Raw genomic sequence first — 144,179 nt, 5'->3', positions numbered from 1 at the left:
CAAAAAAGTGGTTTGATTTCTTATGCTCAAATTGAATTGATAGATATGGATGAATAAAACAGATGTTCTGTGGTGTATAGTTTTGTTATCAACATGTTATTAATTAAAGAAGTTGTTAGATTAATATATTAATATTAGATTTTTCATGTCAAATAATGATTTTAGCTGCTGACACTGAACAGTTAAGAAAGATAGATTTTCTTCTTTCTGCACTCCAATGGCATGCCCACAGACCGTTCATTCACAGTTTATTAGTACATCTTGTTTACTAAATGGCAAAGAGCTGATGAAAATAGTCAGTTCTGTTTGACTGACTGCAAACAAACTTTAGAACTTTAGAATTCAGCGCTGTAGTCTTACCAGTTCACAACAAGGAATTAATGTTTTAAAAAAAAGTCACCTGCTGTATAGAAAGCTTTTAAGAAAGAACTAGTTGTAAACATTCTTTATGTTTTGAGATTTGTGAGGCTACAAAGCAAATACATTCTGCTGGGTCCTAATTACATGAGTGTTTGTGATTTTTATAGTCCCTGCAGCCATCTTTTAAGAAAAGTGTGAGTCGACAGCAGTCAAGTGAAGGACTGTCAGACAGCAGTCCATCTACCAGAGACAGACGAACAACGTTCAAGAGGCAAACATCACTCTCTCAGAGCATTCGCAGGTAAAATCACAGGTGAATCAGTGAATAAAGAAATAGATTCATAGTTTTATTTTATTTTTAAATATCAATTAGAATTATAAGACTGTAAAGAAACTTTAGCATTTTGTATTATACAGTGATCACACAGAACTGGTAAATTGAAATAAATGTATCATTTAAAGGGGTCATATGATGCTGCTAAAAAGAATGTTATTTGGAGTTTTTGGTGTAAGGCAATGCGTTTATGCGGTTTAAGGTAAAAAAAAACACATTATTTTCCATATAATATACATTATTGTTTGTCCCCTATGCCCCACCTTCTGAAACACATTGATTTAACAATGCTCATCATTCTGAAAAGGTGAGGTGTGCTCTGATTGGCCAGCTATCCAGTGCGTTGGGATTGGCCGAATGCCTCAAATGTGTGATGCAAATGTTATGCCCCATAACATACTATGCTGTCTTCCAGGCCAGCAGCACGAGAACTCAGTCCAGCTGCTCTGCTCATGCACATTGGTTCTCTTTCGGCAGTTCAGTCAATGTACTGTTAAGACTAAATAACTTGGGATGTTGGTTTATTTCGCATCAGAGGGAGTGTAAGGCACGTTTATAAAATGAATAACTTTAGTAATTATTGGATTAGTGCATACTGGAGAAGCGAACTGTTTCAAAGATTCAGTTCGATTTGGTGAACTGGTTCGACTGGTTCACTAAGAAGAAAGTCATCATCCTCCATAAAATGCACACATCTGAATATTTGGGTTGGATTGTTCTGGAACAGTGTTGAAATTCAACTCAACTGATTTCTAGTCTTGACCTCTTCTGGAAGTCCAAACGAAGTAGTTTGGCTTTCACAAGGGAACACACAGCGACTCCACAACATGGCGCCAGCGGCAACCATGAGAATAAAAGGTACACCTTCTTTCCTTGTGTGAACATTTGGGTGGCGATATGCAAACATTCCCACATAGTGACGTAGAGATGTGGGGGCGTGTTAGATCAAGCCATTTTAGGTGGGCATGGATTAGCCTTAACTATTTCGATTTGAGACTTTAGTCTTTGCAAATTTACAGATCTTCTTTATGCACCAAGAGCTTTTAACACTCAAAAGAGAAAGGAAAATTGAAATCGCATCATATGACCCCTGTAAAGAAGTTTTAGTTTTATCGAACCGAAGAGAAGGACTACTTAATTAAAATAACAAAATGTGCATTGAAGTGAAGATACAAATGTAGATGGTCAGTAATGACACATTTAGATACAGCTAACCCAGTTAGTACCTATGTAAACAAAAACGTTTGGTTGGTAATTTTATCAACTGTCTGTCAAAAAAGTTAAACTGATTAGCCTAGATAATAAAATGCATGTCTCCTGACCTTAAAGGTGTACTTGGATAAGACCATTTTAAACCACTTCATAGCTATTTGTCTGTAGATTTTTAAGGGCCCAAACATTAAGCCTGTTTTGGTAATCATTCTTTTTAATCTGGACCTGAGAGACTTTAAGTGATATAAATTTCGAACTTGGTGGGATGGTCATATTTTTCATCCACTACTTAAGCACCCCATGCATTTGTTAGAAACTATGTAAATGATAAGTTACTAGGTAAATATGTAAACAAATAATGGTAGCACTTATTTTACAGTCCTGTTCCTCGTGTACATACTATGCACTTATTATAGTAATTACAATAACTATGTAATAACTAGGTACTAACCCTGAACCCTACCTAACCCTACCCCATGTAGTTACCTTGTGTTACCAGAACTTTCTTAGATAAATACACTGTAAGTACACTATAAGTACATGTTAGTACACGTACTGTAAAATAAAGTGCAACCCAAATAATTAATTCAGTGGCAGGCAGGAGAGGTATACTTAATACAATGTAATAAATATGTTTCACTTTATTTTTTATGGTTCTGTAATTCTGTGAGACTAATTATTTTATGATTCATTTTCATGTAACATAATATTTGTGGTCAATATTTAGGTAAGGTACATTTTAGAACTTCTGTCATTCATTATGAAACATTGGTTTAGAAACAAACAAGTTTTTGAATGAATTTTGCATGTTTTTATTTATTTATTTATTTTGATAGATATTTTGCAAGGGTGGAAACATTCTGGATGTTTCTGGAATATTCTAGTGCTAGCACTGTGGGGCTAGTCATAAAAGACAAAAATCATCCTACATACAATTCTGAAGTTTCTATTTTCTATTTTTATTTTGTTTCTTTAAAAATGATATTACCTGAAAACAATTCAACTTTTTTTTATTGTTTTACAGAGTTATTGACAGGGTCCTGAAGGGCAACTGTCCTGCTGAGTTTAGCTCCAGCTTGCCTCATTCCCCCTCTTTCACACTGCAAGTGGCGCATGAGCAGCGCATATTTTTTTCGGCGTCCATGTTAATCAATGATTGCATTCACATCGGGAGCAGGAGCAGCGCGTGAGCGTCAAGCAGGAGCGTCGCGTGAACAGCAGTGCAGCTGGGGTTTCGGCGTTCGTTCTATTTTTGCTGTGTTGCTCACGCTCAATTAAAGTGAAAGCACACTTTTGATGGACAAAATAAAGGTGATTTAACACATAACCTGCTCAAAATGCAAAGAATAAGCATGTTAAGAGTTTTAACAACAATGCCAATGTCTAGTGTTTAACAATTATGCCAGAACAGAAAATTAAGTATAACAAATATGTATTTACCCATTTTAACTTTTATTGTATTATTATAAAAATAAATGTTGAATTATATCCATTGTTTGAATACTCGCGAGAGTCTGCTGCTGCAGTGACGGTGTAGTTGCACAGACACGCTTGCTCATGCACCGATCACGCTTGCGGTGTGAAAGAGGGGTTACACCTGCCTGGAAGTGTCTAGTATGCTTAAAAAGACCTTGATTAGCTGTTCAGGTGTGTATAATTGCAGCTGGAGCTCAATTTTACAGGACCGTGGCCTTTCAGGGATTGGACAGCACTGCCCTGGTCTAAATCATCTTACAATTTAACTTTAATGTTATGTAAATTATGAACTTTAATTATACTTTGTTCTTAAAATGCAAACTGAGGGTGAATTTTTTATTTATTTTAATTTCGTCTTAATTTCATCTTTTAAATAACTTTTTATTTGTAGATGTCTATAAAATAATGTGATCTGATAATAGCCCTTTGCCAGCCCAAGCCCACATCATTAAAGGCATTTGATTAAAAGTCTGGATCTCTTGCTCTTTCGACTTAAACCAACTTGCGATCCCTAATATTAGTCAAACATCCAAATGTTTCACTTATGCAATAATATCTATTATTCCTACTTCCCTTTCTCCCACAGTACTGTAAATCAATGCACTGAAGCATCAAGTGATCCAATCTCCTCAAATTTCCGCTTTAGACTTTAGGTTTTCTAAAAAAATTACATATACCAAATATTCCATGTTTAATACAAAGGTGTATATAAACTGGAAGATTTTGAAACAGAATTAAGAATTTTGGGAGTATGCTAATTTTAAATGTACAGATTTTTTCAAACAAAGATAATTTTACAAAGGTAGTATTTCCTTCCTTTTAAAATCAGTATATCATTATTGCAATTATATACATTTTATAAATGTTTGGAATAATAATTTCTAAGTACTTTAAGTTTAATTCCATTTAATATCATATTTCTTTTTAAAGCCCTTTTGTATTTTACCCCCATTTCCTAGCTTATGTCTTAACCTGACAAATCTCCACATAGATCTAGCTCTACTAATTCTGAGGATATGTAGTTTTCTTTTAAATTAAAATTAAATTAAATTTATGCATTTAGCAGACGCTTTTATTCAAAGCGACTTACAGTGCATTCAAGGCTATCAATTTTTACATATCATGTGTTCCCGGGGAATCAAACCAACCTTGCGCTTGCTTGCTTGCTAGTGCAGTGCTCGACCAGTTGAGCTACAGGAACACTTTTAAAACCAATATTGCATAAAATACAAATTTATGTTCCTCATCCTCAATTCTAAGACCTTTTATTGAAGAATTAAATCTAATTATGCTAATGGATCTATACATGAAGCAAATACCTTAAGTGACAAAGGATTTCAAATTTCTCTGAAAGAATGGGATTTGATTTATTTATTTATTAACTAATTTAATAAACTGTTGATTAAAACCAAAATAAAAATAAAAATAAGGGGCTGTAGAACCCTGTCAAATTAAGTGTTTGACCAACATTCTCATAGAGTAAACAGTTTATGACAAATCCATTTTGATCTAAATTATTTATTGTAGGTGGTGCTATAATAAATATATAGTTTTGTTCTTTTTTAATACAGGGGTACAGCTCAGTGGTTTGGAGTGGGCAGTGATAGTGAATCCAAGCAGCAGGAATGGCACAGGAAGAGTCTTCGGCACTGCAGTCAGAGATATGGCAAACTGAAGCCTCAGTATTGTGAGCAGAATGAGGCAGCCAGCCTAGATTATGGCCCGGAGTCACCAGTGGCCGCCAGAATGCCAAAGGTATCTGCTCAGTATGTACACAAAATAATTTCTGTACTTAATGTACTACAGATACAAAAATAAAACAATCTTACTTGAACAATTTCTTAAATTTCTTCAACTGGTAATTCCTCTGTACTTCTAATAGACTTCATAAACAATCTTTTGATATTTTTCTATATATTAATAGGATTGTCCATTAATTAAAACATTTAATATGATATTCTGATTGGTTATATCAATATATTACATGTAATTAATTCAAGGATAATTTACAAAATTGTTTTTACAGATGCTAAAAAAGATTAACTCATCGGTATAAATAGTAGCTTAAGAATATCAAATGTTTGTTTTATTCCAGTATCCTTGAATATAAGCTTATAACTGACCTGAAGTCCACAGCATTTTATTTTTTCTTCTTGCAGTTTTCTTGCAAGTTTATTTGCCTGAGGCAAAGTCACCGACTGCTCATACTAAAAATGTGTGAGACTGTTTGAATCAACATTATTGAAGCATTGGAATTACTAGATGATTGCATTTTTTATGTATCCATGTTTTGCTTTACATTTGTACAAAGGCTATGTTGAATTTATAAAAAAAATCTAATTCCTTTATATCTAGTGTCTAAAGAAGAATGCAAAATTATTTAATTTTACCTCAGATTTTCATTTGTGGCAGGTTCAAACAAATTTGCACTCTGTAGACATGCACATTATTAATAAAAATCACTCTAAAGAACTTATGGAACAACTATAACTTATAGAATATTATTATATTATGTATAGCTGCTGGTACACATCAATCTTTTCTTGTGATCATGTCACCTCTCATGTGTACAGGTACTTTTTATATATGGTCAGTGTGAACATGCAAGTAATTGCCATGGTAATTAACAACATTATTTTGTAATTGATTATGTTGATTTATAATTTGTTAGCAAAATTATGTTGTTATGTAATAGCACTAGATGAAAAGAGTCGTTCAGAAAAGTATAGTAACCATATTAATCTCCCAAGGAACATCTTGTTTGCCAAATGTATGTTGAAAATAACATGAAGTGGTACATTAAATTAAGAAGCCCAGATCCCTCATATGGAAGTATACAGGAATCCATCAGAGTTTACGGATTTACATGGCTGAAATTTTGTTGAATGTAAGGTGTGAAGGCCTTTCATTTGTTTTGATTTAAAGTTGGCCCTGGTGTGCCTTTTGCACAGTTACACCAAATAACATTATTATACATAAAACCAAAACAACTCAAGAAAAATAACCCCAAAATGATTTCAAAATAGCTTATAAAGAGTTTAAAATTTTACAAATGAGATGTAACATATGTACTTTGTTGAAGTACAACAATATTGAATGCAAACTAGTTCAATTGTGCACGATTTAAAATTAGAGTATTAAAAAATAAAAATAAAAGCTAGTATGCTTTTGGAATCATGTAGGCCTGTATTTAACTACACAGTTGAAACACTAAGTAATTATGCATCCACCTGCAATGCACTCCACTGGTAAAAATGCTGGGGCGGAATCAGTCTGTAAATAGGGCACCCCAAGAAAAGGTTTTCATGTGAGGGTGCAACCACACTACCTTTCTTATAACATATTGAAAAGTATATGCCTTATATTATACAGTGACTATAAGAAATGTTTTTATAACTCCAGGCTGCAGCTCTGCATTTGGGTCTAGAACTGGCTCCTCAAAGCAGGAATTAGCAGAATCACACAGACATTTCATCCCTGTAACCATTAACAAAAAGAATCACTCCAAGATAATTCACTTTAGCACAAGTTTTGGTCAAGCAGGCCACCTGGATGAACCCACATACATACATACATACATGCATACATACAGTCATGCCCACAAATAGTGGCACCCTTGGCAAATATGATCAAATAAGGCTGTGAAAATTAATCTGCATTGTTAATCCTTTTGATGTTTTATTTGAAAAATTCACAAAAATGTATCCTTTCATTGGATAATAAGAATTTAAAACGGAGGGGAAATATCATTATGAAATTAATGTTTTTTCTCAAATACTCGTTGGACACAATTATTGGCACCCCTAGAAATTCGTATGAGTAAAATATCTCTGAAGTATATTCCCATTCATATTCACAATTTTGAGCACTCCAGCATGATTATAAACATGAAATTATCCAGCCATTGCTTCCTGTTTCACAGAAATATAAAGTGGAGGGAAAACAAAGCCCAAATGCCCTTAATCATCCATCACAATCAGAAAAACCAAAGAATATATTTCTGATTTGCAGCAAAAGATGATTGAGCTTCACAAATTGGTGAAGTGGCTTTAAGAAAAGAGCTAGAGCAGTGACAATTCCCATTCCCACCATCAGGACAATAATTAAGAATTTCCAATCAACAGAAAATGTTAGAAAACTGCCTGGAAGAGGTCGTGTGTCTATATCGTCCTAATGCATGGTGAGGAGGTGAGTTTGAGTGGCTAAAGACTCTCCAAGGATCACAGCTGGAGAATTGCCGAAAATAGTTGAGTTTCTGGTTCAGAAAACCTTTAAAAAAATTGGCAAACAGAACCTACATCAACACATGTTGTTTGGGAGGGTTTCAAGAAAAATTCTCCTAGCTCATCCAAAAACAAACTAAAGCATATTCAGTTATCAGACACGACTGGAACTTCAAATGGGACTGGCTTCTATGATCAGATGAAATTAAAAATGAGCTTTTTAGCAGTTAACACTCAAGATGGATTTGGTGAAAACAGGGATAAAAAGTACCCCATGTGTACAATGAAATATACAGCTGTATTTTTGATTTTGTGGGCCTATATTTCTGCTGGAGGTCCTGGACATCTTGTTTAAACACATGGCATCATGGATTTTCTATTAAATTCCAACAGATAAAAAATCAAAAAGTGACTGACTCTGTTAGAAATCTTATAATGGGCCATGTTTGGATCATTCAACCGTACAATAATCCAAACACAAACCTCAAAAACAACACCGAAATGGGTCACTGAGCTCAAAACCAAGCTTCTGCTATAGCCATTCCAGTCCTCTGACCTGAACCCTACAGAAAATGAGAGGAGTGAACTGAAGAGGAGAAGCTGGGAATCTGAAGTGTCCATGTCCAGAAAGGTAAGAAAAACATCATCAAAGTAGTCCATGTGACATCAGAGGGTCAGTTAGAATTTTTTGAAGCATCGAAAATACATTTTGGTCCAAAAATAGCAAAAACTGCAACATTATTCAGCATTGTCTTCTCTTCCGTGTATGTTGTGGGAGAGTTCAAACAAAGCAGTTTGTGATATCTGGTTCACGAACTAATCATTCGATTGATGAATCTGATGCTGAATAAAGTCGTCGTTTTACACCAAAATGTATTTTCGATGCTTCAAAAAATTGTAACTGACTCTCTGATGTCACATGGACTACTGTGATGATGTTTTTCTTGCCTCTCTGGACATGGACAGTAGACCTTACACACAGCTTCAATGGAGGGACTGAGAGCTCTCGGACCAAAATCTAAAATATCTTAAACTGTATTTGGAAAGACATGAGGGTGAGTTATTAATTACATAATTTTGATTATTGGGTGAACTAACCCTTTAAAATATCTTATTTTGTGTTCAGCAGAAGGTGGTTGCCCTCTGTTCTATTCTTATGCAGTCTCATGCAATCTATCTCACTGTTTTTAAAAGAAAGACAATGTCCTGTGTGAACTACTACTTGGGTATTCTGTGCTGCCTGCTTTCAGCAAGACACTTTTCCTGTAGTAGTACCTGAGGCTGGGCTGACAGCAAACTAGCAAAAACATGAAAGTGGATATTATGGCATTTTAATAAAATGGTCAAATAAAAAAATAAAATAGAATTAAATGCATTTTTTGTTAGATTAGCTGCATATTTTAGGCCTTTCTCTGCATTTTAGTATGACTTGTTTGTGTTTCTTTGTATTTTTCAAGACTAACTGTTATAGTCGTCAGCTGTGATCAGAAGCCTGTATTTATTCAGTGTATATAAGTTTCTATAATTAAATCATACATTCGTTCAACTGAATCCTTTATCCTTTTTCAGTTATTTATAACAGTTACCATAAGTTAAGTTAAGGGTGTGTATTTTTTTTTATTTTTATTAATGTCACTAATACTGATTCATATTGTGTCTTGCTCTCTGTCTCTCTTAAGATTGTGGATCCTTTGGCTCGTGGGCGACAGTTCCGTTATGAGGACTCAGAGCGACCGAGGACACCCCATACAGCATATCCTCCTTTGACCCCAGGAGTGACCTCTCTATGCTCATTCACCAGCCAACGTTCTGGTTACACACGTTTGCCACGGAGAAAAAGAGAATCGGTGGCCCGAATGAGCCTCCGTGCTGCATCCAACCTTTTTAAGGTCTGTGTTACTACGTAAATTATTGACATTGCACCTTTTTAGATATTTAATTTGTGTTTATTAGTGTTAGTTATTATTATATTTTGTATGTTAGTATTTAACTTTAGGGAGAATACTTGTATGTGCATACATTTTAAGGGATTTAAGGGGTTCAACCAAAAATATTATTTACTTACCCTTGACTTGACTTGTTCCAAGCCTGTATGAGTTTCTTTCTTTTGTTGAACAAAAAATAAGATATCTTGAAGAATGTTGAACAGTTTAACAGTTAAACATTTTGTGGTTCCTTTTTTTTTTGCATAAGCAACTGGCAGCAACTGTTTGGTTACCCACATTCTTTAAAATATCGTCTTCTGTGTTCAGCAGAATAAAGACATATTTAAAGGTTTGAAACAATATGAGGGAGAATAAATGGTGAAAATTAATTTTTGGGTGAAGTGTCCCTTAAAGTGCTTGATTATAATAATGAATTGGGTGTTTAAGTTTTTGACCATTATAGACAAAGTTTCCAGTCCTATTATGGCTTAGCTCACATTGTTTTTCATTTTGTAAAAAAAAAAAAAAGATATTTGTTCCTTATATTTGTACTGGAATATGTAAGGTCATGTAGTACCATCCTCTCTTGACATGTTCTGGCAATATAGGGTCGACAGGGTCTACAAGGCACTCAGAGTGGACGTGGATTTCAGAGGAGGAGTTTTGCTCGGCCCAGCTGGCTTGAAGACGACACTGTGGATACAGCAGACACCTCTGATTCAGTTTTTTTTAGCAAAGTGCGTATTTTTATCAGTCTTTGTCTCTGATCCTTCCACTCCCTTGTGAAAGAAAAGTGTGCTTAATTGTATTGAAGGCACCCTTATAGTGTACTTCAATTCTTAATTATATATTTAAAAATCTGAAAAAATTACTGAAATAAAAGGGTACTTAAGTGTACTTAGAGTACATTTTTATGACTATTTCTTTCTTTTTAAAAAATGCACTTTGTAATATGTTATTAGTTTTACCTGAAAGTACATTTTAAATCAGTGTTTTAACATTTAACATTTGTTGTTACTTATTTGGAGATGTTGATTAAGATGGTAATTTTAACTAAGAATATTTTTATATTTTTAAAATTGTTAGTTAATATTTGTCAATTGAAAGATAATATATTTAAAATGTAGTAAATTACAAGCATTAAAATGTGAAATTACAAATATATTGAAATACAACATACAACTTTAAATAGAAATTACATAAAAACATATTTGAGTTACCATAAATGTTTGTCAGTACACTTTAACCATATTTCAAAAACAATAGAATTATCAAATGGTTAGATTTACTCAAGGTTAGATTTACTCAAGAGTGATTTAATAACCCACTTTAGAAGGAATTGAGTTCAACATACTGGATTTAATATACATTTAAACTATAACAAAATTGTATTTAATTGAAAAAAAAAAGTTTGTATTGAAGTGAATTCTACAACGTTTTAATACATTTTTAAAAGTAGGCTATGCTAAAGTTTACTTATTTTTCACAAGTATTTACATTTAGCAGATAAATGCTTTGTAACACTTTAGATAAGGAAACTCATATTCACAAGTAACATAAATTCCAAATTTGCTGCTTATTGATAGTAAGTAAAGTAGTTGTTGTAGAAGTTATGTTTAGCTATAGGGTATAGTCAATGGATCTAGAACATGGTCATGCAGAATAAGGCATTAGTACTTGCTTTGTAAGTACAGTCAATATGCTATATACATGATAATAAGCAACTAGTTAATAGTGAGTTGAGCTTCCTAATTAGTACCGTTTCAAGGGATGTGCCAAGTGTTCGACCACACAGGGCCTCACTCCTCCAGATGGCCTCGCTCCTGGTCTGCATTTTATGTAATTTATGTCTACCGTTTTTCCACCCATTTTGTCCTTTGAAAGACTAAGATAGTAATGGATGATAGACAGTATAAGATGGGGTGCACCGATATATTTATAAGCTGTGCTAATCAATGGTGATAATGAACGTGGATTTGCTCAGCTTGTCAGTTAAAAACGGCTCCTTGTAGTAACAGCTGCTCTATGTGAAATCACGCAACTGATGGAATTTAGATAACCAGCTTTACTGATGAGATGCACATATTCATCGGTCGATATATATTGTGCACCCCTAGTATATGATTCAGTAAAACTTTTTATTGTTAGGAAAACAAAAAGTTAAACTTTTAGGCTGGTCGGCAAAAGTAATTATCATAAATACGAAATAAATAAGAAATTTGAATTATTTATATTAATAAGTTGTGTTTTCTGAGTCGGTGTCACAAGGAAGAAGTTGCCGATCCTGACTCGCCTATATATATATATGTATATATAGTAAGCTATTTGCTAAATTTCTGTACATTTTCGTGAAGCGCTCCTGTTCAAGACAAGAAGGCAGAAAGCACGTCTTTATTTTATAAAAGCACAACGTTTTGTTGATTTTGTGAGTGCACACAAATAAAAGTACACCCTTTACAATTACGAATGATGCACTACTCTTACAAAAAAAATGGCATATCCACTTAAAAAAATGAAAGTGATCGTGTTGGCATCTCCATGTCCAGCAAAGCACATTTTAGCATCCACTCTCCATACAAACTATTGGATTTAGCACACATTTATGTAAGTTTAATGTTTTAATATTCAACTGTTTTATATCTATAGAAAAGACGACTCAGGCCAGTAATTCGGATAAGCATCTCAGGCTACAGTTTAAATTTAAGCCCCTTGCAGGACTCTAGGCGGGTCTGCCACGGTGGTACAACAGTGCTCATCAATGTTAAATTGATCGAGATGGTCAGTCAAATCTGCTTACTGAGTTTGTGGAAAGATGTCTCCCCCCACACACAAAACTGTAGAGGGCCTCGCACGTCAACTTCCCACAGGGCCTTTCACCCCCACTTTGCGACAGCCCTGTTTCTAATCTAAAGTGTTACCAAATGTCAAATCAAGTCTATATATATATATATATATATATATATATATATATATATATATATATATATATGTATATAAATAATTTGTTTATCTCTTTCATAGGTAGATGTCCATGAGGAGCTTTATTCTATGGCAGATGATGTTTTTGAGTCACCCCCTATATCAGCTTCTTGTCATGTGGCAGATGTTTCTTTGGGCGAGGGAATATCATTTCCCAACTTGTAAGTTGTGAAAATCTTCCAACTTAATGCTTGTACACATACATTTTAAATAATTTAAACTGCAAAACTAGATCTAAATCTTTCCAGGGCTCAAGAATGCTTTACAATGTACATTCTACAAGAAAAAAAACATGATTTGAAAGTGAGCAAGATAATTTTGAATTTAATATGATAAGCCACAGAAAGTCAATGGAAATCATATAAAATTGGGGTGATATGAGCAGAGCACTTAGTGTGGATAACTATTCTAGCTACAGAGTTAGGTTGTATTGTAATCTGGAAATGCATCTGTAGACTGTTCTGTAGCTTTTAATTTTTTGCAGATATTTAGTACTTCCCTGTTTTAATATTGCCATTTCTTTTTTCTTTGTCTTCAGGGGAAAGAAGGATTTCACCAAAACTGTGGCCACCTATGAGATAGAATCTTCTCGTCGTGGAGGTCGAATTGCCTCCAAAGTGAAGCACTTTGCGTTTGATAAGCGGAAGCGTCAGTATGGTATGGGTGTGGTGGGGAATTGGTTGAACCGACACTATAGACACAGCCTTAGCAGCCAAGTACAGAAACAACTGGAAGATTTTCATAGTCATCGGTGAGTTACAAACACCAGATATGCTCCTCCATCAGGAGCATGTCAGAATTAGATGTTGCTTTTAGACTATTGAGAGAACATTCTGATAATTATTTGTCTTTTTGTCAGGCCATATTTTACCTACTGGATTACCTTTGTGCATATTATCATAACGTTGCTGTCCTGCATTACATATGGATTTGCTCCTGTGGGCTTTGCCCAACATTCCACCACTCAGCTGGTAAGATATCGAAAAGAGTCCTCTCAACTAAGGGTTATTATAAATTATAAAATATATTGTGAGAAAACATCAGACATGTCCAAATCACTGAAATCTAATTTCAGCAAAAGATCTCACTTAAACTATTGAGAGAAAAAAATGTCTTCATAACCAAGTTTGATATGTAGCAGTACATATGTATGATTTAATCATTGCTTTTACTGAACCAGCTTTCACAAGCAGTATTGTTACATGGTAGCTATTCATTTTTAAATTGCTGGTCAGGAGAGACCAGTCACATTATTACAGTTTTTAAGGTGACAGAAAGCAATCAACAGCCCATTTAGTCTTCGTTAATTTTACACTAAGTCAGCCATGTTGATAATATTCTATCTTCCATCCATTATGTCAGACATTATGCAGCTCTGACATGCTCTGGGACTGCTCTGGTATTGTGTTTTAGCTACTATTTTGGGAGCAATTACAAAACTGTTTATGATATATTTTGTAGTAAATTAAGCTCAAAAGGGAAATGTATATAAATAATTACAATTAATTATGATTAATTACAATTATTTATATGAGCTGCCAGTAGTAACTGTAGCATTAGAGCATGTAGCAAAATCGCAATCGTAAAGGAACATTGATTTGTAAGGCAGAATCAGCAACACAAGTAATTTGTGTACAGGATTTTTATTAACTAAACACTAACACAAACTAGTCTAACAAACAAACATACATACTATCACTCATATAAGGGAAAGGGCAAATGAGATTTGATGGATAATACCATCAGGAAAACCAGAGAAAGAAGCTATGAAAAGAGTCACATACTCTTAGCAGAAGAAAGGGGAGCAGATCGAAGAGAGGTCGAGAGAGAGAGGGCCGAACTAGTATGAGCCTTTTTAAAAAGTAAGATAGTTCATGCCTCTTAGTGGCTTGTCCACTGAGAAAGGCTGAAATTCCAAGTGGGAGTTTGGAAATACTGGGGAGTTTACAACATCTTTGTGTGAAAGCCTGGTAATTTGCATATATAACTGGATCAGAAGTTGTACTTGTTTACTAGTATACAAACTAGTAAAGATTCTTAGAACACTACTATGTTGCATAGGTATCAACATATAGTATACACGTTTAGGTCATCAGAAGACAAATTCATAGATACTAAACATGGTAAAATTACATACAGGTAAAATTACATGAATGAGTAGTTCTGTCACACGCATGCATAAAACAGCATACAAGACAAATTGACAATATACAATAACATTAACAACAATACACAATGAACCTGAAGTATATGTGTGTTCATTCAATTTTTCTAAGAATTAATTTAGAAGAGTCCATTTTTATAGCAGTATGTTTCAGAGAGAACTGAGGTGGACGATCATCTCCACATATTTTTAGGTCATAAGTGATCTTATCTTGCTGAGGTGTCATGGTTGCCATGGTAACCAGGGGTCTGGAGTCATTTGCAGACATCCTGGCACCTAGTAGGTTCATTGGCTGAGGTGTCTGTTATTATTTGTTGATCTAATGAATAATTGTTTTGTTAAATCAAATAAAAAATGATGCTACATTTGGTTGCCTATTATTTGTTCTCTTTTCTTTTCTCTCTCTTTTAGGTACTGAGAAACAAAGGAATCTATGAGAGTGTGAAGCATGTGCAGCAAGAGAACTTCTGGATTGGTCCTTGCTCTGTAAGTGACACAGAAAGTCCCTATCCAGTTGTTAAAGGTGCCATAGAATTAGGGGTTGAATGACTTCTGTTTTTTTTAAAGTCGACTTTTATGTGATGAAAGTCAAATCGAAGTCGACTAGTCGCTGATGTCGTCATTAATGAACAATTAAGTCTGGTGCTGTGACAAACCCCTTGTGCACAGCTATGGCATATGACACAGCGCTGCCACACGGCTATTGTTCCTATAAGAGCTAATTTTTATCAGTTCTTTTGCCTTCGGGTCGTTTTATTTCCCACAGATTTCTGCTTGTTCTAAATCAGATATAATTAAAGTAGCACAGGAAAGATTGCATTTACATGAATGCATTAGTAAGAGCGATTGCGTGTGTGAATTAATTCTACATTCTAATTCTGCATCTCTCTAGTAGTAGTGACCCTGTAGGATTTAGTTAAGAAAAATATATATAACTTTTTGGTTTCTAAGCAATTTTATTGAGAAATCACACAACAGTGTTGACAATACATTTCAGCTCTGAATGATTTTTTGTGCACGTGATCTGCGCATTATGTACAAGCTCTGTCTGTAGCCTGTGTGTGTGTGTTACAGTGCAGCAGCGCATTAGATAAGAACAGTGATTATTTACCTGTACATTAAGCAGTTTAGTATGTGCATTCTCCCGTTAAATTTCGAGCATCCAGTAATGTAATCACACCTCCCTGAAGTTGGCACCCCATAAAAATAAATAATCACCAAAACTATGCCATTCGTTTGTGCTGATTTGTGCCGCAAAAATGAACATTTGTGCTGGTTTGGTGTTTGAGATATTAAACATTCTTTTTTGAACGTGTGATGTCACTCTCCACCCAATGTTGCCCAAATCGCTCCAAACCAGTGCAGTTTGTTTGTGCTCGATTTGTGCCCATTTGTGCCGTTAAATCAAATACTATCTATTTTCTTTCTGTAGATATATAAAATATTTTCGGAGGCCGTGATGTCACTATCCACCCCAGTCATCTAAATCGCACAAAACTGGTGTCATTAATTTGTGCTCAATTTGTGCCGGTTTGTGCTGTTGAAATGAACATCAAATATATTTCTCGTTCTTAGAAATAACAAAAACAATTCTGGGCAGTGACGTGTCTCTCCACCCCATGGCGTCCGAATCTCTCCAAACCGTGCCGTTCGTTTGTGCTCGATTTGTTCTGTTCTGTTCTGCAGAGCATTGAAGTCGACTAGTCGAATAATCTGTGCAACCCCTACAGTAGGTGGACAGCCAAAAGGCCCTTTTTACCACCGCAAGTACCACTGCCACGGCGTCTGTAAAGTGCATTTAGTGGTGCTTTAACCACAAGTTATCAAACAGGTGCATCAAAGCACATTTTCGCAAATACAGTAGACGTCAGTTTTGCCTCACTGATGTGTTACAGTTGAGGCTTCAGTTACAGAAAATGAGAGATAAACACTATAGTTAAATTATTACAAATATTTAATATGTAATATTCACAGATGCAAGTTTGGTACTTATCCGTGATGCGCGGGTTGATCCAAAATGAGCGGGTGCCTGCGGTCGCCCGCGGTTACGAGTCATCCAAAAATATTTTTTAATGATATTCGGGTCGCGGTTGAAATACATAGGCCTACACTTTATTGGCTGAATAACTTGCATGAAGATGACGCATGAGCTCAGTCTGCACGTAGAGATGGAGGTGGCAAAGTAGACTGCATGGGGAGCAACGTCGCTGTTTTTGGTAAAACATGATTTTGACGACTTCATTAAGTTTTGTTTTATAGAAAACTCTTTTTAAAAGATTTTCTTTTTGTATAAATTGTATAATTGTAATTTTGATCAATGTTTTATCAATCAGTTGCCTGTATTTAATACATAAGAAGCAAATATATAGCCTAGCAGACAATGTAATGAGGCGCCGGCATGATCACTTGCATTGCATGTGAACTAAACTCAGCGTGTGCCTCACAGATTTGAGAAATATAGGCTATATATTACAGACAGCTTTAAATGTCTTCTTTTAAACGAAATTATTCAAACCAAAAATAAATGGGCTACTCTCTGATGTAATCCATATGAAATGTGCATTTCTCTCTGGCGTTCATGGCGAGTCTGCATCGTCAACTTTATCTTTGCAGAAACACCAGTTTATTACTAAACAATAAAATGACTCCTTGCATATTTTAAAACCAGCAGGCCATTCTGGGTTGAGCGAGACCCCATGGAATGAGTGAGCGGATCCGGATATTCAGAAATGCGCTCTCCGCTCACGAGCTCTCAGAAAAAAAACCCGAGCCTCAATGTCTGCTGACCTTGCAGAAACATACAAATAGACATAGCCAGACTAGACTATTTTAGTACAAATTATGAGCTTACAGACGATTTTTTTTATAATTCCTGACTAAATTATAATATATTACGTTTTTTTTTTTTTTGGCCTAGTTAGTTTTGCCTACGTTTCTATGGCCCAATGACACAACGATGAGCATTTACTGCTTTTTAAAAATGTGGGTCAGGAAGCGAGCGGGGTACAATATTTTATTTTTATTTTTTTGCAGTCTGAGTTGCGGACGGGTTAGTTGAAAACGTTGGTCGGGTGCGGGTTGTTTATACATTGACTCGCGCATCACTGGTACAAGCAGGATAAATGTCAAGCCTGTGCCTGAGCCTGTGCTTATATTTTCTCTAAGCTACATGGTATTAAACCATATTTTAGATTTGATACATTTAAAATGTGTGCAGTATTATCTATATTATATGAATTATGTGTTATATTATTCAGAACAAATTGTGGTTTACTTTGCATCGGAGCATTAAAAGTGGTAGCCTATTTTAGGGTGGTAGGCTACATGGATTGATATGCAATGTCAGTATTTTCATATATTATGCCTGTATTTTAATTTATATTTTAAAATTCCTTTAATAAAACAAGATGCATTTTTGTAATTCATTACATGTCCTTTATTTTGACAGATAACTTCTTGGGAAAAAGACATTTGTCTGTAAACTGATTAAGAAATTGTTGCACTGTATAATTTTATTCACATTATTTATGCCTAATTAGCCTAAAATAAGAAATGATTTAAACCTGCATGATGTAGCTAAATCTTTGAAACTCTAAAGAATGGACGGATTAATAAACCATCCTCATGATTAAACTCAAGTTCTCTCATTATAATCAACAAAATGCACACGATGTAAAAAATAGCTTTATTAATTGACAATTTAAGAGATTTTAAAGGGAGCCTTCTTTACTTGCTTTTAGTGCTGGGCGATAGCATATGACCTAAAAAAAAAAAAATCTGATTTATGATTTCAATCGATTTTAAAATCAATATTCAAATGACAGAAATTTTTAATATAGTTATGAATTTATAAATGAGACAAGATGATAAAAAACTTTAATGTTATTACCTTAATGCTGGAAATTGTTATTATTTTATTTAAAAAAAATTTTTTTTTATTATTATTTGTTTATAGCCCATGCATCTAACCATTCACTCGGCATTAAGAGCCGTTCAGATTCAAACTGGCAGCTCCGCAGTGAGTCAGTGTCAATGGACGGAGGACAGAGCAAGTGGAAAGATATTTTCTAGTCTATATTTCCATCTCGTTATGTTGCTGGTTTAGTTTTTTTTTTCTTATATAACTTATTTGTAAATAGAGCAGTCACTGTCTGTGTCTACACCGGACGCGAGAGTTGTTATCCCATGCCCCACTGCGCTGAAAGTGTGTCTAAACTTGATGACACAACACTACAGTGTCAAATCATCTGAACGCAGTGTCAGAACATTTCGTCATAAACAGAACGAGGCATCAGTTCACTGATGGGGATCGTGTCCAGTGTAGACCGCATCACTGAGTTCTGTTGTCTTTTGTCGGATCAAGCCACTTGTGTCCGGTGTTGACCTGGCATGCGTTTTTTAATGAGTTATGTTACAGCCCTGCTTGTTTTTAATATTTTTATTAAATATCTGTATTGACTTCATGGTCATATTATTGTATTATTGTAAAGCGATTGCGTGTGAATGTGCTGTATCTGTTTAAATCATGCTTTAACCCAAAAATATATGTAAAAGAAACTCTTATAGCATGTAACATCACGCTCGACTCTTGCAGTCATTATAACCTGATCAAGCCATAGCTAAATATGTTTAACGTGAATTCTTGATGAATATGCAGTTATATTATGGGCTGTTGGCATGAATTGTACTCGTGATGGAGGCTCTTGAAGCGAGTGAAAACTACGATGCTCAGACTTAATATCCGCTCCTCGCTCCAGTCAGAATCACCCCGCTCCTCTCATCCTTTGCTCGGCAGTGTGTCTCTGTCAGACTCGCGAGGGAGGGTTGAGCCACTCTGAACTGAGTGTAGCGTCGGTGGATGTTAAAAAGAGAACAGATTTTCATTCAAACAAACTGGACTAGCACAAACGAACGGCACGGTTTGGAGAGATTCGGACGCCATGGGGCGGAGAGACACGTCACAGCCCAAACTGGATTTATCACCCAGCCCTACTTCCTTTCATATAAAAAATAAATAAATGCAGCTGCATTTAAATGCAGGTGTGTAAAATATGTGCAAGATTTGCACTGCATGTGAGAGGGTAGCAGCATTTATTCTTATTTGTTTTATCTTCATTACAAATCTTGTTTGGTTTTATTTTAGATAATTGCATGTAAAAAAAAAAGTTGTAATGCATAGGCAAAATGTGAATTAATATTCATATTCAAGTGTTTAAAAATTATTAATGCACATTAATGACAGATCGCATTTATATTCAACATTCAACAATCTGTGAATGTTGCATTTCTCTTGTCGGAGAGGGCCAGCACTGTGAATTTCATCTTGCAGTCGACAAGAAGAAAATTTTGTTTATTAATAATTAAAATATTACAGTTATTAGGCTACTTCTGCATGTGCTTTGTGGCAAACGTAATACATGTGCTTGAACACGGAATATATTAAGACTTGATTATGTAAATTTTATATAAACCTCTGATTAGTTGAATATAAAAAATGAACAACTAGAACTAGAAAAATCTTACGTGGGGGCAGACCATTTTTTAGTCTATAACCAAAACAACAGTGTTATATAAACCAGTTCAACAAGTGAAAGCCTCATAAGACACTGTCCATATGAATGAGCAAGAGATTCACACCTTTATCTCGACCCCCACTGTTGCATGAAACTCCTTAAGTGAGGGTATCCCTGAGGGAGAAAAAATCCCTGAGGTAAGGGATTTCAAAACATAACGGAAAACCAAAAAACGTAAAACAAACTAGACAGAGGACGAAAATGCAATTATTGTTTTCATAAGTGGTTATAATAATAATAATACTTGTCAGCCTTTTATCAACCATTCATCGTCTCCAAGGGTTTATTACGATCATTAAAAACACGATTTGGTATTTCCTCCTGTTCAATTAACACTAAATCAGCCATCGTATTTTGAGTTTAAATTGACTTAAGGGAGCTGTTTTGGTCCCTTAAATTTATTGCGGTGAAATGGTCACGACGGACTTTGTAGCAACGCTTAAGGGAACACTTAGATAATTAAGGGGAAAAACTTAATAACAGCCTTAAGTTCCTTAAGGAAACCCTTAGGGTTTTTTCTTGCAACCCAAGTTTCACTAAGGGTGCCCTTATCTAAGGTATTAAATTAAATAATAAATAAATATTAAAAATATTGTGGAAAGTTAAGAAAAAAAAACAAACATTAAATAATCATAAAGTTTGAACACTGCGTTAATTCAAATAATCAGCCGTAAGTGCGAAAATGTGTTTTAATAATTTATTGACACATCTGCAAGAATATACCAATAGTTTGTTCAGGACTGCAATTTACAAATATTCTTTGTTCAAAACTGCAACAATATACTAGTATAAAGATTATAGCACTGCAACAATATTCCAACAACAATGTGTCCATAACTGCAATAGTATAGAAAATATTATTACAAAACGATCATAACTGCAACAATATTCCAATTAACCTGTTAAATGTCACCCCGTCCCGTATTCGGGACGCCTACGTTGACTATACTATATTACAATCAAATCTAATCTAATCTTGACAAACTATATATCGTTGCAAAGGTCTAAGACTCCCAAATATATATTTTACCATTTTTTTTTTTTGTTAAAAATTATGTAGTAATAGAAGTAAAAATAAAAGTAATAGACGAATTTATGACAAGAGTGCACCCTCAGAAATCTAAATTACAAAAGGAGTTTTGACCTTTGTTTAAAAATAATACTTCCTCATTGCCTTTTTCTATATCACATTTTAGGAATCATCAGAAGTTATATATCACTTGAAAACATAAAATCTCAAAATTCATCCCTTAAAACCCATTTTAAAATCAGACATTGCATTACCATGTAAATGGCACATCAAAATCATGTTACAAAATGTTTTCAGTCATGAATTATAAAAATTTAGGTTTGTATCATGCACATTCATCTCTATCTTCAAAAACGTGAGTGACAGTTAACAGGTTAAAAAATAAACCCAAACGTTTAAATTAGATCACAACTGCAACAACATACCAATTCAGTTTGTTCATAACTGCAACTGTATAAATATAAACCGTATTTTTCGGACTATAAGTCGCACCTGAGTATAAGTCGCATCATTCCAAAAATACATCAGGATGGGGAAAAAACATATATAAGTCGGACTGGACTATAAGTCGCATTTATTTAGAACCAAGAACCAAGAGAAAACATTACCGACTACAGCAGCGAGAGGGCACTCTGTTTTTCAGTGGTGGACTGCAGGGCAGTGAGCAGCATAGAGCGCCCTCTCGCGGCTGTAGATGGTAATGTTTTCTATTGTTTCATTTCTCTTGGTTAATATCTCTTGGTTCATGTCAAATAAATTTTGATAAATAAGTCGCATCTGACTATAAGTCGCAGGACCAGCCAAACTATGAAAAAAAGTGCGACTTATAGTCCGGAAAATACGGTATATAAAAAAAAAATCATAACTGCAACAACACACAATAAAAGAATTGTTCAAAACTGCAACAATATTGCAGTTTGGTAAACAAATAAAAATTAATAATTTGTCCTTAAAACTGAACCACCTGTGAACAGATTAATTCATCTCGACAACAGATGATGCATGAAAAAAAATTATTCAACCATGAAAGCAAATAATCAGCAAGTATTTTAAGTCTGTGACACTGTCAAGAATTTCTGCTAGGCAATGTAGGAAGATCTGACACTCAAAAGATTTACTCCATCCTTTCATAATCCGCAATCTTGTTAATCAGTGAAAGAACCTTTGGACTGACTGCCCGATTTCTTTCTCGATGTGGTCTTATCCACTTTCGATCCCTTCTCGGGGTTCATCTTAAAAAGGCATCTGTTGAATGAAAAAAAAAAGAATCCTTAGTAATGAAACATGGACTGTAACATATGCTGTGAATATATTTAAGATAAAATCAGAACAATAAGAACTTGTAAAGGGCATGCTTGTGGTGGATGTTTGCTATAAAGAAGTATGTGAGAGGTTGTTGTGTGTGAGGCATACTGAGAAGGTTGTGACAATGTAAGAGAGTGTGTTGTGTGAAGATAAGAGTGTAAGGATGCATGTAGGGCTGCACGATTAATTACATGCGGTTGTCAGATGCGTTTGCAGATGAATTGCATTAGATTATGAACAGGATATTGCGTAGCTTGTCAGTGAACTACAGCTCTAAATGTTAAATGTTGCTCGATTTGAAAACAGGTTGTGGATATTTACTACTAATCACAGGACCGGCTTTACTGATGAGCCATGCCTGAAAAACTCATGTGATTAATCGTGCAGCCTTAGATGCGTGTGTGAGGATGTGCGTGAGAGTGTGTTAGTGTGTGTGAGGATGCATGTGTGACTGTCTATGTGAGAGTGTGTGAGTGTAAGGATGCATTTGTAAGAGTATGTGAAAGTGTGTAACTGTGTGTGTGTGTGTGAGAGAGAGAGTGTGTGTGAGGATGCATGTGTAACTGTCTATGTGAGAGTGTGTGGATGTTTGTATTAGAATGTGTGTGAGAGAGAGTGTGTGTGTGTGTGTGTGTGTGTGTGAGAGAGAGGATGCGTGTGTAAGAATGTGTATGTGAGAGTGTATGTGAGTGTAAGTATGCATTTGTAAGAGTATCTGAAAGTGTGTAACTGTGTGTGTGAAGATACGTTTGAGAGTGTGTTAGTAGTCTGTGTGTATGTGAGTGTGTGAGGATGCATGTGTAACTGTCCATGTTAAAGTGTGTGGATGTTTGTATTAGAATGTGTGTGAGGCGTTTGTGTGTGTGTGTGTGTGTGTGTGTGTGTGTGTGTGTGTGTGTGTGTGTGTGTGTGTGAGGATGAGTGTGGGAATGTGTATGTGAGAGTGTGTGAGAATGTGTATGTGAGAGTGTTAGTGTAAGGATGCATTTGTAAGAGTATGTGAAAGTGTGTAACTATGTGTATAAAGATGCATGTGAGAGTGTGTTAGTTATGTGAGTGTGTGTGAGGATGCATGTGTAACTGTCTATGTTAGAGTGTGTGGATGTTTGTATTAGAATGTGTGTGAGGCGTGTGTGTGTGTGTGTGAGGATGAATATGAGAATGTGTTTGTGAGAGTGTGTGAGTGTAAGGATGCATTTGTAAGAGTATGTGAAAGTGTAACTGTGTGTATGAATATGCGTGTGATAGTGTCTCTAAGAGTGAGTGAGAGGATGCATGTGTGACTGTGTGTGTGTGTGTGTTTGTGCGAGTATGGAGTATGCAATATGCGTCAAAGTTCGGTAAAGTTGGCAACATATCTACAGATTCGAACTTAACGTTACCTGAGCTAACTTCATGAGTTCTTGATAATACAAATAATAATAATAATATTTAATAACAGTATCTTAGACAACCAGCTAATGACTTTCCTTAAAGTCAGCCTGTTTTTCCCTCAGGAACAAAATAACGTTAGAAGATAGCCACACTTAATGACTAACTGCACTGGTCAGCGCGAAGTTTGAAACACTGGTTTAACGATTCAAAAAGGTAAACATTCTAAATGCTAGAACTCAAATATAATAGAAATAACATATAGTAATGACCAAAATTAGAAAACATAAACTTTACCTGCTTATTTTCACCTCACATCAAAGATTGACCTTTAAACTGAAGGTTGAGTGATTCCTTCTGCACACGCAACAGCTCCACTGCATTCTTGGAGGAGAATGTATCCTTGCGCTAGGACGGGAATTCCTTCAGTTCAAATATTTAAAATATTATTGTTTGTAATTTAAATATCAGCATATTATTATATTATTATATAACATTATGAAACGATACTATGAGAATAAATGTGTAATAAAAAAATACAAGACCCTAAAGAATCATATCAACTTATATCAAATGGGCATCCGATGACCCCTTTAAGACCGACGTCATGCATCACAAGTCCAGATCAGATCATATCCCAAAAGCAAACAACAAATGCCAGTTGCTTATATACACTCATGATCTGCTGAAGTACTACCAAAAATCATTTGTTTACATTGTGTGGGATGAAATGTTGTAATGACATACCAACACAGACATTAGCGATGAACCCAGATGCTGAAGTTTAAAACCAAAAACTCAAAAATCACAGGTAAGTTTTTCAAGAACAGTATTTAAAAAAATTCTAAAACAAACTTCTGTCCTCAGGCCATTCAAGATTTAGGACTTTTTTTTTTTCTTCAGAGAACAGTAAAGAACATTTTTTGGTGAAACTTTCCATCATATAATGACTTATGTGCAGGCACATGCCCACATAACTGACACTGTTTGCTTACAACAGAAAGGACTCAAGTGCAGACCTTCACCAACAGTACCAACCTCTGGAGCTCACAACGTAAAATTATACAGCATAAAAAACCTCAGTCTAAAATTCCATGTTTTCCTCTTTCACACTGAAATCGTCAGTCATTGTAACTTTTAAGTTGTGAGCTTAAGGTGTTGGTACTAATGGTGAAGGTCCTAACTCTCTGTTGTAAACAAACAGCGTTAACTTTTGTGTAAGTATGTTCCCGAACATAAGTCATTATTTGACAGTCGTGAACGAGCTAAGAACACTTTGTCGTGAGTAAAGATACTTACATAAAGCCATTATGCTTGTTTAATTCCTACCTACAGCCATGAGTCATGTAAGGGACAGGGTTTGTCATTTGCCCTAATTGTCCTGTTCTTGTCTCTGCTAAACGCTTATGAAACCCCATATTGCAGTACGGATATTTTTCACTGCAATTTTGAAGAAAAAAAAAAAGAAAAAATAAGTGGGAATGGTAAGCTGTAAAGTTGAGAGGGATGTCAGTATAATTTAGCTGTCATTTAGTTCACCGCTGCACACAACCATGGTTTTGTGGTTTTACACACATCTTGTGATGAGTGCTTAAGCCTTTGTGGGGCCCTGGGCTGACTGTATAAAGATGCACACGATATACTCAGGAAATAAAAACAAACTCAATGCGCACATCATAATCCCATAGGAGGCAAGAAAAAAATGTAGGCTACATAAATTAATTATCGAGTAATAATCTTACAAATCAACAGCATTAAATATAATGCGCTAGAAGTTATAGACATTTAAAGAATTTATATTAAAATATGCTCTTAAATTTCAGGTGTTAAACTTTCCTTTCGGTATCTTACTTTTTAAGGCCCTATTGGGTTCAGTTCTACAGATATTGTGATTTAAATATGACTCCAGGAGTAAAATGTTTAATTGTACTCATTTTCAGTGGACAAAAACCAAATGTGGGTCACTTTGCATTCAGCTAATACTTTTTTCTTTTAAAGTTGTCATGATGTTGGTAAAAAAGAACATTATTTTGTGTATTTGATGTAATGAAATGTGTTTATGCCATTTAAGTTTCAAAACTATTCTTTTCCCACATACTGTAAATTAGAGTTTCCCGGTGCGATGAGATGAAACCAATGCAACCCATTACAAAATAGGCATTTGTAGCATCTTGTGGGGACATAATTGATTATAATGACTTATATCGTCTTTTTACACATTGTGTTGCTTTGTGCCGCGTAAACATAAAACCATGTCTCCATTTGTGATCAGAGAAACTACAAACAACAAGCGCTCCTTTACACTGCTCAAAACTCTTGTTTGAATCATCTGTTACAAATCCTTTAAATATTAAAACGTACTTTCAGGCTGTGAGTCAGCATTATTTTTCAGAAAAGCGGCATTATAGACTACTCTCCCAGGACACAGTCCTCATCCTACGAAAAATGTGTTGTACAGATCTAAATATTTGGTTGAAACTATTCTGGAATGGTGTTGGAAATACAAATTAACCACTGATTTCTAGTTGTGTCCTCTTTTGCACGACCAAACAAGGTAGTTCCTCTTTCACAAAGAAACACAGCATCTCCACGACATGGCAGCATCGGCAGCAACAATACTAAAGTTAGGATAAAAGTTATGCCTTCTTTCTTTGCATGAACATTTGGGCGGTGTTATGCAAATCTTCCTATACAGTGATGTAGACGTGGGGTCATATTTAAATGAGGCGTTTTAGGATGGCATTGACGGGTCTTAACTTTTATAAAGAATATCTCTTTGGGTTTGAGAATTTAGTCTTTGGTTCTCAATAAAATTTTCTTTAAAAGCCCATATATTTTTCAGTCCCAGAGATATGGGAAGCCTAATGTGACATAGTGTCCAATTTGTTGAATCCTACCCATTTTCATTGGATGAAAACCTGTTGTGAATTTTTGTTTATCAAGTCATGAATGTTGACACTTCAAGTAAAGTATGCAAATAATAGCAGTAACCCAGGGTTTAGGAATGTACCAACCCCAATTTCAGAAAAGTTGTGATGTTTTGTAAAATGCAATAACATACAGAATCTGTGATTTAATTCACAAAAGCACAAATACATTTTTTCCAGTTTTTTCCAATTTTCACTGGCAAACTAAAATGTATTTTGTAAATGTAGATTTACAAAAAAAATGTGAGTGTAAGGATCTAAAAACAAATTTAGATTTTGATGGCTAAAACACACTCCAAAAAAGTTGGGACAGAGGCTAAATAAAAGTGAAAAGTTTATATAATATCAAAATTAAACAATTTTGAAACCGTTCATAGTAAGCAGGTGAATTGGTAATGGGCGGGTATCATGTTTGGGTATAAAAGGAGCATCTCAGTTTTTTAAAAAGAAAAGCTGGATCATGGCTTACCACTTTGTGCCAAATTTCTTGAGAAAAGTGTGAAGCAAATAAAAAATCATTAAGAATTTAGGTCTTTCAACAACTAACATACATAATATTTTGAAAATATTCAGGGAATTCAGAGAAATTTCAGTCAGTGTAAGGCAATGCAGGGAACCTTAATGTGCATGACCTTTGTGTCCTCAGATGGCATTGCATAAGAAAGTGTAAGTCTGGGCGGTCATAGTTCAAAACCACTGTCACTTAACACAGTCTGTCGCTGCATCAATACATGCAACCTGAATCCCTGTTACTCTAGGAAAAGCTAAACATTAGTTCTATGCAGTGATGCCACGGAGTTCTCTGGGCCAGAGCTCATCTCAGATAGTTAAAAATAATTTAAATGTGCGCTGTGGTTTGAGGAGTCCAGATTTCCACTTGTTACTGGGAAAAATAGACATTGAGTTATCAGTCCCAAAGCCCAAAGGGACCATCCAGACTTTAATCAGTGACAGATGCAAAAGGAAATGTCTGTCATGGTATGAGGTGCAGCAGAGCAAATGGCATGGGTGATTGTCATATGTGCGAAGGTGCCATTGACATGATGGCATATACTGGAATTGTACAGAGACACATAATGCCATCAAAATGACATCTTTCATGGGAATTCAATGGCTATTAGATCAAGACAATCCCAGGTCTCATTCTGCATGTGCTATAACAGAGTGGTTTCGTAGACACAGAGTGAATATACTAGATCAGTCCAGTTCTGTCTCCTTTTGAAAATTGAATTATTTATAAATGGAAAGGTTAATCTGACAATGACGATCAAAGACTGTTGAGCATCTCAAGTCTTGTATCAAGTGAGGTAGGTCAAAAAATTTGCTTTCAAAATTTTAACAATTAGTATCACCAATTCCCAAACAATTAAACATTGTAAATAAAGGAAAGTTGATGTCATACCGTGTTAAACTTGCCTATGTGCCAACTTTTCGGAGTGTATTGCAGCCATCCAAATTAAAATGTGTTAATATTTGCAAAATAAAATTAAGTTGGCCAGTGAAAACATTTGAATTATTTGCTTAGTACTTTAAATAAATGTTAAAGAGAAAGAACAAATTATAAATGTTTTATTTTATTGCATTTCACCCAGCGTCCCAACTTTTCTGGAACTGGGGTTGTATAATGTGACACTTCATATTATGCATAACCAGGATTAATTGTTAGCTCCAGGTAAAGTGTCAGCAGTGTGAAACAAAATAAGATTAACCAGGATCTCATTTACCTGGGGTTTAGAATTACCCAGTGTTAATTATTTTAGGTGTGAGAGACCTTAAATGTGTAAAAGTTTGATTTACTGTCAAATTCTGCCAAATATGTCCCTTAGCAGTGAAAACTACTTGGTCTATAGCTATGCTTTCACATGTTGCATAAGTATTTCATGTGTGACAAATCTTGGTTTTTGAATAAAATGTATAGGAAGAGCAACCACACTTCCCTATAAGGCGAGGGAGTTGTTTCAAACATAGTTACAATACTGCATGTTTGAACTATTTGTAGCTTCAGAAGCTTTTAAAGGAACCCTTCACTATTTTTGAAAATAGGCTCATTTTCCAACTCCCCAAGAGTTAAACAGTTTTACCATTTTCAAATCCATCCATCTCCGGGTCTGGCGGTAGCACTTTTAGCTGCAGCTTAGCTTAGATCATTGAATCTGATTAGACCTTTAGCATCTCAAAATGTTTTTATTTTTATGTTTGAGTTTAAATTTTTTTCCTATTTAAAACTGGACTCTTCTGTAGTTACATCGTGTACTAAGACGAAATGAAAAGTTCAGATTTTCTAGGCCGATATGGCTAGGAACTATACTCTCATTCCGGCATAATAATCAAGGAACTTTGCTGTTGTACCATGGGTGCAGCAGGTGCAGTGATATTACGCAGTGCCTGAAAATAGTCCCCAGCTAGGTAACTTCCAACAGAAGGAATGCTTCCTGTGTAAGCAGGTGGTCACGTCGGTTATGTTAGTAAGTTAGCCCCTTTTTCAGGCACTGTGTGATGTCCTTTAAATGTACAAAATCCCTTCATACAAATATCCCTGAAAGTTTTTTTGATAGAGGGAAAAAAGCTAAATGTCTAGTTCCAACATTATTTATTCTTGTGACATTCTCCTTTAAATACAATGTTTTTTGAGGTAGCAGCTGTATACAAAGTGAGTGACATTTGGTTTTCAACCACTGAAAATGGGTAAAATTCAATAAATTGGGCATTGAGTCACATTGGGCTCCAGACTGTTTGTTATTCAGATCTTCCTCTTGAAGAGAAAAAGTTTCAGCTGAATGCAGTGACCCCACATTTGTTTTTTTGACCACTGAAAATGTGTATGATTTAACAATTTACTCCTGGAGCCATATATAAATCACTGGCACTGAACCATATAGGACCTTAAAATAAAACCTTAAAACCTTGAAATCTTAAAGGATATTAAGATATCTTTAATACTTCTTGAGTTACAGGCATGCAAACTTTGGAGAAAAACTTGACGAATCTGATATAGAATACATATATAAAACATAGAATCTGATGCTCATCTGATAGAGACATAAAACAGAGAATCTGATACTCAGATTCTGTGGAAGAATTTTTTTTGCCTCTCTTGTAATAGAAAGAATAACTTATATTAATATGGGAACAATGTCTATGGTTGTTAGGGTGAAACAATCAGCTGTTCTACTGTTGTTACACTAGTATTTCTGACAAAACTTTAATTGCACTCTTTGCGGCATCTGTGTATAAACCTCTGTTCACTGCTGCTGTGTTATTTGTTCCATAGGAGGATCTGATCCACTTGGGAGCAAAATTTTCTCCATGCCTCAGACGAGACAGTCAAATAGCGAAGCTAGCAGAGCAAGCCAAAGATCTAGAAAGAGAGTCTGGCTGCTGTGTACAGAATGATGGTTCTGGATGTGTACAGACCCAGAGTGATGACTGTTCGGTAATATAACACACACACACACACACACACACACACACACATATATATATATATATATATGTGTATGTGTGTGTGTGTGTAACAATAAAAAACAATCTTAAACCTGTGACAACTGCCCAACCCCCAACCCCACCGACTTAGCCTGGTTTCTCCTAAGGTTTTATCTCAATTTCTCTCATCTATAGAGTTTTGGTTCCTTGCCACTCTTGCTTAGTTGGGGACGTTTGACTGATTGCACAGACACTATTAGAAGAGTGCTGAACCGGATGATGACATCAGTGAATCATCAGTAAACCGACTTTAGCTGAAAGATGACTATTGTCCTCTTGCATTATTGACTAACTATTTTCCTGTTTGACACTGTAAAGCTGCTTTGACACAATCAGTACTGTATGAAGAGCTATACAAATAAAGGTGACTTGACTGTGTCACATACATGCACCTAAACACTCCACATGTACACCTGCACATAATCTTACTTTATGTATACACAAACAAAAAAGGAGTTGTGTATCTATTAGTCATACATTTCAAACAAAGCTCTTGTCTACCACCTTGAGGAATCAAACTGAACATTGCTTTTAATTACTTTAATTCATTATGACCTGAAAGTATAAAGATGTCTTGATTTATTTCTTTAAGATAATTAAATGACTGCTAAATACATTTTTGTTCTTTTCTGATCCTAGGAGACTTTAGCAACATTTATAAAATGGAACAAAGAGAATAAAGACAACGTGGAATCTTCACGTGCAGTCTGCCATCAGGACCCAAGGTATCTTTCAATGAAATATCTCTCACTGTGCGAAGAAATGTTTGATAATTTTTTTAAAAACATTGTTTTGTTTTTGCAATCCATGTCGGGAGTAGGACTTGTGAAGAGCCAGCCTCATCAGGACCACATGTTTGGTCTGATAACATCACAGAGTGGCCAGTGAGAAAACTTTACCTTAATTTAAGTCTCTAAATGTCTTAAAATTGTATTATTGTTATTATTATTATGTTTGCCAATTCAGAGAATGAAGACAAACAATAAATAAAGTGAATAGAATTATTACCTTAATGCTTAAGTTTTAAAATTATATTAATAACTACAGTATTATCTTTTTGATATCGATATATATGGACTTTTATGCCTTTATTATTGTTCCTCACACCACTATTGCAGATTTGTACATACCCTAAAACATGGAACCACACCGGATACAAACACATGGACTGCACACTAAAGGGCAGGCCGTGCTGTATTGGAACAAAAGGAAGGTAAGGAAAATTACAAAAAATTAAAAACAAGGTTTAAATGTTGGCTTTTTGCATTAAACCTGTAAACACCATATGCTGACTTTCAAAAGCTAGTTCCACCATCTAGTTCCATTCAGAGTAATTGGCTTTAAATAAATAATTCCCTCAAAAGTGAAATAACAAAAGGGTTTGTGCCATGAACTGACTTAAATTTATTTTCACTTAAAATCTTGTCATCCACCATAACTATCAACACATTTCAATACATGTGAACACATTAAATTTGAGAGCTGCGGTAGATGGGAAAGGTTTTAGAGAATATAAAGAATAAACTTGAATGTGAGAGAATTACAGAATTTAGTTTTTTTCTGGGGGGGGGGGGTAGCATTTAAACAGAGTTGCATTCGGTTACTCTTGATCGGACAGATTTATTTTTTCAACTATGTTTTTATGCAGTTTAACGGTTCTATTTTCATTTGTTTATAAAGATGTGAGATTACAACTTGGGAGTATTGCCACTTCATGCGTGGATATTTCCATGAGGAGGCCACACTGTGTTCACAGGTATCCATTCACATTGAAAGCATATATTTTCAGGTCAGCCATCAAGGTCCAGACAATAGTGCACTGTTTTTTGCATATAGACTTCATTGGACAGAATTAATAGTAAAAGTTTGAGGAAGGACATTTTTATTTTTCAAACATCTGTATCCTCACAGGTTCACTGCCTGAATGATGTGTGTGGCTTGTTGCCATTCCTGAACCCCAATGTCCCAGATCAATTCTATAGACTGTGGCTCTCCCTTTTTCTTCATGCTGGGTAAGGTTTAGGTCTTTATCAATACACTCTTCCTCAATTTCTGATCTCTGTACATGAAAGGCGAGGACGACTGAGACTATTAATAGATATGACAATTAACATTAAAATGTTATTGACAATTTCTTTGACCCATGCCCATGTGATTGCTTTTCAGTTTACTGCATTGTCTGGTGTCTGTGATCTTCCAAATGACTGTACTCAGAGACCTGGAGAAACTAGCTGGCTGGTTACGCATTTCCATCATCTACATTGTCAGTGGTATTACAGGAAACCTTGCCAGTGCCCTCTTCCTACCATACAGAGCAGAGGTATGGCATAAGTCTACTGCACAGTTTAAACTTAAGCTAAAAGTTTGAATTGCATTGAAATGATCCCATGCCAACACATATTTCCCATTTAGTAATGTTCCAGATTTAATACGATTTAAGTTAAAAAAATATCTCTGGCATTTCTACTTGTCTGATGCTTGGTTTAAAAAAAGGTATACATTTGACACAACTGACACACTTTCAATAAAGGTCTTTGTAATACTATAATATAAATATTTCTACTTCTACGCTCTGTGACATGCATTACCCCGTAGATTTCCCTTTCATAACGCATTATTAAAATGTTTTTGTTTTTTTTGTTTTTACCAATTGATGGATGAGTCGAAACATAATGTCTATGGCAGTTGCCAGCTGAACTTGTATTGTACCCAGAACAACCCTTCACTTTCAGGATATGCTTGTGAATGTTAATAATCATCCTTTAACATCACAAACATACACTTTATAGTGCAATTTAATATAAACTCCAAAGAGAAGTGAAGGAGTTACCTCATATTTAAAGTTACTTATTCTTAAATTTCTTGAATTGTTGTCAACTGTTTCTTAATTTGTTTCTGTTATCTGCAAAACATTATCTACTTATGGGAAGATTAGGCTGTTTATTTTATTTACTGTAAGGTAGTTAGTTATTTATTGTTGGGGAAAAAGAGAAATGGCCAAATGAGAAAGTGAGAGAGAGCGAGAAAGCGAGGCAGGAAAAGAAGAGGACAGAGGAATGTGCCCCCAATTAAATCTGCCAAGTACAGAAGCTTAATTCATTTAACCGAGAAGCTGTTTGGGATTACTGGGTGAAATAAATAACTCTGTCTGGAGGGTAAAAGGTTCCCCCAGTGGCCTATCTCTCTCAACTTTCCTCTGTTACTGCCTTTCTCTGCCTTTAATTGTTACTTTTTGTCCTTATCTGGTAGACATTTACCCGATTTGTACAACATCAGATGTAACCAAAAGCCACTTTTATTACCCTTATTCAACCTCCTGTTACCTCAGCTCCCCTCCACAAATCTGTTAAAACTCAAACAAACCTGTTTAATCCAGTTTATAGCAAAGGCATTCTGAAATACAAACCAGCAATCATAACTTATGCATTCCACAAATTCACTTCTAATATCACATTAATTAGTTGTATCTTGATTGCTTTGTTTCAGTAGTCTACATTAAAATTGGAATTGCAGTCCAATCTTTTTCCAATTCAAAGTAATCAGCTTCCATAGATGAAATTCCTGGTAACAGGGAATTCCAGGAACTCCAAATAATTGGAAACATTTGGTGGTTGCTGAATAACATGAATTATCATTCTTTTTTCCAACATAAAGGTTTTAGATTAAAACAAATGTATAATGGGATGTGCACGTTTTAGTTGCTGAAACGATTTCTTTTTCACAATTTGAATGGCAGTTCACATAAATGAAACTGCTTTCTGAAGGAACTATTTGCTGTGGTCACTGCTTGATGTCCCATTTCAATTACACTATTCCATATTTCTCAGTATGGAGAATATAAAAGCAAGAGATTTATTTGAAGTCCAGAAATTCCACGACCCACGATATTCTCAAACATTTCTGTAGAAAATACAGTACAATATAGTCAGTTATGGTTTTTACTAAAAAATTACCAGGAAATAAAGAGGAAAACCCACTCTATATCTTCTGCTGCCACCAACATTGGTGATAATGTAGTTTGCATTGTGAGGCTCAGTCCCTACTGTTTGATTTTTGCAGATTCATTAAGACTTATTAAAGGGACTGTTATACAGTGTCTCCTGACACATTTGTGTGCAAGGCAGTTAACAACAAACTGCCTAAATCACTCTTAAGATCCATCTACATCAAAGTGATGATGGCCCAGAGTTTGGGGATTCATGGTGATGTTTACCTAACATCATAATAGTGATATAGTAATGCATTTTATAGTACTGATACTAGCAGAACTTATGGTTACAGATTGAGTTTTAGCACTGTGTTTGACAGTTTTCTGTCTATTTACCCCACACTTACCAAGACATACTGAACATGCCCAATATACTAAGTTTGTCACCTTCCGTTCTGGCACTGCGTGTTCTTTACCTGTATCTGTGTCATGTAGATCTGGTGATCGGCGTGTGTTATCTGCTTATTAGCCCTTGGCTAATCCAGGCTCTTATCTCCATTCTTATGTGCTGACGGAAAGTTGGAATGCACTTCTCTTGTTAGGGATGGATTAGTTATGTTTATGACATACTAAAAAGCACTGCTGAGCTTGCAGAAAAATAAAAAAGCTCATAGAGGAAGTGAGGTCACTGCAACAATTACCTTTAGCAAGATAATTACTTGTGCAGAATATCATATACTATACATTTCTACAGTATATAGACATCATTTTACACTTTACATAGTGCATAGTAAATTTTGAATCATGGAATTCCTGGATTTCCTACAGCATTTGCAGTATAGTATGAAAGTACGATTTGTGTAATGCTCTATCCGAAAATACAATGCACTCAACTCTTTTCAGTGGTGAGTGAACTGGATACTTCAGCTGAGTTTTTTTGTCTCATTTTTTTCTCATTATTTGATTACCCATTTCGGTTAGTTGCAGGGTATCTTTCAACATACTGATTAATTTTCCCTTTCTTGATATAACTTCTTTGTTCCCTTTGAAATTTCAAGCCTGTTCTGACAAATATTAGTAATGATTTGTAAATCACTGTAGTAATTGCCATACTAGATAATATAATATCACAACAATTTTTTTTACTAAATAACTTATTTAGTATAATTAATGTAGTTTGAATGCTTAGCTTGTTTGATAAAAAGTGCTGTAAATAAATAAATAAATAAACATTACACATCTACATAAATGCTCTTTTTAGTCTTCTGACTCAAAAGAATAGAATGTCACTGTTGTGAGCTCGTATGGGTAAGGAAGAGGACAAGGGGTCGGCTGGACTGCTGACGTATATTTATTAACAGAAATTAAACAAACGTTTTCAAACACCATATGGTGACTTCTATTTTGCTGCGTTCACTCGGTGCTTTCGCTTTCCGGCTTCCGGTTTCCGGTCTCGACTCCCGTCAGCAGTCCCACTCTCTCTCCCTTGCTTCCGTCTCTCCTGGCATTTTATACCCTCTCCACGCCAATTACTAGAACAAGAAACAGGTGATAATAATTTCTGCCTAAACCACTCATCCGGCCTGTGGATCACCTTGAATTTAAAAGGCTGAAGAGCTAGATACCAACCAGTGATCTGCGCGTTGGTATCCTTCATGCGGTGGAGCCACTGCAGCGGAGCGTGGTCCGAACAGAGGGTGAACTCCCGTCCCAGGAGATAATAGCGGAGGGTGAGGACGGCCCACCTGATGGCCAGGCATTCTTTTTCAATGGTGCTGTACTTAGCCTCTCTCTTTGAGAGCTTGCGGCTAATGTACAGCACCGGCCGTTCCTCCCCCTCTATCTCCTGGGACAGGGCCACCCCCAGCCCCCTGTCCGACGCGTCTGTCTGCAACAGAAAAGGGAGAGAAAAGTCAGGAGAGTGTAATAACGGCCCGCCACATAGAGCAGCCTTGACCTGGGTAAAAGCCTGCTGACACGGCTCCGTCCACTGGACCGTATCTGGCACCTCCTTTTTAGTGAGGTCAGTCAAGGGGCTGGTGAGGTCCGAATAATTAGGAATAAACCGCCTATAATATCCCGCCAGCCCCAAGAACTGCCTCACCTCCTTTTTGGTCTTGGGACGTGGGCAGGTCGCAATAGCGGCTGTCTTATCAATTTGGGGACGCACCTGTCCATGCCCCAAGTGGAAGCCCAGATACCTTACTTCCACTCGCCCAATCGCACACTTCTTTGGGTTGGCCGTGAGGCCCGCTCCTCTCAGCGCCCTCAGAACAGCCCTCAGATGCTGGATATGCTGCTGCCAATCATTACTGAATATAATGATATCATCCAGGTAGGCAGCCGCATATGCCGCATGGGGCCGCAAGATTCTATCCATGAGGCGCTGAAAGGTTGCAGGCGCCCCGAACAAGCCAAAGGGAAGGGTAACAAATTGGTGTAAACCAAACAGCGTTGTGAAAGCTGTTTTTTCTTGGGATAATGGAGACAAGGGGATCTGCCAATAACCCTTCGTTAAGTCCAATGTCGAATAAAAGCGAGCCGTGCCTAACCGATCAAGCAACTCGTCAACCCGCGGCATTGGATACGCGTTGAACTTCGACACAGTATTCACCTTGCGATAATCCACACAGAACCGGACTGAGCCGTCCGTTTTCGGAACTAAAACTATCGGGCTCGCCCAGTTACTGTTGTATTCTTCTATTACCCCCATGTCAAGCATAGCGCCTAATTCAGCCTGAACTACTTTTTTCTTGTGCAGGTAAGCGATACGGCCGGCTGTGAACTACCACGCCCGGCTCGGTCTCGATATGGTGCTGAATTAGGTTAGTACGGCCCGGTAGGGGCGAAAAGACATCGGCAAAATCTGCCTGTAACTTCGTTAAATCAGTGAGTTGGCACAGCGAGAGGTGATCTCCACCTGGAGCCAGGGCTAGGAATTGTGGTTTGAGATTCGCCTCTGGCCCGAGATCATCCTCCCCCCCCCCAATCACCATTGCCAACATCACTGATTCCGCCTCATTCCATTTTTTAAGGAGATTGAGATGGTAAACCTGATTCGCCCCGTTCTTATCGGACCGTATTACCTCATAATCGAGATCCCCGACTTGGCGTGCAACCTCAAACGGCCCCTGCCACTTAGCCAATAATTTAGAGCTCGACGTTGGGAGTAATACAAGTACTTTCTCTCCCGGTGCAAATTTACGTAAACTAGTTCCCCTGTTATACAGCCGACTCTGGCGGTCCTGGGCTTGTAACAAATTCTCCCTTGATAGCCGCCCCAATGTGTGGAGTTTTGTTCTCAAGTCCAGTACGTATTGAATTTCGTTTTTGCCCTGAGATGGTCCCTCCTCCCAAGTTTCTCTCAGAACGTCCAGCACCCCCCATAAACGCCGTGCCTTGATCAGTAAGGATTTCTTTCGGAACCCCCACCCGGGAGATAAGACGAAACAGGGCATCCGCAACACTTTTAGCTGAAATGTTGCAGAGGCCACTGCTTCAGGATATCGTGTTGCATAATCAACTATGATTAATGCAAAGCGATGTCCTCGTGCCGATCGCTCAAGTGGCCCGATGAGGTCCATACCAATTCTTTCGAAGGGGGCCTGCATTAATGGGAAGAGGGCGCAACGGCGCTTTTGGGGCGGCCGGTGGGTTCACCAACTGACATTCCGGACAAGACTCGCACCACCTGCGCACGTTGTCATGAATGCCCGGCCAGAAGAATCGGGTCATGAGGCGATTTAGTGTGGCTGCCTGTCCCAAATGGCCCGCCATACGATTAGAATGAGCCGCATGGAAAAGCATTTCCCTGCGGCTCTTTGGAACTAACAACTGGGTTGTATTTACTTTTGTCTGAGCATCTTGGGTCACTCGATACAACCGGCCTTTTAAAATGGCAAAATAGGGATAGGAGAGCGGAAGGGCTGGTCGGAGAGGCTGGCCATCGATGGTGCGGACCTGCTGGAACGCATGTTTTAGCGTCTCATCCTGAGACTGCTCCAGGGGAAAGTCATCGTGGTCCGAGAGAGTTAGTCTCCCGATTCCACTCGGTTCCCCTGAAGCCGGCCTCAGCGGTCCTGGCTCAGTTTCCCCCACCTGCACCCGTGCGGTCCCCTTCCGTGCCATATTTCCCCAAGAGGCATCCGCACATAACGACCCCAATAAAACTGTAAACGCGGGCCAATTCGTCCCCAAAATTACTGGATGCCGGGGTGGGGACTAACCGCCACCTCCACACTATGTTTTTGTCCCCGAAATTTAATCAAAATTGGGACGACCGGATATTCCACCACATCCCCGTGCACACACCGCACCTTAACCACGCGGCTTGTATCCAATGCCCCCGGTTGAACCAGGCTTTGATGGATTGAGGTTTGGTTGCATCCTGAATCCACCAAGGCCGGGTATGTACCCCCCTTGATACTCACAGGAATTTGGTACTCGCCAGCCTGACCGGGGGTGGCCCGTGGGTCCGGGTCCCCGCAACGCCAACAGGCCAGCCCAGACCTACCCGCCGCCCCAATGGCAGGGAGTGGAGAGGGGAATTGGCGTGGAGAGAGCGGAGAGACGGAAGTACTGTCCCCTCCCGCAGCCCGAGGCCCGCCCCCCTGGGCGGGGCCCTTGTATATGCGAAACGGCCTTGGTCCGTCCCGCTCCGCCCCTGGGGCGGGACACGAGGAGGGCCAGGTGGACGGGACCTAGGGAGAGGGACAGGGCGAGAGAGAGAAGGGGGAGAGAGAGAAGGGGAGAGAGAGTTAGTAGGTGGGGGTGTGCCGACCCCTGGACACGCCACCATGTGGTCCTCCGCCAGGTGGATGGCCGATTCCAGCGGCGCAGGGCGGTGGCACTGGAACCACTCGGCCGTCTTCTTGGGGAGCCGAGTGATGAACTGCTCCAGCACCACCAGATCGATGACACGCTCCACGTCGCTTCCCTCGGCCAGTAGCCACTTGCGGCAGGAGTCCCGGAGCTGTTGGGCCAATGCGAAGGGTAGGCCGGCCTCGCCCAAGTCCAGGGAGCGGAAGCGTTGCCGGTGTTGTTCGGGCGATCGGCCGACCCGCTGGAGGATGGCCCTCTTCAGATCGTCGAAGACCAGGAGGTTCGCCACTGGCAGTTGTTGTGCGGCCACCTGGGCCTCGCCAGAGAGCAGGGGAATAAGGCGCACCGGCCACTGCTCACGGGGCCACCCACAGGCCTCAGAACCTCTCGCGGTCCTCCTGCTGGGCCTGGACGATGGCCTGGAACCGTCGCTCCTGGTCGGTCCTCAGATCCAGCAGCGCCTGGTGTTGCTCGCGGTGGAGGACCGCGAGGGAAGAAATGATGTCCGCAAGCGGCGTCGGTCCGTCTTCCTTCCCGGGTTTCGGCACCAGTGTTGTTAGCTCGTATGGGTAAGGAAGAGGACAAGGGGTCGGCTGGACTGCTGACGTATATTTATTAACAGAAATTAAACAAACGTTTTCAAACACCATATGGTGACTTCTATTTTGCTGCGTTCACTCGGTGCTTTCGCTTTCCGGCTTCCGGTCTCGACTCCTGTCAGCAGTCCCACTCTCTCTCCCTTGCTTCCGTCTCTCCTGGCGTTTTATACCCTCTCCACGCCAACTACTAGAACAAGAAACAGGTGATAATAATTTCTGCCCAAACCACTCACTTACCGCTCGTCTCCTGATCCTCTCTCCTGCTGCAAACTTCGCTAAACCACGCCCCCCTGCCACAGTCACGTTTATTGATTTGTTGTGGTGGAGCTGTCCTGTCTACACCTATTCTGCTCAATACTTTACTTTAGAGAAGTGCCTACATCTGATCTGTTTGAACACTCCAGTATAACATTTTCACCGTACAAACCCGAAGTTGCTTAAAGTAGTAATTTAGTTACATTTTCAGTTAACTTCAGTTTAAGTTTATTTGATAGTGTTTTTCACAATACAAATCATTGCAAAGCGACTTTACAGAAAATTACGTTTCTAAAATATATTTAGTAGGAGCTTATCAGTGGTGACTGTCAGTTAATGTACATATGGCAGAAACATGTAGGCAAAGAAGGTTACTCTTAAAGGGGTTGGATCAGCTCTCACATGTAGTGTAATCGTATTGACCTTACTCACACTCCTGTCTGATACTGTGACTGAGCTCCTCCCTAAAGTGTGACAGGGACATGGAATCATGCCGTTGGTGTGTGAGCGTGAGAACTGTGGAAGGTGTGGCACTTCTGTATATGTATGTCTGTGTGTGTGTGTGTGAGAGAGAGAGAGAGAGAGAGAGCATTCCTGTCTCACTCCTCTTCTCCTGCCCTTGCAGAAAGGTAAGACATCTCAGATTAGCCATCTGCCCAAGCAACCCTTTTCAGCCCTGACGTCATTCTAATCAGGTCACAAGTGGCCTCTGCATTGGATTTTCACCACTGCTATTTACCAGTCCTGATAATCCATATTTGTAAACATGGAATAGAATAAGAACAATTATTATATATATGTTTTTGAGCTGTCTAAGAGTTGGCTATAGACCACATTTTTTAACTATAGGACATATCGGGAATTATTTGAAATGTGCTTTGATTAATTTATTTGTCACTGGAGTCCTACGTATTAATTAGTGACATGCTTTCACTATATATATATATATATATATATATATATATATATATATATATATATATATATATATATATATATATATATATATATATATATATATATATATATATATACTGGACCTGAACCCAATCGAGATGGTTTAGGGGTGAGCTGAACCGCAGACTGAAGGCAAAAGGGCCAACAAGTGCTAAGCATCTCTCGGGGAACTCCTTCAAGACTGTTGGAAGACCATTTCAGGTGACTTACCTCTTGAAGCTCATCAAGAGAATGCCAAGAGTGTGCAAAGCAGTAATCAAAGCAAAAGGTGGCTACTTTGAAGAACCTAGAATATGACACATTTTCAGTTGTTTCACACTTTTTTGTTATGTATATAATTCCATGTATAATTCCACATGTGTTGATTCATAGTTTTGATGCCTTGGTGTGAATTTACATTTTAAATAAAGAAAATTTCATTAAAAAAAAATGAAAATAAAGAAAACTCTTTGAATGAGAAGGTGTGTCCAAACTTTTGGTCTGTACTGTATATATACTCACTGGCCACTTTATTTGGTACACCTGTTCAATTGCTTGGTTACACAATTTGCTAATCAGCCAATCACATGGCAGCAACTCAATCCATGTAGGCATTTTGATGTGGTGAAGACGACTTGCTGAAGTTCAAACCAAGCATCAGAATGGGGAAGAAAGGGGATTTAAGTGACTTTGAACATGGAATTGTCATTGGTGCCAGACAGGCTGGACTGAGTATTTCAAAAACTGATCTGATCTACTGGGATTTTCACACACAACCATCTCTAGGGTTTACAGAGAATGGTCAGAAAAAGAGAAAATATCCAGTGAGTGGCAGTTGTGTGGACAAAAATGCCTTGTTGATGTCAGAGATCAGAGGAGAATGGGCAGACTGGTTAGAGATGATAGAAAGGCAACAGTAACTCAAATAACCACTTGTTACAACCAAGGTATGCAGAATACCATCTCTGAACGCACAACACGTCGAACCCTGAAGCTAGGGGTGCTGAGAAGATGCGCAAATAAATGCTGAAAATGAACGTGGATTTGCGCATCTTCGTAGTTAACAATGGTTCTGTGTAATAACAGCTACTCAATGTGAAATCACTCACCTGATGGTATTTACTGCTGATTAGAGAACCGGCTTTACTGACTAGATGCGCATAACGATCGGCCGATCGTGATCGGAGCAGCCCTACCTGAAGCAGATGGGCTACAGCAGCAGATGACCACACCAGGTGCCGATCCTATCAGCTAAGAACAGGATATGGAGGCTATATTTCGCACAGGCTAACCAAAATTGGACAATAGAAGATTGGAAAAACATTGCCTGGTCTGATGAGTCTTGATTTCTGCTGAGACATTCAGATGATAGGGTCAGAATTTGGCATAAAGAACATGAAAGCATGGATTCATCCTGTCTTGTCTCAATGGTTCAGCCTGGAGGTGGTGGTGTAATGGTGTGGGGGATATTTTTTTGGTGGAACGGGAGATTTGGAAGTGCAGCCAACAAATATATATAAATTAAATTTAAGTTAAAAGAAATGCCTATGTAATTTTAGATAAGTGGTCCAATACTGAGACAGTATATAACAATTTGTAGCGGATTAATATTTTAGCATTATTCTCATAATAAAGAGTGGTTGCATCAACTGATAGCTGTAAATGGCTAAATGGATTCATATTTGACCCTGTAGTGGCATGTATTGACGTTACAAAAAAAAAAAATAATAATAATAATTGCAATTCTGCTTTCAGATTTATACCATTATCCATCTGAATCACTGTTTATGCACCTGCCTGACACTCAGCCCTTTGTTTCTCTTCCCTTTTGCATAATAACAAGGCGTAATTAGTACCCATTGAAAATGTGTACAAAACACATCTTTCAGTTTGCGAGATGACATCAGAGACTGAAGCTATGTTCCAGCATAACAGGAAGTCACCTTAATCGTCTAAACACTGGTCTTTAAAGAGATAATTTAACCAAATATTAACATAGTGTCACCATCTGTTTAATGTTGGTTGGAACCCAATGTTTATTTTAAAAAAAATTTATGGGGGTTGATACATCCTTTCCTTATATACAAGAAATTGAGGCAAAGGACATCAGGACATAATGCTGTTTAAAATGTAAATTAAAAATTTAATTTTATGCATTTAGCAGACGCTTTTATCCAAAGCGACTTACAGTGCATTCAGGCTATCAATTTTTACATATCATGTGTTCCCGGGGAATCCAACCCCCAACCTTGCACTTGCTTGCTTGCTAGCGCAGTGCTCTACCATTTGAGCTACAGGAACACTTACCCAGTAACTCTTCTGACCAGTCAAGCCCTTTCTTTCTTTTTGGTCATCATTAAATTGGTTAGTGTCATCCTACCTTTCTGATATCTTGCACAATCATATTACAATAATAAGACTTGTGCAGTTTGCACACAAGTTTTCTAAGATTATATGATTTTGCATGAATAAGGGAAGCCCATACCTCTTCTGTGTTTATAATTTGTTTGCAATATGAATATGACAGTAGACCCATGAAATATTGCAATTTTTCACACTTATGCATGTTTTGTTGTAAATGTTATTTAATACGGTGTTGAGTACACTAAGCTTTCAAATGTATACAAACAAAGAAGTGAACATATGTTGAAGGGAAGATTTTTAGTGAATATTGACTTCAATTTTAGACTTTTCCTCAAAAAAAAACTATTTATGGTTTTAGAAGCCTTAAAATAACCTGGATATTCCACTAAGCATTTTAGCTGAAATCATAGAGGTTTGTAGTGACATGCTAAGGAGGCTAAATTTTCAATTTTGGTTAAATTATTTAAAATATTTTTTAAAGAAAGTCAAGTCACCTTTATTTATATAGCCCTTAATAAAATAGGGATTGTGTTAAAGCAGCTTTACAGTGTCAAAGAGCAAAATAGTTGGCAATAATGCAAGAGGATAATAACAAACAATTTTTTTTAAATTTAGTTCATTGATGATTCAGTAATGTCATCATCCAATAGTGTCTGTGCAATCAATCAAGCCAACAATATTGCCAGAAATTTTGCATCCCCAACTAAGCAAGCCAAAGGTGACAGTGGCAAGGAACCAAAACTCAATACAGTAGGTGGCAGAAATGGAGAAAGATTTAATTATTCCTTAAAATTGTGCCCAATTGAAATGATCAAATGATTACAGCATCCCTAGCATTAAGTGTCTTGAAGGAATGTGCTTTTACCATTTGTGATACTGACATTTTTACTGACAATCTTTTTCTTATACTATAGGTTGGTCCAGCAGGGTCTCAGTTCGGTTTGTTAGCCTGTCTGTTTGTGGAGCTGTTCCAGGCCTGGCAGATGTTGGAAAAGCCATGGAAGGCATTCCTGAAGCTTTTAGGCATTGTTCTCTTCCTTTTCTTCTGTGGTCTTCTGCCCTGGATTGACAACATTGCTCACATCTTTGGCTTCCTCAGTGGTCTTCTCCTGTCCTTTACATTTCTTCCATATGTCACTTATGGCACCTTAGACAAGTACCGCAAACGAGCTCTTATTTTGTTTTCACTGCTTGTCTATGTGGGGTTGATGTCTTCACTTATTGTCTGGTTCTACATTTACCCTATAAACTGGCATTGGCTAGAACATCTTACCTGCTTGCCTTTTACCAGCAAATTCTGTGAACGCTATGACATTGATCATGTGGTACACTAACTTTTTTTTTTTGTAGATTAAAGAATTTTCTAAGGACTGCAAGGGACTGAGTAAAACATCAACATTCAGTAAAACAGCAAATCACAGACTAGATTTGAGGTTTAGCATCTCTGTAACCAGTAGAATGTACAATAGTCAGTTTATTCCAAAATCAGTTCTGAACATTTCTGAATAATGTGCAGGTAAACTATGATGTGTTCAACTTAAAATGTCTAACAGCACACGTCCTTCCAGAATTATTGTTTGTGTAAACAATGAGCTTTATACTGTCATATCTGCTTACACTTTTAAATACATGATTTTTAAAAAAAATTCTGTTAACTTCACACTTACAATCTTTGAAATATAAAATACCATTCACATAAAGATTAATTTCCTGTTAATTCAGCTTTTTTGTATTTGTCCAAACAACATTTCAGTGAACTACATAAGGTTCTTGTAAAATACAAATCTTTTATAGTCATTCCACTGAACTGGCTATGGATTGTTTTGTTTGTTTGTTTGTTTGTTTAAACTTCAGTGACGTTCAAAAGAATACTTTATTCTCAGGTCACATTTTGTACTTCTATAGACCGCTACAAACCTCTGGCTAGGCTAGTAAAATCTAGTTCCACATTATTGAACTCACTCGTGTAGCTCCCCATACTTATTTTTCTGGATTACAAGCATGTTTCCTCAGACAACTAAAAATGAGATCAAATAGATGTGGCAGTAATTTCCTGAATAGTAGGCTCTGTTAATCATTTCACTTCTCAGTGCATTTCATATGTTTCGTAAGTCATTTGAATATTTAATTATTTTTATCTATCCCTTTTTGTGCTCAGAATAGAGATCCTTGTTTGCACTCAACAGAGGAGTTTGTTTACAACCAGCTATTAATGTTAATAGGTACATTACATGCATGAAATCATGTGTATTCACTTATGGATTTGTGGTCTCCTTTTATAGTAGTATCAGCTAAATTCAGTAAATTCAGCTGTCGTTCTAATTGATATTCAGTGCACAATAGTTTACTGAGAACAGCACTTGTGCCTTAATAGACTATAGGAGTTCTCTTGAATCTGACAATCTGGAATATTTTTGTCATATTTAAATGTGTTGAAGGTGTACAAATACGATTGGAGGTGCACCAAATAAGTTGTGCTTCAAGTAATAATAAAACAAATAAAGTTTGTAAATGTGTTTTTTTTTTCTTTTGTAAAACGAATGTCTTTATGATGTCTTTCACACTTTGCTTGTTTAATATATATTTTTTTTTTTTTTTTTTTTTTTTTTTTTATGTGGCTAATTCTCTGTGCCTCTTTTAACAAATAAATAAATTGCCATTCCAGAATCATTACCCTGTGAACGCTACAGATGTTTACACAAAGTTCAGAGAGCAATCATTCTGAAAAATATATTCTTTATTTCTTTTTTATTACAAAATGTACAAAATCTTGATTGACGACTGTGAAGGCATAGGTGGTGGATTTCTGTCTTAACCCTCTCATGTGTTTTTTGATGATTTCTGTTTAGCATACCTCTGCACATCGGACATTAATAAATTGTACTAATGCCTAACCAACACATTAAAAGTTTCTCATGTTTATGGGATTGTATATTAAACATTGGCACTCACAGACATAACAGACAACACTGCATGTTCTCTTGTGGCTGTTTTCATGAGAGATCACAGTGGAAAAGTGTTCAGTTGATGCTATTTTAATGCTTCCACAGTTTAGACACACATCTAAAGCAGCCACAAGACACTGAACACAAAAACTACCCTAAAGAAGAACGTTTAACTGTTGAACCACTATTTTATCTTTCCAGCCTTAACCCCCAAACTCACAACACAAGATCTGTCATGAATTAAAAAATGTGCACGATTAATTAAAAATGTAATCTAAAGAAGTGCATACCAAATATAAAACAAAATAAACAATAATAAATATAAACCTAGCCTATTAGATAGCCTGACTTTGAGGCAAAAAAAAATAAAATGTTTGACATGATGAATATATATATATATAAACAAAAAAGGTATATTTAGCCATCTTAGATAAGATAGTGGGATGCAGTTTGCTCTGTCCACCATCCCCCCCACCCCACACCCTCACACACACACCTTTTTTTTTTTTTAATGTGTATCTAATATTTTTTGCTATGCTGACCAAGGCTTACAAAAGTAGACGTAAACAGCACTATAGACCACAAAATATCTATATCTAGACCAAAACCAAAAGCTGCTTCAACACACCCTCTGCTTCTTTAGAAGGTCCAAAGAGCTACATGACAAGTGATCCCTTAACAGCCACTGTTACGGCGCATGAATGCATGTCCCCTTATAGGATAATACATCTCGATGAAGGTAAGTGACCCTACGGAGATTTCAGAAGGACCTTGCCCCTTAAACCCAGACTTCTGGTAGAAAGGCACCAGGAAGTCCTCACACATGAGCACGGCACGGCGGACATATGGTAGACATCGCAGATACTGCAGGTAACGCCACAGCAAGATAGATCCTTTTCCCTGTTGGCGGAAGGTCCGGTGGACTGCCAGCACATGGATGTGGACCGTAGACCCATGAGGCTTATGAAGGGTTAATGCATCCTATTAAAATGAATAACTGAAATGAGTCATGTACACCAATTATAAGAAATAAAACACATTAAAATATAATAAAACATGAATATCAATTTTTAATCAATCATTTCTGACAATAACGAATAGATGATTTGAAGATTACAGTGGTAAGACGGTCCTGGTCCCAGAGTGATCCAATGATAAAAGCAACAAGCCTCCCCTGTTCAAACCAGCCCAAAGAAAGCTCAGGACAGAGGGTTAGGAAGTGCCGGACCTCATCCAGGTGAAGAGGACATTCTCCAGACACAGATATAAAAGCTGAGAGATAAAATGAGAAAACAGCTTTATAGAAACATTTTATAATATAGTTTTCTATGGTTAGTAGACTACTTATTCATATTGTAACACATTTGATACAATTTTACATTTAACACTAAAATAAGTCTTTACTGTTTTTCTCTTGGATAAGAAGTTCATACAAATAGCCTAACTACTGAACAAGAAGATTCACAAAATGAAAAAGAATGATTTATCTCACCCTCTCTCTCGATTTCGAATACGCTGATGGCGTCCTCAGCGTTGAGCGAGCGGAACTCGCTGGCGGGGAGCGTGTGCCGGCGCTGGCGGCCGGGGGAGATCGGGGCTCTCATGTGGATGGGCTTCAGGAAAGGCAGCGCGCTAACTACGGACATTTCTGCTGTTATAAATTCTTTTTGGTGAGTTAAAAAAATTAATAAATAATATTCAAATGTCCTTCAGATATGTTTGATTTCCAAGAGCTTTGTCGAAAGTGAATCACGGAGAGACGCACTAAGAGTATTTATACCCTTCCATCTGCTTAAGAACCATAAGTCACCATAAGCCTTAAACCGGCCCCCATTTAATTATTAATCACATTCACTGAAACCGCGTGAGGGTGTTTGATGGTGATATTGTTCTCAAACCATTGGACGAGATCAGCCTTGAGTGGTTCTCAACCTTTTTTTGTTGGGGGACCCATTATCCAGGTGCATTACCGCATCCATTAAATTAAATGTAGTCTAATCGTCTTCACACTCTTAGAAGAGATTGAACCTTTAGAGTTCAAAAAAATAACCTTTAAGTGCAAAAATGAACTTCTATCAAAAAGATTCAAAGTTGAACTTAAAGGTAGGGGAGAGCAGGGGCGAAAGTACCATTTTTCAGAAAAACTTCATTTTAAAAGATAATGTTGTAGACAGAGATATATTTCTGCTGTGGTCAGTAACTCAGAAGTGTGGTCTAACAATACCAGGTGGTATTTTGTAGAAATGTAGAAAGACTTCAGTATAATTTCACTTTGAACATAAGTTGCACATTGTTACTTTCGACCCCATCGGTTGGGACGAAAGTAACACACAGGTGGGTCAAAAGTAACATAATATAAGCTAGATTTTTTTCTGTTAGTCTTATTTTTCTTAAGTAAACCTGATTGTGACCTTGTTAATAAGTAACTGCAAACACATTTTGTCCTTTATCTTTGCAAAAAAAATATTAAATTACATTTTCATATTTTCATTTTAAATTTAAGTTTAAGTTTCATCAGATGTCTTAAAACCTGACTGTATTTTTTTATTGTAAATTTCAATGTATTTTTATTAAAAACAAAAATAATACTTTTTGTGGCTGTAGCGGGACAAAAGTAACAACTGTTACTTTCGTCCCGACAGGAACTCCTGACATTTAAACTCGATTTAATTTTATATATATAAAAAATTGAAAATGCAAACTTTAGGATTGTGTTAAAGCACTAAATAACCTGTAGATTGATCATTACTGTGACACATGAAATGAGAAAAACAACACGACTAATAAAAAAAATTACTGCTTCAACAATTTACTTTTTGTACTCGAAAACAGTTTTACGGACCTAACTTCGGGAAACAATGAGGAAATCACATGATATTTCTCAGCTCCGTCAAGGATTGCATGCTGAGTATACTGTCATAGCTGGGAATGCAAATGCAGAAATAGGCTCGGAGAAAATCGCTTTGTTACTTTCGTCCCACGTTACTTTCGACCCCGCTCTCCCCTACTATAATGATCCACTGGTTATTTGGCAGTTATTTTAAGAACCTTTGTTGTGGTAAAAGGTTCATAGTAGAACCTAGCATATTTAAGGTTCTTTCATGAACCTTTTCTAAGATGTACTGTAAAGACTAGACAGAGTACATTTAGAACACAATTTGCTTAACTGATACATTAGTAAAATATTAATTTACACACTCAGTATAATTTACTCTTATTCATTTACTAATTGTGATGTCAGATGCAGTTGTGGCAACATTGTTGACACAATGTGTTTTCTCTGTACTCATGACCACTTCACATATCTCTAAATTGCACAATAATCTTTAGTGCACCATGTTGTTGTCATTTTTAGAACACAAATTAAAAATTACAAAAAAACTAAGTTCAGTTGTATGTTCATAAATGAACCAGAAGCTATTCTCTGCTAAATGGAGAGACTGAAGTGACTAGTAAGACAATTCTCAAATAACTATTATGATGAGTTTTGTTCCACCCGCTTAAATGATAAAAGTACTTGCACTTTAAAAACTATTAAGACTGTGTCTGTTCCCCGAATAGTGAGGTCAAAATATAAATATAATGTAGGATCTAAAAAAAATATTATCGTAACCAGAAACATGTAAAGTAGTTACCAAGCAGTTATTGTAAAAGAAATGATCACAGATAATAGTTTTGATGTACTCTGCTTGACTGAAACCTGGCTAAAACCAAATGATTATTTTGGTCTACTGTTATAAGCATGAGCCATGTCAGAATGGTCGTGGCGGAGGTGTTGCAACATTATATAGTGATATTCTCAATGTTACCCAGAAAACAGGATACAGGTTTAACTCTTTTGAAATACTTCTGCTAAATGTTACACTGTCAGACATGCAAAAGAAATCTAATGTATCTCTTGCTCTGGCTACTGTGTATAGACCACCAGGGCCGTATACAGAATTCCTAAAAGAATTTGCAGATTTCCTCTCAGACCTTCTAGTTACAGTTGATAAGGCGCTAATCATAGGAGATTTTAATATTCACGTTGATAATACAAATGATACATTAGGACTTGTGTTTACTGACCTAATAAATTCCCTTGGAGTCAAGCAAAATGTCACCGGGCCCACTCATCGTTTTAATCATACACTAGATTTAATTATATCTCATGGAATCGATCTTACTGCTATAGATATTGTACCTCAAAGTGATGATATTACAGACCATTTCCTTGCATTGTGCATGCTGCATCTAACTGATATTAACCATATGTCTCAGCCAGGGATGGACTGGGACTAAAAAACGGCCCTGGACTTTGACTAGGCCCGGCCCAAAGCAATCGGCGCTCGTAAACTCAACAACAACAACAATAACGCCTGGCATGAGTGTCTCAAGACTTTAATTGTGGCTCATGATACCATACCATCCAAATTATAGCAATAGCACTGATGTTGACTAGATGTTGACCTGGAGTGGGTGTCTTTCTCTGCTCTTAGTCTAAGCTCAACCTGAATAAACAACTATGGAATGGATTTTTTTTTTAAACAGGTTTTATTCCAAGATGGCAAGGAATAGTTTATATAATATGCTGTTATAACATTATATTTTACAATATATTCCATGCTGTCTTAAAATGAATTTGTTACTTAATAATCTTAATTTATGCAGTTATTAATTAATTAATCTTACTGCACAGATAATAATACCACATCTAAATGAAAATACACCATTACAAATTTTACTTCTGTATTCAAAATCTTCAAAGTTTGTAAGCATTAACTGTAATGTTACCAACATTTTTAAAAGTAAAAGCGCAACATATTTCTTAATATTAGCTACTGCATGTGACATTTTACAGCTAAAATGTTGAAGTTTAGCTGTTTTAACTACTGTGGTCATTAAAAATAGTAACCTGAATATCACTTCTTAACATCATCCCTAGCAAGTAACTCTCTTTCTCCTCTCATGTTTCTTACTTGGATCTGGATCTGCCTGTGGAACCCGCTCATCTTTCTGTCCCTCATCATCATCACTGGTGGCATGTTGCTGCATAGCTGCCTGGCTCACTTCTTCACTGCTGCTAATATTTAACTGCGAGGTGCTGCTGCTGGAAAATATTGCTATATATTAGTTTGGGAAATTTAGCAGCTTCAGTGAAATTCCGCTTTTTGTTCTCTCACCTTCTCAGCCCCACCCTTTTCTTTTCGTTTTTTTTTTTTTTTTTTTTTACCCCCGGCCGCGTTATGCATATTGTTTGTTTGTTTCTATGCTTCTTCTATCTAACGTTAACGTAATTTCTTCCTACTCTTCCACTTTTTATTCTTACTTGGCGGCCACAGCCAGTGCAGCTGGCCTACAACTTAAAGGTGTATTGCTGCCACCTACAGTACTGGAGTGTAAAACAGAGTAGCAGCGGGGGGGGGGGGGGTTTCTCAATGTTACCCAGAAAACAGGAGGAGTACCGGCCGTTCTGTGATTCTCCAGGTCACACAGATGGCCAGTCTGCCCCTGGTCTCAGCGTTACCGTCTGGGCAGAACTGTTGTTCCAGCCACCAAAGAAAGATTTGCAAATAACCTGCATGATCTATCTCAACTGCTATTTGTACCCAAAAATACACATGAATTAGACGAAATGACTGACTGTTACGGATCACTCGGGAGACTGAGGAGTTACAGATGAAGATGTTTATTAATAGACACAAGCAGAGGAGCAGGTAGTGAGGAGTGAATGGGAGTTTGGATCTGTGCAGGTAAGGCTGTGACTTCTTGAGGGATCGGTGAACCACACACACGCACTTCGGGGAATAGGTTCCTTCGGAAATAATCCTTAGAGAGAGAGTAGAAGAGGAGTTAGTCCTAATAGTAAGCATACAGGAATGATCTTGTCGCGAACGTGACCGGACGAAGACTGAGTGTGTGTGTGTGGCTTTTATGGTGCAGCGCTGATGAGTGGGTGATGAGGAGCAGGTGGTGATGACTCAGTATTCAGGTGAGGGTGTGTGCTGTGATTGTGTGGAGGCGGAACCTGGCGTATTTGTAACAGTACCCCCCTCCCCAGGGCCCGCTCCTGAGGGGACCCCGACGACGTGGTGGGCTTCCTCTTCCCCTGGGAGCTGGTCGATTGGGATGAATGGAATGGAAGGCATCCAGTAAGGGGGGATACAAGATGTCGTTGGGTGGGACCCAGGAACGTTCCTCTGGACCGTATCCTTCCCAGTCCACCAGGTATTCCAGCTGCCCACCACGGCGCCGGGAGTCCAGGATGTCCTTGACTGTATAGGCTGCACCGTCATCTAGGAGGAGAGGAGGGGGCGCTTCCGTCTCGCCAGGTTCTGTGGAGGGAGAAACAGAAGGATGGTGAGGTTTTAGGAGTGACACATGGAATGTGGGGTGAATCCGGTACTCAGGAGGAAGCTGAAGTTTGTAAGTGACCGGATTTATCTGCTGGGTGATGGTGAATGGGCCAATGAATCTGGGACTGAGCTTGCGGCAGGGTAGACGGAGGTGGATGTCCCGGGTGGACAGCCAGACCTTCTGACCGGGTTGGTACTGACGGCCTTGGATCGGCGAAGGTCGGCTGTCGTCCTGCATCTGCGAAGTGCCCACTGTAGCTGGTGATGAGCCGTGTCCCAGACCCTCTCGCTCTCCCGGAACCAGTAGTCGACTGCGGGAACATCCGAGGGCTCTCCTGACCAGGGGAACAGAGGTGGCTGGTAGCCGAGTACACACTGGAAGGGGGTGAGTCCTGTGGTGGGTTGACAGAGGGAGTTTTGTGTGTACTCGGCCCACCCCCGGAATTGGTTCCTGGAGTTCTGGTGGCCGTGGCAGAAGGTATGGAGGAAGCGTCCGATCTCCTGGACCTTCCTCTCCGTCTGCCCGTTCGATTAGGGGTGGTAGCCGGAGGACAGGCTGATGGCCACATCTAGGAGGGAGTGGAATGCTCTCCATACTCGGGAGATGAACTGGGGGCCTCGGTCAGACATGATATCTTCTGGGATGCCGAAGTACCGGAAGACATGGTTAAACATCAGTTCTGCCGTTTCCATGGCAGTGGGTAGGCTCTTCAGAGGAAGAAGACGACAAGCTTTAGAAAATCTATCAACTATTACCAATATACATGTGTTATTGTCAGAGGGTGGAAGGTCCGTGATGAAGTCCACCCCTAGGTGTGACCACGGGCGATTGGGAACGGGCAGAGGATGGAGTTTGCCAGATGGTAGGTGGCGAGGACTCTTGGACATGGCGCAGCTGGTACATCCACTCACATACCTCCTGACATCCGAGGCCATGTTGGGCCACCAGAAGCATTCCCGTAGCAACGAGTGGGTTTCATTGACCCCCGGGTGACCAGTGCCAAGTGATGTATGTGTGGAGTGGATAAGTGGGGTGCGCCGTGTCCTGGGGATGTACAGGTGTCCTGGTGGGCAACCCGGCGGGGTGTTGTTAGGAGGTTCGGCAGGAGGAAGAGTCTCAGCTGACCAGGTGATAGGAGTGACTATGACCTTGTCCTGGAGGATGGGTTCTGGATTTTCTGACTTTTCTTCGGGGGCGTAACACCTGGACAGATCATCGGTTTTCATGTTTTTTACCCCTGGGCGGTAGGAGATGGTAAATTGGAAGAGGGTGAAGAATAACGCCCAGCGGGCTTGTCTGGGGTTGAGTCTCTTGGCTGCTCTTAGATATTCCAGGTTCTTGTGGTCAGTGAGAACTTGAAATGGATGTTTGGCTCCCTCTAGCCAATGTCTCCATTCCTCCAGGGCAAGTTTGATGGCTAACAACTCCCGATTCCCGATGTCATAGTTTACCTCCGCCGGGTTGAGTTTCCTGGAGAAGAAGACACATGGATGGAGGTGGCTGGGAGTCCCCTGCTGCTGTGAAAGGACCGCTCCCACTCCGGTGGTTGAGGCGTCCACTTCCACTACAAACGGTAGATCGGGGTCCGGATGTACGAGGAGTGGAGCGGTCGTGAAGGCTTGCTTGAGGGCTTGGAAGGCTTCTGTGGTGGTTGGGGTCCAGGAGAGAGTTTTGGGTTTTTGATGGAGAAGGTTGGTAAGAGGGCTGGTGATAGTACTGAAATTTTAAATGAATCATCTATAGAAATTGGCGAAGCCAAGGAATCGTTACAGCTCCTTGATAGTGGTAGGAATGGGCCAGTCCTTTACTGCGCTCACCTTCGCCTCGTCCATCCGGATGCCACTGTGGTCGATGGTATACCCAAGGAACTGCACTGAGGGTTGATGGAATGAACACTTCTCTGCTTTCAGATAGAGCTGGTAGTCCCTCAGGTGTTGCAGGACCTCCGCAACGTGGCGCTGATGTTCTGCCAGGCTCCGGGAGTAAATCAGGATGTCATCTATGTAAACTAGGACGGACTTGTGGAGGAAATCCCGGAGCACCTCATGTATGAAATCATGGAATACGGAGGGGGTGTTAACAAGCCCATACGGCATGACGCAGTACCCATAGTGGCCAGTAGGGGTGATGAAGGCGGTCTTCCACTCGTCCCCCTCAAGTATCCGGATGAGGTTATACCCGCTGCCGAGGTCCAACTTGGTGAATACAGTGGCACCATGGAGATGTTTCAGGGCAGCTGGGACGAGGGGAAGTGGATACCGGAATTTTAGAGTTATCTTATTTAATGCTCTGTAATCGATGCATGGTCGTAAACCTCTATCCTTCTTAGCCACGAAGAAGAAGCTGGAAGCAGCAGGGGATGTAGATGGGCGACTGTATCCTTGTGCCAGCGCCTCCTTGATGTAGTCCTCCATGGCCTTCTCCTCGGGGACGGATAGGGGATATATCCTTCCCTTTGGCACTGGTTCACCCGGCAGCAGATCTATAGCACAGTCCCACGGCCGCTGTGGAGGCAGCTTGGAGGCCCGCTTAGGGAGGAGACATCGCTGAAGGGGGCATAGCACTGAGGTATGGTGATGGATTGGTTCTCGACAGGGCTTTCAATAGACGTGGAGCAGACAGGTAGTGGTTCGGGGGGATGTTCCATTGGGACAAGGCAGCCGGAGATACATGATTGAAAACAAGCTTCGCCCCACTTCAGGATCTCTCCTGTCTTCCAGGAGATAACAGGGTTATGCTGCTCCAACCATGGGCGCCATAGGATTACGTCAGCGGTGGAGTCCTCCAGAACCAGCAGATGGATTTCCTCATGGTGTAGAAGTCCAGTTTGGAGGGAGATGGGACCCACACAGTGACGTATGTATTTCTTGCTTAACGGTTTGCTGGTGATTGTGTGGACCTGGTAAGCAGCCAGCGTTGCCGTGGTAGGGAGCTTGAGCTGATGGCAGAGGGCGCCGGAGATGAAGTTGCCGACTGACCCAGAATCGAGGAGGGGCGGAAACTGGAAGAGATACATCAGTGGCAGTAAGTGTCACCACAGTGGTGAGTGGTTTCATTTGGTATCGTGAAGGGAGAATTGCACTCATCATGGGACGAGGAGGACGGACAGCAATGGTATGCCCCGGAGCTGCACAGTATAGACAGAGATTCTGGGCCAGCCGTCTTTGACGCTCCGCCATAGTGAGGCGGTAGGAGTCTACCATCATGGGTTCGTTGGCTGGTTCTGGGGAGCTGACGTTCTCTGGTCGGCAAAGTGATGTGGAGGACTGCACCTGGCCCTGGTGCTCTTCTAAGCACGACTGGATACGAGTGGCAAAGCGAATGGACAGCTGGATGAATCACTCGAGGCCGATGGTATCCTCGTATGCAGCGAGATGCTACCGCACTCGGGGTTCCAGTCCTTGGCAGTAAGTCGTTAGCAAGGCCTGTTCGTTCCATCCACTGGAGGCCGCCAGAGTTCTGAACTGTAAGGCATATTCACTGACAGACATTTTCCCTTGTTTTAAATTGTACAGCTTCTCACCTATCGATGAATCCCAGGCATGTCTGCTGAAAACCTCTCGAAAATGGTTGATGAAGCTAGAATATGACTGAATAACTGGGTTATTTTGAGTCCAGAGTGAATCTGCCCACAGTAGTGCTTTGCCTTGCAATTGGGAAATGATAAAGGCTACCTTAGAGTGGTCCGTTGGGTACAAGAGCGGTTGCATCTCCAGGACCAGGGAACACTGAAGTAGGAAACCGCTGCGTTCCTCCGCCGAGCCAGAGTAGGGCGCCGGCCTGGCCATGGGTCTGGCGTGCATGGCAGGTGAAGGAGTGATGACAGGATCGGTGGAAGTGCTTGCTGGTGGTGGAGATGCTGGGGCTGATATGAGTGTACGACGGAGTGCATCTACCAGGTCTTGGAAAAGGTTCCTTGAGGCTCATAGTTGTGCCTGTCGGTGCTGGTCCGGTCATCTGTTACGGATCGCTCTGGAAGACTGAGCAGTAACAGATGAAGATGTTTATTAATAGACACAAGCAGAGGAGCAGGTAGTGAGGAGTGAATGGGAGTTTGGATCCGTGCAGGTAAGGCTGTGACTTCTTGAGGGATCGGTGAACCACACACATGCACTTCGGGGAATAGATTCCTTCGGAGATAATACTTAGAGAGAGAGTAGAAGAGGAGTTAGTCCTAATAGTAAGCATACAGGAATGATCTTGTCGCGAACGTGACCGGACGAAGACTGAGTGCGTGTGTGTGGCTTTTATGGTGCAGCGCTGATGAGTGGGTAATGAGGAGCAGGTGGTGATGACTCAGTATTCAGGTGAGGGTCTGCGCTGTGATTGTGTGGAGGTGGAACCTGGCGTGTTTGTAACACTGACAACATAGGCACTATTTTCTCTAATACATTAGAAACTGTTTCCCCCATCAAATTGAAAAAGGTTAGAGAAAAACGTACTGTGCCATGGTATAACAGTAATACTCACTCTCTCAAAAAACAAACTCGTAGTCTTGAACGCAAATGGAGAAAAACTCACTTGGAAGTTTTTAGGATTGCATGGAAAAACAGTATGTTAAGCTATAGACAGGCTCCAAAAACTGCTAGGGCAGAGCATATACACAAACTCATTGAAAATAACCAAAACAATCCAAGGTTTTTATTTAGCACAGTGGCTAAATTAACAAATTACCAGACGCCACCTGATTCAAATATTCCACCAACATTAAATAGTAATGACTTTATGAATTTCTTCACTGATAAAATAGATAACATTAGAAATACAATAGCGAATGTAGATTCTATAGCGTCTAACACTTCAGTTTCATCCAAAGATAAACTGCAGTGCTTTACAACTATAGGACAGGAAGAGCTAAATAAACGTATCACTGTATCTAAACTGTAAGGAGGATTTAGGCTGAGTGGATTCCATAAGCGGGTCTTTATTATAGGATCTGAGCATAAAATCGAAACAATATTCACAACTCGTGGTCAGGTCACAGGCTTGGGTCAAAACACAGGCAAAACAATCCACTGGCAGACAAATCCAAAACAGTAATCCAAAAACGTGAGTCAAAAGAGCAAAAGCAAAGATCATAACAAGTATCAACAATGGAACAATGAAAGAACGCTTAGTAAGGCAGTGAACTGGCAATACTTCGCAAAATGGCAGTGCAAACAAATGACTTATATACAGGGTGACAGGAAATGACAAGACAGGAAATTATGTGGCAGGAACAGGAAATGGCAGAGTTCAATATTCAGGTGAAGGCTCCCTCTGGTGGACTGGAGCCTGATCAAACGTTACAGATTCCATCCCCCTAGGAACACCTCTAGGTGTTCTTCTAGGACGACCCCTTGGTCTGGGTGCCGGACGATCTGGGTGAGTTTGGTGAAAGTCTATGATAAGTGATGAATCCAAGATGTCCTTAGTTGATACCCACGATCTACCCACGAATAGCCCGCTGGAGACGGACATGAGCATTGTCCCAGACCTGTTCACTTCTTCTAATCCAATCATCCACAGCAGGCACTTCAGATGGCTCCCCAGACCAGGGAAACAGAGGAGGCTGATATCCAAGAACACATTGGAAGGGGGTAAGCCCAGTTGAAGAGTGAGTGAGCGAATTTTGGGCATACTCTGCCCATGGGAGGAATATGCTCCATTTCTCCTGTTCATGGCTAAAGTATGATCTCAAGTATCTACCAATCTCCTGATTAAGACGCTCTACTTGACCATTAGCTTGAGGATGATAGCCAGATGTGAGACTGACGTTGATGTTTAAATGTTTGCAAAAAGCTCTCCAAACACGGGATGTGAACTGTGGCCCACGATCAGTCACAATATCATCTGGTAGTCCGTAAATCCTAAATACTTGATTGAACAAAACTTGGGCAGTTTCCATGGCAGTGGGTATTCCTTTCAATGGAATGAGACGACAAGACTTAGAGAAGCGGTCAATGGAGACCATAATGGTGGTGAATCCTTGAGAGTTAGGCAGATCAGTGACAAAGTCAATAGACAGGTGTGACCAGGGCCGTTGGGGAATTGGTAGCGGTTCTAGAAGTCCTGCAGGCAATTGTCGAGGTGTTCGTGACTGAACACAGATCTGACAAGCACGTACATAGTTACTGACATCTGCAGATAATGTGTGCCACCAAAAAGAATTTCTGACCAAAGCCGTGGTGCAATTAATTCCAGGGTGTCCAGAAGCAGGGGATGTGTGAACCCATTGAATGGTTCTGTTACGCAGACTGGTTGGAACATAGATTTTCCCAGCTGGGCACTCTGGAGGGGATGGCTCTTCGTGTTGGGCATGTTGAATCTCTTCCATAATGTCCCACTGGATGGGTGCGATGATGATGGATGGTGGTAAGATGGTTTCTGGTCTCATCTGTGAATTTTTCAGAGTCATAGATACGTGACAATGCATCTGCCTTACTATTTTTGCTCCCTGGACGGTATGTGACTGCGAAATTGAATCGAGTGAAAAAGAGTGCCCATCTTGCCTGACGAGGATTCAAACGCTTGGCATTCTTGATATACTCTAGGTTTTTGTGGTCTGTAATGACCTGAAAGGGATGAAGGGCGCCTTCTAGCCAGTGTCTCCATTCTTCAAGAGCGGCCTTGATTGCTAATAATTCCTTGTTACCAATATCGTAATTTCTTTCGGCTGGAGTTAACTTTCTTGAGAAGAATGCACAAGGGTGTAACTTGCCGGGTGTTCCATGACGCTGAGAGAGGACAGCACTGATTCCACAGTCGGAGGCATCAACCTCGACGATGAAGGGAAGTTTAGAATCTGGATGCTTAAGAATGGGAGCTGTGGTGAAACTGGACTTGAGCTTATTGATTGCTGAAGTAGCTGCCTTTGTCCATACTAACTTCTAGGGTTTTCCTTTAAGTAGTGAGGTGACAGGTGCAACTATGGTACTGAAATCACGGATGAATCTACGGTAGAAGTTTGCAAATCCTAGAAATCGTTGTAACTCCTTAACAGTGCTGGGTGTGGGCCAGTCCGTGACAGCTTTTACTTTGATGTCATCCATCTCAACTCCTGAATGGCTAATATTGTATCCCAGGAACTTAATTGATGTAACATGAAACTCACACTTTTCCCCCTTGACAAAAAGACCATTCTGGAGTAGGCGTGACAACACAGTTCTTACATGAGAGATATGATCCTCCATGGAGCAAGAGTAGATCAAGATATCGTCTATGTAGACAATCACATACTGATTCAAGAGATCCTTGAAAACTTCATTAACGAAGGACTGGAAGATTGAAGATGCATTGGCCAACGCAAATGGCATAACCAAATACTCATAGTGCCCCCTGCTGGTGAGAAAAGCCGTCTTCCATTCATCACCCTCACGGATTCTGATGAGATTGTAGGCAGATCTGAGATCCAATTTTGTAAAATAGCTGGCCTCACGTAATTGCTCCAGAGAAGAAGGGATAAGAGGCAAAGGATGGCGATTCTTAACAGTGATAGCGTTGAGTGTTCGATAGTCAATACAAGGTCTTAAACCACCATCTTTCTTGTCAACAAAAAAGAACCCAGATGCTGCGGGAGAGGTGGATGGCCTAATAAACCCACAAGATAAGGCCTCTTCAATGTATTCTTCCATGGCCTTGGTTTCAGGAATAGACAGCGGATAAACACGACTCTTAGGTGGAGAGGTGTTAGGAAGGAGGTCAATGGCACAGTCCCAGGGGCGATGAGGTGGCAACTTGGTGGCCTTGTCTTTGCTAAACACCTCGGCTAAGTCAGCATACTCAGTAGGGACATTAGTGGGTGGTGAAGTTGGATTCTTGGCTAGATGAGTTGTGCAGACTGGAAGCTTGGTGGGCAGCTCTAGACAGTGAGAGTGACAATGAGGTGACCAACTGACCAACTCCTTCTCCCTCCAGGAAAACTGTGGTTCGTGCGTAGACAACCAAGGATATCCTAGGATAACTGGGTTTCGTGGTGATGATATAACATATAGAGTGATTTCTTCCATGTGAAACAGGCCAACTCTAAGTTTTATGGGAAGTGTTTGATGAGTGATATGACCTTTACCGACAGGACCATCATCAACGGCAGTAACAGCAATAGGTGGCTCACATTTGATTGTATGAATGTTCAACTGCTTAACTAAATCTTGATGAATCACATTTGCAGCAGCTCCAGAATCTATTAATGCTGAAAAATGATGGTTTTCATTAGCAACTGACAAAATGATGGGAAGTGACAAGCATAAACTGATTTGTAAAGTATTGAACATGTGACTCACTCGATAACTTGAATAGGGGTTTGCAGCAGGTTTAACAGGACAGTTGGAACAGCGATGTCCTGATTCACCACAGTAGAAACAGAGTTGATTGAGTAATCTTCTCCGTTCATCAGGTGGTAAGTGAGTACATCCAATTTGCATGGCTTCAGAAGGAACAGACTGACATGGTGTTTGCGCAGTAATAGTAGGCACATAAGCGAAGTTAGACTTGGGACTTGGTTGAGTTCGTAAAAGATTGTCAATCTTGATAGCAAGGGTAACAAACTGGAAGTCGAGGGAGTCATCTTTACATAGTAATTCCTCTTGTAATTTAGCAGACAGACTTGAACGAAAGATGTGCTTCAAAGCAACATCATTAAACCCACTTTGTGCTGCGAGAGTGCGAAACTGGATAGCATAGTCAGAAGCTGGCCTGTTGTCTTGGCGTAACTGAGTTAGTTGAGTTGCTGCATCCATGCCCCCAGCAGGATATTGGAAGACATCACGAATCAAATGAGTGAAATAACTATAAGACTGCTGGATATGTGTATCATGATCCCAAACAGCAGTAGCCCACTCTAATGCTTTCCCGGTAAGCAAGGTCATGATAAATGAACACTTTGTATGGTCTTGGTGATAAGTTTCAGGTTGGTTAGAGAAATAGATAGAACACTGTAGTAGGAAACCAGTACAGTTGTCAGGAGAGCCATCAAACTTATCAGGTAACGCGAATCTTACCAGGTCAGGTCGTGGGGCAGGGAGAGACCGAATGTACTGTGTCAAATGCTCATTGGTGGCTTGTAGCGTCAACAACTGGTGTTGAAAACCATTCAGCAGATCCTTTTGATACTCGATGGTAGAAAGGAGTTGAGAGACTTCCGCTGGATCCGCACCGGGCGAAGTATTCTGTAAGGAGGATTTAGGCTGACTGGATTCCATAAGCGGGTCTTTATTATAGAATCTGAGCATAAAATCCAAACAATATTCACAACTCGTGGTCAGGTCACAGGCTTGGGTCAAAACACAGGCAAAACAATCCACTGGCAGACAAATCCAAAACAGTAATCCAAAAACGTGAGTCAAAAGAGCAAAAGCAAAGATCATAACAAGTATCAACAATGGAACAATGAAACAACGCTTAGTAAGGCAGTGAACTGGCAATACTTCGCAAAATGGCAGTGCAAACAAATGACTTATATACAGGGTGACAGGAAATGACAAGACAGGAAATTATGTGGCAGGAACAGGAAATGGCAGAGTTCAATATTCAGGTGAAGGCTCCCTCTGGTGGACTGGAGCCTGATCAAACGTTACATAAACCAACAACATGTTTATTAGATCCTGTATCCGCTAAATTACTGAAAGAGTTGTTACCTGTAGCCAAAGAACCGCTTCTCAATATCATTAACTCGTCATTATCTTTAGGTCACGTCCCAAAACCATTCAAGCTGGCTGTTATCAAGCCTCTTATTAAGAAACCAAAACTAGATCCTAGTGTACTGGCAAATTATAGGCCTATTTCAAATCTTCCATTTATATCTAGAAATTTTAGAAAAAGTTGTGTCTGCTCAATTGAGCACCTTCCTGCATAAAAATGATCTATATGAAGAATTTCAGTCTGGTTTCAGGCCCCACCATAGCACAGAAACTGCACTTGTTAAAATTACAAATGACCTGCTCCTTGCGTCAGATCAAGGCTGCATCTCATTTCTAGTCTTACTTGATCTTAGTGCTGCGTTCGACACCATAGATCATGATATACTCATAGATCGATTACAAAACTATACAGGTATTCAAGGCTAGGCTCTAAGATGGTTAAATCCTACCTGTCCGATCGCTAACCATTTTGTTTACTTAAATGGGGTGTCATCTCATTTATCATCAGTAAAATATGGAGTTGCTCAAGGATCCGTCCTAGGTCCCCTTCTATTTTCAATATACATGTTGCCCTTTGGTAATATTATTAGAAAATACGGAATTAGCTTCCACTGTTATGCTGATGATACTCAGCTATATATCTCAACGAGACCAGATGAAACTTCTGAATTATCTAAGCTAACAGAGTGTGTTAAAAATGTAAAAGATTGGATGACAAATAATTTTCTCCAATTAAATTCGGATAAGACAGAGATATTAATTATTGGACCAAAAAACACTACACAGAATATTGTAGATTACAATTTGCAACTAGACGGATGTACTGTTACTTCCTCTGTGGTCAGAAATATGGGTGTTATATTATACAGCAATTTTTCTTTTGAAAATAATATTTCCAATGTTACAAAAACTGCATTCTTCCATCTTAGAAACATTGCCAAGCTACGAAACATGTTATCTATTTCTGATGCAGAAAAGCTAGTTCATGCATTCATGACCTCTAGACTGGACTATTGTAATGCATTTCTAGGTGGTTGTCCTGCTTCTTCAATAAACAAGCTACAGGTAGTCCAAAATGCAGCAGCTAGAGTCCTTACCAGGTCAAGAAAATATGATCATATTACCCCAATTTTACAGTCTCTGCACTGGCTACCTATTTAGTTCCGTATCAGTTACAAATTATCATTACTTACCTATAAGGCCCTGGTTTAGCTCCTTTAGCTTTCTCACATTTGGCTCCCAAACTCTAGAATAGCCTTCCTGATAATGTTCGGGGTTCAGACACACTCTCTCTGTTTAAATCTAGATTAAAAACGTATCTCTTTCACCAAGCATTCAAATAATGTATCTCTTAAATTGTGACTGTAGTTGCATCTGATCAAATGTGCATTTTTATTCATTAGCTTGGGTTAAACTAATTTTACTTTGTTAGATCAGCAGCTATGCTAATGATGTCTCTATTTTGTTTCTATGTTTTGCCACGGGTAACCAGGATTTACACAAGCTCCAGTCTGGATCCAGAACACCTGAGAAGAGATGATGCTGACCCTCAGAGGACCTCAGATGATGCTAACCCTGAATCTACAAACAGAACTAACAATTATTGCTACATGTGTGACTGCATCATATAATAATTATTAATCAGTAATATGAATAATGTTCATCGTCTAGCTGACTACATCTTGTATTAATTTAAAAAAAAAATCCTGTCAAACTTGCACAAACTGACAGTCACCACCATAAGCTACTACTAAATATTGTAGAAACATAATTTTCTGAATAGTTGCTTTGTAACGATTTGTATTGTAAAAAACGCTATACAAATAAACTTGAATTGAATTGAATTGAAGTGAAATTCTTACCCCTAAAAATAGACTTTACACTCTTAGAAGAAAAGGTTAAAAAATGAACCTTTTGAGATTCCTGGAGATTGCAACTGTGGGGGAACCTTAAAGGTTCATTTTTGAATTTTCCAATTCTAATTGGAACCTTCACTTAAAGGTGCATTAATGACCCTCATCAGTTCCTTTATCAACTATTTTCTAGATAGCAATAACATTATTATTTTTATTGTTATTATTATTATTATACATTATAATCTAATTTCACTATAAACACAGAACACCATGATTGTCCATAAACTGTTTAATACATGAATATGTATTACAAACAAACCAACAAACACAAATAAATAAACAATCATCCATAAATATGTATTACAAACAAACTAACAAACACATACAGAAACAAAAATAAATTTCATGCATTTATATACATACACATTAATTTAATAAAACAAATAATAATAATTGGCCATTGTGTGTGGCATATAGGTTTTCAGTTTTCAGTAAAAGTCAGGGTGTCTCTCAACTGTGAAGCATATTCAGTGTTGAAGTTGAAGTGTAGAGCTGTGTTCACATCATCTACTTCACAGACCTCCTCCTCCACTTCCATCATTATTTCTTAAAGAGACTCCACATCCAAGGCATTTGCACATAAACAGCACAGGCTTGGGTGTATCTGGTTCCTAAACAAGGAAAAAAAAATTTATACTATAACAATATTTAGTAGTTAACGTGAAATGTATTATATATATATATATATATATATATATATATATATATATATATATATATATATATATATATATATATATATATATAGCTCCATAGAATAATTCCATTCTAAAAACTAATGTTTAGAAGAAATCATAACCAAGAGAAGGGGTTGAAAAAGAACAAATGATAAATTTAGATATTATGGATACAAATACACTCACCTCACTGATGACACAAAGAGATCTCAGACTCTGCTTTAATAGAAGTGGAAACAGCAGGACAGCAGCAACCACTCACATCTTTAATAGAAAATTTGTTGAACTGAATATGGCATACTATTTTTCTGATCATTGTGATTCTTAGCTTTACTGTTCATGCAAATAAGTGATTTATTACCTTTGTGTGCCAAATCAACACACATTTGTTTTTCTTCATCCAGCTCGGTAACAATATCTCCCCCAGCTGCTGTTCTTTAGCGGTCGTTGATCTCTGTTTGTGCCACCAGACTCTGTCTGTAACTGACCTTAACCTCTTTTGATACAAATCTTGACCAGATAGATCCTGCAAAATAAATAAATAAACATATACATGAAACATTCTCACAGGATAATAGAAATGTAAGTATTGAAGTGTCACATTATTTTTAACAAACATACCTCTACAATGGTTGTGATATTTTTAATAGACTACTTGTAAAATGATCTGTTTTCTTACTTTACTGAACCTGCAGCAAATGTCATTTTTTCGTCAACATTAATCAAAGGTGATCTTTCTTTTTTTAATTTGTTTTTAAAGTGACGTGACGTGATGTGACATTCAGCCAAGTATGGTGACCCATACTCAGAATTTGTGCTCTGCATTTAACCCATCCGAAGTGCACACACACAGAGCAGTGAACACACACACACATTGTGAACACACACCCGGAGCAGTGGGCAGCCATTTATGCTGCGGCGCCCGGGGAGCAGTTGGGGGTCCGATACCTTGCTCAAGGGTACCTGATTTCATTATGTTATGGTTATGATTTCACCTGTGGTATTGAAGGAGAGAGAACTGTACATGCACTCCCCCCACTTACAATTCCTGCCGGCCCGAGACTTGAACTCACAACCTTTCGATTGGGAGTCCGACTCTAACCATTTAGATTTTAAGCACATCCTCTGCCAGTCTTTTCTCTCAAGAGCTGGTATTTGGTAACAAGGGCTGAAAACAACTTGTGTTCACCTGTTGCATACCTGAAAATAGAGAAAAACATTTTTACCCTCATCATTCTCTAAAATTATAAACTTAATGCATGGAAATTACCATGTATATGCGCATTTAATCAAACAGACATTGAATTGTTTTTGATCTTGTTTGCTTTGTCCTGTCAAAGAAAAAATATCTGGTCTAAAGTAATTTTTTTCTTTTTTGCTACAAACAAGCAATATGTTGTCTTGAGATTGATCCAGGTGGAATATCAACAGGAAGTCCTACAAAAAAGTTTCCAGAAAGGTGCATGTTAGTATGGTAAAAACAGCTCAATGATTTGCAAAGATAACAATATAGTTTGGCTAAACATATGTGGACACCTTACCTGACATCACTCCTAACTGAGCATCCCATTAAAAATGGGAATGCAATAAAGTTGCTTTGTAATAACAACCAAATGCATAAATATAAGAAAATATTTAAAGTTGATCACCCATGATGCAGCCCTTAAAGACACTTTCAACATCAGGCTGGATGACCCGGTTCCTCAAACTGAGATGAATCAGTTGGATGCCTATAATTTCTGGGAGTTTGTTTTTTACTTACGTCATCGATCTTCGCGGATTACTCCTGCCACACCTGTCTCTCCCGGTGGGATGGCCAATTCTAGACTGGGGTCTACAGACAGGAGGACCGCCAGCCCAGCGCCTCTGCACAAGATGGCCGCCAGCCCAGTGCCACAGCACAAGATGGCCGCCAGTCCAGCGTCACGACGCAAGATGGCCGCCAGCCCAGCGCCACAGCACAAGATGGCCGCCAGCCCAACGCCACTGCCCAAGATGGCCGCCGGCCCAGCGCCACTGCCCAAAATGGCCTCCGGTCCAGAGTCATGGCACAAGATGGCTGCTTGTCCAGCCTTTGCACAGAATGACAGCCACAGTTAACCCTCCAGAGTCGAGTCAGGTTTCCGTTGACCCTCCAGAGTCGAGTCAGGTTCCCGTTGACCCGCCAGGGTCGAGTCAGTTTCCCGTGGACCCTCCAGAGTCGAGTCAGTATCTCAGTGACCCTCCACAGCCAGAGCTAGTCACCGTTGACCCTCCAGAGTCAGGGCTAGTCACTGTTGACACTCCAGAGTCAAGTCAAGTCACCGTGAAATTCATGAACAAAGGCAAGTCACCATTGATCTACATGAACAAATGCAAGTCACCAATGATCTTCATGAACAACTGCAAGTCACCAATAATCTTCATGAGCAGAGTCAAGTCAGCATTGATCTTCTGGAATCCAGTATAAACACCATGGGATTACAAGAGTCTCGTCACTTCTGTGTGGAACTACCAGAGCCTCCCCACGTCTCTGCTGAACTACCAGAGCCTCTCCACGTCTCTGCTGAACTACCAGAGCCTCTCCACGTCTCTGCTGAACTACTAGAGCCACTCCTCGGCTCGGCTGAACTACTAGAGTCTCTCCTCACTTCTGCGGAACGTCCAGAGCCTCGTCACATCCCAGCCGAACTCTCTGAGCGCTCGACGGATCCTGTCGTGGCCACGGAGGCTACCCTTAACTTGTTCATGTTCTCTGTTTCAGTAACCGGACTTGCTCTCCTGTTAATGCGACCACACGGATGTGGTGGTCTTCTGCTCTGCCCTGGTGGGCTTCTGTCTTGACCACACGGATGTGGTGGGCTTCTGCTCCGCCCTGGTGGGCTTCTGTCTCGACCACACGGATGTGGTGGTCTTCTGCTCCGCCCTGGTGGACTTCTGTCTCGACTCTATGGATGTGGTGGTCTTCTGTGCCGCCCTGGTGGGCTTCTGTTCCGACCGCACAGATGTGGTGGTCTTCTGCTCCGCCCTGGTGGGCTTCACATTATGCCCTTTCCGGACTTATGTTTTGTGGTTGTTTTGTTTTTGCTCTTCTGTCTGTTTTCCATCTATGGACCTGGCCCTCCGTCCCTCACCCTGATCCTCCGCCGGTCCACCTCCCTCCTGGGCTCCTTGTTTTTGTGTTTGCACTCCTAGTCTCTGTTCCCCATTTTACCTGGTTCTCTTGTCTCTGTTTCCCCATTTGACCTGGTCCTCTTGTCTCTGTTTCCCCATTTTACCTGGTCCTCTTGTCTCTGTTTCCCCATTTTACCTGGCCCTTTGTCCCTCCCCCTGGTCCTCCGCTGCTCCACCTCCCTCCTGGTCTCTTTGTGTCTTTGGTCTCTTCTTGGGTTCGGGTGGAGCATCTGGCAGCTGCTCCGTAGAGGAGGGGGTAATGTCATGCTGTCTAGTCTCTGTTTCCCTGTGTGTCCACTAGTGGGCTCATTTCCCCTTAGGCACTTCACCGTAGGCACCACAATTCCCACTAGCCTTGTCCCTTCATCACAGTAATTGCACTCCTAATTGCACCAGGTGCCTTTACTTAATTGTCATTAGCCTCCCTATATTTACCAGTCCTTTCCTGTTGTCTGTATGGAGTCCTTTCCTTTCGTGATCCTGTCTTCTTGTCCTCCAAGACCCCTTGTATTCCGAGTTCCCCGTTACGTTCCCTTTCCTGTTCTTTGTTTGTTTGTTTTTGGGCTGCATTCTGGTTTTGACCCTGGCTTGTTTTGACTACGATTTGGATTACCCCATGAAAACATACCTGCACTTGGATCTCTCTCTCTCTCTCTCTCTCTCTCTCTCTCTCTCTCTCTCTCTCTCTCTCTCCCCCTGTGTCTTACTGGGTCGCAATCGTCACACAAAGTCACTAAGTTCTTCCGTACATCCCATTAAATAATTACAATAGTAAATAATAATGAGTAAAGTTGTCCACATATTTTTAAACACATGTAGAATAGTAACTTACTCTTGGTTTCTGTGGTCTTGCTGGCATCTCAGTATTTAGGTTTAGGTAGGGACAACGGTGTCTCTTCTGAGGATTGATGATAATAGCGTCCTGCTGTTGTCCAGGTTCAGTTCTTCATGAATGAAGTAGCAGTACATTACATAGCAATCAGTGTAGCCCGCAGCGCCCTCTGCTGGTGAAAATAATCAAAACACGAGGGCTCTGGACGGGTAAAGTGACTTAATATTGTGGCACATTAACATCTCGTGTGCTTAATTCTGTGGCATGTCGTCATTTATTCATTATGTAACACACAGTTATGACATTAGGTAGGTGTTATTTTCATAGCTTTTCAAAAAGGTCATACTTTATTTGAAAGGTTTTGTTGTCTTACCTCAGATATTCGTGCTGCTCCACTCAGTGCCGCTGTTTGCGCTTGAATGTTTTTAATGGTTTTTCCGTGCGACCTCTGATCTTGAAATTACTAATAGGAAAGAAAGAAAGATAGAAAGAAAGAAAGTAAAAAGAAAGAAAGAAAGTAAAAAGAAAGAAAAATAATCTTGCTGACAAAACCTTACACAACAAATATAGATATGTTTCACATTTGAAGGAGTGTTACAAAATGACATAACGGTGTTCCTCAATAATATAAACATGTCTAAAAAGGTGCTTTGCAACCAGATTCATTTAAAATCATTTGCTTTTGTCACTTGTCATGTTCTGAGCTGAATTAGTATCTGAGATTTGAAGGTTGAATGTGGTATGGGGAAAATTTTGGATGTACGGCTGTAAAATATGAAGATAGCCTATTGAAGATAGCCTATTAAGTTTCTTTTTAGGGGTAAGAATTTCACTTCACTCTCTCCATTCAGCACACATAATATATGAACATAAAACTGAACTTAGTTTTTTCTGATTTTTAATTTGTGTTCTAAAAATTTACAACAACATGGTGCACTAAAGATTATTGTGCAATTTAGAGATATGTGAAGTGGTCATGAGTACAGAGAAAAAAACATTGTATCAACAATGTTGCCACAACTGCATCTGACATCACAATTAGTAAATGATTAAGAGTAAATGATACTGAGTGTATAAATTAATAATTTACTAATGTAACAGTTAAGCAAATCGTGTTCTAACTGTACTCTGTCTAGTCTTCACAGTACATCTTAGAAAAGGTTGATGAAAGAACCTTAAATATGCTAGGCTCTAATATGAACCTTTTACCACAACAAAGGTTCTTAAAATAACTGCCAAATAACCAGTGGATCATTATAGAACCTTTAAGTTCAACTTTGAACCTTTTGATAGCTAGAAGTTTATTTTTGCACTTAAAGGTTCTTTTTATAAGTCTAAAGGTACAATCTCTTCTAAGAGTGCATGTTGATTTTCAGTGCTTTTGGTGACGTTGAGGTTTCTGACCTCAACCCTGTTGCTCCATAGGTTAAAGAGACTTTAAAAATACCTGTTTAGAATATACACATGGGAATTTATCCAGAAGTGATTTCAGTTCGTTCTTCCTTTCATGGGACTCTTGAACACCCTTTTGCTGCTGAGATTTTCCCTCTAAATTTTGGGTGGATGTTTACAATTAGCTTTCAGTGAAAAAATATAATATTTGTCCTTTAGTAATAGAAAACATAATTCAAAAATAAATATATTTTAAAATGGTAGCCTTCTGTTTTTACTGTGTTTTTGATCAATTAAATGTAGCTTTGCAGAAGAGACTTCTTTCAAACCCTTTTGAATGGTGGTATATATATATATATATATATATATATATATATATATATATATATATATATATATATATATATATATACATATATATATATATATATATATATATATATATATATATATATAGGCCTATATATAAATACATATAAAAAAATTTAACAGCCCGATTTGACTGGACTTGAAATATTATTATCATTAAAATAAATAAATAAATAGATATATGTTCTCTGAGTTAATAATTTGTTTTATGAGTTTATGAAATTTGGCATTCAAGCTAACAGCAACAAGTTAGCAAACAAGAAGCATTTATGTGAATTTTAGAATTTTAGCACATAGGATTCATTATAATCAGTATTTCTGTCACTGAGCACGCTATTTCAGGCACTCCACGCACTTGCGCTGCCATGCTTACAAGACATATACATAGCCTAAGTTCTCTTAAATGTTTCCACTGTAGATTTTCTTTTGTGAGTTTTAGCTCATACCATATATCTTTGGAATAAGCTCTCCTTAACCACACGCCCCCCTTTCAAAAATGCTTCCAGCGCCCCCTGGTATTCTCTGAAAGCCCCTGTTGAGAAACACTGCCCCATCAGAAAGTCTGGATTAAAGCAGTAGCCTATACCTGTACAAACAAATCACCTTCAGTTGGGCTGATGGATCAGTTCCATGAAACAGCAAAGCTGGAGGATTAGAGTTATTTACAAAGAAGACTGATAATGACTGTACAGAGCAAGGAATATGACATGAGCAAAGCTTTGTTACTTCAGACTTATGTGCCCTCTAGAAGCTTGCGTTCTGCAAGTGAACGTTGCTTGATTGTGCCATCCCAAAAAAGCACAAAGTCACTTTTACGGACTTTAAATTAAATGTTCCCTTCTGGTGGAATGAACTCCCCAACTCAATCCGAGCAGCTGAGTCCTTCAAGAATCGGCTTAAAACCCATCTCTTCCATCTTTATTTGACCCTCTAACTTTAAAACTCACTATTCTAATTCTATTCTTTAAAAAATCTTACTACCTTTCTAATCTTTTTGTATTCTATTTTATTTTCGTTTATTATGCAATTGTATATGTATGTGTGTGTGTATGTGTAAAGACCTCTAACTAGCTTGCTCTATTCTTTTATTTTTTATTTTTTATTCTATCTGTTTTCTTTTTATTTATTATATTATTTTAAATCCCATGCTACGTGTACTGTGTTAACCTAACTGAGACTTGTTATAGCACTTATATATCATTGTTCTTTTTGATTGCTTCCACTGTCTTCGTCTGTAAGTCGCTTTGGATAAAAGCGTCTGCTAAATGAATAAATGTAAATATATTTCAGGGCTCTGTATAGGTCATTACCATAGACTGTATAAAAACAGGTCATTACAAATTAACATCTGCAACGTTTTAATTGGAAAGATAGTTTTATAGGGTTATAAAAATAACCTGAGAATAACCATAAAGGAATGTTCTGTATAAGTTATTTTTAGATTTTTTTACAACCACAAAATAACCACCTTGCAACGTTCTGGTAACGTTATTTTATGGTTGCAAAAAATTAAAATAAAAAATAACCTAAAAATAACCATTAGGGAACATTCTGTAAAAGTTATTTTTAGGTTATTTTAAAAATAAGCACCCTGCAAAAATTTGGTAACGTTATTTTATGGTTGCAAAAATAAAAAGAACGTTTCCTTAATATTAGTATTTGCCCCCCCCCCCACAAATAAAATAAAATAAATAAAATAAAATAAAATGGGAATTAATGCCCATTTAAACAATACTAAGTTAGTTAGCCTATTAATAGCCTGTTTATTCGCTGCAGAACAGTTCAAAAAGAAGCCCCTTTGCACGTGATCCTACAGGATCAAAGCAGACTGAAAGAGTGGAATTATTGTATTTAAAAATAAATAATTTTTTTGTACTGCACTATCAACGATAGGCTATGCCTGTTCTTTTTTTTTTTTTTTTCTCAAATATGTCAATGTGGTCGGCTAAGTAGCTTATGTCTAGGCTATATAATAAAATAATTGCAACAACAGCTACCTTCAAGACTGATTCCTAACAAAAATGCAAACAATCCGAGGTTAACGACAGCCTTTATTTGTAGTCAGACACTGACACCATGTGGCCGATCTCTCATTTGATCGTGTATTTGGGTGGAGCAGCAGATGAATTATCATAGACAAATATACAACATAACCAATGAGCGCTGTGACTTACACACACACATGCTCTCTCCAGTGTCCCTCATATGTACTCCTTAATTTGCACGTCGCGACGTCAAAAAATTGCTTTGAAAACTTTCATTTTCTGATGAATACAGTTTAACGTTAGTCAAATAAACGTATGAGTGCTTTGTCATTAGAGACACTGATGTAATTCAGGACTGTGGTAACAGGTAAACCCGTCCTCCATGCGGCGCTCTACGCACAGACGTAAGCACGTGCTGTTCCTTATCACAGGTTCCTATTCACTTCTCCATCCCTCTCCTCCCGCATCATTCAGCAGCAGAGATGGCGGAACCCGCCACAGTAGTGCATTCTCCGGTCATGAGCCCGAGCTCCGAGCCTCCGTCAGGCGCGCACTCCCCCACGGCAGACGGAACACAGCGGCTTCTGTTTACGCATGACCTGGTCTCCGGAAAACACCGCGGGGCGATGCGTTTCGGGTTGGTACGGATGATTCACGGCGAAGAGGATTTCGAAGATTCAGACTCCGAGATTGGCGGTGATGGCGGAGGGAGAGGACGAGGTGGTGGCGACGACGGCGGCGTAGAAGGTGGAGGCGCTCCCGGTAACTCAGACAACGAGAGTGGGGCGGCGGACACACGGTCATGGCCTCTCGGTAGAGGATTCGTGCGGGTTCAGTGGTATCCTGAAGGAACGAAGCAGGATGTTCGGGAAACGAAGGTACTAAAAGCCACAAATGATCGTGCGCATTGTTTTTCCCTCGCTCGTACAGACAACCACAGCGATGAGCAACTCATTATTTTGCTATATTTTCTCTGTTGTAATGATTTAAACGTGGCCAAATTATGTTTATTGCCTTTCACTTTCACCGATTCTCAGAAAATGACCAGGATGAGGTAATTTGATTTATGAAGCCCAGAATGGTGTCTAGGTAGGCAGCTCACAAGGTTTAGGGACACGGCCGCTGAATCTTACATATTTGTTGAAATGGTTGCGTTACTCATGAAAACGCGAACGAACAAATGAATTTATTAAATGAAACGTTTAGAATTAGCATGGAAGCTGATTGGCTTTGAACGTGTAAAACTTAAAATGTGAATATCTTCCTAATAAACAGTCACTGATAATTTATGTAATTTGTCATTTTATCCGTGATCAGCATAGTTAAACACTTGTCAATAAAAAGTGGTTGTAGAATCCAATTCAGCAAGTGGTAAACAACGTAAGTGCACAATAATACTGTATAGATATACCTTCTCTCGATGTTACTGGACATTCAGTGTATTATTTTGCAGAATAGTTTCCAGGTTTCTGTGTCAGCGCCCTTTTAGAGCATGGACTAGAACGCACCGTTTTATTCTCCAGGTTTCAGTTGTTTCAGAATAAAACGCTGGTCAGTTGTTGTTTCTAACAAAGACATCGCATGAAGAAGATAACCACCCCACCCTTCAGTGCATGGTTAAGGCCTACCATGAGCACATAGAGCACAGGAGTGAATTAAGATATATATATATATATATATATATATAAATCGACAGTAGCTTGTTGAATTGCTTTCAATCTAATAGAAGTGGTAGATATCAAAATGTTTGTAGTGACATTGCATATTTATACCTGGTTTAAATCCAACTTGAAAAGGATTCACACAATTTCGTAACACAAGAGTATAAATTGATAGGGGTCTTAAAAGATTATATATATATATTTTGTTTTACTGGTTTATTCACATTTTAATAACCAAAAACATGTTTAATCAATTGAGTTAATAAATCTTTACCACCTTTTTTAATATTAATACTTTCTTAAAATTATAAGTATTATAGAGACCTATGAAATCATATTATCATAAGAATTAGTTTTTTTTTCTCACCCCCACCCTGTGTTTTATGGTTTAATACAAATATATTGTCAAAAACAGAAGTAATAAAATGAATGCATTAAACCTTAACAATTTAATTGATGTATTAAAATGTTATCAAATTAAAATTTAATAACTTACAATAACTGGCAAAGAGCTGCAGCACAACAGAGGTATACTAATTTAAAACATGGACAAACATGATATTTCTTAAAGACAATATTTAAAAAAAATTGATAAAACCAAAACATGTCTCTGCCATTTTCTTCACTGCACATGTTTGTAAGCAGCTGAGCGAAAATAAGCTGCATGCGCAGGTGAGAATTCTTTCATTATTTTTTTTTTAAACCATAGATATGCACATTTTCATGGTATGATAACACGGTATAAGCATGTTCAAACCGTGATAAACCGTCACGCCACCCCCCTATATATATATATATATATATAATATATATATATATATATATATATATATATATATATATATATATATATATATATATATTATATATATATATATATATATATATATATATATATATATATATATATATATATATATATATATATATATATATAAGGGGGGTTGCGTCGTATCACGATGCCGGCGCAACATCGTGATGTATTTTAACCATTGGCGATGGAAGATGGCACCATCTGTCGGCCCAACCCTAAGAGACACATAAGCCCAAAGTGTGGACACTACACGTTAATTTATACGTTAAGCATTTTCCTCTCATATAATGCTTAATGTTCCGGGACAGTGATATTAATACACCACATTATGTAAACACCTTACTAAAAAAGCACAATATCTGTCTTAATGCACAAGAGGTTTTAAAATGGATTTTCTAAAGGGAGGAAAATGTTTAATGTGTAATTTAAAAAGTTGCCGAATTGTAGCCTCATCTGCATGTCTTTTAGCATCACTGTCATACTGCATTACAAAAATGTTCAAGCTTCCAGGAATTTTAGTTGTCATTTGTTGAAATAAATATAAAATACAGTGTACTTGTGTCTGTCTGCTGAATGTGACCAACAATCTCTGATTCTCCTTTGTGGCCATGGAAATTTTTTTATTTACAATGACACAATTATACTTCATCATTAAAACGTTTCCAACAAAAAAATTTATAGACTTCTGTCATCTTGTTGAACAAACACTTTATTTGGATAACCTACCATATGTCAGCTGAAGCACAATATGTTTTCACGCTAAACAGATCAAAGAAAACGAAATTCTACAAAACAAGAGAAGAAAATTTAATTATCATGTTAAGTGATAAAATAGCTTCTCTAACTTGCAAACGATCCAATAAAGAATCTGATTATTTAACAAAAGATAAGCAGGTATCAGTATTAATTTTAGCAAATGTAGCAGAGGGTGATCCTCTTAAAATGGCATGGCATCCCAGCTTGCAACGTGGCGTGACGTACCTTTACATTCTCTCTCTCTTCTGCTCTCTCTCTCTCTCTCTCTCTCTAGCAGTTTCCCTGCTATAACTGTTCTCCTAGCTTTATTTTCACAGTTTTAATGTAATTATAGGTCACACAGTATAACTTATAATGACTTATATAAATATTTAACCTGTTAATTGTCATACGCCTACGTTGACTATTCTATATTACAATCAAATCTAATCTAATCTTGACAAACTATATATTGTTGGAAAGGTCTAAGACTCCCAAATATATATTTTACCAATATTTTTTGTTAAAAATTATGTAGGAAAAATAATAGATTAATTTATGAAAGAGTGCACCCTCAGAAATCTACATTACAAAAGGAGTTTTGACCTTTGTTTAAAAAAAAAAGACCTCCTTGTTGCCTTTTTCTCTATCACATTTTAGAAATCATCAGAAGTTATATATCACTTGAAAACATAAAATCTCAAAATTCATCCTTTAAAACCCATTTTAAAATCAGACATTGCATTACCATGTAAATGGTACATCAAAATCAGTTTACAAAATGTTTTCAGTCATGAATTATAAAAATTTAGGTTTGTATCATGCACATTCAAGTCTATCTTCTAAAACGTGAGTGACAGTTAACAGGTTTTGTCTTTACCACTAGCAAAGGCCAAGATTGTCTAAACTGGAAGTTATCTGACGTTTAACTTTTTCTGCACATGCACTGAATTTGATTTGGTATGTTTTGTCTGAGCACAAGTGTACTGTATGTGATTTAGCATTCAAGCTATCAGGGACCAAAAGTGTGTGTCAGCACGGTGTCTGCTAGGAAAAAGGATCCTTTTTTGGCGAAGAAGACCCATCCAGTTTTGAAGCTCTTTAATTCTTTTCCGAGCTTTAGGAAATGCTGGTTATACTGGTGAAGACTTTGCTTGTCCTTGATAATTAATTAGCATCTGTCCATGCAAAGTTTTCTTGCTGAAGTATCCAGGCAGAGAATGGGTGTGCTCAATGGGTGTAAAAGATCTAGCACAATCACGAATTCTCACGTAGACCCCAACAAAAACAAAGTCTTAGAGCAGGTATACTGTTTAATGATGTAGAAAATTGACATAGTTGCTCATTAATCTTTGAACTGAGAGACCAAGACTCCTTTGATGTTTTTCATGGCTTTTTCGTACAGTTTTCATGCAAGTACCATCAACTACACTACACTATAGTGTGGATAGTCATAATACTTATTAGTTTCATATAAGTGCTTCTTATTTACATGGGAAATTATTTAATACACTCCATTTAGATACTGAAAACATTAGCACAAGAAATCAGCAGAATTTTAAAATAGACTTATTTACAAACTGTGAGTAGTAGATTCTGTTTCTACTCATGTCTTTCATTTTAAATCAAAATAATGGACTTTATTACAGTGGTATTAGGCTATGTATAGTCCAGTTTTTAAAAACATAAAGAGAGGTCATCCCTTTCCTGTGATGCAATGGATTAAATATCAGTGTTTCAGGGTCATTGCTATGAGGTCTTGTTGTTTTCAAAAGTGTTGCATTATGACATGCTGTACGTTTGGCAGTAGGTTGTATTTAGCTTTCTACTTGACTAAAAAAATAAATAAATGAAAAAAACAATGACAGGAAGATTGAACATTTTTCAACATCGATGAAGTAAAGCATATGAGACAATCAGGAAAAAGGGGTGTGTCATTTTTAAGGCGTGGCTCCTGTAGTGCTGCAGTGTACTGCTGCAGTTTCTCCCTCTTTGCTCCAACGCAGACGTACATGTACAGCATTTTGTTCATTAGCCCAAGAGGTCTAAACAAGCATGCAGTGAGCAGATTCTTATTGATCTTTGTAATCAAGCCTGGTTTTGGGCTCAAGCTGTGAAGTCTACTGCAAACTGAACAAAATATGAGCTTGTTTTGATGAAGAAGGTTCACAAATTTAGGACAGTAATACATGACATACATTTTTTTTTTTTCAAGGATGGAAGAACAAAAAAATAATAAAACTCATTAGGAAAATAACTATTCTATTTTTATTACTACATAGTAAGTGACCCATTCAGTTTTCTTCAGTCTGTGTGTGTCCACGTGTGGATGAGAGATTATGGGATAAGACATTGTGAAATGCTGGGATATCTGCCAGTTTCACTCTACACATCCTACCTAACTGCACTGCATGGTGCTTTGAAAAATGTCTGTGAGGAGACAGAGCTGATCTGGAGTAATTTGTAATCATATACTTAGGCTTTTTCTATTCACAAACAAACTAAATTTACTGCTCTTTATAGAATAATCATTATCAAATATCAAATATTTTTGGATCAATTTTTTTGTTTTGTTTTGGAAATAACCACACCAAATAGATTTTTGGCCTAACTTTAGGATAGCAGTATCTAAAACGTCAATTTGTGATATTTCCCACAATTCCTTGGCTAACAGCCGGAGCAGATGCCCTCTTTAAGGAACAAGCATACATTCTATGAAGAGAGTTAGTGTATAGTATATAGTGTATTTGTGTATATAGTTTTTTTTTTTTTTTTTTTGTAAACAACACCATTGTTACCATTGTAGATTTACCCCACACTGCATGAACAAAGATATGTTGCATATCTCACAAATGGGTAATATTAATAGTATCATACCCATACAGGAGTCCGAATGAGCCCAGGGCGTAATATGGATTACAGCTATAATGTTGGTCTGGTGTTATTCAAGGATCATCTGAATTTGAATAAAAAGATGACTCCTGGTAAAACCAATCTCATTTTGGGTCTGTAATGTGAAAATATCTCTGGAATTAACTACAGATGCTTAAACAATGAGATCGGATATATGTCCCATGAGATTTTTCTGGATGGCACTCATCAGGACACAGCATGATTCTTTAATAAATGATCGCAAACAGAAGGTTGTAAGGTCCCATCTGTCTATTGTCTTACAACATTGTCCTTTTGTTTCTCTCTCACTCTGTCTTTTTCAAAGCTGACTCAGCTTTGGGGGTAGGCTGGGGTGAGGTGGGGGTGGGGCTAAAATTATAGATGTCCCAATAAGAGACTGGGCAATCCCTCTACTATGGCTACGTTATAGCTGACCATTTCAGCAGACTTTTTTTTTTTTTTTTTTTTTTTCAAAATCCGTTTTTTGTTTTAATTTTTCTGGATTGTTTTTTTTTTTTTTTCAGTTTTAAAGGTCCCATTTTTCGTGCTTTTTTTGAAGCTTTGATTGTGTTTACAGTGTGCAATATAACATGTGTTCATCTGTCATAAAAATGGGCTGATGACTTCCTTGTTCTATGAAGTCCCTCCTTCAGAAGTACGTAACGAATTCTGATTGTGCCAGCGGTTCCTGTGTTGTGATTCGACACCAGCTTAGCGCACGCTGCCCTCCTGGAAACGCGATTGAGCTAGTTTTGGACTAGTTTTGAGAAGCAAGTGGGCAGGATTTGTTTTGAAAACCTTGCAATCCTGATCTGAACCATAGACCATAAAAGAACGCACATGCTGGAGATGTACTTATAATTGCAGGAGCGTTTTTACTGAGGAGATGCGCATGAAAATCGCATTCGATTTTTTTTGCACAGCCCTAACATCTAGTTAAAAAAGCTAAACAGTGTTGCCCTTTGTGTAATAAGTTACTGAAACTGTTAAACACACCTACTTAAATAATAAAATACTTACCGGTTTTGGTCCATAAACAACGCCTTCTCCAGACAAAGAGGGAACTGCTCCATCTTTCAAGAATAATCTTTGTGCGAATCCGGCCTTAAACTGATTGAGATTGAGGAAGCTCGATGTCCTCAGCAAAATGTGCTGCACATAGTTTTACATGTGGATTATAATTTTCGGGAACCGAGTTAAACATAAATTGTAACCATTAATCTCAAAGTACAGCATCCCTGGGAAGCCCAAACAAAGGTGATTGGACTCCGAGATGAAAATAACAGCAACGACATGGCGACAAACACAAACGCAGCTCTTCCTCTTCCCGTCAGAGTGCAACAAGGCCACGCCCCCTTTTTGTGTATTCATGTGGGCGGAAGTTAGTCAAAAAACCGTTTTAGTGACGTCATTACTGCAGGAACTAGAGGGATGTAGTCCAAACGGGTCGTTTTTTGTAGGGGAATTCTGTTAAAATATCTCACTTGGCATTGAACTTTGAGCTTTAGAATTTTACAGATATTATTTATACTCTAACAACAACATTACACACTAACTAAAGTTTAAAATATGGGATCACGAAGAACGTTTTATTTTAATAGTCAAATTAAATTAGATTAATCAACATGGAAGGAATGTTGTGAAGAATTATTCCTAAAAATATAATGTTTGTTTTATTTTAGTAGTAGTGGTAGTAGGCTAGTAGGCTATGTACATTCTACTGAAAAATAGTTATAGGCACAAGGTCTTCAAATCAAACTGGACTTTTATTTTGACTTTTTCCAAAGACTTTTTCCAAACTATAATTCCTGACATTTAGTTAATATAATAACAGGAATTATGAATAATAATAATAACAATAAATGTTTTTTGTAGAAAATAAGATCGTTAAAAGGATTTCTGAAGGATTGTGTGACTGGAGTAATGATGCAAAAAAATTATTTTGAAAGTCAGCTTTGATTGTTTCTAATAAACTGTTTAACTGCTCCCCCAAGTTGATATTAAATTATGTTGTGGGATAATTAAATATATTCTAAATAAACTCCTCCCTCTCAGTGGCACAGATGACTGAAAGGCTCATTATGCAGCTCATTATGCAGGCATTTCTCTTCTCAGGTGTAAATCACAATGATATTCATGATAGTTGACGCCTACTCACATATGACTTTTACCAACAAAAAGTGTCTTAAATGTAAATCAATATATTGTTTTTCTGTAAGTGTGGAAACAAGATGATTTTCACATAATTTAGAAAGAAAAATTCTTACAAGCTCCAGTTCTCAAAAGTCCCGGGAACCCATGTTCTTTGTGTGTTTTTGCCTTATTCAAGTTATTTAACATTTTTTGTTTTCACTAACCACACATAAAAAATTATAAGACTTTAGAGATTAGACTTTACCCATTTAGATATTTATAAGAAACTGAAAAAAGCACAAATGTCAGGGCATGACAAAACTTCTACAGCCCCCAAAAATACCCTTAGACTCCAGAGGGTTAATAACTCACCCTCATGTCGTTCCAAACCTGTGAGACTTCCTTTTATCTTCGGAACACAGTTTAAGATATTTTAGATTTAATCCGAGAGCTCTCAGTCCCTCCATTGAAACTGTGTGTACACTCTACTGTCCATGTCCAGAAAGGTAAGAAAAACATCATCAAAGTAGTCCATGTGACATCAGAGGGTCAGTTAGAATTTTTTGAAACATCGAAAATACATTTTGGTCCAAAAATAGCAAAAACTACAACTTTATTCAGCATTGTCTTCTCTTCCGTGTATGTTGTGAGAGAGTTCAAAACAAAGCAGTTTGTGATGTCTGGTTCTCGAACGAATCATTCGCTGTAACCGGATCTTTTTGAACCAGTCCACCAAATTGTACTGAATCGTTTTAAATGGTTCGCGTGTCCAAAACGCATTAATCCACAAATGACTTAAGCTGTTCACTTTTTTAATGTGGCTGACACTCCCTCGGAGTTCAAACAAACTAATATCCTGGAGTAATTCATTTACTCAAACAGTACACTTACTGAACTGCTGTGAATAGAAAACTGAAGATGAACACCGAGCCGAGCCAGATAACGAACAACAGACTGACTCGTTCTCGAGTCAAGAACCGTTTCTGTCAGACGCGTCCGATTCGAGAACCGAGGAGCTGATGATACTGCACATGTGTGATTTCAGCGTGAAGCAGACTGAGACAGAGCGTCTGAACCGAACTGATTATTTTGGTGATTGATTCTGAACTGATTCTGTGCTAGTGTTATGTGCGCGGGTAAACCGAAGGCTTGAATCAAGGGCAATCATCGCCAATGACGCCATAACGTCGACCGGACTTTGGGGTTAAGACGGGGTCGGGCACGGTTCACATCCTTAGAAAATAATAAAGGCATAGCCTAATAGATTGTCGGTCATTAAATGGCTAATCGAATATTTGAAAAGCGTGACCCATCCCTAATACAGACCTGCCAATTTTTGTACTCTGCATGCATTTTGACCCATAAGTACGCTTGTACGATTCGCTGCTCTCTAGGTACGCATTTTGTTGCTTCTCGCATTTTGCCGATTTCAGTTTTGATGCAATCTATGACGCTGATTCTGCCGCTAAGCCATAGCGTGTAAGTGGAGTTAACTTGCACTGCATGTTAACCCGCCGCCCACCTGCCCTTCCTATCCACAGGCTTATTTGGCAGTTAGAAAAGTGGTGGAATGGCTTGAAATCTAGAATGTTTTAGACAGGCCAGGTGCTGATTAACGTAAGATAAAGGTAACAATTAGGCTATGTTTAGCCTAATTGAATTTATGAACATTAAAAATGACCTTGACATCATAACAAGCAGTCTAGCTGTGACATGCTCAGTTCAGTTCAAGCATTCATGTAGGTTAACATGTAAGGGTGGCGCTGCCAATAACGCACATAAAAGCTGTCACAAAGAACCAGCTAAATTAATGATTATGAATATTTTATATTTCATGAATATAATTATTAATAAACAAGTGTTTTCTGTATCAATGTCGTGTCGACTGCAAAGATAAAGTTGACAATGCTGTCTTGCGATCTTCGCAGTAGTGAATGCGCCAGAGAAATACACATTTCATACGGATTAACATTAAGCAGACTACAGTCTGTATTCTTTTCGTTTTTAATTGTTCTGTTCAACTCTCTTGAGTCGGTTAACGCGTATATGCATTGAGTCATTTTCTCCTGATAACCCAGAAAAGAACTTAAATTACACCTTAAATTTTGATCGTACGGATAAGAGCAATACATCAATCGAATCTGTAAAGTGTCTACTTTTATTTGTATACAGACATAACAACAAAACTTTGTGCACTTATAAAATAAAGATAACAAAAAAGGTGTGCTGTCTGCAGCCTTTGTCTGTGCTGATCTTCATTTACAAACACGTCATTAAAATGAACTGTAACTCCGTGAATACTCAACGAAGAGACATGAGAGATATGTCTATAGAAAGCCTGACATGTATACTTTTAAAATAAACAAGTGCTGCTGAAAACAAATATTCTGAGATAAAGTAATCCATATGAAAACAACGCCATGTCCGTTTTTCACGTCTCCCTTCATTATCTTCTAATTCGACCACGCCCCCGCGCTGAACGCCCTATTCAGATTCTAATGTTAAATAATGTTTTTTTTTTATTTTACTGTTTGCTTCGAGATGAGAGGAATAAGATATAATTCACCCCAAAATGTGATTTGGTTGAGTATTTGAGATTTGGATTTCCTCAGAAAAAAAGAACTAAGCACTTTATTCAGCAGAGATAATAAACATGAGTAAGTCTCTTATTATTTATTTGTATACTTTAACTAGTTTTCACATAATTTTACTAGTTAAGACTTTTTCCAAACTATAATTCCTGACTAAATGTATAATCAAGTGAAACGTTATTGAAACTTCATAATAATATGCAGTACTATTCAATATCATCAATATACCATTCAAAAGCTTGATGTAAATAATATAAATGTAACAAATAAATCAGAATGAGCTTTATTGCCAGGTATGTTTACAGATACGAGGAATTTGTTTTCGTGACAGAAGCTCCGCAGTACAACAGAATGACAGCGACAGAACATAAAACACATAATAAAAGAATAAAAAATACAAATAAGTAGATAGTGAATGACAATATACAAATGACAATTGTAGGCAGCTATATTACAAATGCAGTTATGTATGTACATATATATTATGTGCAAAATTTAAGTGTATACTAAGTATGTGTGTTAGATAAATAAAGTGTATGTGTATATAAATATAAAGTGTAGTGTGTTCGCCGTTATTATCAGCTGTTCATAAGATGGATTGCCTGAGGGAAGAAACTGGTCCTGTGTCTGGTTGTTCTAGTGCTCAGTGTAACTGTAAATGTAACAAACAATGCTGTTCTTTCAATTTATCCCCCCGAACAATTTTCTCCGCTCTTTTCAACATTAATAATAATCTATTAATATGAGCTCAGAGATGTTTAGTTCTCTAAAGGCAGCATTTGTTACAAAGAGACTTTCACTAATGCACTACTTAAAAAAAGCCAAATCTGCAACCTTTAACAAGTTAAACAATGCAAAAGTTTAAACACTATGCATGGAATTTTTTTTTTAAATTGTTTGTTTTTAGCATACTGATTTTGATATTGATAACTGCTGGTTTTGCACATTTATTTAATGTTTTGATTTATTTATTTAGAAAGAATGTCCTCAGTTTTTTTTTTTTTCTGACAAGATTTTCAGGTGGAAGAAGTTTCCATGGGCTATGCCTCCTGTACAAAATGTTCGGAGTGATTACAGTAATTGTATAACATTTATGGTCTACTTGTATATATTATGAAGTAAATAATAAATCTTTATTGGTGAAAGGATATTATGTGTATAATATGTATTATAGTGTTAGGTAGGTCAAGGTAGGTTAGGTAGGTCAAGCTGCAATATCAAACAGGGGCCACTAGGAGACACCAAAAGATCACTAAACCTACTGACCTGACTGTACAGGCCATTCAGAATCTAAGAAACACCTTTAGCCTTTAGCAGCATCTATTATAAAAAAACAAAATAATAATTCTGGAGGTACCTTTTAAACCATTTCTAATGAAATCAGTCGGGTTATCTCTGTAGCATTTTGAACTTATGCCGCGTTCCAGGCAACCCGTAACCCGTGTTTTTCCAACCTTCTACCCGTGAAAGTGCACCGGACCGGCAGTCAAATCCGTGACTTCCCACCCGTGAACTTGTACTAGATCGATGTACTCCCAGTAGGGATGGGCATGATTAATCGACGATCGATAATTTATCGTTAAGAATTTCTTTGATAATGTTAATTTGTTATCGACTAATCTAAAGCATTTTTTTTATCTAATGCAGGTTGCGTTGCGTAGTGCGAGTCTTGAAGCAATTAAATGAATTTCACTGTGTGGCAGCAATTAAATATTCTACCACCAGGGTGCAATATTTGACACCCTACTCGGTTATCTGTGATCTTCTGTTTTGATTTCAAAAGAATAATCATGAAGATGTCACGGCGAAGTGTGGCATGGGACCATTTTGATTTAAAAAGCGAACTAGTTAACTGCAAACATTGCGATGCCGTGTATAAGTACAACACAGCCACGACTCAAATGATGTACCTGTGCATCCCGGCAACGTCACAGACGGTCATCAGGTTGCGGTCGCGTCTGACACCAGATCATGTCAACATGCTTATACGGTATTTCTCAACAAAAATCCGTAGACTCGTGCAGAAGTTGTATGCTAGTTACTAAAGTTACTTATTTTTCTTGAGGCTTTAAGTAGCATAATTTGTTAAGTTAGCGTAATTTTTATGAAGGCTAATATCTGGCCTTTTCTTCTGGCTTGGATAGTTTTGAGTTACATTGACAAGTATTATAATGGGGTTTTTTATGTTATTGTTTAACATGATTCTTTTATTATTATTATTATTTTGGAACAATTGAGGTCTCTGTTTAAGAACGCTGGCTCGCAGCTGCAGGTTCCGCTGCTTTAGAGCACTGCATATGCATGCGCATATATGTTCGGTTTGCCTGAACGTAGTTTAACTGTCTGCCACAAGTTGATCTTGTAATAAAGGTAAAGAGGAAAAACACGCTGTATTTTTGTATTCATTGCATTTTTTAATTATAAAAATTTAATAATTAATTACATTATAAAAATATTAATGATTAATCGATAGTCGATCGTTAATTCTCCCGAAGATCTGCTAAGAAAAATTAATCGAATGCCCATCCCTAACTCCCAGTTCCAAGCTCAGACATCACATAACCCACGAAACAACAATGGCAACCCCTAACGGATAATATTGCCTACGGAGGTGTTTATACAAGTGGTACACGATGAGAAATAGACTTTAGGACAATTTAACATTACAATAAAATTAATAATCTAGCTATTATTCCTTGCACTCAAGCAGTTTGGTGTGACTTGCCTGGAACGCTACAAAGTCATGAGTCATGGTTTGAAGTCGTGACTTACGAGCTCAGAAACCTGCCTGGAACTCAGCATTAGGTTACTGTGTGAAGGCATTTGTTTGCTGCTTTTCATTTTTAAGGTATTGTTTTCGTTATAAGGTACAGATTCAATTTAGGACTCAATAATTAAGTATTATTTTATCACTCTGCCCACCTCCCTGTCATGCACTCAAGCTTTAGACTGACTCTGCTTGCATTCACGTGATTTGCTGAGAGGAGAGGCGGGCGCTGGCACGATCATCAATAAAATTTAAAGGGAATCCAGCACATCCTGACCGCATAACTGTCTTTCTGGGTATATTTACGGAATATTTGGATTTATTCACATGCGATTTGTTTAGGTAGTCATGGTGGATTGTCTCGATTTTGGCTAATGCAGGACACTAATGAATTATGCGCATCAGAGGGGATTTAGAAGTGGGTTTACGCAAAGCTGACTTATAAAGAAGTGGCTATGCGCTGTATAAAAAGGTAACGTCTAAAAGTGTCATATGAAATGCTATAATTTTTTCCACTGTTATGAGCTCATCCCATATTACCGTATTGTCCCAAATATAAGACAATACTTTTTTCCTGGAAATACATCTGAAAAAACGTGGTCGTCTTTTATTGAGGGTCTAGACTTTGACATGTCAATAATACACCCACAACAATAGGTGGCGCAAAAAAAACATAAAACGAGTGTGCCATGAAATGCGTGATGTAATTTGTGTTTTAAAGATCACGACTGAAAACAAAAGAAAAAGAAAATGCTTATAGCGACATAAGTAGTGACTGTCATTAGCCTGATGGGACCAAACTTTCTCTGTAAGTGATTTTAAAACATAAGACAGTACCCAGATTTGAAGACTAAATAAGATGTCACTTCTAATGTTAATAAAATTTTGGTAGGCTACTATGAGATGGATGGACTAAATGTTATAATTCAAATGGGCTACCTGTTATTTTTATTGGTATATCAAAAAGTGTATATTTTAAATGTGATTATTGTTGGTACATCTTACCAGTATTTACCATACGTTCAAAACAAAAATGTAAATAGGAAAAATATGCAATATGAAAATAATTTAAGAAAAAAAAAATGTTTTACAGAGGGGGGGGGGGGATTTGGTTTTCAAAAAGCCTTTTTCCAAAAGGTTCATCTGAAAAAAAAGTCGTCTTATAATCAGGGTTGTCATATATTCGGGTCATTACAGTAATTGAGAGACTACATTCAGTGTTGTGAGCACATTGAGGGGGTTACTCACCACCCTTCTTCAATATTCAGATTTATTGGTCAATCAGGTTTTTTGTTCAGCGGTTTGTCCTTAAATTCATTTATCATACCACACAGAACCATTAAGAAAGGGTTTAAACATTGTGGGGAAAAAACAGAGAAGTAGAAATAGAGACCCATGTTTTAACCATTTGAAAATGTAGCTAGTTGAATTTAACAATCTGCTTTTGAGTTGAATTTGGTCAAATTTGGCTTTTATTAGAGTGGGTCAGTAAAAGGATCTCAAGGATGCCCCACTTAACAAATAGAGCTGACCTGGATCTAGATTTAGTATTTAACCCAGTATTTACAGCTTTTATCTTGCTTCTGGATTACATAAACGCAAGTAAAGATGGTTACTTTTTCCATTGTTTTTTCCAGAGTTTTATGACTTTTAAACACATCTGAAAAGCACACTCATAAAGCATCTTGTCACACAGCATGTGAGTAATGATCTTTTTGGCACCTTGTTGGGCTTGAATGGTCGAATACACACACTTATGAGTCAAAATGCTGTCTTTGCAAGTATCCTTGTAAGCACATTTTTGTCTTTCTTAAGTGAATGTAAACAGTTGAGAAAGAATATGCATGCATATCAATATATTAGATTCGTACATTTGGTCTTAGTGACAGCAGGCTAATAAACAAATGAGATGTTTATAAGACATTCAAAGATTTGTTTAAATTATATAAATGCATGTTTGCTGAATGCTGACGGCAAACAAGAAAGTTATATTATAATGTTTGTTTTTCTATTACTACTTATATAAATCCAATCATTAAGACTTTTTGTATAGGGACGTCCCGATACCAATTTTTTTGTCTTCCGATACCGATGCCGCAGCTTTGGCTATTTGCTGATTCCTATATCAATACAATATTTTTATTTTATTCTTTAAAATAATTATTATATTAATAATAAAATAAATGGAAGCACTTTGCTCAATTAGCCACCTAAAAACAAAAACAAAAATCTTTGTCATTATTTTATCTTTATTTAAAAAAATAGAACAAAGAGACACATACAAATACACAATACACAAATAAAAAATAAACACTGTTTTGCAGGTACAATAGTATTTAGCAGTAGTATTCAAAAAATGTAATGAACAAGTAAAAAACAATTATTATTTACAAATTACAGTTGTGCCTAGACAGTTGCCTCTGGCTATGATTTTACTAATACAGTTGTCTGATTTTATTGTCTCAAGCATTGAGAAATGACACACACAAAAACTTTACTTCAATAAAAACAAGGATTAGTATTTGTAAGGGTTGTGGTGTCCACATGTTTTTGTTGAATAAATTATAGAGGCTAGTATTTATATCGCAATAGGTGGCCAAAAATGAAAGATTAAGTGGATATATGAATTAAATGGAACATTGAAACTCTAAGAGGCTATTAAGGCAGATGCGGCAGACATTAAAACACGTTATTAACTTAATGTTAACAAAATCCAAAAAAGATTAACAGGATTATAAAAGTACCTAAAAGTGATGCACGGGCCTCATCTTTGACTTTTTTTCTTTTCCTTATCTCGGCACCGGACTCCTGTTGTCTTTTCCCAGGCATAGTTGTCTATCAGTTATGATCATTTGGAGACAGCCGCAAACATGAGGTGAGAGCGAGTGCAGCCGCTGCTGCGGGAATGGCGCATCACGTGTTCTTCGCCTGTCTACGGTTTTCACCCTGAAACGCATTTTTGATAATTGTTTACATTTTTATTTACCTATACATTAATATACATATAAAACGGAAGGTTTATTTTTTTTTTAAGCAACTGGGATGGTGCCCCCCTGGAAGTTGATGCCCTACTGCATACTCTGTGTGGGAGCAGCGGTACTGGACATAGACATAATTATGTCTATTGTACTGGATATGTTAGCTGTCGCAGTATATTCATTCCATGGCGCCAGAACTGCAGCTGATAGAATGTGCGCTGCAGCATAATACAACGATATTTCTTCAAAAGCAGATCGTGGAGACATTTTTATCATCCACAATCAAAAATATTCATATCTCACACCCCCTCCCTCGGAAGAAATCGCAGACCGAGGGCAGACCGGACCGCAAGGGAACATTGGAGTTGGACCTCAAAGTGGCAGGGGCTCAAGCCTTCCACACCGCTGCCATGGCTATTCTGTAAGTTAGCTAACTCTCATACTCATGTGATTTATAATTGGCTACTACTGTTATCACGTGACAGTCTGTTCGCTGAACTGGATGTTGCAGCAAGGGAAATGTTAAAATTCAAGCATTTAGGCGATGGTTTAAGCTGGATTTTCCCATGGTTTGTGTTGGATAGGTATCGGATCATATTTTTTTCTCCCCTCCGATCTCTGATCGAGTGTTCTGGGCCAGTATCTGCATGATACCGATTTCATGGATCGGATCGGACATCCCTATTTTTTTTATAATTTGAATTTTTTTGTTTAACTGTTTATCTGATTTTTAGACCAAACTGTAAACGGCAACAGCGAACAAGGAGAATGTGAGCACTGTGAGCTGCCATTCTCAGCGCTGTCAAAATAAAAGTCCCACGTCAAATGCATAGGCCAAACAGGAAAACTTATCGGCTCATGCGATATTTAAAAAATGCCAGATATTGGCCGATATATCAGACATAGTGATATCGGCCGACCACTAATTTTAAGGGCACCTATTATGCCCCTTTTACAAGGTGCAATATAAGTCTCGGGTGTCTCCAGATTGTGTCTAAGTTTCAGCTCAAAATACCTCATATAATTTATTATATATTTTTGAAAAAAGTCTGTTTTGAATGGAAGCAGAAGTTTTCATGCATGCATCTATAAATGCAAATGAGCTGCTGTTACCCGCCCCCTTTTCCAGAATAGGGCTCTGTACCTCTACAGCTCTTATACCAGACACTACCAAAAATCATGTTTGATTTAGATTTTTCTTATCTTTGAAATCAGCACTAAACATATCAATTTAAATTTTTGATGAATTGTTTTCTGATATACACATCCAAAGCATGTGCACAGAAAGCAGCAGTCACATGGCATTTAAGTACTAAACTAAGTTCTGTTTCATGTCTTGTTGCACTTAAATGCTGTTTTATAACAAAGTTCGGGAGGGACAGTCGCAGTTCATTAACCTGATTAACACAAGTGGAGACCAATCAGTAATCAACTCATGACAAGGTATAAATAACAGCAGAACCTATCTCTGTTCATCGACGGTTTTCAGCATCCCGGTTCGCGCTGTCTGTCATCTTATCACAAATCTTCCTTCCAACAAGGAGATCCATACCGGTGATTTTTCAGATCTGCTACTTTGCTGACCATGATCATTAAACACGGCCGTTGAGCACCATCAAACGTCATCGCGACAGCTGCTCTTCGTGCCAAGCCACACGTCGTGGCCAATAGACCGTGCAAAGTTCAAGCTCGCCTCGCTTGACACCACAATTGATCCGATCAAGACCGGGCTCTCTTTGAGCGCTGGAATCGCAGCACCAGGAGGCATTCAACCAGCCCGCTCCTCAGTTCTTACTGCAGCAAGCCTCTTTCACTTCCCGCAGCGGCTCAGCCTTTCACCGCGGCTTTTTCCGGCCGAGGCGCAGTTTGAGGCCGCCTCCTCTAGCAGCGCAGACCGTGCGTCATAAATCAATACATTTCAGATGAAGACGGTAAATACAGGTTTGCGGCCAGAAGTAGTGCGAGAGCCGCGTGGAGTTCCGATCACATATGTATGTGGAAATTCAGATCCAAATTGAGCCTCGGATGCGTTCAAATATTTAAACTTCTGCGACCAGGCCGTGTGCAAACGCCCGACCGGATGTGATCTTTCGGTGCGAGGTCAGAATTACCTATATTTTGTTAACCTTGACATTATTCTTCAACAATTTATGTAAAATGGTGGTTCATAATAATTATGGCAGAAATAATTATTAAACCATTATTTACGTGATTAGCCCCATAAAACCTACTGTTTTTATTTAGGGGGTAATCTGATTTGTGACGATGTATTCATACATTATACATTATATTCATTCAAATTATTAACTTTACCATGGTGAACATGTCAAGGTAACAGTTAGGGCTACTGCACGACCAGTTTGAAAGTTAAGCACGCCTGCCGCGAGAGGGAGAAATGCGACAATCGTGTACAAATGTCGTGTGCTGTGGAAAGGAGGCTTAAAGTTTGTTAAATCAGGCCATGAGGTAGTCATCATCCACACTGAAATGTCCAAAGATATCATCTGCCTTACCGTGCATGTTTAAACCTCACTGAGGTTTTACAGACAAGTTTCATGCATTATTCTGGCAGGACAAATTTTCTTGGGGACATATTTCACCATCTACTGGCGTGATCATTATACCCTCGTTTTGCCGCAGGACAGCAGTGTGAGTAAATTCTGAGTTTCTCTAGGACATGCAAGTAAATATCGTTAGAACCGCTTGTAAGTGAATAGCACATAACTGCAATTAACGTTATTGCCATAATCATGTCTGTTGGTATGTTTTACAGACATAATGATTTTCATTGCATAATGATTCCTATAGTTTTCAGAAGCCTCTGTTTCCACAGTCTATACTACAACATGAAACCAGTGTTCCAGATGTATCCATTAGTGCTAGTGATGTGTCGTTCGTAAACGAATCGTTCTTTTTGAACAAATCTTTTAGGTGAACGAATCTTTTAGGCGAACAAATCGTTCATGTTATCCACGGACTCATATTTCTCGTTCAGTAAAGTTCCTCCCTTCATAGCAGCGCGGCGCTTTAAGCAGCGCATGCGCAGCTCAGTGAACCGGGTAACAACCGTTTCATCCTGTCAAAGAATTACTCAACATCGAGCCGATAGCCTTCGAGTATGAGATGTGACAGAGTATGTGATTTGTTGAATGTAGTAACGCAATGAACGAGTTTCACATGAGTCTGAACTAGATCTAGAGATCTTATCGTTCGTGAGTGAAATGACCGAACTGGCACACTTGGCATTCGTGAACGAACTGAATGAACGGATACATGTCGTTTGTGAATTAAATGAACTGGCACATAGCTTATCTTGTTCGCGAACAAAATGAATTAGAGTAAACTGGGTTAATCTGCTATTTTAGCATGTCAATCTCGAAAATGCAAGCGCAGTTATAGGTACAGTACTGTGCACATACGCTCGTTTTGATATTTAGCAACTCCACGTTTAATCCATAGACCGTAAAAGAAAGGTTAATCCCCGATTTATGGATGTGAATATATAATATACAAACTGTCTGACCAAACAATTAAAATGCTAATTAGGCAAGAAACCCTGTGCTTTGTTCATCTGAACAACTCAATTAGACTTCATATATTGAACGCGATTATACACACATTTTAATAAAGCCAGATCAGTTTTTGTAACAAGTGAATGCGTTCGTTGACGTAAGACATAACACATAATACACTCTTTTGCCACCTGCTGGCATATTCTGTGTAAAACGAAGAAATTACCTCTGAACTAATCATTTTGTTGAATGAACCGAAAATGAACGAATCTCTAGAAAGAATCATAATTTCCACCACTAATTAGTGCTGCAACGACGCGTCGATATCATCGCTTGCGTCGAAAAAAAAAAAAAAAAAAATAAATAAATAAATACGTCGACGCGCGTGCAATGCGTGGACGCGTCACACTGTTTACATCTCGCATAATGGCATACAGTGAATGAAGAAGTTGCATTCTATCACAAACCGAGACCACTGTTATTAAAAGTATGAGAATACTTTAAACAGAGGACAAATAAAACGTCTCTTTGTTCCCTTTGCAAAACCGATATGGTGTACCACGGCAGCACAACTGCGATGAGCGAGCACCTCAGAGGAACATCTAGGCGCTCTCCGGTGTCTCCATGCAATTTAACTGGTTACCCTGTGATCTGGTGACCAACTTCCTGGTTCAGGTCTGATATTCTTGCGCTGCGGCATCCTGAAAAGTTGAGATGTTTCCAACTCGATGCGGTGCGGACGCGCCTGCGAAGAGGAAAAAAAAAAAAAAAAAAAAAAAAAAAGACGTGATAGGTGACCGGCCCCTTAAAAGACAGCGCGCCATGAGACAACAGTCACAAACCACCGAGCTACCCAGAATCAGCTCCAGATCTCTGGAAACCATGCTAAACCTTGCAGAACCATAACTACATTCTATGGTCATGATGCTAAAGAACATTTCACGACGTCTCAGACAACGGTAAATTTATGGCTACCGTGGTTTAATTATAAATGCTGTCATAAACTCATATTTACAATAGTAAAATAATTTTTGCCTCTTATTTTATACTGTAAAAAAAAACTTCCTCCACATTGGTTGAAAATGAACAAAGGTTGAAAATGTTACTAACCTGTCTACTCTTCCCACAGTCAAGGAGGGGGAACTCAGGGCCCAGTGGTTAGAGAGTGGACTCCTAACCCTAGGGTTGTGGGTTCGAGTCACGGCCCGGCCATGCCATGACTGAGGTGTCCTTGAGCAGGGCACCGAACCCCCAGCTGCACCCTGGGCGCCGCAGCATAAATGGTTGCCCACTGCTCCGGGTGTGCGTTCACGGTGTGTGCGCGTTCACTGCCGTGTGTGCACTTGGATGGGTTAAATGCAGAGCTGCTTCCACAGGAGCCTTTTCCGTATCTCCTCACTGCCGCAGCAGTGTCTGCTCCCGCAGGAGCCCCTTTCGTATCTCCTCACTGCCGCAGCAGTGTCTGCTCCCGCAGGAGCCCCTTTCGTATCTCCTCACTGCCGCAGCAGTGTCTGCTCCCGCAGGAGCCCCTTTCGTATCTCCTCACTGCCGCAGCAGTATCTGCTCCCGCAGGAGCCTTTTCTGTACCTCCCCCAGATATAAAAAAAAAAAAAAAAAAAAGTCATCATGTTAAGCCATTTCACTGAAATAAGCTGTTCAGTTTTCACAATAAGCGACGTGAATTTCAACAAGGGTTTATGATCAGCTTTGATGCCCCACATTCCCAGTCGCATTAGCCTCTGCACAATACGCCGTTTTCAAACATAATAAAAAATTTTAATTTAAAAGTCTCTCAGCGGACGCAGTAAATATTTATTTGTATCCACTGCCCGTCCAGCGAGCACGAGTCTCTCAGCGGACGCAGTAAATATTTATTCGTTTCCACTGTCCGTCCAGCGAGCACCAGTTTCTCAGCGGACGCAGTAAATATTTATCCGTTTCCACTGTCCGTCCAGCGAGCATGAGTCTCTCAACGGACGCAGTAAATATATATTTGTTTCCACTGTCCGTCCTGCGAGCGACAGTCTCTCAGCGGACGCAGTAAATATATATTTGTTTCCACTGTCCGTCCAGCGAGCACCAGTCTCTCAGCGGACGCAGTAAATATTTATCCGCTTCCACTGTCCGTCCAGCGAGCACCAGTCTCTCAGCGGACGCAGTAAATATTTATTCGTTTCCACTGTCCGTCCAGCGAGAACGAGTCTCTCAGAGGACGCAGGAAATATTTATCCGTTTCCACTGTCCGTCCAGCGAGAACGAGTCTCTCAGCGGACGCAGTAAATATTTATTCGTTTCCACTGCCCGTCCAGCGAGCACCAGTCTCTCAGCGGACGCAGTAAATATTTATCCGTTTCCACTGTCCGTCCAGCGAGCACGAGTCTCTCAGCGGACGCAGTAAATATTTATCCGTTTCCACTGTCCGTCCAGCGAGAACGAGTCTCTCAGCGGACGCAGTAAATATTTATTTGTTTCCACTGCCCGTCCAGCGAGCACCAGTCTCTCAGCGGACGCAGTAAATATTTATCCGTTTCCACTGTCCGTCCAGCGAGCACGAGTCTCTCAGCGGACGCAGTAAATATTCATTCGTTTCCACTGCCCGTCCAGCGAGCACCAGTCTCTCAGCGGACGCAGTAAATATTTATCCGTTTCCACTGCCCGTCCAGCGAGCACCAGTCTCTCAGCGGACGCAGTAAATATTTATCCGTTTCCACTGCCCGTCCAGCGAGCACCAGTCTCTCAGCGGACGCAGTAAATATTTATCCGTTTCCACTGCCCGTCCAGCGAGCACCAGTCTCTCAGCGGACGCAGTAAGTCCATCCAGCGAGCACTAGTCTCTCAGCGGACGCAGTAAATATTTATCCGTTTCCACTGCCCGTCCAGCGAGCACCAGTCTCTCAGCGGACGCAGTAAATATTTATCCGTTTCCACTGCCCGTCCAGCGAGCACCAGTCTCTCAGCGGACGCAGTAAGTCCATCCAGCGAGCACTAGTCTCTCAGCGGACGCAGTAAATATTTATCCGTTCCACTGTCCGTCCAGCGAGCACTAGTATATTTATCCGTTTCCACTGTCCGTCTAGCGAGCACGAGTCTCTCAGCGGACGCAGTAAATATTTATTTGTTTCCACTGTCCGTCCAGCGAGCATGAGTCTCTCAGCGGACGCAGTAAATATTTATCCGTTTCCACTGTCCGTCCAGCGAGCACCAGTCTCTCAGCGGACGCAGTAAATATTTATCCGTTTCCACTGTCCGTCCAGCGAGCACCAGTCTCTCAGCAGACGCAGTAAATATTTATTTGTTTCCACTGTCCATCCAGCGAGCATGAGTCTCTCAGCGGACGCAGTAAATATTTATCCGTTTCCACTGTCCGTCCAGCGAGAACGAGTCTCTCAGCGGACGCAGTAAATATTTATTTGTTTCCACTGTCCGTCCAGCGAGCACCAGTCTCTCAGCGGACGCAGTAAATATTTATCCGCTTCCACTGTCCGTCCAGTGAGCACTAGTCTCTCAGCGGACGCAGTAAATATTTATTCGTTTCCAATGTCCGTCCAGCGAGCCTCAGTCTCCCAGCGGACCCAGTAAATATCTATTTTTCATTATTATTTTTCTTTCCTCTGTCTGTCCAGCGAGCCTCAGCCTCCCAGCGGACACAGAAAATACCTATTTGTCTCCTCTATCAGTCCGCGAGCACTGCAGTAATTATCTAATTCCTTCTACCTGTCCATTGGGCCTCAGTCTCCAAGGGGACACCGTAAATACATATTTTTTCCTCTGCCCGGCAGCGAGCACTAGTCTCTCAGCGGACGCAGTATGCATCCATCTCTTCCTGTTCTTCGTCCAGCAAGCCCAGTCTTCCAGCGGACGCAGTAATATCTATTGGTTTCCTCTGTCTGTCCAACGAGCACTAGTGTCCCAGCGGACGCAGTAAATACCTATTCATTCCTCTACCCGTCCAGCGAGCCTCAGTCTCCCAGTGGACGCAGTATGCATCCATCTCTTTCTGTTCTTCATCCAGCGAGCCAGTCTTCCAGCGGATGCAGGAATATAATTTGTTTCCTCTATCTGTCCAGCGAGCCTCAGCCTCCCAGCGGATACATTACGCATCTAGTCAATATATCATTACACCTCGCAGGCAGACGGTGGAGCCCGTCTTCCCGACATCGTAACCGCTTCTTCCTCAACTATTAACCAACAGGACCTGCCTGCTCCTCTACTTCTGCCAGAGGCAATGCGAGATCTCCTGGTCAAACGACCATACTTCTAAAAACGTCAGCCCGCCAAATCTCTGCGTTTTGGGGGGTTCGTAGTCTGGCGGCTGTCCTTTTGCTCTCTTGTTTTTGGGGGGAGTACTCTGGGTTCGGGCCACATCCCGAGCTCGGAGCCCTCCACCCGGACAGCACGCCAAATACGCATAAACTTACGGTATTAATATACGTAGATGTGAACTCGTGAAATGCTGTTTTATAACAAAGTTCGGGAGGAACAGTCGCAGTTCATTAACCTGATTAACACAAGTGGAGACCAATCAGTAATCAACTCATGACAAGGTATAAATAACAGCAGAACCTATCTCTGTTCATCGACGGTTTTCAGCATCCCTCCTCCACCCCATTTCTCCTCACTTATAGATCCATCTACTCTTACCACAACCGGGGGGAGTACTCTGGGTTCGGGCCACATCCCGAGCTCGGAGCCCTCCACCCGGACAGCACGCCAAATACGCATAAACTTACGGTATTAATATACGTAGATGTGAACTCGTGAAATGGGGCATGACATGATAAAATCAAATTTGCCTTGATCTTTTGGCATGTAAGAGGTTTTTATTCCATCCTGCAGCTTTCATAGCTCAAAATGTCCTCTTCATTATAAACAAAGCATTTATTATATGTTAAAATTATATTTAAAATATCTCTATTGACAGTTTTACGATATTCAATATATATCTGGATATATTTGAATTTGCTTTTTAATGAAAAAAGAAAACATGATTTTGTTTTGTCCCCATAAAAAAAACAAAAAACAATTTAGATAGAACAGCTATTGTTAAGTCAAGTCAAGTCACCTTTATTTATATAGCACTTTAAACAAAAAGGATTGCATCAAAACAACTGAACAACATTACTTAAAAAAACAGTGTCTCAATAATTCAAAATGGCAGTTAACCCTTTGGAGTCGATTAACGCGTATACACATTGAGGCATTTTCTCCTGATTTTCTCAGGAGAAAATGTCTCAATACGTTTACACAACACTTGTTGATGCTTTTTCATTAATTAAGCAACTGTATTGAATAAATACCTGGGGTTATGTTTGTTTTCTTCTAAAAGAGACGAAAAGTAATCAGATCTAGCAGTTTTTTTATGCTTTTCTGTAGGATAGGTTACTTTTCCGCCAAGCAATACGAAATACCTCTAGTTTTGTTTTCCACCAGCTGCACTTCATTTTCCGGGCTGCCCTCTTAAGGGTACAAGTGTGCTCCTTATACCATGGTGTCAGACTGTTTTCCTTAATATTCCTTAAAGGGGGGGTGAAATGCTTGTTTTCACTCAATATCCTGTTAATCTTGAGTACCTATAGAGTAGTACTGCATCCTTCATAACTCCAAAAAGTCTTTAGTTGTATTATATTCATAAGAGAAAGATAGTCTGTACCGATTTTTCCCGGAAAAACACGACCGACTGGAGGCGTGACGTGTGGGCGGAGCTAAAGAATCACGAGCGCCAGTAGGCTTTTGCGTTGAGAGCGTTTGGAAGCTGCGACATAACCTTGAGGAAAAAAACCATCATCCAAAACAAACCATGGCTAACAGTCAGATTCAGCCGTTTATTTATGATCCAGAATCAGATCCCGAGGCTGAAACTGAACGAGAGCAGCAGCAGCAACGACTCGCTCCGAGCGGGGCTCGAACCCGGGTCTCATGCACTAACAAGGAGGCAGATATATTTTAAGCAGTTTTACTCACCGCCTGCGGTTCCAACACACGATCGTGACCCTTTAAAGAAATAAACGATACGCAAATCCGTCGTCAAACTGGGCCTTGTTTGTAAAACAAGCATCTTCGAAATGCAGGGAACAAACACAAACACTTGCAGAACTCCGTTGATGCTCTGTAAAAATAAACTCCATCCACTGGTTAAGGGACCAGATGCTGTTTTTTCTTTGGTAATCTGTGCAGGGTTGTCTTGCCCTGGCAACCAAAAACACACTCCTTTTGTGACATTTCGCGACGCTCTCACTCTGATCAGTGATTGTCTGTGCTCAGCCTCTCAGTGCTCTGCTATACGGGAGCGTGCGCTCTTCCGGCAGACGTGCCTTTAGCACCCATATAAGGAAATTCCACTCCATCTAACGTCACACAGAGCCATACTCGGAAAAAACTTTCCGAAACTTGTGACAAACTGGAAGGAGTATTTTTGGAACAGAAATACTCCTTCAAATGTACAACTTAATTTTTGAAACTTTGTCCATGTTTAGCATGGGAATCCAACTTTTTAACAGTGTAAAAAACTCAGTATGCATGAAATAGCATTTCACTCCCCCCTTTAAGCGTAAAGGAGCAACTGTATTTAAAATGTGAAAAAAAAAGAGAGAGAGAGTCGATAATTTCTTTTACATCATCAAGTTCTTCTGAGGTTTTGGATATGCTAAGGAATTGGGATACATCAGGAAGATTATTTACAACGCAGTCTTTTGTGGTAGAAGTGATGGTTCTACCATACTTGTAGCAAGAAGTAGAATTTACAGGTTTAGCTATTTGGCGTTTGCACAAAACTAAATAATGATCTGAGATATCATCACTTGGCTGCATAATTTCAACACCATCAACATCAATTCCATGTGACAGTATTAAATCTAGAGTATGATTTCGACAATGAGTAGGTCCTGAGACGTGTTTTCTAACCCCAGTGTAGTGGAGAATAGTGCATCTTTTTCATTATCCACATCGATATTAAAATCACCAACAATTAAAACTTTATCTGCAGCCAGCACTAGCTCAGATATAAAATCAGAAAACTCTTTAATAAAGTCTGTATGTTGCCCTTGTGGCCTGTATACAGGTGCCAGTACAAACATCACAGGAGATTTATCATTAACACTTGTGGATAATGTTATATGGAGCACCATTACTTCAAATGAGTTAAACTTGAAGCCCGACCCTCTGAGGAATACTGAAAACATTTTTATAAATTGATGCAACACCTCCCCCTTTACCTTTTGGACGTGACTCATGTTTATAACAGTATATCTGACTGGTAAATAATGATTTATTTTATTTTTATATATTATTACTTTTCTTTGGACTTATGCAGGTTTGATCTCTACGCTTTTGGCTCAGTGGGCCTTTTGGGGACATGTCTTGAGTTGAAGTTGACTGGTCACGCATTAACATTTGTTTCTTTTGATTATGTAGACCTGCAGTCCCGGTAATGTACGGTCTGCTTTGGCTTTTGTACATAGTTGTTTATTGTTCCTTTTTCTTGTTTTTTTTCCCCCTATGCCCTACAAGACATCAATACTTTTATTTAATTTGTTTTTCTTTTAAAAGGATTATGCAGCTTAGGCGATATGGTCATTTTTCAAATCGTCATATCGTCAGCCTGTGAGATCGATGATACACGATATTATCGTGCATGGTTGGAGCAAGAGAGAGAGACTCTCTGTTCTTGTCATAGCATTTGCTGTTTTAAACTATGCAGGTGCGCCAGAGAGCCTATGGAATCCCCAGTAATGGAAAAAATATACTTTCAAACATACTGATAAACTAGTGTTAACTATAAAAATACTGCATTTAAAAAGGCTAGTTCACATATAGTTGGACGCAATTGTCATATCACACATCCTGTGACAAATCTGCCGCATCTGTGCACGGAAATTCAGTAAAAATCAGTCAATGGTGAAATTCAATTGTAGATTTAATTTAAAGTCCAACAGTTTAACACTAATATTAGACATAAACGAACATGTTAAATATAAAGTATTGAAAACAGGTAAGTTTGTATATTTGGAGTAAACTTGAATTTAACTGATGCATCAGTCAAAAAGAGCTCCGACCGTGCGTCTCATGACGAGACCGACGCACCGCCACAGAAAAAAGAATGAGATGCATTTTTATAGTTATTTTGTCAAATAATGAAGAATTTTGATTAAATTAAATTTCTGAGTGCAGTCCATGAAAAAATATAAGTGCTAGAAGTCCTTGAAAGCCCTGGTATTTCATTTGACAGTTTCTGTACAAATCCTGATTAACAAGTAAAGAATCAAATATATATATATATTTTTTTATTCAAGCATTTTGACCTCCTGAGGCATAAGCAACTGCTCTTATAACCTGCTCACACACATCTCTCTCTCTCTCTCTCTCTCTTCTAATTCCTATCTTGATCTTGAAGCTGAAACTTGAAGATCGATCCATTGTGCCAAGAGACTTTGTTCGGAGAATGAATTCAAATGTAAGTTGTATTTTTGTTACTTGTACTTAAAGACAAAACAATGTACTGGGCAATAGAAAAAAAAGAAACTCCCTCAAAGAATTAGATGCTACTTGAAGGAAATGTCTAAATTAAACTAGTAATTAAAAATGAATAGAAACTACTAAGGCCTAGTATGTAGAAAGGATTACAGCATAGAAATCCTAAAATGTTTTTGCAGACACTGTAATGTTTTTGATGACAGTATCAAGAAGCTTAAATCTGTGGTTAATTTTATGTTCTCTGAATCCGCAGGATAAACAGTGTGGCATTGTGACTAACATAAACACCGAATGTGCAGTGAAACTTGTAGGAACCAACTGTGTTCTATATCCTGTAAATAGCAAAGACCTGCAGCATGTCTGGGTGAGTTTCTCTGGGAGACATTTCAGCTTGACTTATATTGTGGTTGGATTTAGGGCTGGGCCATATATTGAATATTAGTGATAATATCCGAATAATTTTGACGACGATGTAAAATTTGAAATGAAAACAACAAGCCGAACGTCCAAAAAAGGAACATTTAACTACTCTACGCGCCTCTACTACAAGAGCTTTCATGAGAGCAGTTGCCAGATAACAAGTTTAAATCCCAGAAACAGAACTTCGCTATTACAAGGATACGTATTCTTCCCGGTGTTGGCTTATTTTAAGCAATCTGGCAACACACACATGTGTTTACTCCTAATTGTGGAAGCGCCACCGACGATGATCTGAAAACACTAACAAGCTATAGTTTAGCGATCTAATGAAAGCGATGCGTCGTCCAGTCGGTCTGTGTTCTATCATGAGATCTTGACTGTATTGTTTGCCATTGTGGTCGCTGAATAAATGCACTTAGTCGACCGCTGATGTTTGAATAGATAAAAATAGACTATGGACATTTGGAATTGCTATTAGGGAATTTCACTGTTATATTTACCAGTTTTTATAATAAAGACAGAGAGAGTGCAAAAGTCTTTGGTATTTATATATACATTTATATATATAAGAAATTTCAGCTTTCAGCTTCAGCAACTAGCTCCCCATCTAAGCTGGTTGTTTAGTGTCAGTAGGAACTTAGTTTCATGCCACAGAGCTTCTCTTAAAACTGCAGACAGTTGACTTAAAAAAAACTTAAACTTAGCTAAAAAATAAAATACCCCAGTTGCAAAATTTTAAATTGTGAATTGCATGCACTATAAAGTTGACGGAATACTCTTTCTGAACTTGTTTTGCACTATTTCAGTTACATATAGGCCTACATATATTTAATAAAAAGCAGTAAGTGATCACTTGGTCTAGATTTTATTTAACTGCTTAAATTAGTGGTTCAATCTAAGTTAGTTTTTTTATTTGTTTTTTTATGGGCAAAAGAAAATTGTTTTTTATTATTATATAAAATGCAAATGCAAACATATCGAGATATATATTTTATATTGTAAAAATGGACAATATCAATATATAATTTTTTTCTATATATCGCCCAGCCCTAGTCGGATTATGTACTTTATGTGTGTGTGTATATATATATATATATATATATATATATATATATATATATATATATATATATATATAATATATACACATACATACAGTACTGTGCAAAAATCTTAGGCTACTAGTATTTTCACCAACAAAAAATGGTTTTAAGTCAGTTATATCTATCTTTTGCTGTAGTGTGTCAGTAGTAAATATCAGTTTACATTTCCAAACATAATTTTTTGCCATTAATTGTAATCCAAAGAGATTTTTATTTGTACAAGGATTCTGACAACAGCTGGTGCTCCACACAGAGATCTAATCTCAACATCATTCGGTCTGTGTGGAATAAGATGAAGAAACAAAACAAACTAAGACAGACTAAATCCAGGAGAACTGTGACAATGTCTCCAAGACACTTCAAGAAACCTACCTGCAAAGCATATGTGGTCACACCAAATGTTGATTTAATTTAGTTAAGATAATCTAAGTGAATTAATAAAATCTATTTATGGCATTATTTTTGACTGCATCCTCACTTTACAGCATTTTTACACAAGTGCCTAAAACTTTGCACAGTACTGTAGCTTTGCAGGTTTCTTGAAGCGTTTTGGAGACATTTCTACAGTTCTTCTGGATTTAGTCTGTCTCAGTTTCTTCATGCCATTCCATACAGACTGGAAGACGAGATCAGATCTCTGTGTGGACCACTGGCTGCTGTCAGACTCCTTGTGGAAACAAAAATCTCACTGGATTACAATTAATTGCAAAAATGATGTTATACGTGTTCCTGTGGATAAGTGGTAGAGCATTGCGTTAGCAGCACAAAAGGTTGTGGATTTGATTCCCAGGGAACACATGTTAGGTAAAAAATGTTAGCCTTTGGATAAAAGCATCTGCTAATTGCATAAATTCCATTATTACATTTAATGGCAAAAATAATGTTTGGAAATGTAAACTGATATTTCCTACTGACACACTACAGCAAAACATAGAAAAACTGACTTAAAAACATTTCTTGCTGGTGGAAATACTAGGGCCCTACTGTGTGTGTGTGTGTGTGTATGTGTGTGCGTGTGCGTGTGTGTGTGTGTGTGTATATATACACACACACACATACACACACATATATATATATATATATATATATACACACATATATACATACACACACACACACACACACACACACACACACACACACACATACATATATGTATGTATATACAAGTTATTTATAAATGTGCACTACAGTATATAGTATAAACTAAATAGAAATTTACTTTAGTTTTTATTTTCACATTGAATGGTTTTCACATATAAACACATTTATAGAAAGTGTTTTACCTTGTAAACACGTTAAAACACATGTTTACTGCATGCATGCATCGGCACCACATGCCAGAACAGACCTCACTGGTTCTCATCAGCATGCATGCACATTTAAGATTACGTGTTTAACATTTGTGATGTGCTGAATTTATGTGTGTTGATCACTGTTTAGATGCAAATAAAAGGCTAATTTAATCATGCCTACTTATAGGGCTGCACGAATATGACAAAAATCATAATTGTCAATTATTCCCTTGAAATTGTAATTGTGATTTATTAATTACAATGATCACAATTTAAATTTAATCATGTTTTGAATAGCTTTATACAATTGTTTGAAGCAACTGCATGCCATAATTTGATATGAAAATAAACAAGCTGAAAACTTTTATTGCTTTTTTATAGCATTAAGCCTTAAATATTAAATATTAATATTACACTAAAATTAAAAAAATGAAAAAAATGTAAGATGACCTGTAGACAAGAAAAAAGGTGAAAAAAAAAAAACATTCTGAATAATGTTAGTGGACTTATTTATTTTTATTTTTGTAATTAGGCCTTTGAATGATTATGTAATTGTCGTATACATGATTATGTAATTGTCGCATACATAATTGTAATTACGATTGGAAATTCGATTCATTCGATTTAATTAGTCATTTCGGGATATATGCTGGAAATGGCTGACTATGGTAACCTCATGATAAGAGTTAGATAGCCTAATATAAGCATTGGTGCCATTTTTCTTACGATGTAACAAGTACATTGGTCATTATGGGACGTGTTGCCCCAATTAATGCTGCCTGGATATAAATGACTGTAATGTTGTTAGGAGCTCACTCAAGTACTGAGGGGCTATTCAGGAGCCATTCAAGTAATCAGCAAAACATATGTAAGGGAAACAGGTCAATTTAGCTCAAAGGGAATCATTTAAGATTTTAAAGGGAATTTGAACAGAATCACTGTTTCACGGCTGGTCACTTAGACGCCCTGCGATTCAGTGAACGAGACGTTTAACATCAAATCTGCGCTGGATTCTAATATCCAAACTATAGTTAAACACTATCAATTAGAACAGTAACAAGAATCTAACACATAAACGCACATACTTACACATTCACACAAGTTGCAGGAAGATCGAAAGTTAGGAAAAGATGAGTTTAAGAGAATGAAAATATGGAATCCCAAGTTTACAGCAATACGTTAAATTGCATAGACATGAACAACCATCAATCACGTAATAAGCCCTCGCATTGAGTTCCTCAATGGGGTTAAAATTATATTAGATACACCAGCACAACAAATATCTGGGGATACATTGCCTTCGTTTCCTGTGAAAGGGACTCCCGTTGAAAGGGGTATCCCGGTGTCGCTGATTGGCTGGAAGTTCAGTAGTGGCTGAAGTGACGTCTTGGGAAGCCCGTGCGTTGGCGTTGGCTGAAGGTGCAGAGTCGTGTGCGCTGGTTGAAGTTGAACGGGCACCCGAGGTCAGGCGTCGGAGACTCGACGTTACAAAACTTAACTCAGAACACGAAACTCTCAAACGGAAAAGAAAAGAAATAAAGTTTGACGAGACTAGGTTGTGTTCCTTCTCATCGTGGCTAAGTAGCAGCAGGCGTGCAGGCTGAAGCACGCTGCAACCGCTCTCAAAGAAGTTCAGTGATGACTAAACAGCATGGCTAGAAGCTAAAAGCTAAAGCTAGGTAGCAAAGCTACAAGCTAAAAGCTAAGAGAAGGCATGACTAATAGCACAAGCAAGGCTAGAACTAAAAGCAAGATTTCATGGTGTCCAAAGTATTTAAAGTGGCCTGTTGGCCACACCTCAAATGTTGTCTTGACCAATCAGATATTGTCTTGGCTCGGGGGTATCATAAATCATTTGTTTATCTTACCAAGCATGTGGTCCAAATTTTCCTGCTCTTGCAGGGTATAATTTTGGACATGATTCCTTTAACACGAATATGATACATGTGACAAATAAATTATTGTCAGGACAATATCAAGCAAGCAGATTCGGTCACACACATATCAAACACAATTATGAATCGTTAAGCTATGCCATAGTTATTAAAAAAAATAACTCTGGTTCGACTCATTTCTGTTACACATATGACGTTAAATCTGGATGCATTGCTGACAGAACCAGATCAGATTTCCTGGTTCTAATAAGAACTCTAAATGCTGCCTTTTAGACCAACTAGAGTTAGTTTATTAAGCCTGCAACCCAACCACCCAGAAATGCATTGCAATAATCTAGCCTTGAGGTCATAAATGCATGAATTACATTTCTGCATTTGAGATTGAGAGCCTATGTCATCAAGTGGCCAAACAACCCGTAAGGAAAACAGTTGGATAATTTCACATGTAAGCTGGCTCTTGGTATCAAGTTTTCATACAACGATCAGATGCTACCTTCATAACCACAACTTGTTTGAGTTGCTATAAAAATTATTTGCTGTCATCAAAAAAAAAAACAGACTCAAGCCTAGATGGCCATGCAGTAAAGCACCTCATCCCCAGTTTGAATTGTTTTTTTTTTTGTTTTTTTAATCTGTGATTTTGTATTACTTTATTTTCTCTAAAGTTATTGGACATCATATTAGGATCATGGACCAGGTTGCTCCATCACCATTAAGCCATTGGAAAATTAATTTAACCTAATTTATTCCAGGGTGACTCTATTTCATTCTAGATAAAAGTTTCTTAAAATTGGGGACTAACAGTTAACTATCTATTTGTGTTTTGTATATATCTGCAGTCTTTTATGTATGGTGACTACATTGTATATGACTTCTGGCTTGGAAAGGTGTACGATCTCAGCATCCAAATCATTGTGAAGCTTTCCAATGGTGCACGGTAATACTTTCACACTTTTTTCTTCATGTCATTGTTGGTCATGCAGTATGTAAATGTATGGAAACATAATAAACGTAATATCTTGTTCAAGTGCACCTGAGTAGAAGAGAAAGTATATGCAACATAATTTGATAGGATTGATTGAATAGGATATGTATGATCTGTGTTGAAGTGTTGTGTTACAACAATACAGTGCAGTTTGTTTTTTCACTGTAGATGCTCTATGAGTGAGGAAGATGGCGCAAAACTCTACGATATTTACCCTCACATCAGTGATGTGGTAAGTGCTCAATGCTTGTGTTCTTGTTTGTATTATTAGTTACTGGATCTTGTTTGCTCTTATATGATGTTCATTTTGGCTGAGCATATTGGCATAAATTACATTTAACAGTTGTATCCTTACCTGTTAGAAAGTCATTTGATTATTTTCATTTGCATATAGGATAGTCCTGAATGCTAGTGAGTTTTCATAAAGTTCACAGATTCTCTGAATAAGTGCCCATGTTCTGACCACTGCCAGATTATTGTTATTGTTAGTTTTGTTTTTGTTTTATAAAGTTTTGTTTTTAAAGTGGTAAGCAAAGCAGGATTTTTTTGTGTAATGTTTATATTTAGCCTCACCTTTTTGTTGTTGCACATTATGTACAGTATAGCCTACATCGACACATTTACTATATATTTACTATATATTATAGTTTTCATAGCCTTTAAATTGAACATTGTTAGTAGGACAATATTAGCCACAATGTATTCTCAGCCTCAGACGTGAGGCCCACGGACCATTTGCTGAACATCTGATGCATAGGCAAACACAAAATTAGAAACATTTTGGGAATTTTTTAATTGTCATCAGATTGTTTGAATATACAGGATTTCCGGGAGATGTGCGTGTCAAGTTATTTAACATTCCACCTGGCAACAAATATGATGTGACGCCAAACCCCCTCATGTTAGAAGAAACCTTGACAATGAATGCTTATCAGGATCTACTAAACACTGGATTTTCAAAAGTATTTGAAATATTTAAAGTTTCAAGATAGATAGAATCTTTCAAATACGTCCAACAGCTTTACACACTGGTCTGCATTTGTGGGGACATTTCTATGCCTCTAAACATGACTCAGCACAAAACGAAATGTGATTGGTTGCTCTATAGTTCAGTCATATGGCCTCTTGGGGTGGTTCTTACCATTTAAAGTGGACAAGGCTCCCAGACTTTCTGCCATCAGGCTGAAGGTCTGGCTATGCGAAACTAGGCAAGATGTGACAAAACATTTTAAATAATGGATCGCTTATTATTATTATAATATTTTTTAACTTTCATATTTAATAATATTTGCATTTTATCTGATTAATCAAATAGTAGGCAAATTAATCATTTATCAAAATAATCATAAGTTGCAGCTCTAAACTACGTAGTACTATTAATGGTTTGATATAAAATTGTGTATAACGTCATATTAGATTTTGGGCACTGATTATGTAGTTGTTGAGTATGTCTCGGTTTGAAATGTTTCTTTGCCTTTTACTCCAGGGTTTGTTCTTTGATGATGCCTATGGGTTCTATCCCGGTCAGGTTTTGATCGGGCCGTCAAAGGTTTTTGCTAATGTGCAATGGCTGTATGGTGTGAAGCCAGTTCTCAGTAAGAAAAGCAAGTTCAGAGTTGTTGTGGAGGAGGTAAGATGACAATTTGACTCTCCAAATTAAACAAGAGTTTAATTGTAATTGGGAGTATGTTGTGACTAGAGCATATAACTTAACCAAACTAAGCTTTTGCTAAATGTCTTAACATGTTTTAATATTTTAAGTTTCTTTTTGTACATGTCTCTTGCATGAATTTTTTTTATTACAGGTTCAGGTAGTGGAGCTAAAAGTGACGTGGATTACGAAAAGTTACTCTCCAAAGGGGTCAGACAGTGTCTTCCCACCACCATCAACCATCACACAGGAGAATCTTTGCAGGTACAGTTTATATTTTGATTATTTATAATGAAAACTGTCAATTAATTAAAAATTTACATCTAATTATTCAGATATCAAAAATGTTTGGTACAAAGATAGACAGTTATCCAATCTGGGAACCTAAAAGCGCTTCGAGAGCAGTACATTAAAATCTGTTAAAAAAGCTCACAGGATTCCAGGCAATGTTTGTATGTATTTTATCATTTCCATATTGAAATTATAAGTATAATACAAGTCAGTTGAGTAATGGGTTAAGAGGCTGTTCATACATTGCCTGTAACAGCTGGGGCTGCATATAAAAATCATTCCTTGATTTGCACTGTTCACTTGTTTGTAGGGGGGAACCTGATAAAAGTTGATCAATTGCACATTTTTCTTCACGTTGTTCAAATCTTGCAAGTTAAAATACTCAAGTGTTTTAATCCATTTAAGCGCAAGAAGAGGCTTAAAATAATTCAATTAGAACACAGGATTGAGTCCTCATACTTGTGGTGGAATCGACACACACTCAAAATTATCTCAAAATACCCATCTCTGCATGTTTTATCATAAACTGTTATATATTGGATCTGTGCATCAGGTTCTTAAAGGGCTCATATGATGCGATTTCAGTTTTTCCTTTCTCTTTGGAGTGTTACAAGCTCTTAGAGCATAAAGAAGATCTTTAAAGTTGCAAAGACTAAAGTCTCATATCCAAAGAGATATTCTTTATAAAAGTTATCAGTCAACCATTTCAACCTAAAAAGGCTCATTCTAACACGCCCCCACATCTCTATGTCACGATGTGGGAAGATTTCCATAAAGCTGCCCAAATGTTCATGCAAAGGAAAAAAATGCGTAACTTTTATTCTCGCTGTTGCTGCCAGTGCCACGTTGTATAGATGCTGTGTGTTTTTTTGTGAAAGCGAAGCTACTTTGTTTGGCCTTTCAAAAAGGGGCACAGCTAGAAATCAGTGGTTAAGTTGTATTTACAACACTGTTCCAGAACAGTTCAACCCAAATATTCAGATGAGGACAAGGACTGTTTCCTGTGAGAGTAGCCGACAATGCAGATATGGGTTTCTATAAAGTGGGGCAATTCCAACTTTGCAAGGACAGTCTGGCACTTCGGACACCTTTTCAGATATAAAGGATTCAAACCCAAGTTTTGAGCAGTGTAGAGTAGATCTGGGCAATATATTGAATATTAGCGATAATATCGCAATAATTTTGACGACGATGTAACATCTGAAAATACTGTGAATGCAAAATATTTCAAATTCAAGCAAACTTTCCCACAAGAACATGCTGAACATCCAAAAATGGAACATGTTACTGCGGACTGCTCTACACCCCTGTACTATGCGAGCTTTCATGAGTGCGGTTGCCAGACATCAAGAGTTCAAATCCCTGACTCAGAGCTTTACTGTTACATAGATAAATTTGGTAACACTATGTATTTATAATAGATTATAAGGGTATTCTTAAAGCTTTATAATGAATGCATAATGCATTATAATAAAACTTATAATATGTTGTATAATCTCATTAATATTCATAAAAACATTGTTTTAAGTTTTAATATATTATAATATTTACTTATTTGTGGTTATAGCTTTTAAGAGTATGATTATTTATAACACAATGAACATGTTGCATCACCTTCTACAATGGATTATATTTCTCATAGTTATAATGTATTATAAGTGTCATATCTTGCCATTTTTCTGATGCTACTTAAAGTAGTCAAAGACCACTTATAAGTAGTAGTAGTAATAATAATAATAATAATAAATTAAGATCACATAACTGATCAGATGAATATGTTATATGACACATTTGCTTTGAACTTTTTTTATTGTAATGTCAGTTTATTATGATGGTACCCTTTAGACAGTAGTGTTGCACGGTGCACCGATACTTCAAAAGTATCGCGATTCTCAGAAATTAAAAAACGTTACGATACCTAAATTTATTAGTATCGATACTTCAAAGAATGACTGCGTCCCAGATTTGTAAGAGACGTATTTCATGGTGGTCTGTGCAATGCCCGCTTCCAGTGCCTCCCTATGGACGTCTTTGTTTTTTCTCCTCATGCAAGCAGCAACAAAGCACTATAGCGAGAAGGCTGCATTAGTGGCTTTACTAAACTGATTTGGCTTTACTAAAAATGTGTGCATAATTGCATTTAATCGTTTAAATAAGTTGTTCAGATGAACAAAGCACAAGGTTTTCTTGCATAATTAACATTTTAATTATTTGGTCAGACAGTTAATATATAATATTCACATTAATAAGGGATTAAAGTTATGTTCTGTGTGCTAAATATGAAAATGAGCGTATCTGCAGAGCACCTATAACTGTGCTTTGTATCTGCTAATTGCTGATCTTGATTTACATGCTGGGCTCACTGAAACTGTATACATTAATTTATAAACGAGATGTATCCGTTCATTAAACTCGTTCACGAATGAGAAGATCTCTCGATCTCTTTAAGTGAAGGGCGTATGGGTTCACTACATTCAACAAATCAAATGCTCCGTCACATCTTGAGTAACTCTTTGACAGGATGAAACCGTTCACAGAGCTGTTCACGAGCTGCGCATGTGCTGCTAATAGCGCCCAGCTTGTGCGCTGCTGTGGAGGGAGGAACTTCAGTGAATGAGAAATATGAGTCAGTGGATTACCTGAACGAGAATGATTCATTCACCTTAAAGATTCGTTCACGGACGAACCATCACTAGTGCAATTTCATATAGCCTATATTAAATATTTTGAATATATATTTTCATATTTTATTAGGTTCTTTGATAAGATTACAATACAAAGGTCTAAGTAGCAACGTATCTTCCATGATGCGCGGGTTGGGATGGGTAAGGAAATTGTACTTTTTTGGTGGGCTGGGGCGGGCCTAATAATTTCATAAAAGCGGGACCCACGGGTTGGAAAAAAACCAGACCCGCGCATCACTAGGCTGCATGTGCAAGCACAAGTGACACTGTGGCTGCCGGTCCACGACTGGTAGAAAAAGATGATGCTCAATAAAGCTCACCGGCTGAGTTTTCTCCTCTGAAAGAAAAGGTTGCACAGCTGACAGAATAAGTTACCATATTGCTGCTAAATTTTATTTGCTTTTTTTTTCCAACTCGAATGCCATTGCTTAAATTGATATTATTTATATTTTGAAATTTAGTCTTCTGAGTTCAGAAACATTGTTTAACCCCTTTACGTGCAAACATCGCTGACGGCCCCAGTTTATTATTGTTTCACTTTCACAGCACATTAAACATCACTGTCTTACTTCATCTGGATAAACTGTGCATCAATTGAAAGTTTAAAGACTCAAGCTTCGATATTTGACCAATATTTTGATAAAACATTGTTGCAGTGAAAGATATTTAGTGATTTATGTCAGGAGTGCAAAATAATAAATCCGTATTATGCCACATTTTGAATAGAAATTCACAACTCACTCATATTCAGTCAAGTCTGCAGCGGTTTATTTGTGTTCACAAAGACTCACTGAACAGCGTCAATAAGGATTTTTAGACCAAAGATGCATATCTGCGGAGATATATGGATATAATTTACTGATGTTTACTTCATATTTCTTCAGACAGAATCGTCATTTCTATTCATTTTCCACTGATTTACGCGATCAGATGATAAACAGCCTCTCCCAGCGATCTGTGTGTGCGTGCAGTAGTCACAGCTCGTGCGGTGTGTGACTCAGACTCTGATTGGGTCTTTCAAACGTCAATCTTAGAGTTTCATATCTGGACACCGCCCCATCGTGTCACATGCTTCCTGCACACTTCCTGGTAGTTATCTGGCCAAAACAACACTGAAACACCTCTGTACACACAAAATATCCGAATAATAAACCCGCGATTACGATAGTAAAGCTTGGTATGAGAATTTCTTGAGATCTGGGGCATTTTTATAAAAAAAATCGAAAATGTACATCGGAAATGCTAACTTGTGCAGCGATGAAAAAGGCTACAAATAACATATTTTTACAACAGTATAATATAAACACTCGATCGGGGTTTAAAGTGAGTTTTGAGTAAAAGTGTACTAATAATTTCATAAATTGTCAGATGTAGCTTGATGCTAACGTTAGCACCAATGCTACTAATAGCAGGTGCTTTTCTTCTTCATAATGCATTTTTGTCTCAATAATTCACGTAAGGTCGTAAGAAAATGTTTTGTTGTATTTTTATAGTAAGACTTTTGATAAATAAGGGCTAAATGCAAAGAGAGACTGAAGTGAGATCGCTGCTTTGTTGCTTTGTAAAGCCTGAAAAACCACAATCAAGGCTAATAAAGGTGGAATAAAAACAAAAGAATAATGATAAAAGAATAATGCGGATAATGTGTCATACTTGGCGGAGGTGTGAAAGAACCGTTTGGTGAGTACAATACAATCATGATTCGGGCAGTTTTCAACAGTGAAACATACACAAAGAGCACAGGAATGTTTACATGTGAGATCTTACAGAGATGACAAGGGCCATAAATCAATCTGATTAGCCTTCTCTAAAAACACACATGACATGGCCTTAGAAAATATTTCATAAAATTCACAGTTTTACAGATTCGATTATGAAATTTTTTATGAAGTCTTGGAAGACTTGTGGCCTTAGCTACACTGTGTTTCCAAACTCATTTCCTACATCAACATTTTGTAAAATACATTTAAAACATATGTTTTTAATATTTTTATTTTAGTTTTTATGTTTGAGCTTATATATCTCTATTATCATAACAGTCTGAGTGATTCTGATTCCTGAACAGTAAACTTTAAAGTGTCAGCTTTGTGAACAAAGGTTGATTATGTATCTAGTCAGAAAGAATCATGAGCAGAAACCTTTTTATTTTGGGTATGTAATTTCGGTCTCCATGCCAAAAAAGGGGGGTTACTAGTAAGGGGTTAATATAATCGCTGTTCATATTTTTATTCAAAGTTCAGAATCAAGATAAATGTATTACTCTTATGTTTCTTATGATAACTGAAATAATGCGGCTAAATGTATTCTTTCTTTACATTGTCATTGCTCTAATTAATTTTTATATTAATTGCAATGATATTTGAGTGTATTTTCCCTTTTCAGGAAAAGTATCGAAATCGCAGTTCTTGACTAGGTATCGGTATCGAAACAATAATTTTAAAACACTAATCAAATAAAACACTATCAGACAGCTGTTGATGATAAACTCTGGAACTACATGTCAACTAACGGTCATATTAGTTGACCGTTAGAGTATTAGTATTTGTGCTACTGTAAATATATGCTAACACTTTATTTTGATGTCAACCAACAGATAAACTGACATACTGTAAGTGCCAATGCAAGTATGTCAACTTATTCTACCATATTAGATTAAACTATTCTTAAGCATATTAATACTCTAATGAGAGTTTGTTGGCATGTAGTGCCAAATTTGCTTTTAGTCGATTAAGACCATCAAAATAAAATGTAACCATATAAAACATTGAATTTTTTCCAGTAGGAGTATTAAGCTCACATCAATTAATTAACATTCGCGCCACAGAAACACTCAAATAGCACTCAACATCTAACCACTTACAAGCTGTAGTAAGATAATGTACAGATCTTAAACAATGTCAAGATATCATACAGTCCATTATACTGTAAAAGAAGTAATTTAATATGGTGTTCATTGTGTTATAAATAATCATACTCTTAAACTTATAACTACATATACGCAAGTATTATAAAGTATTATAATTGTTTTGATTATTCATGAGTTGAATAAAGCGCCACCGCAGATGATCTGAAAAACAAACAAGCTGTAGTTTAGCGATCTAAATGAAAGCATCATTCAGCCTGTCTGTGTCTGTCATGAGATCTCGACTGTACTGTTTGCGATTGTGGTCGCTTTAAACCAGGGGTCTCAAACTCAATTTACCGGGGGGCCGCTGGAGGTAGAGTCTGGGTCAGGCTGGGCCGCATCAAGTAGTCCACAAAATAGGAGCACAACTGATCCAATAATTTCAATCTTTATTATTAACAGTTCTTCACAGGAAACTACACTGCGACCAAAATGGTCGCATATGCGACCTGTTGAAATTACATTGCGACATAAATTTTTATGAGGTTGCAAATGTATCACTCATTATTTTTGTACCTACCTTATGTTTTATGCAATATGCTATGATTTACTATGAGCATTTATTAAAACAGAAATGTGTATTTTAAAAATACGTTTTATAACGTACTCTGAGCATTCAACACATCAAGTTGGCTTCAGCCCCGTGATGCAGGAAAGCTGAACTGAGTAGCTGGTTACTCGCGCGCTTTGTTCGGTGCGCACGAGAGAGCTATGTCTCACAGACAGCAACACTGAACCGAGCTCTCCTTCAGGACGTTCTCGTCCTCCTGCACCTGAGCGAACAAATACAAATTGCAGTTTAAACAAACAGAAAAGGATGCGAAAGAGCTTAATTCAGCACGCGGTGTTCAGGGCGCACGCAGAGACGCGTCTCAAAGTCTTCTTGCTTTTACCGACAAATAGGCCTACATACTAAATATATAAAAATACCTGTTTTGGAAAGTGTGTTTGAAAAGTCTGTGGTTATGTCTTAAGTGAAAGTAAAGAGTTGGAAAGAAATTGGATGTGTATCATTAAAATGGATTGGATTGTCTCTTAAAGTGTCCAGGCCTAATTTACTTGCTCTGCTGTTGGTGTCTTTAATGTTAATCCAAGAAAATGAAAGTAAATCACTCAGTGCTCGATTGAATTACTTTGTAGTTTTTACAAGAATTTATCCACAGTCAAACTAAAAATCTGATATAATTGATTATATTGTTTTACTGGTGGGTGCAGGACACTAGTTCATTTATGTAAGTGAGTATAGCAAAATACAGCAAACTGTGAAATATTTTACCAAAAAATTCTTCATACTGTAGACTACCAGTGAAATTCATATTAACCCTCTGGAGTCTAAGGGTATTTTTGGGGCCTTGAGAAGTTTTGTCATGCCCTGACATTTGTGCTTTTTTCAGTTTCTTATAAATATCTAAATGGGTAAAGTCTAATATCACTGTAATCAGCACAAACTGGGCTATAATAATATGTGAAACCCATGCATGTACATGATTGTATTTTTGAGAAAAAAAATGTTATGCATGGTTAGTGAAAGACTAAAAATGTTAAATCACTTGAATAAGGCAATAAAACACATACATAAAATTGGTTGCCGGAAAAGTTGAGAACTGGAGCTTGTAGCCTAGAATTTTTCTTTCTGAATGATGTGAAAATCATCTTGTTTACTCACTCACAGAAAACAATATATTGATTTAAATTTTCTAAAACACTTTTTGTTGGTAAAAGTCATATGCGAGTAGGCGTCAACTATCATGAATATCATTGTGATTTACACCTGAGAAGACAAAGGCCCGCATAATGAGTTGCATTATGAGGTGCATAATGAGCCTCTCATTCAACTGTGCCACTCTGAGGGAGGACTTACAAGAAAGAGAACAAAATAAAAGTATATAATTTTATGTTTGTAGTTTATTAAGAATATATTTAATTATCCCACAACATAATTTAATATCCACTTGGGGGAGCAGTTAAACAGTTTATTAGGAACAATCAAAGCTGACTTTCAAATTTTTTGGCATCCTTTCTCTAGTCACACAATCCTTCAGAAATCCTTTTAACAATCTTATTTTCTACCAAATAAACCCCATTTATTATCATCATCATTATTATTATTATTATTATTATTAATGTTGAAAAGAGCTGATAATATTTTTCAGGTTTTTTTAGGGGGAATAAATCGAAAGAACTGCATTGTTTTTACATTTGTTAGAGTTATCTCTATTTGTCACTTTTATATTATTTACATCAAGCTTTTGAATGGTATAGTATTGTATATTGTTATTGAAACTTCATAATGTTTCACTTGATTATACATTTAGTCAGGAATTATAGTTTGGAAAAAGTATTTGGAAAAAGTCTAACTAGTAAAATGTTTACACGTTATGTGAAAACTAGTACAAATAAATAAAAAGAGACTTACTCATGTTTATGATCTCTGCTGAATAAAGTGCTTCATTCTTTTTTCTGAGGAAATCCATTTCTCAAATCCTCAACCACATCACATCTTTTTGGGGTGAATTATGTCTTAGTCCTCTCATCGCGAAGCAAACAGTAAAATAAAATAAAATCTTGAAGAATAGTCTGGCTGCTTTTTCTTCTGTGTGGGCGTATTCAAGCCGCGCGCTTCAGTTTGAATCTGAATAGCGCGTTCAGCGCGGGGGCGTGGTCACATTAGATATAATGAGCGGATATATGAAAAACAGACATTGCGTTGTTTTCATATGGATTACTTTATCTCAGAATATTTGTTTTCGGCAGCACAGTTTAGTTTAAAAGTAGACATTCCAGGCTTTCTATAGATATCTCTCTCATGTCTCTTCGTTGAGTATTCACGGAGTTACAGTTCATTTTAATGAAATGTTTGTACATGACGATCAGCGGAGACAAAGACTGTAGACAGCGCACCTTGTTTGTTATCTTTATTTTATAAGTGCACAAAGGTTTTTTGTTATTATGTCTGTATCCAAAAAAAACTAGACCCTTTACAGATTCGATTGATGTATTGCTCTTATCTGTACGATTAAAACTGAGAGTGTAATTTAAGTTCTTTTCGGGGTTATCAGGTGAAAATGACTCAAAACGCATATATGCGTTAATCGACTCGAAAGGGTTAAAAATAAATACACCTTAGGGACCTGACCATGTTTTGCTTAAGTGTTTCTTTCTTTAATTGCTAATGCAACCTTTTCACACCACAGACTGAACAAAATTAAGCATTGCTTGCTTGTCATACTGACAGTTGTCTGAAGTTTTGGTTGATTCCATTAACATATCTTTCTATCAAAGCTATCTGACATTATCAAGATGAATTTGTTCTGACTAGGGATGGGTACCAACACCCGGTATTAAAATGGCCTCGGGGCTAAATTATGAAAGACCGTAGTATCAGTAAGATCTGACGGTATCGGTTCTGCTTTCTGTACTGGAGGGGAAAAATTTAATGTACTATGTATTTTTGCTTAATAATGTTATCGTGCACATTTTATCTCACCAAACATTTCTAATGTGCGATCATATTAAGATGTTTGTCTGTGAGATCTGCGAGATCTCTCATGCCACGGAGGCTCTCTGTCAGTCACACACACACACACACACACACACACACCACAACGAGCGCGGCGCACACACAGACATAACAGTATGAAAACTCCCGCTTAATAATAAAGAGTGACGATGGCGAAGGGATTTGCTTAATAATGTTATCGTGCACATTTTATCCTACCAAACATTTCTAATTTGCGATATTATTAAGACGTTTGTCTGTGAAATCTGCGAGATCTCTCATGCGCGCCGCGGAGGCTGTCAGTCACACACACAACAAGAACGTGCGCGGTGCACACACACGCATAAGGGACCGTTCACATATCGCGTCTTTTGCGCACTCAAGTTCGTTATTTCAAATGTAGGCGCGCAGTATGTGCGCTCATAATGGAAGAGACGCGGTCTTTCACCTTTTCTGTAACAACGTTGAAAGCTCGGTCAAGATAAAGGAACAGCTGATAGCTGTATGTGGATTTTTTAATTAATTTAGTAACAGTGCTACTGCAAGCAGTTTTAAGTGCTGCAAATCCATTTATTTATTGCTGAAATTTCCGCGTCTTCATGGAGAGAGCAGGTCATGGTTGCTTAGCAACGGCAGACTTTTCAGGAGCGCAAGTGGCCAAAGGATTTGGGGAAACAAAATCAGAAACCAGCGTGCCTAGCGTTTTCCACGTGTTTTTAGACGCGATATGTGAATGGCCACTTACGAAAACTGCTGCTTAATACAAATATTGACGATGGCAGAGACAGCAAAACGTTCCAAAGTGTGGTTATACTTCACTAGAGTTGATGCAGACAACGCTGGTTGTCATAAGTGCAACTAAATTTTTCATGTAAGGGCGGAAACACACGCAATCTGTCAAAGCATCTTTCAAAAGTGCATTATCTGCAGACAGAGAAATGCAAAGTTTTTGACTGCCTAACACAACACAAAGTAACACAACACAAAGTACCGATAAGAATACCGTTAAAGTTAAGCAGTATCTGTAAGTAGTAATACCGTTGAAATCTTAACGATACCCATCCCTAGTTCTGAGACAGTTTAACTCGTTCTTGTCATATTTTATTACCAATTTCTAAACTATAACAAAGAAAAGTGATAATGTGAGAAATGTTGAAGGTGTCTGAATACATTTTGGTTTGACAGTGTATTTTATTTTACAGTGAAGACTATGCAGTGCTATTTTAAATGAGTTTCTGGACACCTAAAAACTTAAAAAAAAAAGTAAACATTGTGCAAATAGCACAAATAAATAAATAGAACGAACATACAGTAAATATTAAACAATTTCAAACAGGGCCCACTGTACAACCTGCACCAGGGCCCCTCTAACCCCAGTTACGGCTCTGGGTTAAGGTACCAAGACAGAGCAGTGCACTGTGTGTACTGTAAGAAATAAAACAAGAAGGCATTTGGTTTAAAAGATGGCAAGTAAAATAAAAACCACATTTGAATGCAGTACAGTTTCATTATTATCCAGAGCGGCTTACTATACAAAATTTGTGCAACCAAATCATGTTTTGCGCCAGTAACTGAAAAAGTTAGTCGCGCAAGTGCCACCAGTGGAAATGGTTAGTGTAGTTCCCTGAAAACACAAATTTAATAAAGATTCATCTATATTTAATATATTTTATATCTTATTCGCAACTTTGTTCTGATGTATTTGTCTGTGCTTGTAATTTAGTTGTTCTTAATTTATTACTGATGGTTCACAAAAGAAAGCAAACAAACAAAAAAAACCTTTATTAGTTATGTTAAGAGACGCTGATCCATGATTGCAAACTATTCTGTGCATATTCATGTTTTTGTTCAGTTCCGAGTTATGCTTGTGAATCCTCTCATTATAACAAAACTTTGTAAGACTGTGATAAACTAAGAGGGGTTGGAATTTTTTTGAGTTATTGTATAGGGAACGCTTTTTGTGTATAAAAATGGGCCTGTATAAAACTTATGTTTGGGCAGATTTCATTATCAGTAGCTCATATTTAGGCGATAACATGGAGTTTTATATGGCACTAGGAATGTAATGAGCTGGATATTTGTTCATTTCCTTCGTGAAAATCTCTATGCACAGTAGAGCTGCACGATATTGGGAAAAAATGACATTGCGATATTTTATTTTTCTGCGATATATATTGCGATATGAAATCTAATCAAATTTTTTCTTACAAACAAAAATGGGGTGAGCACACTTACATTCTTATTTGGAATGATTTAAATCTCTGGTTTCAACAGCTCTGATAAATAATAATCATGATACAAGGCTGGCTAATGTTAAAGGGGGGGTGAAATGCTATTTCATGCATACTGAGTTTTTTACACTGTTAAAGGGTTGGATTCCCATGCTAAACATTGACAAAGTTTCAAAAATTAAGTTGTAAGTTTGAAGGAGTATTTCTTATCCAAAAATACTCCTTCCGGTTTGTCACAAGTTTCGGAAAGTTTTTTCCGAGTATGGCTCTGTGTGACGTTAGATGGAGCGGAATTTCCTTATATGGGTCCTAAGGGCACTTCTGCCGGAAGAGCGCACGCTCTTGTATAGCAGAGCACTGAGAGGCTGAGCACAGACATTCACTGATCAGAGCGAGAGCATCGTGAAATGTCACAAAAGAAGTGTATTTTTGGTTGCCAGGGCAAGACAACCCTGCACAGACTACCAAAAAAAAAAAAAACAGCATTAAGGGACCAGTGGATGGAGTTTATTTTTACATAGCATCAACGGAGTTGTGCAAGTGTTTGTGTTTGTTCCCTGCATTTCGAAGATGCTTGTTTTACAAACAAGGCCCAGTTTGACGACGGATTTGCGTATATTATTATACAGCTTCCATGTGATGTTGTCATCAAACTGCACTGTCCACATGTACAGCTTAAAAAAAAAAAAAAAAAAAGACGACAAAGTGGAACTTAGTCATTTTCCAAAACCGCTAAGCAAATATATACAGCTTCAGTACATACCACATAGAGACGTTGTTGCTGATGCTGCTCTTGTTAAATTTCAGCCTCTGGATCTGATTCTGGATCATAAATATACGCTGAATCTGACTGTTAGTCATGGTTTGTTTTGGTTGGTTTTGTCCTCACGTAAAGTCACAGCTTCCAAACGCTCTCAATGCAAAAGCCTACTGGCGCTCGTGATTCTTTAGCTCCGCCCACACATCACGCCTCCAGCCGGTCGTGTTTTTTTGGGAAAAATCAGTACAGACTATCTTTCTCTTATGAATATAATAAAACTAAAGACTTTTTGGAGTTATGAAGGATGCAGTACTACTCTATAGGTACTCAAGATTAACAGGATATTGAGTGAAAACGAGCATTTCACCCCCCCCCCCCCTATAACTTTATTGACATGGGGTGAGGGGGGTGGGTGTTATGGAGGTTGTCAACTAACCAGCAGAAACATAAATTGGCACCTGTGGTTATGCTACTAGTGTTTGCTGTGGTATCAAAGAAGTACTTAAAGTTTTCTTTAAATAATAAGTGTTCTTTGAATAATAAAGAACTGTTTTGCTCATCTGGAAAATTATCCGATTCGTGACTTAAAATCCTTAATATGATCCGTACTGTGAGTTATGTGATCTGTTTCACCCCTGCTCTCTTGAATTATTATTTTGAAGAAAAATACAATCATGGAAGTTTTTTGTCTGCTGAAGAAATTCAGCTAATGTTTTTTTTATTTGAGCTAATTAAATTCATTTTGAGCTAACAAAATATGAAGAATGCCTGCCTGAAGGGCTACCAGGGAATTTTAAACATTTTCAAGCCCTGAATTGACAACTCTTTTTGTAGCACACCTCAATACTCAAGTGCACAGGAAACTTTAAAATGCTATAAAGTATGATTTACTTAAGCAACAACTTGTCTGAGTGCTGTGTATTAGATGGTTTCTCTAGATTCACTCATTCACATTCACTCATTTTCTCTTTGATTTATGTTCAGGGTGAAGCGACTAGGCTACTTCGATCATACTCAAAGGCAGCTTGGAGAGAGAGCCTTGTATGTGTTTCCTGCCAAGAGTGAAACTACACGGATCACCTGTGAGGGGCCAGAGGGGGCATCTGCTCATCCTGAGGACCCTGTTGTTAGAAAGGTATAGTTGATTTGGCCATATCTGTTTTTTTTTTTTTTTTTTTTTTTTTTTTTTTAAACATTCTTTGTTGTAAGTAGACATATATATATGTATAGTTTACGGGGTTCATATGATGCTGCTAAAAAGACAATTATTTTGTGTATTTGGTGTAATGCAATGTGTTTATGCGGTTTAAGGTTCTAAAAACACATTATTTTCCATATAATGTACATCATTGTTTCTCCTCTATGCCCTTTTATAAAACGTGTTGAATTTACAGTGCTCATCTTTCTGAAAAAGCGAGGTGTGCTCTGATTGGCCAGCTATCCAGTGCATTGTGATGCCTGCAAATGCCTCAAGTGTGTGACAGAAATATTACGTGCCTTAACATACCATATCCCAGGCCAGCAGCACAAGACTAGCTGTTCTGCTCGTGCACATCCCTTCATTGGTTCTCTTTTAGCAGTTCAGTCAATGTACTGTTCGGAGTAACTGAAGAACTCAGGATATTGGTTTATTTCACGTTAGAGGGGGAGTGTAAGGCAGGTTATTTTATAAACCAAATAACTAAGGAATTTGTGGATTAGTGCGTACTGGAGATGTGAACCATTTCAAATGATTCAATTAGATTTGGTGAACTGGTTCGACCGATTCACTAAGATCCGGATAAATAGAAAGATTCACTCGTGATCCAGACATCAGTCGAGACCAAACCAATAAAACCCATTACAAACGAGGCGTTTGTTGCATCCAGTGGGGACACAATTACTGCTTCTTTTTAAGCACTGTGTTGTGCTGCACTGCGTATCATGCTGTTTAAAAATAAAACCATGTCTGCATTTGTGATCTGAGAAAGAACACGCCTACTCTACTGCTCAAATCTCACATATGAATAATCATTGGCAAATTATTCAATATAAAATATGTACTTACAGGCTTTGAGTGAGAAGCACCAGACTTTCCTTGCATAGTTTGAACTGCCCTACTTTATAGAAACCGCTTTTGTGCCACAGACACTTTGCAACATCATCCTCCATAAAATGCACACATCTGAATATTTGGGTTGGACTTTTCTGGAACGGTGTTGAAATTCAACTCAAATTATTTCTAGTCTTTTCCTCTTTTGGAAGACCAAAAAACTTAGTTTTGCTTCCACAAGGAAACACACAGCGACTCCACAACATGGCGCTGGCGGCCACAGTGAGAATAAAAGATACACCTTCTTTCTTTGTGTGTACATTTGGGCAGCGTTATGCAAAACTTCGCACTTAGTGACGTAAAGATGTGGGGGCATGTTAGAACGAGGCGTTTTATGGGGGCGTGGACGAGCCTTAACTTTTATAAAGAATATCTTTTTTGATTTGATACTTTAGTCTTTGCAACTTTACAGATCTTTTTTATGCACCAAGAGCTTGTAACACTCCAATGAGAAAGGAATAATTTAAATCATGTCATATGACCCCTTTAATCAGTTAATTGAAATTCGACTAACCTGGTGTTAGTCAAAACTAACTACTTTTCTAAATGGAAAGAAATTGTTTTTCTTGCTTTTGATCATTATTATTTGTTCATTTTCAGTTAAAAAGAATGTTTAAAAAGGAAGTGGGAAAGAAAATTACAGAAAATGCAGACACCCAAAGTAACAATTCAACAGAGAAAATGGATGGCGCTGAAGGTACTGCACTTGTCATTGTTGTGTTGACCACAAACTGAGCTGAATTGTCAATAGTGTGCATGGTTCACATAACTTTTGTTTCACTGTGCTGTTTGAATAGGTATCTAATTATGCAACTTTTTGGATATTTTGGTCTCTGTTTACCATTTTAAATGCTAAGAAATTGTCACATTTTTTGAACCATGTCTTATTCTCTAGGTGAAAAGAGATCAGTGCAGGAACAGGACTGTCCTGATGATAATTCTGTTCCATGCTACCCCAACAATGGCCCTGTTCCATACCAGGATGCCCTAGAGGAGGGAAAAGAGCCACTGGATGTTCTTCAGGGACAGTGGGCCCATTTAGGGGAACAAGAGTCAGATGAGGAGCCAGGGGATGATACAGATGATACAAGTTCTGTCACTTCCTCTGCCAGCTCAACAGCCTCACTCCAGAGTGGTCCAACCCGAAAAAAGAGCATCCCCCTCTCTATACGTAACCTAAAGAGAAAGCACAAGAAGAAGAGAACTAAGTTTTCACGCGAGTTTAAACCAGGAGACAGGTGAAAGAATCCACAATGATTAATTGATTTCTGAGTTCAAAATTAAAATCTAAACCAGCTGTGTTGTGTATATAGTCCAATACCTGCAGAATTGCCCATGATATTATATAATATTCCTGGTAGAATGACCTGCCCAACTCAATCTGAGTAGCTGAGTAGTCCTTAGCAGTGCTTTAAGTGGCCCAAAAGAGGTGCTGGTACTCTATTATACTCTATTATTTTTTTTGATGATTCCCCTTATCCCCTGAGGTAACAACAACTCTATTGAAGGGGTTTTATATACAGCAGTCAACAGACGACCTTATAAAAAATAATAAATCCTTTTATTAGTTTGTGGACTTGCTTGAGCTAGAGCTACTGAACATAAATAAAATGTGCAAAAGGATTTAGAAAAAATACCTTTACAAAGAGCTACTGCGTTACTTCATTGTATTTTTACCGTGCCCAGCGTGCGCGTTTCACACACCCTCTTCGGCCACGTTGAGTTGTTGACACTGACAGTGGCAAAAGCGACACACGTGCTTTTCACTTGTAAAACTCATAGGTGTATGGGTAATGTAGTCTCTGCTCTCGGTGGAACGAATTAGGAAGAGTGCATAGTGAAGGGCGCTCTGAAAAGCGGCAGCGCAGGCAAAGGATTAAAACCTCTATTAAAACAGATGTCTAAATAAGCGTAACAGTATGCTAAAAGCATGTTCTGGGTGCACAGAGAAGTTGCGGTACACTCAAGAGCTATATTTGGAAGTGGCGGCACTGAGTACCAGTGCGTACCGGCCCACTTAAAGCACTGGTCCTTAGCCATCTTCAAGAATCAGCTTAAAACAAATTTCTTCATTCTTTATTTGACCCTCTAACTAGCACTGTCAATTATATTCAAAAAAAAAAAAAACTTGACCCTTTTAAACTTGCACTCTAGTGTGTGTTTTTTCTCGATGCCCATATTAACAAATTACACTAGGAGTGTGAGACAAACTTTAAAAATAGCCCATTCTGAACTCTGCCATGTGCAAATAAAGACAAGGAAAAAATTTGCTGAATGCAGACAAATTAAAGCAACAAGCACTATATAAGGGTTCAAGGTATGTCATTTACAATTTAATTTTAAATATCACCCCCTCCCAAAAACATGTTGTATATTATTGTCATTAAGAAAATATTTATGGGATGCACTGACATCTCGTAAATATTTTCTTGCAGATATGTAATATGCTTGCGCTGGTAGCTGTGTGGAAAATCCTTCTATTACCCACGGCACAAAAATGGTCTACTACATGTGACAAATAACATAATGTGTTATTTTTAACAATATTTTAATTTTGAAATAAAATGAAATAAAATGTAATTGCATGAGGTACCATTATATTAATCACATACTTATAGTATTTACAGCATATAAATGGTAGAGTTCTGCTTACTTCGTCATAAGTCTCTCTCTCAGTAAATGGGACACAGATTTTAGTAGTAAAATCTCTATATTGAATAATATGTCAAATAATGTTCTTAGTCTTTTCTTCCTGTGGGGAAGCATTCCAGCCAGAAATAGTTTATCTCTCTGCAGTGCACCTCACGTTGGGACATCAGCGGGAGTAAACAGTTCTCGCACACACAATAAAAAAAGGGGAGAGGAGACATTTTCCACTAGTTAATCGATCGTGGATGGTTTCATTATTTTGGGTAGATAAAAATAAAAGCAAAACTTTTTCTCCATATATATACTCCATATAATCTGCTGCACAAGAAGAGACTTTGCAAGTGTGAACACCCAACACAACATATATATATATACCATATTTTCCAGACTATAAGTCACACTTTTTTTGATAGTTTGACTGGTCCTGTGACTTATAGTCAAGTGCGACTTATCAAAATTAATTTGACATGATAAGAGAAATGAACCAAGAGAACACATTCCGTCTACAGCCGCGAGAGGGAGCTATATGCTGCTCATTGCTCCTGTAGCCTACACTGAAAACATAGAGCGCCCTCTCGCGGCTGTAGACGGTAATGGTTTCTCTTGGTTCTTGGTTCTAAATAAATGCGACTTATAGTCCAGTGCGACTTCTGTTTTTTTCCTCATCATGACGTGTTTTGGACTGATGCGACTTATACTCAGGTGCAACTTATAGTCCGAAAAATACGGTATATATCGGTCCAGTTTTGCACTATGTACGACTTCTAAGAACCATGACTTTTTAATGAATTAGTCAAATTGAGTCATAGGCAAGCTGTCTTTAAGTCATTCTCTAAACTGCAGGCCATTACTTTTGGTAATAAATTCACTAATAAATGTACAGTAATAATATGCAGTTAAGCATGATTAATCAAAGCATTAAGTTGGATTGCAACCAAAATTCTTAAAATTAGAATCTCACAAAAATTGTTACGATTCCCAGCCTGTATTGAGCATGTTGTTTTGCTGTTGATGCAATTAACATTTCGATGTGCATGAAGTGAGACTAGGGACAATATAATGAAACCTTGCTAAGCTCTATGTGGAATCACCTGTCTGTCATAGTATGGAGAATGACTCAGTAGATGTGTGATGTTATATCTCATTGTCCTTTTGAAAATGTTCTTGATGTGAATTTTTAGTATCTATTTCATTTTCTTTCCAGCTCACTGGAATATTAAGGAAATACCACAAATGACAGTTCCTTTTTTAATAGTAGTAATAAAGACATCATATACCTGTTAATTGTTAAAGGCCATAAAAATTAAATGATCAGATATTATAAGACCCATCTAAAGAATATTTCACATTATATTTCTGTCAAATGAAATAAGATTAAATAGACTCTTAAATGGTGTGTCTGTTTGTGCATAGGGTGGCAGTTGAGGTTGTCTCCACTGTAACCTCTGCAGATGTAATGTGGAAGGATGGTAGATTAGAGACAGGCATCCGCTCCAATGACCTGATCCCTATCCAGCACCTGGACAACCATGAGTTCTGCCCTGGAGACTACGTTGTAGACAAACGACGTAGGTTCTCTTTTTTTAACACAATTGTGCAATTTTCAATATGGGTTTTGATTTGCATGTTTCATGCTCTTATTTAGTGGAGCAGTCCTTATTTGGTTGTTTACAGTTGACTTGGCAATTATATCTTTTAGTCACAGCAAGTGATTAGATCTAGCTTTTTACTCACTTGAAATAAACTTTGATTGTTGTTCCTGCAGCCCAGGCATTTCAGGATCCAGGCATCTATGGAGTGATTCAGTCAGGTGACCATAAGGCCAGAACCTGTGTAGTCAAGTGGGTAAAACTTAATGCTGCAGGCGACAATGTTGAGGTATTTTAGTTTTTAGTATTAAGAGGTGTTTGGGATTTTCTGTTATCATATTATTTAACAAATAATCTTGTAAATGTAGGTGATTGGGGAAGAGGAGGACGTTAGTGTTTATGACATTGCAGATCATCCAGATTTCCATTTCCACACAACGGATATTGTCATAAGGATTGGCAACTCTGACACAGAAGACTGTGAAAATGAGGTACAAAACTAGTTTTGCATTTAAAGGTATAGTTCACCCAAAAATGAAAATTAGCCCATAGATTACTCGCCTTGAAGTCATGCTGGTTATATATGACTTTCTTCTGTCATACAAATCCAGTCCGAGTTATTAAAAAAATTGTCTTTGATCTTTCAAGCTGTTTGATGCAACTCAGCGATTGTTGCAGCAAAGTTTAATAGAAAATGCATCCATTAAAATAAGTGTCTCACATGAGGATAACATTGAAAGCAGACATATTTATATATATATATATATTAAAAAAAAAACACACACACAAGACAGGGTAAGCGTGGCATGTCTGGGATGGCTGGGAATGAGTGTGGATTTGGTGACCCTGGGCTCCGAAGCACCTCACCTTGATAACCCCTTGCAACTACACCCTGGCGGGGGTCTATCATATGCCATGGCCACGAGGGATGTCAGAGGCAGCTTTACAATACCTTATCATTAATATTTGTATCAATATTATTATTATTATTATTATTATTGCAACTACTACTATTAGCATTACTTTCAATGGCTGTGTCAATATTATTATTATTATTTTTATTATTATTATTACTACTACTACTATTTTATTTGTCCTTTTCCTGATCCTTTAACGTCCCCCTCATTCTGGAAGAAATATTTGTTAATATTTGTTCATCATTACTACGACTGATAATACTATTATTACCATTTGTCTATTCTTATTAATTGGATTTATCATCATCATCATCATCATTATTATTATTATTATTATTATTATTGTTATGATTAGTACTATTGCTATTCTTATGTGTGTATATATGTATGTGTGTATATAAATCTTATACAGCCCCCTTTATTCATATATTTCTACTCCCTCACCCAGTTACACTAACACACACACACACACACACACACACACACACACATATCGTACTGATATGTATGTTATGTTGGTCTCTGAATTTGTTTTCTGCATTTTGTAAATATTGTAAGTTTGTTTGCATAATAAAAAAAAAAAATAAGTGTCTCACATGGCTCTGGGGAGTGAACAAAAGCCTTCTGCAGCGAATTGACATGTTTTTGTAAGAAAAAATTCAATATTCAAAACATAATCACTTTAATCTAGCTTGTGCTCACTGTTGTAAAGCGCAAGCCGTTCCGGGGGAATGATGTATGAGGTCAGCGTTGCGCATGCACTGGTGAATCTTGTGAAAACCAATGTTTGTTAACAGGAGCAAAGAAAGCAAAGTTTCCTTACTTTACCAAAGGAAAACCATTTTCTTCTTGGCTTATATCAAAATCCTCTGACATTGTTCTTTACAAATACTCGTTTTGTACTTCTAATTATTGATCATTGTTTTGTTTTGATCTCTCTGCTGAGCGGCACATGCACAAAGCTGACATCATACGTCATTCCCCTGGAACTGCTTCGTTTACAACTGTGAGCGCAAGCTAGATTAAAGTGATTATTATGTTTTGATTATGGATATTTTTCCTACAAAAAGGCACCGATTCGCTACAGGTGGCCTTTGTTTACCCCCAAGAGGCATGTGAGACACTTTTTTTTTTAATTTTTATGGATGAGCTTTTTATTAAACTTCTCATGGACTGATGGAGTGCAACACCCACTGAGTTGCATCCAACAACTTGAAAGATCAAAATAAATTAACTCCAACCGAATTAGTCTAAAAGAAGAAATTCATATACACCTGACATGCACCTCTCCAAAGATCTAACAGCAAGTCCATTCTACGAGGACAGCTATTGTGTGATTGGTCTGCTAGAATCCCTCCCTTCGTATGTGCTTGAGTTTTGTGTGATTATGTGGACTTTAATATATTTTAATGTTACACCTTCTTTTGTAAATTTAGGGATGCACAATAAATATCGGCTGATATTTAATGTGCATCTTGTCAGTAAAACCCGTCCTGTAATCAGTGGTAAATCTCTACATGTGTGTGATTTCACGTGGAGCTGCATTTACTACACAGAACGGTTGTTAACTGACAAGCTGCGGCAAACATGTCAGTGTGTAGTAAATGCTGCTCCATGTGAAATCACGCACATGTAGAGATTTACCGCTGATTACAGAACCGGTACGTGGTACTCCAGGTTACATCAGCAACATGCCCGTGGATACTGCAGACTAGCGGTTTGCATGTGTACTGCACGTTGACGCAGACAATGATGCAGTAGTTCAAATGAAAACTGACGCATAGCCTACAACGTAGGTCAGACACAAAAAATCAGCATTTAATTTTAATTTTTGGCTAAACTAACCCTTTAAGAGAGCATTTCCTGACTTAGTAACAAGTAAAATGTTTTTTATGCGGACAGTATGTCTTGGTGTCTCTAAAGGTAGTTAGATAGTTCTATAGTTAGATTGTTATTTGCAATTTTTGTGTTCTTTGGTTTTCATTCTCCTTTTGATCTAATACCTTGCCTCAACTGTGTTGTAGAGATCTGTTGGGCAAGTGTGCAGGGTGGATCTGAGCAGTAAAGTGGAGGTTGTGTGGGCTGATAATTCTAAGACAATTGTCCTGCCACAGGTATGCACCAGTTTACTCAAACTGATGTAATGATCTTGCTACTGTAAAAGCACACATCCACCTATAGACCCTTGAACTAACACTTATTTATTCTTTCTCTCTCAGCACTTGTATAATGTCGAGTCTGAGATTGAAGAAACATATTATGACTCTGCTGAGGGCAGCAGTAGTGGTGCCTCATCTGAAGAATGGGAAGATGAGAGTGATAGCTGGGAGACAGATAATGGACAAGTGGAAGAGGAACCAGGTGCTGGGGAAACCATCTCAGACTCCTTCCCCATTACAGGTGCCACTGCTGATGGTAAAACCCATGGTGTGCATGCCTCCACGACAACAGACTCACCAGGAGCTCTCCCCACTCCTGAACTTCCTGGAGGTATTGAATTCTCTTACAGTTATATTGCAGAATTAAGTATTAGATAAAATGTTCTCTTTGGTGCATTGACATTTAAATACATCACATTCACATTACAAAAGAAACAAAAGGGATAGATGACAAACGTCCAGAAGTGGCCATCAATAAATACCTCACAGAGCATTTATGCATTTTACACGTTTTCGTGTGGTCTTATAAAGTCTTAAATTTAGTTGTATCAAATTTAAAGCCTTAAAGAGTTTTAAATTGTATTAGAAAGTCTTAATTATGATATCAAGAGGTCTTAAATTTGGGTATGGAAAGACTAGAATTGCAATATGGCTATGATTTCATGAAATAAACATGAGTGTTGCACATTCAAAGTCAGGTGCTACACTGCTTTGTGTTCTCCATTACCAGGAAAACTGTGATATTTCTACCAAACGCTCCACCTGCTAGCAAAGAATAAATGAGCATTTTCAATAAAACATTTGTTTTGTTCAGAGTTCAGACCAATGCAAAAATTCGATGTGAACTAATGGATCAATAAGAAGACAATACATTACGTTATAAAAAAATTTACAGTATAGGGGTGTGTGATATGTATGGTCTGCAGTAATATCTTAATTTGCTGTTTTGATAATGTGCGAATTGATATTGTCGAATATATTACGAAAAGCAAACAAAACACCTTTACAGAGTGCGCATGCATTAGGTGATGAAGTCTAGAAGGTTAAACTTGTGTATCTGCACATTTAGAGTGCGTTCTTTCACAGCTTTAAGCAGTCTATTAAAATGCAGGCAGAGTGCCGTTTTATCTCCAAAAGTCAGCATGATTACAAATGTGATGTAGATTTTATACATTTAAATAAACAAGTTAATATAGACTTTTAGACACCATATATAGACATTTTAGACACCATATTTCCTGTTTTGTTTCTGATTTCTCCAACAAAAATCATTCCAAACACAGCCACAGCACTTCTCTGAGCAACATGACTAAATGTTCTTGAATGGATCAAACATTTAAATGATTCGGTTCAATCACAATGACTCATTTAACAGGGACTTGCTGCCACCTACTGGTGATTTCACATGTAAGGTACCTTTCCATTTTTAAAATGATTTAAAACATCAGTTTTCAATGTTTTATGTCTAAATATCAAAACATTATTTATGCATTTGTTATTGCTGGTTAAGTATTCCATGTCCCTCAGAGCTGCATTACACAGTGTGTAAATACATCTAAATTCCACTTCTAATGCAGCTTCTGTGTTTCCTCTGCATTTCAAAGATGAATTTTGTTGATACTGATTTAATTTGCTCGGTAACAGCCCAAATACATAAATTTTACTCAAAAGATGGTGCACACTTCTAGAAAAAAATGGCTTAACCTGTTAGCCTGGACCAGAACACCTCAACTCACACGTGTCAATGTTTACGAATAGATTAAATGAAACGGGACAAATTTAAACCTGACAAACTATATATCATTATAAAGATCTAAGCCTCTTCTAAGATCGCTGTATTTCAATGGAAAGCTTATAAAGACTGTATTTGCTACATTTGTGTAAGCAGTACACATTACAATGCTGTAAATACCAGATTTGTCGTAATAACACAAACACATGTGTTATAAACACATCCAAAGCTGTAAGTCACGGTTTAGTTAGGAAGGTAAGGGTACACTGAACGACATCTCATGGAGCACGTTTAGTCAGATAAAGCAATAACGTTGTAATATGGATCATAATTCCTTTGTTTACATTTCAGTTCTTCAGCGACAGAACTGTTTGTGTCCGTTATGAAATAACTCAGTCAGAATCTGCATCTTGGTAGTAAAAAAAGGCATGGTTTTGCAGCGTACAGTGTCACAGACAGAATGAGATGATCCACGAAGAAAATAGAAGAAAATAGGAAAAAAGTTTATTTGAATTTTGGTGCTCTCTCCTGACGCGCTCAGACACACCTGTCAGCTGATGGATGTGGAACTTATAGCGATCGCCTTTCTTTATTTGTTTGATTTTTCAACAGTTTTCATATGTGTGTGAGTGTGTGTTATGTTGAATGTGAATGTATCTGCATGATTACCATTAGGGGTGTCCATGGTTAACCGGTTAACCGATTAACCGTTAAAAATTGTGTAACCGAGTGAAACATTTTGCTCGGTTAAGTGACGTCAATGGCGTGCATTGAATTTAGTTGTAATACATTTTTGCACCACCAGAGACCGCCAGAGCGCTCCCAGACATTTGTAATGTCCACAAGAAGAAGTCATTTTTCTAATATGAAGCGGGCTAATACGAGTGACGGGGCAAAATGCAAGTATTGCAAAACAGTGCTTAGATATACTTCAAGTACAACCTCGTTGTTGTAATCTCAACAGCCAACACCCGGGCATCATTAGGCCGGTCAGGACACACTGGATGCGTGGCGTGTCTATTTTTAATTCGGTTCCCATGTTAACAGGTTAGAGCTTGCCGACTGCCTGCGTGAGACGCGCGGCTCGACGCGTGCATGCTAGAAATAGAACCGACGCCTTGTTGGAAGCGTTTCCAGGCAAAGTATAATAGGAAAATATGTTTATATGTCATTTTGTACAAAAATACATATTAATTCATGACATTTTGATATTTGAAAGTCTATAGGTTGACATAAATTCAGATATAAATGTAATTTAAATAAATAAATAAATAATTATCGATTTTCAAATATTGTACGTGTCAAACATAGTCATAGTCATAGCCTTAGCGAGGCGGCCGCGGAGTCTGCTTGTTACCTTTTGCCTTATACATTTTAGGCTTATTCTCAAATTCAGATTGTGTTAATGGGCGGCATTATTAGGCAGTTTTAATAGGACAATTTGAACGGAGAGATAAAATTTTGGCCAATGTCCGGAAATTACTATGGTTATGGTTACTATGGCACACTATGGTTAACCGAGTATTAACCGCTAAGGGCCTCGGTTAACGGTTAATGAAAAACTTGACAACGTGCAGCCCTAATTACCATCTATCTGAGTGCAAATCAGTACAAAACAACTCGCTATTACTGTGTATTCACAGCTCTCACGGCTATAGATGAACGGCATCTATATGAATAGAGAAGTGGATTATTACTACTAATTATTTATGGCGCATTTATATTATTATCATCTCTATAACTGGCCATCAGCAATTATTTAGAAACTCATGACTCATGAGACATTTGACTTTCAACCCATTAATTTTTTAGATTGCTCCAGGACTGATTTCATGTATTTTTATATCAAATAGAAAAAATCAGTGTGGTAAAAAAAAAATTCAAGGCACTTCAGTGTCTATAACTTTTAATATTATTGAGGATTATCAAATCTGGTTGATAAAAGGTAATCCCAAAAGGTCTTCTTTCCAAAGACACCAAAATTATGTGTTACAAACATAAGTAAGGAACTGTTACAATTTTAAGTTAGGTAGGGCACTTTCACCTGTGAATCCCATAATGGGGGATGCTGACTAACATGTTAAAGTTAAAAATGCCCATAAAACTTGTTGGAAATTATTAATTTCAAGCACTGCTGTGAACTGATCACCAAACAGATTATAAAGAATATCAAAAAGGACTCAGCTGTCCACGGTAGTCCTTAAGATATCAGCACAATAACACACTTAGCAAAATATAATCTAATTATCCTTATCGATTAAATCCCAGAAAATGATCTGGATATATTTGTCATTATTGCACACCCCTAATTTGTTAATTAATATAATAATTTATTGATAATAATTGTTTAAATTAATATAACTAATACTTTTGACTCATCCATTTTCTTAAAAATGGAAGGCTGAAATGTAAAGTTCATAATTTTATAAAACTTTTTGTTTTTGTGAAAACTTGTATCTGAACTGTAAATTACGCTTTTTACAGATTAATATGGTACTATAGACATTGCCCTACCCCGCTCATATGGTATTAATTGTATTTTGTACAGGTCTTAAGTCTTACATTTTTGAGCTGGAAAATCCTGCAGAAACCCTGATTTTAAGTGAGACAAACTGTAGAAATGTTTGTCAAATTTACCAATAGTTATTGTGCACAACCAGAATACTGCACAGAGCTCACCTGAAACCAAGGTTGTAGTTGTTGTTGTTTTTTTAAAAGCTTAATTTTATATATTAAATTATAATATATTTGTGTGTGTATATATATATATATATATATATATAACTAGATTTCTGCAATATCCAAGGCAGACAATACGAAATACAGAATTTTGTCAACTTTAGATATCCTCTACTCATTGGTTACAGTGAGGGAGGGAACAGTGAACACCTTTTTAGCAATTATTTGTATTCTTTTTGCTTGCTCAGGTGGAGCACCTGAAGAGAAACCCAGTAAAGATACTCCACCACGTGGCTTCCGTGAGCTTAAAGAAGCCCTGAAAATTTTGGAAAGTTTAAAGAACATGACTGTTGAGCAGCTCTGGACTGGATCACCGACCTCTCCCACTGCCGAACCATCCGCCACAAGTGCTGCCACAACCCCCGCTGATACCAAACCCACGAAAGAAAAACGCTTTTTGGATGACATTAAGAAACTTCAGGAGAACCTGAAGAAAACTCTAGACAATGTGGCCATTGTAGAAGAAGATAAAATGGAGGCTGCCATTGAGGAGGAAAAAGTGACGGCACCAGTGCTAGCTGAACCACAGACGCCTGTGCGTTCTGAGTGGCCTAGTGACACACCAGTTTTGTGTCAGCAGAGTGGAGGCAAACCGGGTGTCACCTTCACCAGTGCTAAAGGGGAAGTGTTTTCTGTTTTGGAATGGGCACCAGGTACAGATATCAGCAAACCTTTTTTTTTTCTTTTTTTTTTATGAACAAATAACATTTTGAATTATCGATTAACTACTGCATATGTATTACCTTCTTATATGATCAATATGTAGTGATTTATTATGATAATAGTGTGTTAGAATTTGAATATGAACAAAAATTTGTTTTCAAATGTCACCTCAAACATTTACGCAGTTGACAGATGTTTTTATTCAGTGACTTGCATAGCGTTGAGTTTCATTCCAGACGCTCTCTAAAATGACCTCTGTTTCTCACTATAGACAACCACTTGTTTAAAAAAATGGAGTTCCAGCCAGCAGAGGCAAAGAAGTTTTTTAGCACTGTAAGGAAAGAAATGGCCCTGCTGGCCACCTCTCTGCCTGATGGCATCATGGTGAAGACTTTTGAGGACAGAATGGTAATTGACCCTTTCACACAAATCTTTTTGTGCGCAGATTTGGATGTTGTATTCGGTTTATTTTGCAATGTATGAAAAAAAAAAAAATGGGAAATATGATTTGTTTCTTGAGTTAATATTTCCTATGGTTATTTTTCTCTACAGGACCTTTTCTCAGCTCTCATTAAGGGCCCTAACCGCACTCCCTATGAGGATGGACTCTTCCTTTTTGATATCCAGCTTCCTAATATATATCCTGCTGTTCCTCCTCTCTTCTGTTACCTCTCTCAGTGCAGTGGGCGACTAAACCCAAATCTCTATGACAATGGGAAGGTTTGTGTCAGTCTTCTTGGCACCTGGATTGGAAAGGTGAGCTGACCTAGTCTCTGATCTAATTTCTGGCTAATATACTCCTGGTGGTTTTGAACTAGCTACCTTCTTGCACTTACTTTGATCATTCTTCATTGTCATGATGTTGGATGACTTTACTTTTTGTCATTTCAGGGGGTCATATCCTAGATTATTTAGTTTGACATGACTGTTAATTTCTCTCTGACCACTGGATTGAAATAGACCATTCTTTGCTTCTGTACCAACTGACTCACAAAATCGCTCACTCATTTACTCCTTCAATAATCCCTATAAGTTTATGACAGTTGAGTACACTATATCAGAAAAGAGTGAACAAAATGAAGTGAGAGAATTCAGATGCTGACATATAAACTGCGCGAAAGAGAGGTGGAGCTATTGCAGAAACATTTGTCACATATGTACATTTATATTACATGTACCTTACTTTAGAAACTATTTTTAATAAGAAATAACACTCACAATGACTTTATATTGTAATTATACATACCTCCACACCAGCTTTGTTGTTTCATTGATGTTATATTAATATTAGCCTTTTTTTTTATATTTACATACTATTCAAATATTGGCAACTAAAATAAACACATATTACACACAAACATATAACACATACGTTTTATGTATTTAGTATTTTTGGTGTATTGAAACTCTAATAGCGTTTTGCACTCCGACACAATGACAGTGATCATATGGATCGCCCTCAGGTGACCAATAATTTTACTTTAGAATAAATACGCCACATACAGGTGATTAACAAATACCACTTCAGTAAATTAATGCACTATATAGAGGATAGGGAATGGTTTCGGACACTTAGTGTTTAGTATTCTTCAAAAGATTTATATACATTTTGTAAAAATTTAATTACCGTATTTTTCGTACTATAAGTCGCACCTAAGTATAAGTCGCATTAGTCCAAAAATACGTCATGACGAGGGAAAAAAAAAAACATATATAAGTCGCACTGGACTATAAGTCGCCTTATTTAGAAACAAGAACCAAGAGAAACATTACCATCTACAGCCGCGAGAGGGTGCTCTATGCTGCTCAGTGTAGGCTACAGGAGCACTGAGCAGCATAGAGCTCCCTCTCGTGGCTATTGACGGTGATATTTTCTCTTGGTTCATGTCAAATTAATTTAGATAAGTCACACCTGAATATGAGTCACAGGACCAGCCAAACTTGACTTGACTTATAGTCCGGAAAATACGGTATTAGTATTAATGAAAAGTACAATTTAGCTTTAGCAGTAGATGCCCTCCATTGCATTGTATGAATATAGGTCAATGTTGACGTGTTGACGTTTTTTTTTTAATGTTTCCTTTCACAGGGTACTGAAAGATGGACAAGCAAATCCAGTCTGCTGCAAGTGCTTATCTCTATTCAAGGTTATTTAAAAACTACTCCTTTTATGCCTTGTTAGTGTCTACTTGTTAGTGCTACTTTTTTGGAAATAATTGGGGTTATAATTGGCAAAAAAAAATTAAATGCAGTATATTTCTGAAAATTTAATTTTGGTGTGCATCTGCAAATTTCTCTGAAAAGGGCAGATTGCTTTAAGGCAGTAGGCAAGACTTGATACCACAATTTTGTCTTTGGTATGACACCAGAATCTAATACTTAATTACTGATACTAAATCGTCATAATAGGTGACAAATAAGCAGCTTAAAAACCCCCTGAATTAAACCGATTTATTAAGAGCACTGCATGAAACTCTGCAATAACAAATACACTGTTGTGTAAATATTTTGTCTTCACCCCTTCAGGTTTGATTTTGGTCAACGAGCCATATTATAATGAGGCTGGCTTTGACAGTGACAGAGGCCTTCAGGAGGGTTACGAGAACAGTCGCTGCTACAACGAGATGGCCCTTATTAAGATGGTACAGTCAATGACTCAGCTTCTCCAGAAGCCTGTAGAGGTCTTTCAGCAGGAGATCTGTGAGCACTTTGCCTGCTGTGGTTGGCGTCTGGTCCATCGGCTGGAGTCCTGGCTAGAATTGGATGGGGCAGTGACTGACCGTGCTTTACGTTGTGGTGTAAGCAGCCTCCATGAAGAACCTCTGGAAGAGATCCCGTCAGCTCTGGCCCACAGCAGTCCAAGCAAGCAGGATGTGCGAAGTGAAGAGGAGCTTGAGGACTCAGGTCTCAGTCCCTCTACACTGGGACCTAGTGGACCTCCTGGTTCAGATGGGCAGCAGGATCTGAGCCAAAATTCTGAGTGTGATAGTTCAGTTGTGGGTGGTGCAGGATCAGAAATACCAGAAGGTTCTGAAGAGGTGTTGGGTTTTGTGACATCACAACAAAGTGTAAAACCCTATCAGGAGTCTCAGCCGGCTGTGAGACCAAAGAAACGGAGAAAGAGCTATCGCAGCTTCCTTCCGGAGCGCAGTGGCTATCCAGACATTGGATTCCCACTCTTCCCTCTTTCCAAAGGCTTTGTGAAGAGCATGCGTGTAGTTTTGCAGCAGTATCGAGCTACTCTTACAGCTGCTGGCATTCCTGAAAACAAATAATTGCCCTCCAGTGCAATTTTTCCCTTTTTTTCCCCCTGCTTTTTTCAACCCAAGAACTGCGCTTTTCTCCTTTAATCCTTTGTCCAGGATCTTGGATCTCCTTATCAGGCCGGTAATGTTCCTAGCAGCCTTTGTTAATTGCTTTGTAGCACATCTTTAGTTGCTTTGTTTTTTTGTTGCCTCTCATTGTTCATGGGGTGGCAGCACACATTATTTGTTTCTATTAAACAATGTTGAAATTTCATATGCTTCTATCTTGTTTCCCTGACAACCACCCTTCTGCCACACTGCTCTCTCAGGGAAGTATGGACAAAACAGATAGATGTGATGCTTTAAGAGATATTGAGGCATGACTGAAGCTTTTATTGTGTTGTGACTTTTCAAGATTTGTGGGTATAAACTGTACGTGAGGGATTGGATTTATTGTGCCAAGGGATGCACCGAAAGGTCTTAGGCATTGTCATTTGGTACTATGTGGAGGACAGAAACTTTTTTTTTTTTGGTGGGATCATCATCAAACTCTCACCACATAATGGCTTGCACAAGTTGAAGAAAGTTCATTTGCAGAAAAAAAAGGGATGCTATTATACATTTTTCCAAAAAGTTTCAGATCATTTGTGTGATTGTTGTCTTTGGTTAATCAAACAATTATATGTCCCAGCATGACTTGCTCTCTGGTTCATTTTTTCATGTTAGTGCTGCTAACATTGCATTGCTTTTCAGTCTTGATCAGTATCATCATTCTTTTAAAAGTGTTGGTGACTTGCTTTTTGATCCGAAAAAGTAAAAGTTGTACAACTGCTCAGTCATCCATACTCTACAGACCCTGATCATTCCTGCTGATGTTTTGCACAGAAATCACATGAAAGTTGAGTGTCAGGTTTACATTTAAAAATAACAAAGCATCCAGACACACCAAAATATCTGACTCAAGAAAATGGAATCTAACATCCTCTTTCTCTGTCCCTCCACCTCCGTGGCACAACAGAGAAAGATTTTCAACATTAACTATTATACTCTGTACAGTACATCATTTGAAACTTTTCTTACACTTTTGCCATAAATGCATACATATCATGAATCCAGTTTACATACATGTAAATACACAATGGGACCTTTAGTATGAGGCAGGTCAGTCTTCTATAGGGGTCTGTGTGACCGGTCCTGAGAGTCTAATTAAATAATTTTAAGAGGTTTAGCAGCCAGGATTCAGGATTCATTTTGAGTTTGCATGAAAGATTCTTGTATGAATACTGATAAGTTTGACCAGTCACATCCCTAATGCTTCCCTCTATCCAATATCATTGCCTTAAAACTGATTTCAAGCTTGACCCTAGGTTCCCCTTTTTGCCGCATTATACCTGTAATTTTCTATTAAGTGGCCCAGTTAATCGCACTAGTTAAGATGGAGAGGTGTAAATGTTACTTATTATTTTCACAAGCACAATTCAAGAAGTGGTATTCTTTAGACAACTGTGAAATTGTTTGTTTGTATTTTTGCCTATTTGAAATTGCATATAATTTTTGTGTGGGGGGGGGATATTTAACCAACTACCAACTTTTTCCCAACAATATGCATCTCTGTGACATGAATTAGATGCTGTGATGTAGAAGCTTCATGTTAATCCTGGTGCTGTTGTTCTCCAGACCACTAGGAGCAGCTTAGACCTCACTCTTTTGTTTACATCAATATAAGGCCAGCTGTAATTAAAGCACAGCTTTCAGACAACTATCAAATGTCTTTTATGTGCTGTTGCTCTTTGTGATGCAGTACTTGATAAGTACACACAGCTTTTATGGATATGGAGTCATCAGGCTGTTTTACATTTAACAGACCCTAGTAAGTTTCTTAGTTTTGCATAGAAGTGATTGCACATAATTAAACTTGTTTCTGCTTGAAGACACATTGTGTTTACTAATGAGTTTTGATGAAGGCTGATAATATATATATATTTTTCCCCTCTCTCTGTAGTTTGGCTATTGGGCTTGATAGCAGATGTGTAGAGGTAATAACTTGCAGAAAAACATCAGCAGTATATGTCTTTTAAAAGACAGAATAGATAAATCTCTGGCTGATGGCTTTGTGTCATCTTGGATAAGATATTCTCATAAATACATATTTCCATGCATAAAAGTTGCTGACAGTGAGATGTTTTATGATGTTCTAGATGAAATGGTTTATCTTGTTTTCTTTTGAATTTGTAGCTTATTACAGTTTGGCATTTGGAGAGTATAAATACTTTATCAAAGAGTTTCATATGCACATAACCTCAGTTTTTATTTAGACAAATTAAAAATTAAGTTGAGAGCTCTTCCACCGCACACTTCACCGGTTCAGCATTTCAGCATTTTTCTGCATTTCAGTACTGAAATGTGAAGCTAAGTCTCAAGAATCAAACATCAACCTTAAAAATCTGAACTATTTTCTGTGTATGTGTACAATACTCTGAATTTAATCACTATTATAAGGAGAGGGAACAGCCAAAGCATGTAACATGTTGCTTTAAGCCTTAACGGCTACACAAGACTTGACTGTACAATGTAAACATTTCCACAGTGGCCTGTATTGGTAAACTAATAAACTTATGATTTGTAGCCTGAATTCTCTGTACAGAAGTCATGATTATACATGTAAACATTTAACAATCCTAAGTGGTCATGTGTGGGCTTGGGTTGTATTAAAGCGTGTGTGTTGTATTAATTTTTTCTCCATTTGTATTATTTATTTTTGCACTAAACAATGTAAAAAGGGAAGCATTAAATTATTTGCAAGCAGAACCAATGCAAAATATTGTGAACTAACCTGTTTTGTACTTTATTTTGTCCCTTTTTTTCCAGGAATTGATTGTCTATCAGAAAAACAAACATAATCAGAAGAAAAACACATTTAAACATTTATTAAAACAATAATAGAAATGGTTTAAGATTGATGGCGAAAAAAATACTTTACCCTGACAATATTGGATACAAGAATTTAAATTGTAGAAAAGAAGTCCACATCTCATTCCATAAACATTGGGTAAAGCTGCTCTGGCATTAAATCTGTTGCTGTGGAGTGATATCAATAAATGTGTTCATATCTTGATGTACAACAATCAGATGCATCGTAGTATAATTTTGTGATGTTCACTATTGTAAGATTGACCTTATTTTACTGTTAAGGCACATGAAAGGTTTAAAACTAACATCTTTATACACTGTTTGCATAGTTACACTGTAAATTGAATATCTATAAGTCAGTATCACTACTCAACACAATGGTGAGCTATATGATAAATAGCAATTTTGTTTAAAAAAAAAAAAAAAGTAAGTTGGTTCAATACATCTGGGTAAGGGTTCATTTAGGTACATATAAGATCATACTTCACCTTTGATCAATAATTGACAACATCAACAATAAAAAAGCAGACAGCTTAAGATAAAATTTGTTAAAAATAACAAAGGCCCAGACCAGATCACTTGTGAAGCTTTAAAATGTTAGTAACCATCCCTAACTCCCTATACATACAGTATTGTTCAAAATAATAGCAGTACAATGTGACTAACCAGAATAATCAAGGTTTTTCGTATATTTTTTTATTGCTACGTGGCAAACAAGTTACCAGTAGGTTCAGTAGATTCTCAGAAAACAAATGAGACCCAGCATTCATGATATGCATGCTCTTAAGGCTGTGCAATTGGGCAATTAGTTGAATTAGTTGAAAGGGGTGTGTTCAAAAAAATAGCAGTGTGGCATTCAATCACTGAGGTCATCAATTTTGTGAAGAAACAGGTGTGAATCAGGTGGCCCCTATTTAAGGATGAAGCCAACACTTGTTGAACATGCATTTGAAAGCTGAGGAAAATGGGTCGTTCAAGACATTGTTCAGAAGAACAGCGTACTTTGATTAAAAAGTTGATTAGAGAGGGGAAAACCTATAAAGAGGTGCAAAAAATGATAGGCTGTTCAGCTAAAATGATCTCCAATGCCTTAAAATGGAGAGCAAAACCAGAGAGACGTGGAAGAAAACGGAAGACAACCATCAAAATGGATAGAAGAATAACCAGAATGGCAAAGGCTCAGCCAATGATCACCTCCAGGATGATCAAAGACAGTCTGGAGTTACCTGTAAGTACTGTGACAGTTAGAAGACGTCTGTGTGAAGCTAATCTATTTTCAAGAATCCCCCGCAAAGTCCCTCTGTTAAAAAAAAGGCATGTGCAGAAGAGGTTACAATTTGCCAAAGAACACATCAACTGGCCTAAAGAGAAATGGAGGAACATTTTGTGGACTGATGAGAGTAAAATTGTTCTTTTTGGGTCCAAGGGCCACAGGCAGTTTGTGAGACGACCCCCAAACTCTGAATTCAAGCCACAGTACACAGTGAAGACAGTGAAGCATGGAGGTGCAAGCATCATGATATGGGCATGTTTCTCCTACTATGGTGTTGGGCCTATTTATCGCATACCAGGGATCATGGATCAGTTTGCATATGTTAAAATACTTGAAGAGGTCATGTTGCCCTATGCTGAAGAGGACATGCCCTTGAAATGGTTGTTTCAACAAGACAATGACCCAAAACACACTAGTAAACGGGCAAAGTCTTGGTTCCAAACCAACAAAATTAATGTTATGGAGTGGCCAGCCCAATCTCCAGACCTTAATCCAATTGAGAACTTGTGGGGTGATATCAAAAATGCTGTTTCTGAAGCAAAACCAAGAAATGTGAATGAATTGTGGAATGTTGTTAAAGAATCATGGAGTGGAATAACAGCTGAGAGGTGCCACAAGTTGGTTGACTCCATGCCACACAGATGTCAAGCAGTTTTAAAAAACTGTGGTCATACAACTAAATATTAGTTTAGTGATTCACAGGATTGCTAAATCCCAGAAAAAAAAAATGTTTGTACAAAATAGTTTTGAGTTTGTACAGTCAAAGGTAGACACTGCTATTTTTTTTTGAACACACCCCTTTCAACTAATTGCCCAATTGCACAGCCTTAAGAGCGTGCATATCATGAATGCTGGGTCTTGTTTGTTTTCTGACAATCTACTGAACCTACTGGTAACTTGTTTGCCACGTAGCAATAAAAAATATACTAAAAACCTTGATTATTCTGGTTAGTCACATTGTACTGCTATTATCTTGAACAATACTGTATGTATGAAGTACTAACAGCTGAGTCTCTTAGGGAAATCAGAATAAAGTCCTACCAGCAGGGTATTCTACTTACCAATGATTTTTCTTTATCCCCACAGATTGTTAAAGCAGAGTTAAAAGTTAAAGCAGTCTTGTATTGTTATTTATGTTCAGTATATTTTAACACTTGGTGTGTTCATTTTACATTTAGAAGGATAAGAGAGGTTTAATAATAGAAAAAACACCACTTAAGTATCATAAAAGTAGTTCATTTAACTAATGCACTATATTCCAAGTACACAATTTATGGTATGGTAGCAGTGTGTAAGGCACAGACAAAAATGTAATTTGTCAGTGATTATTTGCCCTTCAACCAACACTGAGAAATCGACTAGTATCAACATAGACATCACAAATGCCAATAAGTTTGTGACCATATGTTTTAACAGTGGACCCTTAGTTGATTTCAGAACTATGGCACATAGT

At 37.9% G+C, this 144,179-nt stretch overlaps 3 protein-coding genes across 5 annotated transcripts in view; 2 read left to right on the top strand and 1 right to left on the bottom strand.

Moving 5' to 3' along the window:
• The window catches only part of LOC128016216 (inactive rhomboid protein 2), a 58,414-nt gene extending 12,637 nt beyond the window's left edge, over nucleotides 1-45,777 (top strand). For 2 of the 3 annotated variants that reach the window (XM_052600706.1, XM_052600705.1), the window contains 16 exons: nucleotides 528-661; nucleotides 4,954-5,137; nucleotides 9,285-9,494; nucleotides 10,139-10,267; nucleotides 12,552-12,670; nucleotides 13,048-13,260; nucleotides 13,369-13,480; nucleotides 15,085-15,159; nucleotides 30,151-30,312; nucleotides 31,002-31,087; nucleotides 31,183-31,246; nucleotides 31,481-31,575; nucleotides 32,043-32,118; nucleotides 32,274-32,374; nucleotides 32,529-32,682; nucleotides 44,180-45,777. In XM_052600706.1, the coding sequence (XP_052456666.1) occupies nucleotides 528-661; nucleotides 4,954-5,137; nucleotides 9,285-9,494; nucleotides 10,139-10,267; nucleotides 12,552-12,670; nucleotides 13,048-13,260; nucleotides 13,369-13,480; nucleotides 15,085-15,159; nucleotides 30,151-30,312; nucleotides 31,002-31,087; nucleotides 31,183-31,246; nucleotides 31,481-31,575; nucleotides 32,043-32,118; nucleotides 32,274-32,374; nucleotides 32,529-32,682; nucleotides 44,180-44,599 (2,334 nt within the window). In that variant the 3' untranslated portion in view covers nucleotides 44,600-45,777. Of the gene's footprint in view, nucleotides 1-527; nucleotides 674-4,953; nucleotides 5,138-9,284; nucleotides 9,495-10,138; nucleotides 10,268-12,551; nucleotides 12,671-13,047; nucleotides 13,261-13,368; nucleotides 13,481-15,084; nucleotides 15,160-30,150; nucleotides 30,313-31,001; nucleotides 31,088-31,182; nucleotides 31,247-31,480; nucleotides 31,576-32,042; nucleotides 32,119-32,273; nucleotides 32,375-32,528; nucleotides 32,683-44,179 lie in introns of those variants that run through there. The other variant, XM_052600707.1, reaches the window with a different exon arrangement.
• A 207-nt stretch (nucleotides 45,778-45,984) lies between these two features.
• On the bottom strand, nucleotides 45,985-47,971 carry aanat1 (arylalkylamine N-acetyltransferase 1). The gene is made up of 3 exons (XM_052600731.1): nucleotides 47,703-47,971; nucleotides 47,328-47,482; nucleotides 45,985-47,191 (listed from the first exon to the last, which is right to left on the bottom strand). Exons 1-3 carry the CDS (start codon nucleotides 47,854-47,856, stop codon nucleotides 46,886-46,888), a joined length of 615 nt encoding a protein of 204 aa, XP_052456691.1. The 5' UTR covers nucleotides 47,857-47,971; the 3' UTR covers nucleotides 45,985-46,885.
• A 24,871-nt stretch (nucleotides 47,972-72,842) lies between these two features.
• On the top strand, nucleotides 72,843-141,274 carry ube2o (ubiquitin-conjugating enzyme E2O). The gene is made up of 20 exons (XM_052600703.1): nucleotides 72,843-73,365; nucleotides 100,960-101,019; nucleotides 101,293-101,403; nucleotides 106,592-106,689; nucleotides 106,906-106,969; nucleotides 108,224-108,367; nucleotides 108,543-108,652; nucleotides 121,743-121,893; nucleotides 123,451-123,547; nucleotides 123,746-124,088; nucleotides 126,913-127,067; nucleotides 127,265-127,377; nucleotides 127,457-127,579; nucleotides 130,030-130,119; nucleotides 130,225-130,495; nucleotides 134,824-135,288; nucleotides 135,570-135,706; nucleotides 135,851-136,054; nucleotides 137,388-137,445; nucleotides 137,825-141,274. Exons 1-20 carry the CDS (start codon nucleotides 72,970-72,972, stop codon nucleotides 138,571-138,573), a joined length of 3,939 nt encoding a protein of 1,312 aa, XP_052456663.1. The 5' UTR covers nucleotides 72,843-72,969; the 3' UTR covers nucleotides 138,574-141,274.
• Nucleotides 141,275-144,179: the final 2,905 nt, after the last annotated feature.

This window comes from Carassius gibelio, chromosome A6, assembly GCF_023724105.1.
Source record: "Carassius gibelio isolate Cgi1373 ecotype wild population from Czech Republic chromosome A6, carGib1.2-hapl.c, whole genome shotgun sequence".
NCBI classification, from domain to species: Eukaryota; Metazoa; Chordata; class Actinopteri; order Cypriniformes; family Cyprinidae; genus Carassius; species Carassius gibelio.
The sequence above is the reverse complement of the archived record's forward strand: the minus strand, read 5'-3'. Positions and strand labels throughout refer to the sequence as shown.

Excerpts from the sequence above, each read along its gene's own strand:
- aanat1 (XM_052600731.1), bottom strand. The coding sequence starts at position 47,856 with ATGTCCGTAGTTAGCGCGCTGCCTTTCCTGAAGCCCATCCACATGAGA. Across the intron at positions 47,483-47,702 it reads ATTCGAAATCGAGAGAGAGG|CTTTTATATCTGTGTCTGGA; the intron begins GTGAGATAAATC and ends TTTATCTCTCAG. Across the intron at positions 47,192-47,327 it reads ACCAGGACCGTCTTACCACT|GATGCATTAACCCTTCATAA; the intron begins GTAATCTTCAAA and ends TCATTTTAATAG.
- ube2o (XM_052600703.1), top strand. The coding sequence starts at position 72,970 with ATGGCGGAACCCGCCACAGTAGTGCATTCTCCGGTCATGAGCCCGAGC. Across the intron at positions 73,366-100,959 it reads AGGATGTTCGGGAAACGAAG|CTGAAACTTGAAGATCGATC; the intron begins GTACTAAAAGCC and ends TTGATCTTGAAG. Across the intron at positions 101,404-106,591 it reads AAGACCTGCAGCATGTCTGG|TCTTTTATGTATGGTGACTA; the intron begins GTGAGTTTCTCT and ends ATATATCTGCAG.